Genomic DNA, 121,896 nt, shown 5'->3' on the forward strand with positions numbered 1-121,896 from the left:
CCTCAGCTCTGCAGCATGCGACATAAATTAATCACTTCCACTTCTCACCAGCACCCGCTTCTTGTACTTTTTCTGCCTCTGGTCATTCATGCTCAGTAGATAAGTGATAACCATAGCGCCGTGTGGAACATGGGCAGGGTTCCGGGAGAGCCAGATATAGCTCATTATCATTGCAGTTACAGTGTGTGGGCTCATTGAGATGTTAGAGGACATTTTTATCAATGAGGGAGGCTGTCCCTGAAACACTGGCATTGGGTTTTAAGTGAAGGAATGGAGGTGAAGATGAAGGTTGCTGAGATAGGAGGGACTGCTTATCTGACATGTTTTCCCAGTGAGGTCAAACATCAGTACCATGGCCATCTTCCCAGGTGGAAACAAACCATAGAATGCCAGAGCCGGAAGAACTAAGAGGCTTTACAGAAGGAGAACCCAGCAAGAGGATAGGACTTAACAAGGTCCAATAAGGTGACAGTGTTAAGACTCAAGTCTACAAGAAGAAAAGGGCCCCTTTGCCCTCTATAAGTAGAATTGGGCTTTGAGAAGTGTTAGGGATAAAGAAGCAAGCCAGTGACTCTCAAACCAGTAGGAGATAATTAACAGATGAATCATGGAAAAGGGGTGAGGAAATGACATTCTGCAGCTCCTCACACATATCTCTGGGAACAAAAGGAGGAATATTGTTGTTACCAAACACAGAGAAATGGGAAGATGTAGTTAGATAACTTTGTAAATAAGTTGGAGATAGACATATAACTAGATTACCCTTACTTAATCACACCCTGAGTTAAGTAGTTAATCGTGTTAGATTGTGAACCTGGATTAACCAGTAACGGAGAAATGGGGGAGAAGGAGAGGGGAGGAAGAGCTAATCATATTACTATAAAACCAGTTTTCTTTGTCTACTTCGCCTGCACAAGTTCCTGGCTGGTGGTGCGCCCGACTCTGCAGACTCGTGAATAAATGCTTTGCATTGCTGCTCAAGTCCTGTGTCCCAGTGTTTTACTGTGAGCATTTCTCACAGAAGGAAGAGCAAGATCTCTGAGGGTGTGAATTTTTTGCTTCTCTGCCTTTAAAGCATATAAAAGTGGTCAGTAGGAAGTCAGAAATGAGGTATTCTTTAGAATCCCAGTTGAAGCATAACTTTTCATTTACATCAAATGTCTGTATTTTAAAAATAATTTCACTCATTTCCAGTTTTCTTCTCCATAAGGGTCTAGTCAAGGAACTAGTATAAATGACCTATGGGAAGAGGGGGGAGGTAGGTGGGATGGGAAGAGCAATAAAGGGAAAATGGGACAACTGTAACAGAAGAAAAATAAAAAAAGAAATTAAAAAGAAGAAAAAATACTAAAAATAATAATAATAACTTCTCCAAAGTATCACACCATCAAGTAGGTAAGCCAGTATCTGAACTCCAATATAGTTGTGATGATATTTTTCCCTTTTCCAAAATATATATATATACATACATATATATATACACATACACACACACACACACACACACACACATATATATATATATATGATATGACTTTCCCTGCTTTCCAGGCACAGTTCCGCTTTACCGGCAGCTGCCAGTCGTTCAATCTGGTTGGGGAGGTCCTTTCTGTGCTGTGCTGCCCTCCAGCTCTCAGTGCAGAGCCACCTGGATTCTCGGCCTCCTTGCGAGCTGCCTTCTTCCTGCAAACCGCGCGGATCTCCTCTCCTTCTCAGAGCCGCATGGCGAGAGCCTCTTGGAACAGCCTGGAGACCCCTTCTCCAAGCCGCATGGAGGGGGCCCCTTCACCAAGCCACGTGGAGGGAGCACACGAGAGAGCGAGAGAGCGAGAGCTCCAGAGCAAGCGCGCCAGAGAGAGAGAGAGAGAGAGATAGAGCCCGAGAGCAAGCGCGCGAGTGAGAGAGCTAAAATGTCCGCAGCTGCTTATATATCCCTGACTGCGTCCTCTGATGCAGTGGGCGTTGCAAACAGTTCTGACCATTTACAGAACCCTACGTAGGCTCTGGGCCCTGGCTGGTTTGGCTCAGTGGATTGAGCGTCGGCCTGCGAGCTAAGTGTCGCTGGTTCGATCTTCCAGTCAGGGCACATCAGAGAAGGAAAACTCTGACTCCAAAAAACCTCCGCTGCCTTGCGGCATACCTCTTCAGGGGAAAGGCTAAGGGAGTAAACCCCGACAGAAAATCCGGAGCCGGAGTCCCTAAGGCGGTTTGACGTTGTAGTCAACACCTGCAACTCCTGCGGCGCACCTGAAGCCAAGCTGTATTGACTCCGTCTTTCCCTTGGACCCTTCAGCTGCGAAGAGAGGGGGGGTCTGCTGCATGGGCAACAGCAGACCCTCCATATCACCCTGCCCAGGCTCTGTAGCTTCAGCTTCACTGGAGAGGACACTCCAGCGTCATCGTAAGATGTCGATTCAACACGGGAGGAGACATACCGTGTCACTCCCGAGTCGAACTGCACAGCCATTCTCGGCGGTGCAGATAGACTCTTTAAGAAGCTACACCATCGTCTCTCGAGACGGACGGCTGCCCACGACCATCGTCTCTCGAGACGGACGGCTGCCCACGACGATATATGATATGACTACAAAGAAAAGTTTCAACTCTAAAGAAAAAAATCACTTGTTTTTGAGATGATAATATACATAAAAATTTTATTAGAGCACAGCATCAATTGAGGTTACCCAGCCTGAGGAGCAGAAAAAATAATTTTAACACAATGAACAGACCCTAATAGAGCTGTGGTACAGCATCAACTATACCAACATATGTATAGTGGGAGTCCCAGAAGCAGAGTGAAAAAAGCAACAGAAAGAATATTTAAAGTAATAATGGACAAAAGTTTTACAAATTTGATAAAAGACATGAATGTATACATCCAAGAATCTCAGTGAACCTCAGGATCCTCACTAAAATCAAACTGTTGAAAGCCAAAGGCAGAATCCTAAAAGCAGGAAGACAGAGATGACCCATCACATAACAACGAATCCTCAATAAGATTAGCAGCTAATTTATCTTCAGAAATCATGAATGCCAGATGGTAGATGGATGACATATGAGGTCTGTCTGGAAAAAGTTCAGCCATTGTTAATATAATGAAAACAGGTTGCAAGGCATTGATGTAACTTGGCAGCCAAGGAGAGTGGACTGGAATGCACATGTGTGAACAACGACAACTTCACTTTATTCATCAGTGGGGGCAGTAGACACCACTGAGTGAGCATGTGTAATGTGTGGCCATTGCATTCAGAATGACCAAGGGAGTAGAGCAATGAACCTGCATCAAATTTTGCATTAAGCTTGAACATTCCTCCATGGAAACTATTTGGATGATTGAGAAGGCTGCAGCTATGGGCAACTGGTGACTGGCAGCTTCATCACAACCATATACCTGCTCATGCATCATGTCTCATGCAGGGTTTTTTGGTGAAACACCAAATCACCCAGGTGACTCAGCCTCCCTATAGTCCAGATTTGGTGCTCTGCGACTTCTGGCTTTTCCCAAAACTAAAATCACCTGTGAAAGGGAAGAGATTTCAGACCATCAGTGAGATTCAGGAAGATATGACAGGGCAGCTGATGGTGACTGGGAGAACTGTGTGAGGTCCCAAGGTGCCCACTTTGAAGAGAACTGAGGCACCATTGTCCTATATATCTTGTATCTTGTATCTTTTTCAATAAATGTATCAATTTTTCTTATTACATGGCTACATACCTTCTGGACAGACTTTGTGTTCAAAATACTGAAAGACTAAAACAGTTAACCAAGAATTCCATATCCATGTGGAATAAAGAAGCTAAGTTCTCCATGTGGCTTGGAGAAGGGGTCTCCAGGCTGCTTTAAGAGGCTCTCGCTCTCATGTGCTCCCTCCATGTGGCTTGGAGAAAGGGTCTCCAGGCTGCTTTAAGAGGCTCTCGCCATGCGGTTTTGAGGAGAGGAGATCCATGCGATTTGCAAGAAGGCTGAGAATCCAGGCGGTTCTGGCATCGAGAGCTGGAGGGCACCACAGCACAGAAAGGATCTCCTCAATCAGATTGAATGATTGGCAGCCGCTGGTAAAGCTGGACTGTGTTTGGGAAGTAGGGAAACGGTGTTTCTGACCTTCCTCAAACTGGCTAGGTTTGGTAGGGGGGAGGCAAGGATATGTGTAACTGTTAAATAAACAATTTTCTTTTCACTAAACTCCGGTATTGAGAGTTATAATTTTGGCGGCAGGCAATCGGGCCCCTAACTAAAGAGCCCATGGGTTTGTTTTCAATTGGAGCAGCCCAGGGGTTCTGTAACATACAGGCAGATGGATTTTTCAAAATGATCAGACTATCTACAAGAGACCATTTTTAGATCCAAAGATATGAATAGGTTGAAAGTGAAAGGATGGAAAAAATATTCCACATGAACAGTAACCAAAAGAGAGTTGGAGTGACTACAAATTTCAATCAAAATAGACTGTAAGACATGAATTGTAATAAAAGACAAATAAGGACATTGTATAATAATAAAAGAATCAATCTGTCAAAATGATATAACAATTATAAACACACATGAACCTAATAACAGAAAACCAAAATATATGAAGCATAAATTGAAATAAATAAAGGGAGTAATAAACTGCTCTACAATAATTCCTAGAGATTCCAACACTTCACTTCCAACAATGAATAGAACAACTAGAGAAAAGATAAATAACATCCTCCAGGAAATACCATAGATTAGGCCACAAAACAAGTCTTAATAAATTTTATTTTTAAAAATATTTTTATTTTTCAATTATTATTGACATTCAATATCAATAAATTTTAAAAGATTAAAATCACATACAATGTATATTCTCTGACCACAATTGAATGAAATTAGAAATTAATAACAGGAGGAAAACTAGAAAATTCACAAACAACATGCTCTTGAACAACCAATGGCTCAAAGAAGAACCAAAACTTATGGGATGTAGTGAAAACAATGCTCAGAGGGAAATTTATAAGTGTAAGTGCCTGCATTAAAGAAGAGAAAAGATCTCAAATAATATAACTTTTCACCTTAAGGAAACAGAAAAAGAATAGAAACTAAACCAAAGCAAACAAAGGAAAGAAAACAATGAAGAATAAAAGCAGAGATAAATGAAATAAAGGTTAGAAAAACAACAGAGATCATCAATAAAATAAAAAGTTGGTTCTTTGAAGAAATAAAAAAATTAGTAACATACCTTTAGTTAGACTAAGAAAAAAGAGAGAAGACTCAAATTACCAAAAGCAGGAATGGTAGAGACAACATCCCATGGTGGTTAAAAATCTGGATGGTGGAGCCAGACTGCCAAAAGCAGGAATGAAGTGAGGACATTACTAAAAACCTTACAGAAATTGAAAGGGTTATAAGAAGATGCTATGAACAACTGTATGCCAACAAATTAGATAACCTAGATGAAATGGACCAATTCCTAGAAACAAACTACCAAAACTGACTCAAGAAGAAACAGAAGCTCTTAACAGACATATAATAAATAAATTAAATCAGTAATCAGAAGTTTCAACAACAACAAAAATGTAGGACCAGATGGCTTCATTGATGAATTATACCAAATATTTAAACAAAAAATTAAAAAAAATACTTCTCAGCTCTTCCAAAGAACAGAAGAGGAAACACTTCTTACAGACATCTAAGAAAACTAAAGACCAACATCCCTATAAATATAAACACAAAAAAATACTAGCAAATGGTATCCAGCAGCATATTAAGAGGATTATGCATGGCAACCAAGTTGAATTTATCTCAGGAATGCAAGGGTGGTTCAACATACAAAAATTAATCAGTGTAATGTACCATACTAATAGAACAAAGCAAAAAAACAACAACCCACAAACCTGTTATTATCTCATTGCTGCAGAAAAAGGATTTGACAAAACCCCAAACCCTTTCATAATTGAAAAAAATGCTCAACAAAGTAGAAATAGAAGAAAAATTCCTCAACATGATAAAGGGCATCTGAAAAAACCCACAGTTAACATCATACTTGATGTGAAAGACCAAATGCTTTCTCTCTAAGATCACGAACAACACAAAAATATCTACCCTCATCACTTCTATTCAACATTGTACAATATTAAAAATTCTATTCAGGACCTGAGTGGTGCTGCTTAGTTAGTTGAGTGCCATCTCGCAAAGCAAAAGTTTCTATTCCTGGTCAGGGCACATGCCTAGGTTGCAGATTCGGTCCCCACTCGGGACATGTATGAGAGGCAACTGATCAATGTTTCTCTTCCTCTATTTTTACCTCCCTTCCCTCCTCTCCAAAAATAGAAAATTTTTTTAAAGTTCTGAGAACAATTATCCAAAAAGAAAAAAGTCAACCAAAATGGCAATAACCCCCAAAGTGATCAACAGACTCAGTGCAATCTTTACCAAAATTCCAACTGCTTATTTTGCAGAAATGATTGAGCTGATCCTAAATTAGTATGCAAGGGACTCTGAATAGCCAAACATTCTTGAAAAAAAAGTATAAAACTAAATGACTCACACTTCCCAATTTCAAAAGTTACTATAGTGCTACAGTAATGAAAATAGTATTCTACTGGCATAAGAATGGACTTAAAGATCAATGGAACAGAATTGAGAGTCAACAAATAAATCCATACATCAATAATCAACTGATTTTCAACAAGGGTTCCAAGGTCCTTCAGAAAGCAATAATAGAACAACTAGATAACTACATGTAAAAGAATAAAGTTAGATACTTAACTCATACTATATTCAAAAATGAACTCAAAATGGGTCCCAGTCTAAACTAAGAGCTAAAATATTTTTAAAGTAAACATAGGGTTAATTTTCATAACCTCAAATTGACAATAAATTCTTAGATGTGGCACTAAAACACAAGAAACAAAATAAATAACTTTAACTTAATCAAAATTAAAGTTTTTATGTATCAAAGGATACTATCAAGAAAGTGAAAAGGCAACCTACAGGATGGGAAAAAATATTTGCAAACCATATATATGGTAAGGGATTGACATCCAGAATATATAAAGAATTCCTACAACAAAACAACAACAAAACAACCCAATTAAAAAATAGGCAAAGAACTTGATTAGACACTTCTCCAGAGAATATATACAAATGGCCAATGCACATGAAAAGACGCTCATCATCATTAGTTAATTAGACAAATGCTAATCAAAATCACAATAAGATACTACTTCATACTCAATAGGATGGCTGTGCTTTTTAAAAATGAAAAATAACAAGTGTTGGTGAAGACATCAAGAAATTGAAACTCAGCCTGGCTGCTGCGGCTCAGTGGATTGAGCAGTGGCCTGTGAACCAAGTGTCGCTGGTTCGATTCCTAGTCAGGGCACATGACTAGGTTGCATGTCAGGTCCCCAGTTGGGGGCACGTGAGACGCAACCACACAGTGATGTTTCTCTCCTTCTCTTTCTCCTTTCCCCTCACTCTAAAAATAAATAAATAAATAAGTAAATAAATAAATAAAGAGTCATTACTAAAGATTAAAAAAAAAATTGAAACTCATTATACATCACTGGTGGGGATGTAAAATGGTATAGCTACTAGGAAAGAGAGTTAGACTATTCATCTAAAAGTTAAACAAAGAGTTACCATATGATCCAACAATTCCACCTTAGGTATATATCCAAGAGAACTGAAAACAGATGTTTAAACAAAATCTTCCACAAGAATTTCAAAGCAGCACTATTCACAATAGCGAAAAGGTAGAAACATCCCAATATTCATAAATGTATGCATGGATAAACAAAACGTTGTACATCCATACAATGGCATACTATTAGGGAATAAAAAGGAATAAAATATTGATCACTACTTCAACATTGATGAATTTTGTAAACACTGTACTAAGTGAAGAAGCCAGGCACATCTTGTATTATTCCATTGACATAAAATATCCAGAATAGGTAAATCCATAGAGACAGAAAGCAAATTAGTTGTCAGGGGCCAAGGTGAGGGAGGAATGAGGATTGACTGTTGAACAGATATTAAGTTTCTTTTTGTGTCTATGAAAAATGTTCTGGAATTAGGTAGTAGTGATAGTTACACAATATTATGAATATACAAAAAGCCATAAAACTGTACATTTTTAAAAGGCAAAAATGGTGAGTTTTGTGTTATGTGACTTTTACTGCATTAAAGAATATAGCACTTGCAGGATATCACATTTATGTTGGCATCTTAACTTTGCTTCTAAAAGGTCCTTCCAACATTCTAGGAGAGCAACAGTAGCTTCTGTGATGCATTCCATGATTAACTACATTGTGATCATGTGCCCATTGTCATACATCCTGTACCATTAAGTGGGTCCCTTGGTATAAGACAAGGAATGTGAAATCTTAAGAAGATAGGCCATATCCCTTGTAAGTTCTCAGATGGTGGTGCTGGCAAAGGCACTGTTGGCAGGAAAGGCAACAAGAAGCGGATGCTGGCTGCTGGAAGTTGGGCCTGGATACAATGAACTACTAAGGCTTGATGGATTAAGGGTGAGAAACCAACAGTGCATCTTTCAAAAGAGAAGTTCAAAACCATGAAAATCATCCTGAGATGTCTTAGGTAATGCTAACACTTTTGGGAGGGGGCCCCTGGGAAAATGAGATAACTTTCTACCTGCTTTAAAAACCAAAGCCTAAGACTTTCAGCCAAGATGGAGGCCTAGACTGACACACTCCATCTCCCTCCACAACTAAGAAGGACTACAACTACCGCAAAACCAGAAATAACCAGAAGTTCCAGAAAATAAAGCTACATAGAAGTCCAACGTATGAAGTTATAAACAAGTGGTACTCATCCGGACAGGTAGGAGGGCTGAAGTCAGGGTGGAGAGGTCAAGCTGTGCTGGTGGAGGCAGCTGCAGTGACAGGCAGCGGAACTGTGGTAAGCACAGATGCCCATATTTAAGGGGAGGCAAGAAGTGCCTGGGGAGCACCCCTGGCTGCAGACCAAACCTGTCAACTCGCGATTCCAACACCGGGGAAGGCAGCCCCATTGCCTTGGACTGTGAGGCCCAGAGGGCGTAGGAATGGAGGAAGAGGCTCCTGGTCTCTCAGCAGAATCCATCTTGGTCCCCCATCCTAACACAAAGCGCCACAGTGTGGTGAGAAGGGTCACCCAGTAGTGACGAGTCCACGTGGCTCCACCCCCTATAGCATAGGAGGTGTGACAGCCCTGCCCAGGAAGAAAAAAACTGCCAGGATGGCAGAGATAATGATAGAGATCCCAATCACTCAGCTGACCAGAAAGCAAATACATGAATTAATGGACAGACAGATAGATAACCTTTCTGAGGCTCAGTTCAGAGCTATAGTTATAAGACAGCTTACAGAAATAACAGTGGGACTTAATCAAGACGGGAAAGGAATGAAGGCTAGTCCTCCTGAAATGAATGAAAACACATATGAAACAAGTGGTGAGAGAAGGAAAACCAGGAATCAAATCAACACATCTGAACATAGGGAAGGAACAAACAGCCAACCAGTGCAGAAAGAGGAAACAAAAAGTGAGAAAAATGAGGAGAAGCTCAGAAACCTCTGGGACAACTATAAGAGAGCGAACATCCCAATTATAGGGTTGCCAGAGGGTGAAGAAGAACTAGAAATTGAAAAATTATGTGAAAAAATAATGAAAAGAAATTTCCCTAACTTGGGGTAGGAAATAGACTTACAGGTCCAGGAAGCACAGAGAGTTCCAAAAACACTGGACCTAGGGAGAACCACACCAAGACATTATAATCAAAATGTCAAAAGTTAAAGAGAGAATCTTAAAAGCAGCAAGAGAGAAGAAGAGAATTATGTACAAAGGGGTCCCAATTAGACTATCAGCTGATTTCTCAAAGGAGACTCTGCAAGCAAGAAGGGATTGGCAAGAAGTATTCAAAGTAATGAAAATCAAAAACCTACAGCTATGATTACTCTATCCAGCAAAGCTGTCATTCAGAATAGAAGGGCAGAGAAAGTGCTTCCAGGACAAAGTAACACTGAAGGAGTTCATCAGATCCAAACCACTGTTATATGAGATGTTAAAGGGACTTGTTTAGAAGAAGGAGGATCAAAACTATGAACATTAAAATGAAAACTGTATCACAACAACCAACAACAAGCTAGAGAATTGAAACAAAGGCAAACTAAATAGGCAACGAGAGGGGAAAAAGAATTATAGGTATGGGAAACATATAGGGGGGAGGTCAGTGGGGAGAGGGAAGGGGGAAAAGGGAGAGAGATGATGCAGGAATTAAGAAGCATTGTAGGAGGGAGTGGAAGATGTTGAGAAGAGCTATATGCACAACCAATGGGCGTGGACTAAGGGTGGGGGGACAACAGCAGGGAGGGGGGTCACTGGGTGGAGAGGAGCAGAGGGAAAAGAAATTGGGACAACTGTAACAGCATAATCAATAAAACATATTTTTTAAAATGGCAGAAAAAAAGCCTCCATTTATCATGTAATGTGGTCAGCACCTTATCTACACTGTCTCCATTGAATCTTTTAGAAGCTCTCCAGGATGAATGTTCTCACTGTGCAAATGGGGAAACCATACCTATAAGGCTAAGTCACTGCACTGTGATCACAGGACTAAGAAATGGGGATGACCATGAACAGAGCTGTTGCTCTCTATGATCCATGCTCTTTCTTTAATTAGGCTTGGAAAATACATGGCAGTTCTCCTGGCAGACATGATTAATCAATCATGATTTTCCTTCCAAGTCTGGACTCAGCTTTACCATCCTCTGCAAGGCAGCCACTGTTAATTATAATTAGTGCATAAGATGAAAATTCCTCTGCCATCCTAGCATCACACACCATACTGCTTCTCTCTATCTGAACTGGCATCTCCTGAATCTACTTTTTAGTCAAGACCAGCAGGAAGACCCAAGTCAATCCAGAAGATAACTCTGTCCAGTCCTCCCCACCCCAACGTTTACTTCCCCAGTTCAGATGATGTGGCCATTTCTTACCTGGGGCTAGAATGAGGTGTGATTGTGAAGCCAGTGAAGCATTGGGTCAGCTGAAGATAAAGCAAGGGTCAGGAAACAAAGAAACAGGCAGGAGGCAGGGTCCCAGCATGTATGTATGTATATATTTTTTCCTTTCTTTTCTTATGATCATATCAATAGATGCTGAAAAAGTGTTCAGTGAAGTACAGCACCAATTTATGATAAAAGCACTCAGCAAAGTGGGAATAGAGGGAACATACCTCAACATAATAAAGGCCATATGTGAGAAACCTACAGCCAACACCATCCTCAATAAGCAAAAACTAAAAGCTTTCCCCTTAAGATCAGGAACAAGACAAGGCTGTCTGCTTTCACCACTTTTATTCAACATAGTATTGGAAGCTCTATCCACAGTGATCAGACAAGAAAATGAAATAAAAGGCATCCAAATTGGAAAGGAGGTAGTAAAACTGTCATTTTCAAACAACATTATAGTATACATAGAAAACCCTATAGACTCCACCAAAAAACTACCCAACCTAATAAATGAATTTGGCAAAAGAGCAGGATACAAAGGCAATATTCAGAAATTGGAGGCATTTTTGTACACCAACAATGAAATATCAGAAACAGAAACTAGGAAAAAATCACATTTACTATAGCAATAAGAAAAATAAAGTACCTAGGAATAAACTTAACCAAGGAGGTCAAAGACCTGTACTCAGAGAACTACAGAACACTGAAGAAAGAAATTAAGGAAGATACAAATAAGTGGAAGCATATACCATGTTCATGGACTGGAAGAATTAACATCATTAAAATGTCCATACTACCCAAAGCAATCTATAGATTCAACACAATTCCTATTAAAATACCAATGGCATATTTCACAGATCTAGAGCAAATACTTCAAAAATTTACATGGAACAAAAAATAATCCCAAATAGCCTCAGCAATCTTGAGAAAGAAGAATAAAGTAGGAGAGATCAGAGTACCTGATATTAAACTATAATACAAGTCCACTGTAATCAAAACAGTCTGGTACTGGCACAAGAACAGATACATAAATTAATGGAACAGAATAGAGAGCCAAGAAATAAACCCATGTCTTTATGGTCAATTAATATTTGGCAAAGGGGGCAGGAGCATGAAATGGAATGAAAATAGCCTTGTCAATAAATGGTGTTGGGAGACTGGACAAGTATATGCAAAAAAAAAATGGAACTAGACCACCAACTTACAGTATACAGAAGAATAAACTCAAGATACATAAAAGACTTAAATATAACTTGTGTCACCATAAAAGTCCTAGAGGAAAACATAGGCAGTAAATTTTTAGATATCCCAAGCAGCAATATATTTTTACCAATGTATCTCCCAGGGCAAGAGATCCAAAGGAAAAATAAACAAAAAGGACTACATCAAATTAAAACGCTTCTGCATGGCTAAAGAAAACATCATCAAAATGAAAAGGGATCCAACCATATGGGAAAACATTTTTGTCAATGATGCCTCAGACAAGGGTTTTATCTTCAAAATATGTAAAGAACTCATATGACTTAACACCAGGAAGACAAACAATCCAATCAAAAAATGGGAAAAGGACCTGTACAGACACTTCTCCAAGGACATACAGAGGACCCATAGACATGTGAAAGGATGCTCAACATCACTAGCCATCAGAGAGATGCAAATTGAAACCACAATGAGGTACCACTTCATACCGGTCAGAATGGCCATCATTAACAAATCAACAAACAACAAGTGCTGGTGAGGATGTGGAGAAACGGGAACCCTAGTGCACTGTTGGTGGGAATGCAGACTGGTACAGCCACTATGGAAAACAGTATGGAGTTTCCTAAAACAATTAAAAATGGAACTGCCTTTGACCCAATGATTCCACTGCTGGGAATATACCCTAAGAATCCTAAAACACCAATTCAAAAGAACTTATGCACCTCTATGTTCATAGCAGCACTATTTACAATAGCCAAGTGCTGGAAAGAGCCTAAGTGCCCATCTGTAGACGAGTGGATCAAAAAACTGTGGTACATTTACACAATGGAATACAACACAGCAGAAAGAAAGAAGGAACTCCTGCCTTTCGCAACAGCATGGATGGGACTAGAGACTATTATGCTAAGTGAAATAAGCCAGGCAGAGAAAGACAAATACCATGTGATCTTACCTATAAGAGGAACCTAATGAACAAAACAAACAAATGAGCAGAATAGAACCAGAGGCATGTAAACAAGGAACAGACTGACAGTGATCGAGGGGAGGAGGGAGAGGGACGAGGGTGGAAAAAAGGAGAAGGGCCTAGCCAAGGAATACGTATGAATGACTCGTGGGCATGGACAACAGGGTGGGATTGTGGTGGTGGGGGGTGGGATGGGTGGAGGAGAGCAAAGGGGGAAAAACTGGGACAACTGTAATAGAACAACAATAAAGTATTTATAAAAAAATAAAGATTTTATATGTGTATATACACACACACACACACACATATATATTTTAGAGAGAGGGGGGAAGGGAGGGAGAAAGAGAGGAAGAGAATCATTGATATGTAAGAGAAACATCAATCAGTTGCCTCTCGCATGCCCCTAAGTGGGGATCAGGCCCGCAGCCTAGGCATGTGCCCTAATGGGAATTGAACCAGCAAACTTTTGCTTTGCTAGACAACCCTCAACCAACTGAGCCATGCCAGTCAGGGCTCTTTTTCTTTTTTTCTCTTTATTGAATTTATTGGGGTGACACTGGTTAACAAAATTATACATGTTTCAGGTGCACAATTCCACAACACATCCTGTGTACACTGTATTGTGTGTTCACCACCCAAAGTCAAGTCTCTTTCCATCACCATTTATCCCCGCTTTACCCTCACCTCCCTTCTCCCCACCCCAGCAATCACCATACTATTGTCCATATCCATAAGTTCTTTCTTTTTTTTCTTTTTTGCTCAATCCCTCCACCATGCCACCCAGCCCTCCAACCTCCCCCCCACCATAGCTGTCAGACTGTTCTCTATCTGAGTCTGTCTCTATTTTGCTTGTTAGTTCATTTTGTTCATTAAATGTCACATATCAGTGAAATCACATAGTACTTATATTTCTCTGATTGGCTTAGTTCACTTAGCATAATGCTCTCCAGACCCATCCATGCTGTTGTAAAGAGTAAGATTTCCTTCCTGTACCCTGACTGGTGTGGCTCAGTGGATTGAGTGCTGGCCTGCAAACCAAAGGGTTGCTGGTTCAATTCCTGGTCAGGACACATGCCTAGGTTGTGGGCCAGGTCTCCAGTCAGGGGTGTGTGAGAGGCAACCACACATTGATGTTTCTTTTCCTCTCTTTCTCCCTCCCTTCCCCTCTCTCTAAAAATAAATAAATGAAATCTTTTTTTTTAATTTCCTTTTTTGGGGGCTGAGTAGTATTTCATTGTGTAAATGAATCAATTTTTTGATCTGCTCATTTACTGATGGGCACTTGGGATGCTTCCAAATCTTGGCTATTGTAAATAATGCTGCAATGAACATAGGGATGCATATATTTTTTTCAGATTAGTGTTTCTCCAAATAAATTCTCAGAAGTGGAATCACTGGGTTATAAGGCAGGTCCATTTTTTATTTTTTGAGGAAACTTCATACTGCCTTTTGCAGTGGCTGCACCAATCTGCATTCCCACCAACAGTACGCAAGGGTTCCCTTTTCTCCACACCCTCACCAGCACTTGTTTGTTGATTCAGCATTTGTTTCATTTCAGGGGGAAGCAACTGCCTTAAGCCTGGCCTACTGAAAGGGGCCCATGACCTGGACCAGACTCATCAGAATGAACTCTGGGACTTTGGTTGAAATTTTGGGAAAGAAGGATGGCTAAGCTGTAGAATCTCCACCTCGTGCTGCTGTGGCCACCTTGCCACCATGAGGGAGCACCTGGCTGAGAACAATGTCAACATCAAGACAGATTCTTTCATACGTGCTCTTTGCCTCAGTTATCATCAAAAATATATATGCCCTTTATCTCCTGTGTGGATTGAGCACCTCTTCACTTATCTTTGTCCAAATTACTACCCCCTTCCCCACTTACTGCTGTATACCAACCTACAGGCACCTCCTGGGATATCTGCTCAAACTCCCCAGGGTTTATGAGACAGGTGCCAGGCAAGTCTCTGTGTGTCCTTTGGAAAACCTCTTCCTTCTAGGATAGGAACTATTATGTTTGTTACCCAATGTTCACTATGGAGAAATCATGACATAAAATCCTTTTAAAGTGCAGTGCCAAGAAAATATAGGTGCTATTTTTATCCTCTTTACCCAGTGAGAAACAGGGGCCCTGAGAGATAAAGTATCTTGTCCAAGATCACATGATTAATCTGTAATGGGGCTCCTGAGCTCACTGTTCCTACTGAAGTATCTCATCTCCATTCAGTAAGTGGCTAAAATTGTTTTTATAAACAATAATAATCAGTCAGTCCAACAGAGTTGATGATGTGATGGCCTTCTTATTCCTATTAACTGGTCCTTCCCCATCTTTCATCTGCTCTAAGTTTACTTTATAAGAAGTCATCTACAGCTGGATAAGAGATAAAGTAGCCATGTGAGGATCCTGTACTCCTGAAAAGTCACCTGGGATGGACCCAAAGTTATCTTGTTCCATAGTTATCTTTTTTCAGTACAACAAGCTTCGGACCGAGCTCATTTTGTACAATAAAAGCTGGGTCAATCCATACTTTATTAGAACACTTGGCTAGGAGTTAAGAAATAGGGGTTCCAGGCCTAGCACTGCCATCAGTTATGCATAAGGTCAGGTCACTTTTTCCCCTTCTCAAAGCCTCTCTTTCCACATCTGTGAAATTGGTAGGTGTGGGTGCCATGTCTGACTGGAGTGTTATTTCCCAAAGTGTTTTCCAATAAGCATTTTTTCAGAAGTTGAAGTTAAAAATCTATTTACTTTAGGGCTTCTTGGAAACTTTGGTCAGCTCTTGTGCATTGTGACTCCTCAACAGGGAGATAAGAGAACACAGCTGTTTCCAAACTTATTTGGCCAAGGAAAACTTTCTGGGTACACTGTCTTGGGGGGAGTTGCCTTATGAAACAGAATTCGGGAAAAGTTAGATTAGGGGATCTGTAGGAGCCCTTTTGGCTCTGAGAAGTTTTAATTCAAAATTCATTAGTTTGACTTCACACTCTGCAAGATGCTAAACTAATCCTGAATAATCGCCGGGAAACACAATTTTCATTGAGTTAGATCTGACACTTGTTTTTGACTAACTTTTGGCATCTGAATTGAAAAGTGACTTCAGTTTTTCTCTATCACGTCAACTTTTTAAGGTACAGGATACCCTCTCTTTGTCCCAAAAATCATACAAAATGTACGTACGAAGGAAAATAAAGTAAAAATTACCTGAATATACTGTTTATTTAGAGTTATTTTATTCATATAAAAGCTATATATTGTTACTGTAAGTCAAATTGTGTACAAGTAGTAAAGTTCTGCTACCAAACATACTAAGATACTTTATCTTTTCAAATGATAGGCTAGGAAATGCCAAAATGAGATACTTGAAACAGTCTCCTTCAGTTGGCAAAACTTTAACAAATTGCTTCATGAGACCCAGTTTTATGTGCAGAGGTGGGAATATAATGTTCTCTCTGTCAACAAGTGGCTCATGAAGAATGTTTGGATCACCAGGTTTGAGGTCAGATCTTGGAGGCCAATTTGACTACACCCAATGCTTCTCATGAGTTCTGCTGTCTCGCATACACAGAAAACAGGGATACTTGGTGTATCCACATTGCTGACCAAGAAGGAAGCAGACCATTTTAAGGTCAACACAGATGATCCCATTGTGCTTGTGAAATTGCAAGAGATCAATGACTCTCTTTATGTCTTCATATTCTTCATGAAAACAAACTGAATGGCCAATTGGGACTGCACCAAATAAACTGCCATTGTGGAGGAGTACACACTTCAAGCTCCTCTTTGAGCTATTCATGAACAGTCGCCATTCAGTTGCGTTCTAGATTGGAATTCCCAATTCCTCCATTAAACCATGTATGTTATGGCAATACACAAAGCCACTGTCACTTTGAAAGTACTGCAGAAATGCACTTTTTCTCGACCGAAAGTAGGATGTCCTCACTCCTTTTTCAAGCAAGTTTTTCTCATGCAGTCTTGATGCTAGGAGTTCTGAAGTCTTTTGGGATAGTCCCAAATCTCATGCCAAATCATTCAGCTCATGCTGATCAAATCCCTTACAAACTGAGTCATCTTCAATTTCAAAATCTTCATCGTTGCTGTCACTTAGTTCTTCACCATACTCCTGTTTTTCAAAAGAGGGTAGTTCAATGAAAACTGGCACTTGGATTTCAGCTGAATGAAGTACTGGGCATATAGCCGACGGTAGACTAGGATACTCTATTTTACATTTATTTTTCTTGTTATATCCTGGCGTTCTCACTATACAAAAGTAACAGTCATTTGAAAGATCTCTGGGCTCTCGCCAAACCATAGGTATACCAAATGGCAATTTATCTCATGTTCCTTTCATCTACATCTGTAAACTCTCGACACACTACTTGCACACCTTGTGAGGGGCCCAAGATTTATCTTGATTACCAAGTTTTACTTTAAAATATGCAAAATAGGCTTACCTGACAAATGCGCTGGTGTTTGTCCTTTGACTGGGAATGGTGAAACTGCCACAGATAGAACAAAGTGAATCAGGGTTGTTTAGGCACTTACAAAGAGAAATAGCAGAGGCAGACATGATCTAAAGGAAAGAAAATAAGTATGTATGGAAATAAAATAATAAATTCTGCTAACTCCTTGTATACAGACAAGAACTCAGACTGTACTTCAGACTACAATTCACTATATATAGCAGCACACAGCCTCTCACCACACTGTCTCATGTGTAACTGAATAGTCTAGACAAGTATGAACCTGTCGCTGATCTCCAAGGTCATCCCCCACCCCTCCCGACTTGAGGGAGGTTTGCTCTCAGCCAATAGGAGAACACTAGTGCTTCCCTTGATCCAGGCTCCATCCAGCCTAGAGTGGTCACATTAAGATAAGCTGTACAGAAAAACGTTGATGTGATAGAAGAAAACTAACTGCAGTTTTGAAATCAGCATGCCTATTTAAGTCTAAAACAGTTAAAAAATCAAACTCAACAGGAATTATGTTTAAAATTGTTCCCCTGTGTAATGAAAGAAAAGAATTATTATTATCAGCAAAGTTTAGATGGAATTCAGTTGTAATTTACAGCATTCCAGTTGCTGAAACTGAGAGTTCATGAGTGGGGATGATTCAATAAACAGAACAGTCAGTGAACTGGGACCATGCTGGAAAACTGAGGGAGCTACACCGTAAGCTGACCTTGCTGTGAGTTTCTTTGGAGATCCGTGGACACGTAGCTTGCCTGATCTGCACCATTGGAGTCCGGGTTGAATGGAAAGTCAGAAACTCATGGCTTGAGGAAAGTGACTTAGAGACTCTGAGTTGTAAAATCAAACTGGCTTTGAACTTTTGGAGAGAGCAAAAGCAAGTACCTGTGGGGGTGCACAGTGTCTACAGGAAAGCAAAGAAACCAAAATGAACTAATGATCCTCTCACTGAACATGCCCAGGAAGAAATTCCACAGCAGCCCCCATTACTAATTGTAAAAGTGTGCACAATGAGTTCTATTCACGGAAGTTTCTTTATCATCATATTTTGGTGAGTGTAAAAAGTACCTATAGAAAAGAACTTCATGGATTCCTTCTTGATGGAAGCATCCTAAGTCTTCATTCAGAATTGAATATTTCCATCATGGGGGTTTTCAAGGGGCAGGGTGGTGTAGGACAACGGGTGTGGCATGGAAATCAGACATTTACTCAATGAATATGTATGTCAAGGGTTCACAGTGGTGAATGAAGAAGTCAGAAATTCCTCTCCTAACAGAGCTGCCATCCTGGCTCTGTTCCTTATCAGCTGCATGAGCGTGGGCAAGTCACTTAACATCTGAGGCTTATTAGCTCATATCGCAGGATTGTTGGAAAAGCTAAATATCTTATTTTGCATGTCGAGTGTCAAGCAGAGGGACTGGTGTAAGTGGCTTCTAGGAAAAGGCAGGGTTATGGCTCTTGCAGCCAGAGGGGAGAAGGGAGTTCAGAAAGATTCAGGAAGGCTTCACACTACAGACAGAGCCTCTAAAGAAGGTGCAGGATGAGCAGGGACATCAGAGAACAATGACTTACCTCCCCAAATAAAGCCCTGTTTCTGCCCTGCCCCTCACCTGCTCCCCTACCATTCCCAAGTTCACAGGCATGGGCATCTGTTGGGCTGCTGACTCTTTGACCCCATAGCCCTGCCTACTAGTCAACATTCTCACACAGGGAACTAGCTTCCCTGTCAGAAGTTCAGCTCCCACTGCCCTAGTCTTTTGGATTCCCTCCAAGATCACAGATAGGCCTCCATTCCCGCCTTGGGGCAGGGGATCCCTGCCAGGCCCAAAGGCATCCAGGAGGTGGTCAACACAGCTCTAGTTTCACTCTATCTAAAAGCAATTCACTCAGCACATCTGGAAGTCTGGAGACAGAGATTTTTTGCCCAGCCTGCCACTGTCTTGCCTGGTGCCCTTGAGCTGATCACTTCCCACCTCTGTGTCAGGTTCTTCTCTGTAGACTGAAAAGATTTGATCAGACGACCCTACGGACAGTCATCCAGCTTTGGCATTGTACAAGGTACAACTATTCCTCCCACAGGATACCTGGTAGAGATTTAGAGTAAGTCAAACCCCAGTTTCCTCAATATTACCTCCACTTTCTGAGCACAGTTTTTCTATTTGCAGAAGTGAGGTTAATGATTCCTATCTTTAAATAAGACTACTGACACAATGGGAAGAACATGGATCTCTAGGCAGACAGACTTGTATTTGAATACTGGCTCTGCCATTTTGCAAGGAAAATCACTTAGAAAACATCTCTAGAAGCCTCAGTTTCTCCACCTGTGGAATAGGCATATAGCACCTACCTTCAAGAACTAATAGAGGTAAATGAGGCAAACCATGTATCACACTTGCACATAGTAGATGATCGATAATTGGCAGCTTTTATTATTGTGGTTATTTACTCTTAAATGTCTGATTAAGCTGTGCTTGCCCTCTCTGGGTCTTTGACACTGGGGTTCCTCCTGCCTTCCTAATGCAGCCAGAGGGATCTCAGTGGCTGCCCCAAATTCGTTTTAGGCTGCAGAGTCCATGGTCCATGCAACTTTTCCTGTTGAAAGGTGTGTCCTCACCCTGGCTGGTGTGGCTCAGTGCATAGAGTGCCAGCCTGAGAACCAAAAGGTCACTGGTTCAATTCCCAGGCAGGCACATACCTGGGTTGCAGGCCAGGTCCCCAGTTGGGGGCATGTGAGAGGCAACCAATCAATGTATCTCTTGCACATGGATGTTTCTCTCCCTTTCTCCCTCCCTTCCCCTCTCTCTGAAAATAAATAAATAAAACCTTTAAAAAAAAGTATGTCCTGAAATACCCTTGGAGGAGAATGAATAGTACTTCAATAAGCCCTGTTCTGGTGCTTGAATTTCCCTACCCCATCCTCTGCTAAAACTTCATTCCGTCTATTCTTACTTACCTCCAATGATGGGGAACTCACTAAATGCAAAGGTGGGTCATTTCATCATCCACTCAATTGCCAGTTTAGCTGACTGGCTCACTTGAAATACAGTAACAAAAAAGCTTCTCATGGGTGAGCCATCTGTGAATTGTCAATTACAAAAAACAATACCATTTTTTTGTCCACCCCTCTCACCCACTCTGAACTTTGTGCCCACCAAAAAAAAAAAAAAATGGAGATATGACATTTTTCTCTAGAATAACAAAACTGTTAATACAGCGCTTTCATTCACCCGCCCCTAGACATTCCTATCAGGAATCTACTTCATATGCCCACAAGAATGCATTTACAATTCTAAACATAATTAGCTAGTTTCTAGAAGGAGAAGCAGCATTTTATGGGCATAGATAAATCATATCCTTGGCCAAATACCGTCTTCTACTTTCCATCAGGGATCCCAGAGCAATTTCAGGGCATGACTCAAGAGGTAATATTGTTTTCCTTGTGTAGCTTTAGAAACCAAGGCACAGAAAAATGAAGGTCACCCAACAAACCAAGAGTGAAGACACGCACTAAATCCCAGGAATCTAAGACCTCCCAGCATAGTAACTGATCCTCTAAGATAAATATTTGTCTTGCTAACCAGCGATTAACTGTGGTCCTTACAGAGAGAGATTCCTGAGGCTCAAAATTATAAATAAGGAAACAGGACCTGGTAATAAGTTGAGTGATTAATTGGCAGAGAAGTGGTTCAAGGAGGGAAAAGATCAATGAGCTGAAGAAAAATTAAATATCTTTTAGGAAGTTTTCCCACTCCCTTACATTGTCTTATTTCTTCATGTTCAGTCTCTTCATTAAACATTTTTAAAGTGGGTTTTTATATTGTTTCTCAGTTTTTGCTTTTTCAGTTATTTTTTTGGCAAGGTTATGTGATTGCATCTCCAGCTTAGATTATTTCTCAGACTGAAAAGAACTTCACCTTTGCCCAATGAAGCAGAACAGCCTCTTGCTTATCTGAAGTAAATGGGACCAAGAGGTCATGGAATAATCAAAATGTAATCAGAAATGGCTGAGATATAGAACATGATGTTTCTCTGCTGAGGAAAGGGGCACAGTGAGGATTAGTGTCAAGGTCACAGGACCCATGTGGTGTCACAGCTGTGAGGGAGCCACCTGAATGTACCAACTCACAGCAGTTTCCCTCCCTCAAGGCAGCTTGTCACCAGCAGTTGGAGAACATGGGCTTTGGACTGGAATCATTAGCTTCTCAGCCATGCACTTGCTGTACAACTTCAGTAAGTGGAGCAACTTTTCTGAGTCTTGACTTTCTCAGCTAGTTCTTGCTAACCTGGCACGCTCCATTTTAATTAGTGTTTTCTTTAGTGCCTAGTAGAACGGGCACTCAGTACACATCTGACAAATGAATGAGTGAAATCGTGTACCTTTATCAGTGTTGCGGGATCATTGTGAAAATTAATGAGACTACAAAGCAAAGCCTTGGACATTTTTAATGCCCATGAAAGGGTAGCTCCTATGTTGCCTGATTCTTCCTGTCAGTGTCAGGGCTGATAAGGAGTTTGAGTGTTAGATTGTGGAGCTCTTGTCTGGCAGATGAGAAAACTGAGACTCAGGTATGTAGAGCTTTTTGTTTGTTCAGTCTTTTAACATATAAACTGAAGGTGCCTCCTAGATGTTAGGCCCTGTACTAGGGGATCTATCAAGACAGAAAAAATGTCTCTATGCTAGTGAAGTTTATATTCTAGTGGGAGGAGACAGTAAAGAAGTAGACAAATATAGAAACAAGAATAATTTTACATGCTAACAAAGTGCTCTGAGAATAAGAAAGCAGGTAACTTGATAGAGGGGGTCAGACAATGGTAGTGGAGTGGGGGCGCTATGTTAGATGCAGTGATCAACTAGGGCCTCCCTTTGAAGTGACAGAGGAACAGAGACCTGAATGACTGGATGAAGAGCCATACTAAACATGTTAGCAGGAAGGCTCTGAAACACTGCTTCTTCCTTAGTTTATTTTAGTGTTGTTCTGATAGGTCTTATTTATTTTTATATAATCACCAACTTACAAAAATGTTCCAAAATAGTACAAGGAACTCTTATCTTCTAGATTCACCAATTTTATGTGTCTCGCCCCATTCTCTCTCTCTCTCTCTCTATATATATATATATATATATGTGTGTGTGTGTGTGTGTGTGTGTGTGTGTGTGGTTTGTAATATACATATTTTATACACATACATACATATCTTTCTCAGAACCATGAGTGTACACAATGCAAACCTACTGCCCCATTACCCTACATTCCAGTGTATATTTCCTAAAATAAGAACATTCTCTTACACAAGCACAGTCTGTATTTTAAAAATTGCTCCAACAATAACCTTTTAAAATTACATATATTTTTCCAGATCCAGGCCCAGGATCACATACTGCATTTAGTTCTCATGTCTCTTTAGTCTCCTTTAATCAGGAACAATTCCTTAGTCATTCTTTGTCTTCTTAACCTTGACATTTCATGGAGCATTCCTCTCTTTGGGTTTCCTGATGCTTCCTGAGAAGTAGATTCAGGTGATGCTTTTTTGGCAGAAATGCTGAAGTAATATATCCTCATGCATCATAGAAGGCACTTGGTGTTGGTCTGTCCTAATTTGGGGGATGTTTGTTGGGTGAAGGTGGTCTCTGCCAGGTTTCTCCACTATAAAGTGATTATTTCTCTTTTGTAACTTAATAAGTCCTTTGTGTGTGTGTGGGGGGGGGGGGTACTTTTAGAATATAAATATTCTGTTCCTCAAACTTTCACCCATTAGTTTTAATATCTATGGATGACTTCCTTACTCTATCTTTCCTTCTATACTTATTAGTTGGCATTTTACTGAAAGAGTCTTTCCTTCTTTCATTTATTTATATAATTGTTTATTTCTTTATATTAACTCATCGGTTTTTACTTTACTCAAAAAGGTTATAATACATTACTATCATATTTGTCTTAAATTCAGCCAGTGAGATCCCCTTTAAACTGTGTCTTTTTGACATATTCCTATCATTCTTCAAATATTTTCTTGCTTTCTGGCACAAGATGTTTCAGGCTTATCTTATACTTTCCCTACACTAGCCCTGGAATCAACCTTTTCTCCAAAGAGCCTCATTCCTTTTGGTGTTAAAAGATAATTAGAATCCAAAATCTACGTGCCAGGTGGGGTCCAGCTTCCAATGTATTATTGCTAGTTCTAGGCTCTCTGAGGGGATGGAGCTAGAAAGCTTCTCAAACTTAAATGTGCATTTGAGTCACTGGGGATATTATTAAAGTGCAGAATATGATTCAGTTGTTCAGATTTACCTGCTGGGATAATGTCATAGACTCTGCTTTTCTAACAACCTTTCATGCTGACTCTGCTGGTCCACAAGCCACATTTTGAGCACCAAGGACATAGGACAATGGTTCTCAGATTTAGGCATGCATTGGAATCACCTGGAGGGTGTGTTAAGCTACAATACACATTCTAGGGGTTTTCTCTCAAAGTTTCTGATTCACTAAGTAGGCACTGAGAATGTACATTTCTAACAAGTTCCCAGGAGATTCTACTCTTGCTGCTCTGGGACCCTACTTTGAGAATCACTGTTCTAGGACATTGGTTTGCAAACATGGCTACACATTAGAATTCTTGGGGAGGTTTTTTGTTTTTTGTTTTGGTGGCGGGGGGTTGTTTTAAATACTGACTGATCTCTAAGGCCTCAGCGATTTTGATTTAATTGGTATAAAATGTGGCCTGAACACTGAGAATGTTATAAGCTTCATAAGTAGTTGTATTGCTCAGCACAAGTTGAGAAGATTGTTCTAGGAAGAGGTAGGAGTAAAATACAAAGATCTTTAAGAATTAACGAGCTTGACATTTTCCAGGGCCAGCAAGGAGGCCAGCGTTGCTGGGAAGAAGTGAGGTCTGAGAAGTGGGCAAGGATGGGATCAGGAGGGAATGAAATGGGTCAGGTATGTAGAGGTTACTTACTCTGGTGAGATGGGAAACCATGGGAGGCTTTAAGCAAAGACAGTGTGGCCTGAATGCTTTAACCATGACCCTCACCCAACGGTCTCAAGGCCAGCTCTTCTCCTGCTTGTCCATGGGTTTTTCTACCCAAATGAGTTTGACTTGTGATGAATAAAAGATGAAATAACTTCACAGCCTAAGTGCACTAAGTGCTCCCCATATTTTAAGTATGGATTGTGTTTAAAATCATTTTCCAAAGCTTGAAAAGTAATCCTTGAAAAGTAAGTTCAGTCATAGTAATAAAGTACTATGTCATGAGAGAAGGACTTGGTGGATAGAGGATTATCTAGTTATTGATAAAGACATCCAGGAGTGCTTTGCTTTAAGAACACAATGTATATTGCACAACTATTGAATATATTTAACACTACTGAACTGTACACTTAAAAGTGGTTAGGATGGTAAATTTTATGTTAGTTTTTTACCACAATTTTTTTAAAAGATAATATTCATTATATATATGAACAACAAATCTGCAGAGCACTAAATTCTTTAATTTGTTAAATTTTATTTGTTCCTCAGGAATGTTACTTGGTTATTTTACTACCATATGGAAAACTATATCATACCATGAAGAATAATAAAGGGCATGCTCTCCCTCTCAGGAGCACACCTGTGCCTTTCCCATCCCCCCCTTTCTCCCCGCCCCAGGGAAGTTACCTTTGCCTTTCTCTCTGCTAAGCTCCAAGCGCCCTTCTTTTGCTTCTATAACTGTTTCCTAAGCCTACACAGCTGAGTTGGCTCACTTCTACTGTCCCTGTAACTTTCTATATAAATTTTATCTTATAATTTGAAAAAAAAGAACAATAAATAATTTATGCCAAGAATGAAAAAAATGTATAAAACCATGACCTTGGGAAATAAATAAAGTTGGGGACAACCACTCACTTTAACAAAAGAATACTTTTTGTGAGGATTTTTGCATCAGGTTCACCTAAGTAATAGTGTCCCTCTAAGGCACTAAAAACATGATTCACTTGACAGGTGACACTGCAGAAACATAACTAGCCTGGCGCGAGAGGCCACTAGAGGCCTTCTGCAAAGTCAATTCTAACAAAGTGATACTAACTTTGAGATTTTGCTTATCTGCTCTATCCCCTAAGGGCCATTGCACAATATGAGTGTGCTTGCATTGGACAGGATTCCTGTGACACAATTCGCACTCTATTTTGATTCTGGCAGTTGGTAACATTTTTTCTAGGAAATGGAAAAAAAGAAAACCCTCATTGGTTATATTCTATTGTCCTGAACACCCAAAGGCGGCAAGGCTGCCCGAGGCAAACTAAGCAGAGGCAGGTGTGGCACCTGGCAATTTTTAGCAACACTCCCAGGCCTGATATTTGATGGCTGTCTGCAACCATCTGTCAACCTGCCATGAAGATGACCTGCCCTTTCTCTGTTATTTGAGCCCTGGGTTTTTCCTGGGCAGAAGCTGACAGTGATGTCATCATCTTGTGATGTTGTTGGGTGACCTTGTTCACTGAGCTGGTTCCACTCATTACTCTTGTACCCTAAAGTTGAACTGAGAAAAATAATGCCAAGAACTAAGGAGAGGGAGGGTTGAGACTGCAAAGGAGAAGCCACCTGGACTCCCTCACCTGATTTCCAAACCCTTATCATGCATGATAAGCATTTATCTGACCCAGTTTCTGTGAGTTCTCAGATTGGAAAAGTCATAAAGGAAAAGCAGTGCAAGAAGAGAACAATGAGATTACTTTTTTATCCATTGTAGTAGACTCAGCAAAGGCTGAACTCATAAAGAACAGCTTTGATCCTTGTCAGAAAGACAGATGAATGTTTATGAGTGGCTTTTCATACTATGGGCCAACTACAGAGGCCATTATGTGGAATTGCTGGTTTAATTAAGGGAAACAAATATACACTGAGCTCCTCCGGCATGCCAGGCCCTGAGCTAGATTCTTTAGGTTAGGACATTGTTTAATCCTCAGCCTTCTTCATGAGATGGGCACTGCCACTCTCCTTATTTTATGGAGGAGGAAACTGAGGATCAGAGAGGCTGTTTGTTATTCAACTAATAAGTTCTGGTGCTGGGATATGAACATTAGGCTTCTTGACTCCAAGGTTCTATTCTTTTTTATTGATTGCTATATTGATTTTAGAGAGATATCAATTTGTTGTTCCACTTATTTATGCATTCATTGGTTGATTCTTGTATGTGCCCTGACCAGAGATCAAACCTATAACCTTGGCATATTGGGATGACACTCTTACTAACAGAGCTTCCCAGCCAGGGCCAAGTCTATAGTCTTTATCGAGCACATATAATCATTGGCTTTCACAAGCTATAACCAGTTTTTCAAGAACTCCAAATTTAGGCTCTTTTATCAATAACAGAATGACCTCAGGCCTTCCCTCACAATGCACAATGTTTAAACTCAAAAGACATTGTATAGATGAAGACACTGAGGCCATGTGCAGGTGAAAGGATTTGTCCAACAGAAGGGTGGAACCTGGTCTCAAACACTGACAAAAACTCTATCTGACCACCAGTCAACTACATGCACAAGACAGAGTGCTGACCAAAGCCATCTTGTCTGGAATGTGGCCTTGTTCACAATTTCACTTTAGTTCAACAGAATATGGGCATTTTACCTTACAACTTGCTCCCTGAGATCCTTCTTTCCTCCTGGCAGCAACAGATATTGTTTCACAAACTGGATTTAAGGAAATAAATGACACAGATTTCGCCAGCTAACATTAATATATGGTGACTGCAAACCAAGAAAAGGTGAAGTTGGAAAGTGAAGAGGACAGCACCACCTGGTGTTGACAGTTAGAACACACAGTTTAGGTGCGCTCTCTCCGAAGCTTGGATGAGTAGCACAAGCCCCTTAGGGGTAAAACTCTTCCCCACATTTTCCTTTAAGTGAAGAATTTAGGCACAGAAAGGTGAGAGGCTTGACAAAATTCGCAAACTGTTGGGGAGAGAGTAGAGTCTTAAGTGTTTAATTTCCAATTCTGTGCTCTTTTCATAAGACCCAAAAGAGGGGAGGGGAGTACAGTCATTATCCTCTATGGAGCACCGGCTTGTATATGACGCAAGTGGCAGCTGGTATTCACAAGGAAGAACCCTTCCTTTGAAAAGGGAAGGACATGGCAACAGGTGATCACAAGGCACTCTGCAGCAGCACAAATACACATTGCAAAGTCCTGGGGCTACCGTGTGAGCAGCAAGCTAGAGTTGAGTCACACAATAGCTCCAATTTAGATTTCCAGACTAGATTAGCTTGAACTTGCTTGTGGCCTCTTCTCCCTCATCAGTGTAAAGAAAGTGTTGAATTGCACCTGATCTCTCGCTGATCTGGCCTCTCTAATATACGTAATCTCCTACTGCCCTCCTTTGGCTCATTAACCTTTAGCCCATTGGCCTCCCTGCCGACCCTTAACCAGGCAAAACTGTTCTTGCCTCAGTCTCTGCACAGGCTCCAGCTGAAGAAACTTAAAGCCATTTTGTCAAATCCCCACAGAGCTGGCTCCCTCCTGCTGTTTAGATGTCTGCTCAAGTTACCTCTTTAGACAAAACTTCCGCTGAGCTCCTCTGATGTTGTGTCCTGTCCCCAGCTGCTGTGTTACCCTGTCAACTGACCCTTCATAGCCCTCATAGTACTTAGCATTATGTACTGTTTTGTTTAGTCTTCTATTGACAGAGCCTATGTTTAGTAGATATTTGATAATTTTTAATTGACTGAATTAAATTATTTTATGATCCTCCTGAAAACTATGTGGGGAGAAAAAGAGTGCAGATAGTTGTAATATGATGAATGACCTTAAGCAATGCTCTCTCCACTTCTGTGAGTTCTGAGTCCAGTGTTCACGGTGTGTCCGTAACATTCCATGCACTGTCCTCAGCTTCCGTACAGCTGACCTTAGTGATACTGATAGCCTGCCTAGCTACACTACAGGGCAGAGGAGCTGAAGGAGGGAACCTCCCTGAAGCAGGGGCTGTACTCTGTTCTAGTGCCTTGTACAAGTGCCATCCCGATGCAGCAGGTGACAATAGATTCCCCACGCCCACGCAGACACGGCAGGAGGAAGTGTGTGAGGCTATCCATTTGGTTAAGGAAAAAGCCCTCCTATCCCCCCTCAAGCCCCTTGGCATGGGTGGGACAAAGGTACACAATGGCATGTGTATCTTAAATGCCAACACTGTTGCAGAGGGAGATGCTGTCCTGTCAGTCTAGCCTGAATAAAGGACAGGATTGGCTGGGGGACCTGGACCCTCCCTGAGAGCCTGGAATGGGAGATTTAAACAAGAGGGGAAGGAGAAACGTGCTCTTCTTCCTCTGGGACCCTCTGGCACAGACATGCAGGCTGGTGCTTCGGGGTACCAGCAAACCCTGGAAGCCGCATGGTGATGACTGTGCCAGCCCCGCATGTGGAACCTGGGAAGGAGCCTGAAGCTGGAGAGCCGTCCTCTTAGCATTCTCAGGCTCCAAAGGACAGATAAGGATGGAGTGGGAATTCTGGGCACTGTTTCTGGTTCTGGGGATGGCTGGGCTTTGTCTGTTTTGGGGGAAGAGCTGGCCTGGAGCCAGGGAGTACTCCGTCCTTCCAATTTGTGCAACCTTTTAATAGACTTTTTCTTCCCCTCCAACTTTTGTCTTCAGAATGTCTGTGGATGACGGTGGACAGTTGAACCCCACTTTTGCTTGGTAACATTAGGGCATAATTTTCCCAGCTGATATGTGGCACCACTGGGATTTGAAGCCAGGTTTATCTGACCACATTTCCAGAATCTAATGGTAAGTTTCCAACCCAAGGACAACTAACTGTCAGTACCCAGAGCTCAGATCCCGAAAACACTGTAGTGGGGTGGGATGAGCACCAAGAAAAAACAGTTGCTCTGGAATAATCAGTATCAGAACTGCAGTGGGGCATGTTGCTTCCACACCCAGGAAGCTTCTAGAAGCAGCCAAGAAAATTAGAAAATACATGCTTCAGGTATTAAAACTGAGCAATGAATTTAAAGGGAATTTAAAACACTTGGCCTTGGATTCCTCATCTCTTGGTGTTAATTTTCCATCTAAGTTGATAACTAGTAATCGACATTTGACATACACTGCTATTCTCAGGTATATATGGTAAAGGGGACAAGACAGCTAGAAAGGCAAAAAAGCGGGAAGCATTGTCCAGTTGTGGGAGGACATTACAAGTGCCTACCTGGAAAACAATGTGTAAAGTTCACCTTTGACAGTACTTTTGCCCTGAATGGATAAATAAGTTACTAATATATACAATGGAGTATTATTCAGCCACAAGAAGGAAATCCTTCCATTTGCAACAGCCTAGATGGACCCCGAGGGCATTATACTAAGCGAAATAAGTCAGTGACAAATACTGTATGGTATCACTTATATGTGGAATCTAAAATTTTTTTAAAAAAGGAAGTCAAATTCTTAGAAACAGTAAGGGCAGGATAGGAAGAGGCTGGTAAAAGGGTACAAACCTTCAAGTGTAAGATGAATAAGGTCTGAGGATCTACTGTAACTATAGGTGACAACACTGTATTATACTGTTGCAATTTGCTGAACTTAAATGTTCTCACAAAAGAAGAGATGAATTATAAGTTGAAGGGTGCATTAACTAGATGAGGGGAATCCTTTCACAATGTATATCAAATCACCACAATGTATGCTTGAAATACCTTAACAATTTGTCAGTTATACCTCAATAAAGCTGAAGAAAGTACCACTTGCTTCTTCCATCCAGTGTTGTTGCTGGTTTGCTCATTCAGCACTTATTGAAGACAAACTCTTGGCCAGGCCCCATTCCAGGTGTTGTGAATACGGTACCTGCTCAAAAGCAGCAACTTGTCTGGTGGAGTTCAGTGTTATTCACTCACATCATGCAAGTATTCTATCCTCCTCAGAGCTCCGAGGACCCCAATACCTTTCTCAGCCTAACACCCTCCTGTGTTGCAGGTCTCCCCTACTTTGACCCCCACCCTCACCCTCAGAGGACTCCAGCTACCATCAAGCCCAGTCATCAAACAAATCTAAATTTTATCCACACTGATTTCCCCTCAGGGTAATCCAGAGCTTCCTACTAGATTCCAGAGCAATGGCTTTAAATCAGTGTCTCCACTATGAGGTGTGTTCCAAGAAACTTATTAATAATCAAACACCAAAGAGGTTTATTTTTATATAAATTAAAGGAGACTACAAGGCCTTACAGAACAGGGATTCTTTGTCTCCCACTTCCATCCATCATTTCCTCTGGTTTCCTTTGGTGAATGACCCCTCTCCAAACTCAGACTGAGGCTTAATGGAAACAATCTTGCTTAGTTCCAGGACAGGCAGGTGGCTAAGGCCTGAACAATCAGAGGCTACATTCACAGGGCCATGACTAGACATGAACTGGCACATGAACCAACTGCGGGCAATTAGACTAATGCAGTTGGTGGGCAGGTAGGCTGTACAATCTACACCAGGTAGGGTTTGCCCAAGAATGAAACCCACATAGTTGAGCAGAGCTGATTGACAGAAACATCGAGTCTCTTGATCCTGCCAGATGACTGGAATTTTCAGTTACATTCCTGGTCCATAGCAAGTAAGCATTGCTCACAGTTGTAAATGCTCACACAATAGAACATTCCTCTCCTTCTGACTGCAGGCTGAAAGCAACGTGGGCAATATAGGTTACTATTATATGTAATAAAAGGTGTGTGAAACCAGTTTCTTAGTATACAGAAGGATACTTCTAGTTTGGGAAGATTTTCAAAAACCACTTTTTAAAAATTATCTATTTGTAGCTAATAATTTTCATCTAACTTGGGATGCTCAAATTACTTGGGTTTCAATTTCAGTATATTTCATCTCAAAGATTAATGTGTGGTTCTACATTTTGTCTGTGCATATTTCTTTGTGGGAGGCAATGACAATTCATAACAGTCTTTCAGAAAACCACCAAGACAGAGATCCAGGTACAGCTTCCAAGAGAAGGATGGTCAGAAGAATCCTCTTGCTCTATGTGACACCATATAGAAACCACCAGTCACTAGCTTGAATGACCAAGAGCTGTCTAGCTGATGGGAGCTCAGTACTACGCAGCCTTGAAGTCCAAAGCATGGTTCCCAGGGACCCTCTGACTGCTTAGTCCCTGAAGGCAAGAACCACACAGACCTGTACAAGCTTTGATGTGGAGGACTGGCAGGGAACTGCTTGAGTTGCCTCTGCTCTGGACCGAGTCCCAGCTCCAACCTTCCAGGTAGGTAGCCTGAGCTCCAAAAGGGCTCACAAAATCTATCTGGTAACATGCAGATGGTTTTCCTTCAGTTAATCTTTTATTTTGCCCCTCTTCCTGTATCTTAGCAGCCAGCAGGTAAGTGGATGTTTGTATGTCACAGTAAAGTTTTATAGGCACATGAAGGTAACTGTTAAATTTTAAGATTCATGGTTTTAAGAAACGTGTGTGAACAACAGTCCTCACAGACAAAAGTTCTAGTATAATCTATCAATTCTAGAAGAAAAAGAACGATGACCAGGACTGAAGCATGGCTATCAGAAGCCACTAAAAATAAATGCAATGCTGAAGAGAACATGAGGGTGTGGCAGAACAAGAGGGTGAGACGATGCGTCTGGCCACAGTACTACCCAGAGCCAGGGCCCCCACAGCACAACCGCACCACACCCCCACACAGGTAAGAGCCTGACAGACTCACACTCTATTGCTTTGTACTAGCTGTGTGACCACAGGCAAGCAACTAAAGCTCTTTGAGCTTCAGTTTCTTGTAACATTTCTGTAGGAAAGTTATCGTAAGGATTCAATAGGAATATGTATGCAAACTGCTTTTGCCTGATGCATTTTGTTCAACATAGTAATTATTATTGTGTATCATCATCATCATCATTTAGACAAGAGTCCTACTCAGAAAAAGTGATCCAAAGAACTGGCCACTTGCTGCCACCAGAACAAGTCTCATTTTATCAAGAATGAACAGGTTGCTATAAACAGGTCACCCCGAGACCACTAAAGCCTAAGGGCAATGTATGGGGTTAGCAGAAGTAAAGGGAGGTTCTCTCCTGTCCACTCACGTTAGAGAAGATCCCGTCAGCTTGCCCCCACTTGTTTTCTCTTTCTCCGTTAACTTGCAGGGACAGGCACACTAATGAAAACAAAACTCCTACACGTCTACCGAAAGCATCTTTCTTGTGTATGACTTACAAGACTGTGCATGTTAGTATATAGTGACTGATAATGGATTAACAAACACACATTCAGCATATTACAAAGCACCCATATATCGAATTTTCTGTATTTCAAAATGGTACAACCTACTTAATGAAGGATCCCAGGTTCTAAGCTCCTAATATTTAGAGATTGTAACACATATATATATACTTTCCCCTTTATCTTTCTAGCATTAAGTCCTGACTGATTGAAGCTAAAAATATAAATAGCTTTGCTTTTAGCCACTTTCTGTTTTATTGTGCCAGTGAGATGAGTTGTTTTAGCCCTCTCATCATTAATGGCCTGTAATCCAAGAATGGAAAAATGGTTTCTTTGCATCATAAAATATGTGTAGTATTAAGCAGACAAAGCTGAACCACACAGGTATACAACCATTGAAGTGTAACCTTAGAAATAAGCCAGGCCAGATAGAAATCATGCTTCATACTTCACTGCAATGTTAATGTTTTCAATGACACATCACCTCCCCCAACTTCAAATCCCCTTCTGATTTGGGTGCGCTTCTCTGTACTCTTACGACATCCTATATATGCGTTATTATATTGGCACCAATCTCACTGTCCTGCAATTACTGACTTAAACACCTGCCTCCCCAGAAGACTCAAGAGAAAGAAGCATATTGACAGTACTCAACCTGGTGCCTCACAGTAGATGCACTACATGTGTACAGATACAATGAATGTAAGATGTGTGCTTAAATAACCCACAAGACAGGAGACCGCGTTAAAAAAAAAAAAAAAAAAAAAAGCATCGAATTTAATTTAAATTGTAAAAAAATCAGAAATTGTCTGAAAAAAACATCAATGGAGCAAACAACTCCTAAAAAAAAAAAAAAAAAAAAGGAAGGCTGCAGTGATTACATTTATTGTAAAAGGTTAGAGAAAAAAAAATGCCATTGAGCTTAAGAATTTGTGAGTTACATGCAAATAAACTCATTTCAGGAGTGGAAGAATCCTTTGCCATTTCTCAATACCAAAATCTACACAGGTTTCTCTTTTGAATATCTTCTACATTTAAAGATGCCATCACACAAAGTCTCCTAATTTCCATATAGGATAAATTCTTTGTTTCAGCCAACTCTCAATGGAGGAGCAACTAGCACAACACCATCTCCCCGGACAAAGAGCATCGGAATATTCCGTTTTGTTGACTGGAAGAAGAAAAAAGAACAGAACACATTTATACAAATACTTAGTAGTATTGTTTGTTTTTTTATACGAGAAATTTGAGAACAAAAAACAAACACAGATTCATCATAACACAAATAAACAGGCTTAAAAAGCTGGTCACTTACCTTTGTGGCACAATGAACCAGTCTATTAACTGTTTACTTTTCCTGGATATCAGTAACTGGCACACAACTACACTGTATTTCTCACGCTCCCTTGTCACCAGATATAACTATGAGATTTGAGTTTTAAACCAATGAGAAGTAAACAGAAGTGACTTATTGATCCATAAACCTCCTATGAATTTCCCTCTATGGTCTTCCTCCCACTGCTGGAGAATCCATGAGATGGCAAAGCCCTAAGAGAGAGGAAGCCTGGGCTCCTGACTGAGCATCTGGGAAAAAGCTATTTCGCTGACCTAAAACTCCACTCAGGACTGTTATGTGGGAAAAAATAAAGTCCTATTGTGCTGAGCCACTACGTGTTGCTACTGTGTTCATACATCTGAAATGGATACCTTGGGATGTTAGCCTAGGTATCAAGCTTCAGGCAGTAATACAACAGATATGAAATATGTGAAATCCTCTTATGCCTTGGCAGACACATGGTAAAACTGCAGTGACTTGGAAAGTAGCCCAAGGACCTCCCAAACCTATAGGTTCTGGGGGAAGAGATTAGAAAAGTCATATGTTGGTAGATGTTGCTGTTAGCCTGATGCACTCAGCAAGGAGTATAAGAGATGAATTCAGGAAAAGAACCAGCTGGTATTCAAGCAGAGGTTACAAGAAATATAATTCAAAGGGTTGGAAAAGCCAGATGTTTTTAGACCCCAAACTAGACCTAAGCAGGAAAAAAGCTTTGAGGAACAAAGCCCAGTAAAACTTTTGTTAAACAAACTCAGCCTTGGGGCAAGGATCAGATTAAGGGTATTGCCTCCAGACCCAAACTCACTCTGGCAAGTACAATAGCTTCAAGGTAGTGAACATTAATTTGAGGGACAGGAATACAGGTGAGAAAGTATTAAATGGAGGCATCTAAAAGCTATGTCTAGGAGAGAACACTGATTGGGGATGTTGGCCACCAGAATTAACTGGAAGTAACCAGATCGTAAACATACAAAGTCCTTTTTTTTTTAAAATCACAAATTGCCAACAGAACTTTACTTTTTCTTTCAACATCCTGTTCTTCAGCTTCCTTGGCTCTTTTTGCCCGGATGCCAAAGAGCCGAGCATTGGTGTGGGCCATGCAAAGACTGGCAAAGGCCTTGAAGTTCTCCTCCTCCTCTGTGATGACCCTGGCTTTCTCCTTCTTGTAGATGTTCTGTATGGGCATGACTGGTCCTGTCAGCTGGGTGGCCAATTTGAGTTCTTTTTCAGAGCTGTCACCCTTCTTGGAGGCCAAGGGCTTTCTGGGGAAGAGGATGAGCTTGGAGTGGTCCTCCTTCAGCCACTGCACATTGGCCTGCAGGGACTCAGTGAACTTGTTTTGTCTTCTCGGATCCACCAAGATACCAATGGTCCGGGCCACCTTTTTGTGGATGCTGGCCGCCTTTAACTCCTCCAGACTAAAGTCCCTGCCCGTCCGCACTTTGGTGTGGTACCTCACCGTGGGGCATCGTACTATGGGCCAAATGGGTCTAGGCACAGGGCGCGGGGCGATATGGCATGCTTTGGCTTGCTGGGCCTTGCGTCTGCATATCTTCCACGCCGGCTGGTTAAACCAGATGGCAACACATCACTGCCAGTCCATGTGGAAGTGAGGCTTTAAAATCATGCCATTTCAGCTGGGCACCATTTCAGCTGGGTGCCATTGCGGCTGCCTATGGGCCCCACTTCTCTGAAGGAGAAGAGTGACTGGAAAGAAAGTAGCACTGCAAAGCACCCCAAAGTCCTAATTTTTAAAGAAATTGCATTGCCAAAGAAACCACAGCCTTATTTAAAAAAGCCTTTGAGTATTTGAATTTTCCAGCATAAGCAAGAAGTCGGCTGTGAAGCTATGCACCTCCAATTAGGGTTGCAAGATTTAGCAAATAAAAATACAGGTCACCCAATTAAATTTGAATTCTAAATAAACAAAAAGATTGAGTATAAGAATGTACTAAAAATATCACATGACACATACTTGACCTAACCAATGGATTTCTTTTACTACTGGGACAGGAAAGAGACATGCCTCCCAAGGGGAGTCTCAATGCTAATGACCAGTAACTGCTACATGTTCCCATTCTTTTCTTTACCAAAAGGGAGTTTTCATGGTGGATAGACTGTCCCTGCTCTGCTTCGGTGGATATGGGAGGGGCAACGGCAGTTAATTCATCCTTTCTAGCTTATAGCAATCTACACCACAAGTGACCACATGCAGACTGACAGAAAACTGCGAATCATGTGGAGATCCCAGACTCTGAACTGGATGTCCTGTTTACCTTTTTTGGGGTAGAGGTGAGAGTGTTCTGAATGGGGGTAGTAAGGTTCTGCAATACTTACTCTTGTTTGGTCTCTATAGCAATTAGATGATCACAATCACAAAACTTAATATAGCCATGCTAATACCAGTGTATGCAGATTCACATAAGGAAAACAGCATGCCAGCCAGCCAGCATACTCAGTGGGAGTCATTAAAACATTCCAAGGATTGTTCTCTAGCTACCCAAATGGCAGCTCAATTACAAGGTGGGTGCAGGAGCCACCCTGGCTTAAATGCAATAAGCTCCACATAGGAAGGAGTATCTCTTATAACAGTTCCACAAATGTAGCTTCATAGTCACCAGGGAGGGGCATGTGCCATTACAAATATCACATCACACTCAGGGCAGCCCAAAACTACAGGCTAACGGTATTCAGAGTTTATTTATAGTTCTCCCTCTTTACATACAGTTTACCTACCAGGAACCATTTTCACCATAAGCTATATTTCCTAGTAAAACAGCAGACATTCCACTTTTGTCATGTTACTAGGAAAAGAGAACTGGTAAGGATCACTTTTCCATGTAGATAATTTTTTAAAAATCCTTTGGCATACAGAGATATTTGGTTTTCAGAGGGGCAGATCATGGCAGAAATTGCTAGCTACTCATAAAAATTCCTTTTTCTTTCCTTCTTGGGTACACAATTAAAGTACATTTCCCAGACTTCCTTGCGGTTGGGTAAGATCATATCACTGAGTTCTAGCCTAAAGAATGTGAGAAGATAAAACCACCAGGAACACTCCTCCATTTCTTTTTGCTACCAGCAGCTGGAGGTGAATGACGATAAAGACTCAGGCAAGGTACAGCTACAGGATGGAAGGAGCCAGGTTCCTGAATGACTATGTGGAGGAAACTTGCCTGCAACTATTATGTGATCAAGAAACAACTTTAATTGCGCTAAGCTATTACATCTTTGGGGGATACGTTTTTTATCAGTCTAGCAAACATGTCCATAAGGGTAAACTGTCTTTTCTTTTTAAAATTTTTTTATTTATTGAGTTTAGAGGAAGAGAAGGAGAGAGAGAGTGAGAGAGAGAGAGAGAGAGAGAGAGAGAGAGAGAGAGAGAGAGAGAAAGAAACACTGATATGTAGTTCCACTTGTTTATGCGCATTGGTTGATTCCTGCATGTGTCCTGACCCAGGATCAAACTCACAACCTTGGGATATCTGGATGACACTCTAACCGAGAGCTACCCGGCCAGGGTTCATAAGAGTAAATTCTCAACTACCCTGTGGTGAGTTCCCCACTCTGAGCTGTTTATATTTTCCATCCAGAAGACTAGGCTATAGACAAATAATTTTTGAGAAAAAAGGGGTTCAGTGTATAAATTTACATTCTCTAGATAAGAAAAAAATTCTATAAAAGCAGGATCAAAAAAATGTTGTGTATTTTGTAGTAATAGCAGTGAATTTCACCCAGAATTTAATATACATACATATATACATTTATATGTTTACATGCATGGACTTTAGATTTAGTCTCAGGTTGAATCAATTTGTTTCAAACAGAAAAGATTTTATTTCATTGCCAAGGACTGCAGATTCAAGCCTTGCCACCTGCCATATATTAGGTGGGGGTGAGTGGAGTGTGTGTCTGTGTTCTCTTTCCTATGTATCAGGTACTATAACAGACACAAGACACAGAGATGAATAAAACATGAACCTGTGCTCCAAGAGTTCCTGTTCTAGAAATGAAAGTAGAGAAAGAATGAACTTATCCTACAAGAATAATTATACATAAGCAAAAGATAAAATTACTCATGGCAGGATAGTTTGTATTAGCAAGACTGGAAATAACTTACGGTACATCTATACAATGGAGTACTCTAAAGCTAAAACCAAAAGAATGGAGAAGCTATATATAAAAATGGAAAAAGCTCTGAGATATACTAAGTTAAAAGGACAATGTGTGTAACAGCCGGCATGGTATGCTATTTTAAAAGACAAAAAACAGGCAGAGAGAGAAGAATTTCCATTAGCACATGCATAAAGACACTGAGGAGACTTCTCAAGAAATTAGCAATAATGATTACCTCTGGGGGTGAAGGTGGAAAGAAGACAGAGGATGGGGTGGAAGACTTTTTATGACATTACTTTTCCTGTTTAGTGACTTTTAAACTGTGTGACTCCATTATCTACTCAAAAAGTTAAATTGAAAGCAATTTAAAGTGGGTAAGAAACAAAATATGTGTTAAGTATCAGTGATATATATACGTGTGTGTGTGTATAATGGGTTCATAAAGAGAAACGAGAGAATCACATGACTTACTTTATATATCTCTTCATATGTTTCTTCATCAATTTCTATAGTAGTCACAGTTTCTTCCACATCTCCTAATATCATATTTAAATGCTGATCATAAGCCTGAAGTGAGAGGGTGAGGGACCAAGAAATTTACTAAATTAAGAAACAATGAACAGGGCTACCAATTTGCAAATGGCTCAATTAAAAGTAACACATAATATATCACAAACTTTTACACACAAATAAAAAATAATCTTGGTGTATAAGTATACTATTCCTTCACAAATCATTTCCAACAATAACTGAATTGACCAGTTAAAAATACAAAACTGGAGGACTTCCGGCCAAGATGGAGGCATAAGCAGACATGCTGCATCTCCCTCACAACTAAGAACAATTTACAACCACTTCAAAACTAAAAATACCCAGAAGATCCAGAATATCAAACTACATAAAATTTCAACAAAGAAATAAAGAAGAAATATTCAGCCAGAAAGGTAGAAGGGGCGGAGCTGGGATGGAGAGAGAGAAGTGCAGGGGGGGCTGTGGGGGCGAAGCTTGGCAGTGGCAGTAGGGCTGGCTTGCTGGGGCAGGGGCAGCAGCAGCGTCACAGGGACAGTAGCCGCAGCCAAAAGCAAAGTCATACATTTTAAATCTGGGAAGCAATTCCAGCCCCAGGCCAGACTGATCCTAGACCTAAACCCGACTGCGCTGGACAGAGTTCCAGCACCAGGGAAAACAGAGCTTCATTGCTTCTGACTGTGAAAGCTGGTGGGGGTTGGGGCGGAGGAACAAACTGTCGGTCTCTCAAAGGAGACAGCTGGCTTAGTACGGAAGGCGGAAGGCGGAGAAGTGTCTGGAAAAGCTGCAGCAACTGACACTGCTTCTTCTCAGATCCCTCCCCCACATACAGCGCCACAGCGTGGTGAAACGGGTCACCAGCACTAACGAATACCTTAGAGATGCGACAGCTCTACCTAAATCACAGAAGCAAACACAGAAAGCTGTCAAGATGAGGAGACAGAGAAGTACAGGCCCAAGGGGGGTGGTGGGCAGATCAAGGTTCCAGTGGGAGAACAGCGCAACAAAGAAATAGTGAACCTAACATGCACAGTTTAAAGCACTGGTGATAAAGATGCTCACACATTTGACAGAAAAGATTAAGCAGGACTGGGAAGAAATGCAAGAAAATAAGAGGTGAAGGAAAGGAAACCAGGGTTCATATCAACGAACTGGGACATAAGAAAGAAATAAACAGTCAACCAGTATAGGAGAAGGAAAAGAGAATTGAAAAAAAGGGGGAGAGGTTTACAAATCTCTGGAATAACTTCAAATGTGCCAACATACGACTCATAGGGGTGCCAGAAGAAAAGGAAGAGCAAGAAATTGAAAAGTTGTGAAAAAATAATGAAAGGAAACTTCCCTAATTTGGGGAAATAGACATAAAGGTAGAAAAAGCACAGAGAATCCCAAACAAACTAGATCCAGGGAGGACCACACCAAGATACATCATAATTCAAATGCTAAAGATTAAGGATAAAGAGAGAATCTTAAAAGCAGCAAGAGAGAAGAATTACTACAAAGGGGTGCCTATTAGACTATCAGCTGATTTCTCAAAAGAAACTTTGCAGGCAATAAGGGACTGGCAAGAAATATTCAGTGATGAAAAGCAAGGACTTATAACTCAGAATACTCTATCCAGCAAAGCTATCATTTAGAATGGAAGGGCAGATTAAGTGCTTCCCAGACAAGGTGAAGCTAAAGGAGTTCATTATCACCAAGCCATTATTATATGAAATGTTAAAGGGACTTACTTAAGAAGAAGAAGATCAAAATTGTGAACACTAAAATGACAACAAACTCACAACTATCAACAGAATCTAAAAAAATAAAAGCAAAAACAAACTAAGCAGACAACCAGAGTGGAAACAGAATCATAGGTATGGGGAGCACGTGGAGGGGTGTCAGCCAGGAGGGGGAAGAAGAGAGGAGGGAAATGGTGCAGGAATTAAGAAGCATAACAGTAGGGTGCAGAATAGAAGGGGATGTTAAGAATAGAATAGGAAAGAGTAAAGTCAAGGAACTTATATGCATGAACCATAGACATGAACTAAGAGGGTTGGGACTGATGGAGGTAGCAGGGGAGCTGGGTGAAGAGGAGCAAAGGGAAAAGAAATCGGGACAAATATAACAGCATAATCAATAAACATACCAAAAAAATACAAAACTGTTTAAATGGCAAAAAATGAATTTGAAATTATTTTCAAAGTGTTCACCCTACTTGTTATCCAAGGCACTTATAGCATTTATAACAATTAATTATAAAAATAGTAAATTCATCACTTTTTTTATCCTTATTTGAGGACATTTTTTTTTTCATTGCTTTTAGAGGAAAAGAGGGAGAGAGAGAAAGAGAAAGAGAGACAGAGAGACAGAGAGAGATAGCAATATGAAAGAGAAACACGGATTGGTTGCCTTCTTATACACACCCCGACCAGGGATCAAACCCGCAACTTGGGTATGCACCCTGACCAGGAATTGAACCCATGACTTTTTGGTCTACAGGATGATGCTCCAATCAACTGAGCCACACTGGCCAGGGCTAGATTTCTTTTAATTCCATCTCTAACAGTGTGACAAGAAAGATACAGTAAAGGAAATAAAATTCTGTGTTTAATTGTTAAGATGATGGTGTTATAGTCTCTTAAAGGCATAGGACACTATCATGCAATCCTCCCTGTCCTAAACACCATAAAGTAATAAAAGTAAAGCAGCACCCTGCCCATTTATAATCTAGTCAGAACTAACTGTGTTTGGCACCTGTGGGTTCAATCTATAAAAGCTGCAACACAGATATTCAGGGATGTCTTCAATCCAAGCTCCAAAGCTCATGCTAAAAGGTAAATCTCCAGGGGCCTCATTCAGAACCCACTTACTTTGCTTAGTTTTAACAAAGTGTTAAATGGTTTACTAGCTCACGTCAAAATAAAAGTAGTTAATCAGCCACACAGGAAACTGTTACACAGAGCACCCTAAAAAGAGAAAAAAATCTATAGATTAGGGCCAGAAAACAAACAAAAGGTTGGGGGTTGTTCACTATAGAGGCAATCGAATCTACCTAGGGAACTGAAGAAGCTTCAAAGAGTTAAGGCAGCATGTCTGTCCCAGAGTGCCTCTTCATGTGCCACTGACAGGCCCATGTGATTAAGCTCAATTCTGTTTTTCCTGGCAAAGTTGCCACTCTTTCATTTCCTGGGGTGCCTCTTCCATCAAGGCTAGCTGTATATTAAGACTAAGGTCTCCCTAGGTCCCTTCTTCCTTTCCAAGAATAGCAGGTTCTTTCCCTTTAGGTTTTATGGGCAGTAGAATCACAGTACTTAAGAGCGAGGCTGAAGCAGACTGCCTTGGTTCATATTCTGGCCCTCCCTTTACCAGCTGTGTCACCTTGTGCAAGTAACTTCACCTTTTTCAGCCTGAGTTTATTCAACTACAAAACAGGGATATTTACTATCTACCCTCATAGGGTTGTCATAAAGATTAAGAGGAATATGTATTATATACAAAATACTTGGAATAATTAATGCTCAATAAATTTTAGCTATTCTTTATCATTTTAGGGTAGAATGGCAATAATAAAAACAACACACTCTGGAAAGTAACATGTTATCAACAAAAGGCAAAACCTTTAGTTTCTCTCTTTATGAGTAAATGGGACCACTTCAAGACACCAATCTATAAAAATATCTGCAGATACACACAAAAAATATGTACAAAAATGCTTATTGCTGCATTATTTATAGTAACAAAAAATGGGAAAAAATCTAAATATCACTACCACCACCATATAAAGAATTCCATGTAACTTCCAATCAAGATGGTAGCATAGGTAAATGTAGTACTCGCATCCTCCCACAACCATACCAAAATTATAATTATATTGTAGAACGACCATCATTCAGAATCACCTGAAATCAAGCTGAATAGAAGTCCTACAACTAGGGAATTAAAGAAGAAGCCACATGAAAACTGGTAGTAGGGATGGAGATGCTGAATGGGCTGTTCCCACACTCACGTGTGGCAGAAAAAGATCAGGAGGGATATGTTGACTACAGAGGTCTCCCCAAGGAGAGGAGCAAGGAGTTCCAGACCCACACCAGACCTCCAAGCTCAGGGTTCCAGTGCTAGGAAGAGAAGTCCCCCTAACTTCTGGCTGTAAAAACCAGCAGGAAGTAAGACTGAGTGAGGTGAATGCTTCTGGAATCCTGGGCAGTTCCTCTAAAAAGGCCCACACACAAACTTACTCTTACTCTTTTTCTGAGTTCCAGAGTTGATGCAGCAGATTGAAAGGCACCAGGAACATATAGAGAAGAACTGAAATGTCTGGCATCAGAGCAGGCTGGGGAGAGCTGCTTTCTCCAGGCAAAAGTCCTGGCAGAGACCATTGTTCCTTTGATGAGCCCTTCCCCCCAAGAGCTGGTAGATCGGTGCCATATCTGACACTCCTCAACCTGACTCACACATTTGTACTGCCCTGTTGATTCCCTGAGGCCCCACCCCACCAAACTTGGGGGCCCACCCAAGCTGTTTCCAGTGCCTTTTCCATACCAATGGCCTGTCTTGGCTCACACGTTAGACTTTTCTAAAACCTCAAACAAGCAACATCTGGCCTCAGCTGTCCTGTACCTCTTCCTAAGTGGCCCTAGGCTCGGCACTAATAGCAACCAGTCATGATTTGCAGCTTGGTCTCTCCTGGGCACCTGCAAGCCCACAACAAGCAGCAGCCAACTGCAGATCACTATGTAGCTCAAGCCAGATGTCGCTGGGCAGAACACAGGCAACAGTGGACCTTCACCTGAACCTCCCAGGAGGCCCCAGAGCTATCCCTATGGACAGTTTCAGACCATGTTGAAACACCACCCAACCACCCCCACAGTGATACACTCACAGGGCAGACTCAGCAGGCACTAGAGCCTTGCTGAAGTAAGTCCTGCTCTGTAGGGCGGACCCCTCCACTGAGTCCATGCAGCAAATCAGCCTGGGGGGTAAAACCCTCCCACTGATATGCCAACAGCAATCAAGGCTCAACTACAACAGGGAGGGGTACACAGCCCACATGGGGTCGGGGGAATGAAACTGGAGTGCCCAGTTTGGGTGATCAGGGAGGCAGTGCCACTGGATCCTACAGAACACCTACTATTCTGCCAAGCCTGGGAGACAGAGCAGCTCTACCTAATACATAGAAACAAACACAGGGAGGCTTCCAAAATGAGGAGACGAAGAAACATGTCCAAATGAAAAAAACAGAACAAAACTCCAAAAAAGAACTAAATAAAACAGAGGCAAGCAGTCTACCAGATGCAGGGTTCAAACACTGGTTATTAAGATGCTTGATGAACTTAGGGGAAGAATAGTTGAACTTAGAACTTCAATTGCATAAAAAAGGGCATGGATAGTAAAAAAGAGTCACAAATGAAGGTTACACTATCTGAAATGAAAAATAATTTACAGGAAATCAACAGCAGAATAGATGAAGCTGAGAATCAAATAAGTGGTTTGTAATATAAGGAAACAAAAACACCCAATCAGAATAGCAAAAAGAAAAAAAATATTTAAAAAAAAATTGAAGATAGTGTTGGACAACTTCAAGCATACCAACATTCACATCATTGGGGTGCTAGAAGGAGAGTGAGAGCAAGAAGTTGAAAATCTATTTGAAAAAATAATCAAAGAAAACCTGGTGAAGGAAATAGACGTACAAGTTCAGGAAGCACAGAGTCCCAAGCAACACAAACCCAAAGAGGCCTACACCAAAACACATCATAATTAAAATGGAAAAGTTAAAGACAAAGAGAGAATCTTAAAAGCAGGAAGAGAAAAGCAGTTAGTTACCTACAAGGGAGCTCCCATAGATTGTCAGCTGACTTCTCAACAAAAACTTTGCAGGCCAGAAGGGATTGGCAAGAAATATTTAAAATGATGAAAAGCAAAGACTTACAACCAAGATTACTCTACCCAGCAAAACTATCATTTACATAAGAGCTTCTCAGATGAGGAAAACTAAAGGAGTTCATCACCATCAAACCAGTATTACATGAGATGTTAGTCTTCTTTAAGAAGGAAAAAAAATGATAAAAATTATGAACAATAAAATGGCAATAAATACTTATCTATCAACAAATGAATAAAAAAAACAATGAAGAAACACTCATATACAGAGAACATTTTGACAGTTGCAAGATGGGAGGAGGACTTGGGGGATCGGTGAAAAAGGTGATGAGATTAAGAAGCACATATTGGTTGTTACAGAATAGTCATAAGGATGTAAAGTACAGCATAGGAAATATAGTCAATAATATTCCAATAACTATGTATGGTGTACATCTGAAACTAATGTATGCCAACTGTAATTGAAAAATAAAAAATGATTTGAATTAAAAAAAACAAACACCATGTAAGCATTAAAAACAATAAGGATTTATATGCACTCATGATCGACAATTTCTGAGAAAAATTAAGTGAAATAAAAAGACCCCATTTATTTTTTTTTTAGAGATGGTATATATAGTGCAAATTATGCATATGGCCATAAATATAAATATGTATATGTAAATATACAGAAAAGATCTGAAAGACCAGAGACCCAATTTTTAACAGGGGTTTCCAATAGAAGAAATGGGATTTTACCTTTTACTCTGTATTTCTGTGCTATTTAATTTTTTTCACAAGAAAACACAAATTTATGTATATGTGAGTAATTTAAAGAACATTTAAATAAGAATAAATGTTATTTGCAAATAAACAAACAGAAAAAATGAAATAAACATGTTCTTTAATAAACATTTCATTTCTGTTAAGAGAAAAATATATTAAAAATATGAATAGTTTTAACTGACTTACAGAAATACGATAACCTTCCACCTTGCTCTCCTCTACATTCAAAATGCTCTTCCATGGTGGACATTTTTTACATTTGAAGGGTATGAGAGTACGGAAAGGTGACAAGAAAATATTTGATTTCAAGGCAATTTAGTAAATTTACTTACATGTAATCTACCTCGAAGCTCTCTGTCATTTCTCATTTTCACATAAATTCTCTCATCCAGGCTGAGCCTGATAAGATCCAGGGGTTCTTCTACGGTGTTGGTAGTTTGTTGCTGATAAAAGAAACAAGCTTAGTAATATAATTACTAGAGAGAATGCAGTGCTCAAATCAATGCTATGCTGTGTGACTGTGGGCAAATAACATAACTCCTTTGTGTAGCAGTCTCATAATTTGTAAAATGTGGGTTACAGTAGTACATACTTAATACTGTTTGTTGTGAGGCTTAAATGACATAAATGAAGACTTAGAGCAGTACCTAGCACAAAGTGAATGTATACAAATGATGGCTGAAACATACATACACAGGAAGGAATTATACAGCAATATAATGACTGCACTTTGTTCCCTGAAAACCCAAACTGCCTTCCCCAAATCAGGGTTTAGGGAGTCATTCTCAGGGATGTTAGCCTTATCTCAAATATCACTTAGAAATTTGAAAAACATTCACTTAATGACTACTACACACCAGTCAAAATGCTAAGCAGAGATGCAGGTTTAAGATAAGATTATGAGTTCAGTACAGGGCAGGCTGCCTTTAGGGCACGAAATGGCAAATAAGAAAAATATACTCAACAGGCAGTGCAGTATTCCCTCACTTACCACAGGTATTATGTTCTAGACACCCATCTCCCCCACAATAGGTGAAAATCCGCGAAGTAGGAACCTTACATTTATTTTAGCATTTACATATATTTTAAGGCTTACCCTTCCCACACACTTATAAACCATTCCCAGTCCCTTATTAACCTTTCCCACTCCCTTAACTTTTTCTACACTTATAAACACTACTTATGTTCTTAAACATATTCTACACTCTTAAACCTACGTAACTTTAACATACATATACAGTACCGCAAAATCCTGCGATATAGCGAAAAATCCACGATAATTAAATATAATATTTTTAAAAATCCCGCGATACAGTGAGGCCGCGATAAGTGAACTGCGATATAGAGAGGGACTGCTGTACAGAATACCAGCTGAAAGCACTAGTTTTGCAGTCAGCCAATATGAGGTCAACTCCTGACACTGACACTTATGAATTGAGATGAAAAATCATGCCATCTCTAGTTTTGAGTTTTCTTGGCTATAAAATGAAGAAGCCACAATCTTCCTTTCATAATTCTTATGATTAAATTAGCCAGAGTATTTAAAATAGTACCTGGCCAACAGAAAGTACATATAAATGGTTATCATTTCTTATATTGAAGAACCCTTGGGGGTCAGGATATCTTGGGGCCATCCATGTGGAAGGGATGGTGGAAGCCAGGAGTTGATAAAATTATGTAAGGAGAGCTTCTTCAGTGAGTACAGGAGGCCAGTGGAAGAAGGGGACTGATCATTACGGACTCTACAGCCTTAAAGGGCTAGCTGAGGGGAGGAAAAAACCCTGGACTCAACTGGCCCCCAGCCCTATTCATCATGAGTTTGTTAAGGATCAGCTAATCAAATAGGCTACAATGATACAGAAGTCAGTCCCTGCCCTCAAGGAGCTCATTCTACTCCAGAGACATATAAAGAATTATAATACTAAAAGAACATACACATGACAGAGGTCTACTGCTCATTTAGCCTCGGTATAGGATGCCCACTGCCTACCCTTTTCGTCCTGAGGCTTGAATATTGCCTTTTCCAAGAGGCCTCCTTGATCATCCAATTCATTCACTCAATAAATGTGTTAAGTGTTTCCTGCACTGTTCTAAATCCCAGTGAAAAAAACAAAACTCTGGCTCTTAAGAAATTCACATTCTGGGGGTAGGGACAGGAGATAGATGTTAAAGCTTGTACTTAATATGAACAAATAACATGTTATAAAGAAAAAAACCAGACTGAGGAGAGTGCTGTTTTATGTAGCAGGCCAAAGAAGTCCACTTTGAAGAGATGAGATTTCCGTAGAAGTTGTGGCCTGATCCACAACGATCCCTAAGGAAGCGTATTTTGGGAAGAAGAGTGGGTGACAAAGCCTGTAGGAAACCAGCTCCTTGTTTGTTTCCTTCATACCACATCACAGTTCCTGTGTATCGCACATACTTATGTCTACTTTTTGTCTGTTCTCCACAATACAAGCTCCAAGTGGGGACAATATCGGTGTCCCTGGTGCTCAGAATCGTATCTAACCATCAAAGCTGATAATGTCCACTAAGTATTTGTTGACTAATAACTGTTGCGCTCAGTAACGATAAAACTCCTTAACTTTATTATCACGCATTCTACCAGAATCCCAACAGCTCTGTGAGGCGGGCAAAGATCATTATTCCCATTCTATAAAGGTGAACCTCAGAGAAAGAAAATAAGCGGGCGAGAAACTAGTTTTCCGGCGGACTTCTAACAAGACTTCAGGGCCAGAGGTAACACTTAAGGCCGTGACGACCCAGAGGCAGGAGGCATGACAGGCTAACTTCCTATGAGCTTGAAGAAAGCAGCCCTAGTACGTAAAGACGAACACAGCCATTTGGACGTGAAGAAGCCGCTACAGTGCGAGCTCCTCAAAACACACTCACCTGGTCCACGTCGTCCGCCATGTTTTAAACCCTGCGCCTTTCCCTGGATCTCGCGATATCACTCGAGCCCCACTCCAGGCTTCGGAAACGTGAGAACGCAATGCACCGGAAGTAAAATTATCTGTTTTGTCCCTTCTTGCTTCCAGTAGTTTCTATTGCTGATTTGGGGCGGAGCTTCAGCGTGGGGCGTAGTTTGCTTTATAAAAACAGGGGCGTGGTCAGGCATCTTCCCGCCCTGGGGCGTAACTGAACCTCGTGCAACTTCCCGCCGTATGGTGCGTCACTCGCAAAAAGAATCTTGCCCGGGCACGATGGCTCGAAAGCGGGCGGCCGGCAGAGAGCCGCGGGGACACGAACCACGCAGCCAGAAAGCCAAGGGCAAGTGCACGATCCGGCGTGAGGAGAAGGAGGCAGGTTAGAGCGAGGCCACGTCGGGTTAGGGGGAGATGTTGCAGGAGATCCGGCAGCGAAGGCCGGGGGCGGGAGCGGGAGAGGCCTGCCTGGTGGAGGGGCGGGGCAGAAGCTGCTCTGCGTGCATCTTCGCTGAGAAGGCTACGTTACCGGAGGCTGGTGTTTGTGCTGTAGTTCGCGTAGTCCCCGACGTCGCTCTGCCTTTGTCTTCCCGCGAGAAGTGATGAGCTCTGAGCGGTTTCGCTGAAACCCAAACTGACCACGAGCTCCCCCCGCGTAGCCTCTTTCCTGCTCCTTGTTGCGCAGAACATAAAGTCCAACCTGGTAGATGCAAAAGGCTGAATAGGGAAAAGGCATTGCAGTTATTTTGAGTCCCCAGAAGACGGTGAACCAGGATAAACAGTGCTGACTCCATAATAATATCGTCAGCTGAATCTCATTCCATAGTTTCAGATCTGGACCCAACCTAACTTTACGTGGATATCAAATAGGCTTCTTATGTTTGTCATGGGCAAAGCAAAACTCTTGGTTTTACCCTTTCAACTTGCCTCTTCCTCACTTTCTCACATCTCAATAAATGATTCCCTTCATTCCCTAAAGCAAACACATCCTTTCCTTTAAATGCAAACATTAAGTCCCTCAGCAGGTCCTGGCACTACAACCTCAGAGGTATATCTCAAATTTCTCCACTTCTATTTATTTCCATGACCCCAGCCCCTGCCCAAGCCATCACTTTAGTTGAACGACTGCAGTTACCCCTTTACTGGTCTTCCTTCTCCCATTCCTCTCCCTGCAGTAGTTCACCCAGCAGCCCACACTCAGTCATTATATACACTTGAGTAAATTATTTTGGACAGATAATTTAGCCTTTCTAAACCTTGTCTGTGAAACATAATACCACCTTGCAAGGTGGTTATAATTTTATAATGAGATAGCATATAAAGCTCTTGGCATGGTCCATGTTAGCCAGTTGGGCTAGCTCATATCAATTCAGTTTAATCAGAGGTAAGGATGTACCCAAGCTTACTTCATACTCTACTAGCCAGCCCTGGCCAGTGTGGCTCAATTGGAGCATTGTTCCGGAACCAAAAGATTGTAGGTTCGGTTCCGGGTCAGGGCACATATCTGGGTTGTAAGTTCTCTCCCAGGTCTGGGTGCGTATGGGAACCAACTGCTGTTTCTCTGTCAAATCCATGTCTTTCCCTTCCTCTCCCCTTTGCTCTCTCTCTAAGAAGTAATAGGAAAAAAAAAAAAAAAAAGTCCTCAGGTGAGGACTGAGGAAGAAACAAAACAAAACAAAACTGCTGGCCAGAGGAGCTATCAGTAAGTTCTCAAGGCAGCTTTCAGGATCTGAGGAGCTAAAATCTTTGCTGTGGTTGTGGTATGGACTGTTGTTTCTAATAGCACAATAATGTGGGTTTTATCAGCACCTCAGTGCATGCAATGAAAGTAGAGTAATGAACAAGACAGGCAAGGCTCTTGCATCTCATGAAGCTTATTATCTTTGGGGAGGGGTAGGTAGGACAGACAGAAGTTAAAAATGAATTCCCATGGTTATAAGAGCTATGAAGAAAATAAAAAAGGTTACTGTCGTAAAACTGACATAGGCTGGGGAGGAAGCAGCTAAGTCAGAATCAGTGGTTGGGGAAGGTTTCTGTGGGGAGTGACATTTTGGGGCCAGTTACTGAATGTCCTGAAGGACCATTTATAGGAAGCTTTGGGGGAAAAGAGATCCAAGCAAGGAGAACATTTAAAAACTTAGGAATAAAAGAAGTAAGACTTGGGGTGGTGAACACATGATACAATATGTAGATGATGTATTATAGAATTGTACACCTGAAGCCTGTGTACTTTTATTAACCAGTGTCACCCCAAAAAATTTGATTAAAAAATAATATAAGCAAACAAATAAATAAAAATAAAGACTCTTAGGAGGGAATGAGCTTGGCCAGTTGGCTGGATCAGTGAGTGAGGGGGTGAGTAGCAGGAATTGAGGTGAGAGAAGTGAGCATAGCACTTAGTTTGGAGACCAAGCTAAGGAATTTGTATTTTATTCTAAGTGCTATGAGATGCGGCTGGCAGGTTTAAGCAGGTGTTCTTATTAAATCTCCGTAAATGGTTCAGCAAACCACAGTGGTAACTCTTGCCTTACTAAAATAATCACATTGAGTTCAAGGGGGCTTGTTATCCATATTAGATAGCCCTAGATCGTGGAGAGTCCTGGAAAATAGCCTCTAGGTTCTCTGGGACCAAAAAAAAAAAACAAAAAAACAAAACAAAACAAAAACCCCACCACAAAGAGAAAAAAAGTCATCTGTATTTCTACCATGCAGAAATAACCACCACTAAATAATGGCATTGGGTTGACCAAAAACTCCATTATTATTTTTTCCATAAAATAAAAGACACATTTTTAATTTTCACCAATGACTTTATTAATTTGGATATTTTGAGTATGCCAGTTATTTCTCACTATTGACTTCTACTGGGTAGAGGCCCGGAGTGCTGAGAGACAGCGCCACAGCAAAGATGTATTTGGCCAAAATGTCAATAGTACCAAAAAACATTGCAAACCACTTTTGACATGTTCAATCAGTCACAGCACCTTCTCCATACACTGCACAAATCTTTTTTCACATCTCAGTTGCGTTTTTACCCTTCTTGAAATAATAAAGCATAATGTGCCAAAAATGTTCCATATTTTCTTCCATCCTCAATATTTAAATGGCTACACAAAAGTTCAATTTTGATGTTTCTTTTAAATGCATGCTGATATGACAGTTGTCACAGTACAATCTAACAAAATTGTTTCAAATGAAATTAAAGACAGCTAAGCACTACTAAACCCATGATACAGAAAAAAGAAAAATTTTTTGGCCAACCCATTATTTAGCTCAAAGGGGAGAGTTTTTTTCCCATGCAAAGGTATATTCTTGGGGAATGTAAATAACCCAAGAGAATCAGCAGGACTAACCATAAATGAAAGGAATGAATTCATTTGATATCTTAGGTTAATATTACAGCACCTTTCGAACCTCAGTATAGGCTAGAGTATTTTTGTTTTCCAAAATTAATTGAAGCAGAGTCATGCAAAGGCAAAGGAAAATGATTTATTTCAGATTCAAGATTATTTTTATGAATAGATTTGTAGAATGGAAAAAAAATCCTCTTCTGCCAAGTTATTTATAAATTATTTACTCATTAAAAATTAATTAGTAATATATGTTAATAAACAGACCATAGTTTTAGATACCCTAATTTAACAAAAACCAACATCTTATGCATTTTATATTTCTCTTTAATGAAAAAATAATTATTTTAAGAAATTAGAGGTTATCACTACTATCTTATTCCAACCCCAAGCTTGCTGAGATGGTTGGTGTACCAAGTGCCTTTTGGATTAGATTGGAAAGGTTTTTAAAAAGTATTTGTTTTGAGCAGAGTTTGATTTTTTTTTTTTTTTTTTAATTCTCACCAGAGGACATTTTTTTCATTGCTTTTTTTGGAGAGAGATGAAGGGAGGGAGAGAAACATCGATGTCAGAAAGAAGCATCAATTGGTTGACTCCCATACATACCCAGATGAAGGATCAATCCTGCAACCTAGGCTTGCACCCTGATTGGGAACCGAACCCGCAATGTTTTGGCTATTGGACAACGCTCCAACCAACGGAGCCATGTCAGTCAAGGCCAGAGTTTGATTTTGAAAGATAGTGGAAGTACATATTCATAGAAATAAGGTTGTGGTAAAACTTGGTTGTGTTTATGAACTCGGAACATTTCGCTTAATGGGAGAGGATTGTTATTAAAATAAATAGCCTTGGCACGTAGTAAATAAGCAAGGGATTAGTCAATGGATTAATGTAGTTTTCTTGCTGGATATTCACAGAAGTGTAAGATTTTGAAGTTACATTTTATTTGAGTCATATGGTGACCTCTCTGTAGTCTTGGGAGGAGTAGAATAAAATGCCAATAAAGAAAGATGATTTCTACTGGGAGTACAGAGTGTAGATCAGACTAAAGGTGGGAAGAGCTGAAAGCTGATTATTGACCAAATATGACCTGGGGAGCTGGTGATGAAGATTTGGTTTGGAGGGAGGTTACAGAAGAAGAGTTTTCATGACCCTGCCTGTGAAACCACTGCATCCACCTTTCCTATTGTCCCTTACCTGTTCCTGCTGTCCCTCACCGGTTCCATGTGGTCATCTAGAGGTCTTTGAAGATGAAAAACCCCCAAAGAAAAGCCTGCTCTCAAAAGCCTCACGAGGAGAGAGGAAGAGGGGCTGCAATGATCCTGGGGGCCCAGCAGATGGTCTAGCAAAAAAGAAAGTTGCCAAGGTGGCTGTTCAATCTGAAAACTTCAAGGTTGTAAAGGATGAAGACCTCAGTAATGGGGACAATTTCAGGTGAGAGGTCTTGATTGTTCCTATCAGAGAAGTGTGATTAATAAGACCTACTCTTTTTGCTTGTCTCTAGGATCCATGGAAAAGATTGGATCTTTTCCTCTGGATAGAGCTCAGACTGCTAGTAACAGCTAGAGAGAATCTTAGTGATTATACACTTTACCTCCCAAACTTTTTGGATGAAGACAGTGATAGCTTGCCGAATGTGATTTATTTATGGTTTCACAGTTAGTGGTAAAAAACAGGTGAGACCTAGGTCTTCGACTCCTGGTCCTGTGTTCTTCCTATTACTCAAAGATATTACGTATAAAAAATATTTGCCTGCCGTTCCAGCTTTCCCTCATACTACTCTCCTCAATCACATTCTGTTCCTGCCTAGCTGGGCTTCTCATCCTTCATTCTTCATATGCTCATACTTTGCTACCTTTGAGTTGTGCTTACTCCTTCTACTGAAATGCTTTCTTCCACCTTGAAGATGCATATCAGAGGCCATCTACAGACTTAAGATATTTTCTTTATTTTTTAAAAGTATTACTTATTTTTAGAGAGAGAGGAATGGAAAGAGAAAAAGAGGAAGAGAAACATTAATCGGTTGCCTCTCACACATCCCCAATCGGGTACCTGGTCTGCAATCCAGTCATGTTCCCTGACGGGGAATCGAACCATAGACCTTTCAGTTTGCAGGACGATACCCAACCCACTGAGCCACACGAGTCAGGGCCAGACTTAAGATAGTTTCAACTGAAGATGGTTTTACTAGGAAGTAACCCCCATCATAAGACAAGGAAAAACTATTACACATTAGCAACCATTTAGTCTTGAACTAATATGCAGCTAGCTACTTACTTGTGTAGTTATCAGCTTAACTAGCTAGGTGCCCAGGTTTATGTTGTTATTTATGACATACCTATATATAATCATATCCCCACTTATCTTGAAGTTACACTTCTACTTTAGTCTCCTTATGTCATATTTTCTAAAGGCAGGGGAGGAGGGAATCCCTGAGATGGCCCATAGTAGGATCTGCAAATGTGAATTCCCTTTTCTTCTTTTGGCGTCCAACTGGTATATACACACGACACAGCTTTTACTTCTGGAACTCGCATTATTATTGTGATTTCTTATAGCTTTTCTTATCCCGTTTCCAGAGATAGCTGTGTTTTCCTTTACACAGCTCTAGGCTGTAGGTTTATAGTATTCTTTCTGTTTTGATAGCACATCTAGAATTAGATTGGTTAGAGCACATCTTGATGAGAACTTGTGACTCATGCTGGTGGAGTAAATGGGGCTCAGAGCTCACAAATGATCACAGGTAATTGCAACAGAGTTTCAATAAGTAGGGGTCCATAAAATTTCATTTAGTTCAACCGTAATGCTAGGATGTTTGCACCTTCATCTTTCTTCCTGTGATCTTTACACAGGGACTTTACAAGTGCCTGCAAGAAGGTTCACCATCCAAAGAGAGAGGCTGCCATGGACAAGGACAGCCATGAAGGAGACGATGAGGAGGAAAGTGAAGATGACTGGGAAGAGGTAGAAGGTAAAACATCTTTGCTTTCAGAACTGTCTGATCCAACTTTTCTATTTGATTCTGTTTGGAGGCCTGTCACTGATTGCAATCCTCTTGTTTTCTTTTGAAACTAATAAGAACAAAGAAAAGGTTGCACTAGGGACTTACTTTTGGTATAAGGAAAAATTCAACACCAGGTTACTAGAGCAGGTTGTAGGTTCTCTTCCTTTGCTGGTTGTTAATGGAGGTGATTATGAAATAGAGAGGCAGTATCACTCTAGAAAGAGCAGAGGCTTTGAAAGAAAGCACAGACTTTGAAAGAGTTAAACCTGGGGTCAGAGTCCAGCTTTGCCACTTACATTGCGATGTGAGCAAGTAACTCCACCTTTCTAAGCTGTTTTTCTTTGTTGTTAACATTCAGTAAACACTGAATGCTTACTATGAGCAGGCTAGGCTCTGGGATTGTTTTGTAGGGTGAGGGCTGCAAATGTAATGGGCCTAGGGCATCATATACTCAAATAAATAGCTAACATTATCATCCTGTATCCTGTTGCCTAGCATGACTTTTTCCAAGCTATCTATTGAAAATATTCAAACCTACAAGAAAGTTGAAAATGTAGTGCATATACTCTTCATCTAGATTCACTAACTTCAACATTTTGCCATATTGAAGGTATCTTTCAGTAAATACACATTGTGGAAGCAATGTTCATGAGTCACAATAAGTTCTTTGGCTCCTCCATTTCCGATACTGTACTTTATATCCCCATGGCTGTTTTGTAACTACCTATTTGTACTTCTTAATCCCCTCACCTCTTCACCCACTCCCCTACAACTTCTCCCATCTGGCAATTATCAAAATGTTGTCTGAATTCATGATTCTGTATCTGTTCTTCTCCCCACACCATTGTCCTTGACCGGGTATCATTCATACATGTTCTTTGACTAATCCCTTCCCCTTCTTTCCACCTTTCCTCCCCTCCCCCCTCCCCTCTGGCAGCTGTCAGTCTGCTCCTTGTTTCCATGTCTCTGGTTCTGTTTTGCTTGTTAGTTTATTTTGTTCATTAGATTCCTCTTATAAGTGAGATCATATGGTACTTGTCTTTCACCAGCTGGCTTATTTCACTTAACATAATAGTCTCTAGTTCCATCCATGCTGTCGCAAAAAGTAGGAATTCTTCTTTCTGCTGCATAGTATTCCATTGTGTAAATGTACCAGTACCAGTTTTTTGATCCACTCACCTACAGATGGGCACTCAGGCTGTTTCTAGCACTTGGCTATTATAAGTAGCACTGCTAAGAACATAGGGGTGTGTAAGTTCTTTTGTATTGGTGTTTCAGGATTCTTAGGATATATTCCCAGCAGTGGAATTGCTGGGTCAAAAGGCAATCCATTTTTAATTTTATTGAGGCAATTGCATACTGTTTTCCACAGTGGCTGCACCAGTCTGCATTCCCACCAACAGTGCACTAGGGTTCCCTTTGCTCCACATCCTCACCAGCACTTGCTGTTTGTTGATTTGTTGATGATGGCCATTCTGACCGGTGTGAAGTGGTACCTCATTGTGGTTTTAATTTGTGCCTCTCTGATGGCTAGTGATGTTGAGCCATTCTCCCTTTCTAATAATTATCTATGGGGTTATGTTCTGATTCTCGGTGAATATCTTGTTCCTCAGTAATTTTTTACTTAACAAATTTAACATGCATTAATGATCATGACTGGATCAAAATTATTATATTAAGGATTGCAAAATGGTAATTATCAGATTCTATCATTAATTCCCTGAGTGATCTGTAAAGGAATTATATTTTTTTAGCAAGTGTCTAATCTTACCTTCCTTTCAGGAATTGTATTTATTTAGCCATTCATTCTAAGTATGGACCTAAAGTGTTTTTTTGTTTTTGTTTTTTTTACAGATTACATATATTACTAGTTATCATCTTTTTCAGCTTCAGGTCATCCCAGATTTGGCTAGTGGAAGCCTCTAAGCTAGCTACCCTACCATGTCTTTTTGACATGGCCTCACTAGTTTTTGAGAATATGTATGTTTTCTGGCACAATAAGATGTTCTAGGCTCACTTTATACTTCCTTTGCTCTAGACCTGGAATCAAACTTTTTTCTCCAAGAAGCCCTGTTTCATTTTAGTAGGGACTGGTATATACAAACCAAAATCTTGTCATTGTATTCATTGCAAAGCAGGTGTTATTGCTACTGAAGTTCACAGATCTATTTCAACAAATTCAGTTTCTTTCAGCTGGTGTTTATAAGCAGTGTAGGGTATAAAGAGATGAAAAAGATGCATTCTTTGTCATTACAAGTTTACAACTAAGACTGAAAGACACCTGAATCATCACTCCATACAAAGCAAATTGTACTGTTACATAGTACTAAAAAGAAACTATTCTCATTTGGCTTTCTTTTTTTAATGAAAAGAGTTAAGTATCTACTAAAACACACGAGCATCAGCTCCTTGATAGCAGAGGTCTGTATCTAATTCAACTCAGTAATACCTTTATGTCTTAGTTACCTCCTTTTCTACTCTCAGGACTACTTCTCTGTGGGCTAAATGAGACAAATAACTGTAAAACACCTGGCGCAGTGCCGGGCGGTTTTTGGGTTTTTTGTTTTTGTTTTTTTAGGTATTTAAAGCATGGAAGGAGTAGTTATTTCTGCAAATTGTCCACTTCGCATCTGTTCCTCATTTCTTTCCCAGCAGAACCTCGGTTTTGTTCATTACGGTAGCTATTATTATTACTGATTTTAAAAATTACTGTTGATAGAACTTAATGAGCCTGTGCCAGGTGGTGTGGGAGAAAATGCAGCCTTCTCTCAGTCTGGTCTGTCTGTGAAACCCGTGGAGATCGAGATTGAAACACCGGAGCAGGCGAAAGCAAGAGAAAGAAGGTAAGATTAGGCACTTGCTTTGAGGGTGGGCAACAGCTGCTACTTAATGAAAACTTCTGAGAAACTCATAGGCAGTCAGGGCTAAGTATCAAAGTGGTCAGGAACCTTGGGTGGGAGAACCCTGGGCCCCCCTTTAGGACTTGAATGAGGAACCTTCAGGTCCTGGCTGGAGCAGGAGACGGGGAGAGAAAACTCCTAAGTATTGAACCGCTCCTGTGTGCCAGTATTGTTCATTATCTTACTTAATCTTTAGGAAAGTATGTGAAGGAGGGAAGAGCCAGAGTCTCAGAGAGGTTAAATAAAATTTCAGAAGTCACTCAGCCAGTAAGTGGATCAGCCAAAATCTAAATCCCTGTCATGCTTTTCTCACCACATCTTTCTGCAGGACTTGAAGCAGTGCCCACCCTAGTAGGGAGCCACCATTTCAGCCCAGTATCCCCAGTACCTCTGTAGTTTCTGGTGGCTTGGGAATATGGAGCACAACACCTGTGGTAGCTTATTGGTTAATGAATGGGTTCCACTGTACGATGGGCACATTATTAGCCATGCAGAGGGAAGATAATAGATGTCATTCAAGAAGCATTGAATTTTCTTAAAGTTGCATGGAACACAGACATGAAAGAGGTTTTACACCACAACAGCATAATACAAATGACTATACATTAATTGAACATAAAGGTGGTGGTTACTAAGGAGAGAATGGGTAGCTGGAAGATCAGGCAGTCAGAGAAGACTTCCTGGAGGAGGTGAGTTTGGACTAATGTTCATGAGGCATGATTTAGAGCAGGTTGAGAGGATGGCAGTCTGGGTAGAGAATGTCCCAAGCTTAGATTTGTAGGTGAGAAGGAGCAAAAAAATGTGCAGAAAAGAAAATAAGCAGCTTTTTAAAAATTTACTCTAGTAACACAGCCTTGTACAGGAAAACAAGGAGAGTGATTCATATACCATTACAAGTAAAAGGAATTAACTGGGGGATGGAGTCAGGTTTCGGTTTCCCAGTTCATTCTTGGATTTTTCAATGTGCATTGCAGTGAAAGACAGCAGTTGGAGTTTGAAACATATCTTCGGAGGCTGATGAAACGTTTCAGTAAAGAAGTCCATGAGAACACACACAAGGTGAGGGCAGGGGATGAAGGGGAAGGACAGCATTCTGCTTTGTTGGGGCAGGAGCTGTGGTGGAAGGAACTGGGGTGCTCAGTCAGTGAAACCTAGGTCTTATTTCTGATTCTCCTACTCCCTGTGTGACCTTGGCAAGTTTCTCTTTCTCTTACTCTTAGTTTCCTCATCTTTGAAACGGGGTAGTAATAGTGTCTTCCTTGGATGGTGGTTGTGAGGATTAAGCAAATGTTGTACATAAAGTATGTAGCACAAAGCCTTCATGGAGCAGGGGCTAAATAACAGGCACCATCCAACTCTTCTTTCGGCTATTTACTAACATTAATTCTGATCTCAACTAAAGTCACTGCCTTTTGACTTCATCTGTAGTTACTGAACACGATTTATGGAGCTAGCAAGGTTCTTGACATTGTGGGGAGAGAGACTTATAAGCAGTTTCTGATCTCATAAAATGGAACAAGAAAGACCTCAAAACAGAAACTCAAGACTTGGAAGAAAGAAAGAGATGAGTGTGGGTGTGAGTAGCTGAGGAAGGCTTTATTTAGGAGAAAGGACAGCGTGTTGAGATGGGAGAGAATAGTCTGGGAAGATTGCTCTCGCCAAGTTACCGAGGGGAGGGTGGGACAACCAGTTTGCCTGCATCTTGGAAGATACGTGTGTTTGAGACCAGCTGACAGTGAGGCAAGGGAGATTTTTATTTTTCTTCCCATTGGCAGTGGGCAGCCAGAGAAGGTAGTGATAAGATGGATGGAAGAGACACTCTGCAGCGGCCGTGGAAACCTAGAGGTGAAAGGAGCACATAGCGAGGACAGTGAGGAGATGAGATGGAGCCTCACAGCAGGCTTGGGGAGCAAATGAGGTGGCTGTGATTCTTTTACCTCTTGGTGTTGGAAAAGAAAGAAAGGGACCAAGATTTGGAGCTTAAGTGAGGGGAGAAGAGCAATACCATTGATTGAAATAGGGAGGCTATGAGTGGGAAGGAAGCAAGACCGATTTTGAAGTGAAAATGATGCAAATCTATGTGTGAGAGAAGGGGAAGACAGTCACATGATCATTTCAATAGGTCGAGGAAAGGTGGGGTTGGAGGTCAGAAGTGAGACAGGTGCATGGTCAGAAGCAGAGCAGGTTGGGTTCAAGCACACACGGAAGTGCGGACAGCAGTGCCGTGAGCCTCGTGCTCTCTCCCAGCTTTGACAGTGACTAGCCCATGAGCAGTCTTACTGTTCTTATCCCCCAACTCACTTTTCCTCCTGACACTCCTGAGCAAACCTGACATTGTAGCATTTCATCCATAGTTCCTTCCCTGTATATCTGTAAAAGACAAGGCTTCTTAGAAGAAGAGTTTGTATTTTAAGCTTTGAGATTCGAGATTCTTTGAGGGAATGAATATCTAGATAGAAGAGGGGAGAGGGGACAAAAATCTTGGGAAATGGCTTAATAGCCATTTTTACTTTTTTGTATGTAGAAATGACAACAGATATTTCCTGCCCGCAAAATGTATTTTAATTTGGCAGCAAAAATCCCTCTGGGTTTTAGCCTTCCTTTAATGTCTTCCTTTTTCTCTTTCTTCCTAGGTTCACCTTCTATGCCTGCTGGCAAATGGCTTCTATCGGAATAGCATCTGCAGCCAGCCCGATCTGCAGGCTATAAGCCTCTCCATCATCCCAAGTCACTTCACCAGAGTGCCTCCTCAGGACATGGATATGGACTATCTGTCAAACCTGGTGAAATGGTATAGCCCTCTGGCCTGGGCAGCAGAGCCTTAGTCTAGGATTTGTGTGTCTCCCAGAGGTTGGGTGCAGGTCACTTCCACAGATATCCCCTGAGGCGATCCTGTAAACCAAGCAGTGGGCATGGCATTGAGCATAGAGAAATGTCAGGCATGATCTCTGTCCTGTAAGAGCTCCCAGCTTGGTCAGGTGACAGGTATACCCTGAGTAATTAGAGTCGTGTGCCATTGCTCTGGAAGAGGTGTGCTGGGGAGTGTGGGCACATAGAGCCAGGGCACTTATCTCAGCTGCGGGGTCTGGGAAGGCTCCTGGGGAGGTAAAGTCTAAATTGGGTCTTCAGTGATCAGTAGGAGTTAGCCAAAAAGGGTGTGAAGAATAGAATAAAGGTGGGAGAGCTCACAATTCCCTTTCATGACTTCCCCTTCTGATTTTCTTGGCTATAAAGAGCAGAGTTCCTCTTTACTCTGACCTTTCAAATGAGGAAATACCTGACTTCTCTCCAGGTTCATTAGAACATTTACAGTTAACCCAGAGCTTTCAATCAGTGAGCGAGATGGCCTACAGACTACGTTGGAAAGGAGATTTGCGATTTACTCTGCACGAGATGATGAAGAATTGGTCCATGTGAGTGATTCTTCCTGGAAGCACTATTTTTATTAGTACTGTTAGCAAATGACAATGGTAGTCATGTGCCAGATGTTGTTCCAGGTGTTTTAGATGTGTTTCCTTATTCAGTCCTCACAAAATAAAGTATAGGCACTGAAGCTCAGAGGCCAAGTAATTTTCTTAGGTTCCTTCGGTTGGCAAGCATTGGAATCAGGCTTGGGACCAGTGTGTGAGTGAAGGCCTACACTCTTCCCTTTCTATTACTTGGTGTCCTGGTATGTTAAGTCACTGGATTTTTGGTCAGGTGCTTTAGAATTGTTTCCGTTAACTATTCAGATATTGTGTTCAGAAGTTTCAAGGAAATGTTTCCAATTGGCTGCTGAAATCCTTGAGGAAGCATTTCCATATCTTCCAGTTTGGGTGATGGCATTGGCAGGCAGCCACGCAGTGAGGAGAGCTGTGTCTCACAAAAGGAGTCCTGGTGAAGAACTCTTAATGTGTAGACACACTTTTTCAAGCGCTTGAAAATACCCTTAGGTAAGGCTCTGAAAAAAACAAAAATGGAGGTAGATGTATGGTTTTCTCCCTGGAAAGTTCCTATGAATACATACACTTGTGCCTCAGCTCCAGATTCCCTGTTTGTTTAGGGAAAGAGACCATACTTTTTTGTCGTTAGAAGCTAAATGATTGGCATCTTTACTTCTCTTCTGATTTGGCTTGATCATGTCTAAGATTGTTACGGCTACATAGGCGAGAGTGAACACTCTGAAGCAGTGTATAAAGTAAACAAAGGATTTTAATAATTGCTGGCAGTCGGGCAGAGACTCTGAGCTGGTCTCTTAACAAGCTCCAACGACCAGTGGGGTCCAAAAACTGGGTTTATAGACTGATGCTGTTCCTTTGTTTCTTTTTTGGCGGGAAACAGCCTTAGGAAGAGGGGGCTGGGCGGAACTGCAGGAATGTCTTGGCAGTAACAGGAACAGAAATTTGCAAGGCTATAAGGTTATCTTTAGCTTGCAACTGCAGCCTTTTAGTTAGGTCGAATTCTTTGTAAACCAATTTTGCAAAAAGGCTAGACACTTTGTAAGACGTAACTTCACAAGAGTTATAAACAAGTTACAAGCAAATGGAAGGAGATAGGGGCTAAGCTGGGGTCTTTTAACTTGTAAATCACTGAGTGGCTGTAACATCCTTTTTTTTTTTTTTTTTAAGGCTTTTTAGCAGGCCTTTGCTACTTCTTACAAAGAACATCTGAAGGCCTTACATATTTACATATTTAGCAGACCTCTGAAACTTTTTACAGGGAATATTTGGTGCCCCTACAAGATACCTGGCATGGCTAGTGATTGTGCTGTAATACCACCATCCAGAGGAAAACATTAATATTTGGGTACTATTCTCCAAGATTTTTTCCTATGCACTTGGTGTACATATATGTTTGTTTTCATTTGTGATTTTTTTTTTTTTTAAACTGGGCCATTTTAATGTTCTTTACAATAAAGTAAATAATTTTCTTGATGGCTGCGGACATGTAAGCCCTTGTAATATTGTACTATGAAGAAACGTCATACTCAAGTTACTTGTATGAAACTGCTGTCAAACCAGTAAGACTGCATTTATACATCCATCATTTTCAGGATTATTGGTAACCTGGGCGTATTTTCCCCAAATAACCTTGCCTCCTTGGGTCACAAGGCCCAACTCGCTTACATTCACCTCGATGACAGTACCTTTGGTAATAACACCCAAAGTTGTATAGAGTGGGGATGAAGGATTCTTCTTTACACCAAGTATTGGCAGGCAAAAGGTGGCTTTCAGTTCAGGATGTGTTACGTGGGCCTTCTTGAAACGTAAGCCCATTGGCCTAATGAATCTTTCATATTTAGGTGGTTTTCTAGTAAAGCCATCTCCAACAAAGCAGACTTTAGTAACCATTCTCTTCCATGCTTTTTTCTTTCTCTTTCCAGTTCGAATAACTTTTAATACCTCTGTTTCTCCCTGGGCACGAACTTTGGGTAGAGGGACTTCCCATTTTCCCGCTTCCTCTTTTCGTTTTTGTTTAATCATATTGGAAAGTACTTTAGCTCGGGACTGTCCATCTCTGTCCAGTAGGTACGCAGGTACTGCTCCTTCTGGAGTCTTTTCATCATTCTTTTGTTTGGTGTTTCTCTTTTCATGCATCTTGATAGTCTTTTTCATTTGTATTTTCTCAGCATGGTGCTGTTTATGGTAGAGCTTAGCCTTCAGACCAATCATCTTTTTTGCCTTCTTTGAACGTTTGTGAGCCTCTCGGCCTTCCTTCTTTCTCTTTTTCTCATGGTAATCCAAACGATATCCATAGCGCTTCCAGTGTAACTCAATATACTTGTTTTGTGGCATGATTACGGCCGCCCGGCGGCCGGGCGCAGTCCCCTGCGCGCGGAAACGCTTTCAACTTCCAGGTCTCAGAGACCCACGAACCAACTCCAAGCAACTCGCGACAGGAAAGGGTCACTTCTTCATTTGTGATTTTTTTAAAAGCAAAAACATACAGGTTTTTTTTTAAAGTAAGCAATTCAGTGACGTTTAGTGCATTTAGAATTTTGTACAACCACCACTTTTATTTCCAAAACACTTTTACTACCCCAAAAGGAAATCCTATACCCATTAAATAGTTAGTCCTTATTCTATCTCTTCCCGCCCCCTCTGGCACCTGGCAACCACCAATGTGCATTCTGTCTAATGATATTTTATATAGAAGAAATCATACAGCATGTGATGTTTTGTGTCTGGCTTCTTTTACTTAGCATATTTTCAAGGTTCATCTGTGTTTGCAAATTATATCCGTACTTCATTCCTTTATATGGCTGAGTAATATTCCTTTATATGGAAAGACCACATTTTATTTATCCATTCATCAACGGATGGACATTTAAGTCGGTTCCACCTTTTGGCTGTTGTGAAGAGTACTGCTATATACGTGTGTACATATATTTATTTGAGTACTTGTTTTTAGTTCTTTTGGGTATATACCTAGAAGTGGAGTTGCTGAGTCATACGAATTGTAGGTTGAACTTTACTGCCAAATATTTCCGCAGCAGCTGCACCATTCTACCAGAGACATCCAAAGATTACAATTTCTACAAATTCTCACCAACACTTGTTATTTTTTATGTTTTTTATTATAGTCATCCTAATTGGTATAAAGTACTATCTCCTACTGGTTTTGATTTGCATATCCCTGATAACTAATGATAGCGTATTTTCATGTGTGTATTGGCCATTTTTATATCTTCTTTGGAGGAATGTCTGTTCAAGTCTTCTGTCCATCTTTTAATTGGGTTCTTTGTCTTTTTGTTGTTGAGTTGTAAGTATTCTTTATATATTTTGGATACTAGTCACCAATCAGATACATGCTTTGCAAATATTTTCTCCCAGTCTGTAGGTTGTCTTCTCACTTTCTTGATAAAGTCCTTTGATATAGAGAAGTTTTAATTTTGACAAAGTCAAAATTTTTCTTTTGTTCCTTATATTTTTGGTATCATATCTAAGACTCCCTCGTCAAATCCAAGGTCATAAAGATTTCTTCCTCTATTTTCTTCTAAGAGTTTTACAGTTTTAGCTCTTAGATGTAGGTCTTTTATCCATTTTAAGTTAATGTTTGTATGTGAGGTGAGGTAGATGTTCAACTTTATTATTTTTGCATGTAGGTGTCCAGTAGTCCCAGCACTATTTGTTGAAGGACTGTTCTTTCAACTGTTTGCTGAATTATTTTTACTATTTGAAGAGTCAAGTTTTTCAATGAGGATTTAATGGTCTTGGCCCCCTTGTCAAAAATCTATTGACAATAAATGTATGGGTTAACTTCTGGCCTCTCAGTTTTATTTTATTCCATTGGTCTGCATGTCTGTCCTGATGTCAGTACCACACTGTTTTGATTGCTATAGCTTTGTAGTAAGTTTTGAAATCAGGAAGTGTGAGTGAAACTTTATTCTTCATTTACAGTGTTGTTTTGGCTATTCAGGGCTCTTTGCAGTTTCACATGAATTTGATGATCTGCTTTTTCATTTCTATTTTTAAAAAGGCCATTGGAATTTTGATAAGGATTACATTGAGTCTGTAGATTGATTTGGGTAGCATTACCATTAAAACAGTATTATGTCTTCCAATTCATTAGCGTGGATATCTTTCACTTTATTTTATTTTGTGTCTAATTTCTTTAAGCTGTATTTTGTGGTTTTCAGTGTACATGTCTATCATCTCCTTGGTTAAGTTTTTTCCTAGGTATTTTTTTGATGCTATTATAAATAAGATTATTTTCCTAATTTCCTTTTTAGATTGTTCATTGCATGCAGGTGCCTAGGAATACAACTGATCTTTTGTGTTGATGTTATATGTTCGAACTTTGCTAAACTTATTTATTAGCTCCAGTAGCTTTCTTATACATTCTTCAGTGTTTTTGTGTACAAGGTCTGGCTAGCTATAAATAGAGATAATTTTACTTCTTTTCTAGCTTGGATGCCTTTTGTTTCTTTTTCTTGCCCAATTTCTCTGGCTACAACTTCCAGTATAGTTTAGAGTAGCATTTGTGAAAGCAGGAATCCTTATCTTATTCCCAGTCTTGGGGATGGAGGAACTTTCATTCTTTACCATTAAATGTCTTGCTAGCTGTGGGTTTTTGTAGATTTTCTTTGTTGTGTTGGAGTTTTCTTCTTATTTCTAGTTTTCTGAGTGTTTTTATCATGCAAGTGTGTTGGATTCTGTCAAATGCTTTTTCTGTGTCATTTGAGATGATTGTGTGGTTAGATGATTGTATGTTTTTTCTTTGTTCTATTAATATAGTGCATTGCATTGATTGATTTTTTTAAGTTAAACCACACTTGCATTCCAGAGAATAAATCGCACTTTTTTATGGTGTATAATTTTTAATGTGCTGTTAGATTTGGTTTGCTAGTATTTTGTTGAGGACTTTAGCATCTATATTTATAAGGGATATTGGTCTGTAGTTTTCTTGTGGTATCTGGCTTCCATAGCAGGGTAATGCTGGCCTCATAGAATGAGTTAGTAAGTTTTTCCTCCTCTATTTCTTGGAGGAATTTGAGAAGGATTATTGTTCTTTTTTCTTTAAATATTTGATAGAATTCATCGGATCCTAGATTTTTTTGGTGGGGAGGTTTTTTATTTCTGTTTTAATTTCTTGTTAAAGGTATATTCAGATTTTCTATTTTTTCTTGAGTCAGTTTTGGTAATTTCTATATCTTTAGGATTTGTCCATTGCATCTGTGTAACTAATTTTTTGTATAGGAATCATATGGCTTTGTAACTTAATATTTTTTCCTTGGCAACATACATTGACAGATTACTTGTTAAAGGTGATGACCATGTACATTTGTGTAGCACTGGATTGCTTCCAATGTAGTGTCACATTCATGGTCTTATTTATAATTCTGCAAGGAAGATGAGGCAGGGATTATTATAGATGAAGAAATCTAGATACTTCAGCGAATACTCAGTTAAATACTAGGTGAGTACTCAGTTCTCCAGACTTTTACATATGTGCTTTTGTGCCATGCTGTACACGAAAAAACTAATATCGGTACAGTAATAATTATACTAACTAATAATATCTTGTCAACTAAACTGTAGATACTATCTGGATTTTTCAGGTTTTTCACTAATGTCCTCTTTCTGTTCCAGGATCTAACCTGAGATACGAGGCCGCATTTAGTCATCATGTCTTCTTAGGCTTTTCCAGTCTGTCACAGTTTCTCAGTCTTCCCTCGTCTTTCATGACCTTGGTGTTTTGGAAGACTAATGCCTAGGAGTGTTATAGCTTGTTTCTCAGTTTGGGTTTCTTTGGTTTCCCCCCCATTCTTACCCCAAGAAGAAGCAAGACAAAGTCTTTTTTTTTTTTTTTTTAATTAAGATTTTATTTATTTTTAGAGAGAAGGGAAGGGAGGGATAAAGAGAAGGAGAAAAACATTGATCAGTTATCTCTTGTACACCCCCAGCGAGGGACCTGGCCTACAACCCAGGCATGTGCCCTAACTGGGAATCGAACCAGTGACCTTTTAGCTTTTCGGGACAACACCCAACCCACTAAGCCATGCTACTCAGGGCAATTATTTTTTTCAATGTAATGTGGCTTTTCACAGAAAACCCTCCCTTCCTGTTTCTCCTTTCCCCCCTCTGACTTTCTCAGTAGGGTATTACAGTAATTCATGAGAAATGTTAGCCTGAGGTCTGTGTAGGATGATCTTGCTCAGGTGCTTTATCAGTGTTGCTGTTTTGGAGGTTAATTCCCTGGAGGAGGCTCCCATCCTTACAAGTTTAACAGAAGGTTTAGAAATACAGCTTCTAGATGAAAGATTTGTTGTGCGAAAAATGGGCTATAGGGAATAGACTTTGACCATCTGATGATAATGGTGTTTTGTTTTGTTTTTTGTCAAAGTGATAGTTTATTATTTTAATCACAAACATAGCACATGTTGAATGCAGAAAGTTAAGCTGAAAAATTACCACATATAAACAGCCATAACTCAGTATATGGATCCTTTTCCAAACATACATATATATTTATATTTATATACAGTTTTTTTCTTACAAAAACTAATATTACATATTAAAAACAAACTTCTCTTTTTCTTTAATATATGGTGAACATTTTCCCATTTTTCTACAAAGCTAGATCTCTGCTGCATTGTTAATAGTGTTGAGGATTCCAGACCCCTGTTATTAGATACCTTGGTTGTTTCTGACTTCTTCCTGTTATAAATAAGCACCACAACAAACAACATTTAATTAAACCCTTAATTCTTTTCTTGGGTTAAATGAGTTATCTTTTCTCATTATAGATATTTTTACTGATTCTCCGGGCTCTGCAACTCTCAACCCGACTGGTATTATCTCTACAGCCAGTTCCTCTGAAGTTATCAGCAGCCAAGGTGAGGTTCTTGGGGCTTCTGGAGAAAAGGGTCAGTATAAAATGGAGCGTGGGTTCCTTCGAGCCTGCCTTGCTCAGACCCTGTGTTGGCAAGATTGGATACTAGTGGATTATGTAGCAACCTGATATTTGCATGTACAGAAGGGCCTGCAAGGGGTCTTGGCTCCTTGGTGCTGTAGTTTCTGTTCTATAAAACAATAGCACCAAGCAGAATGGTACCTATCCTCAACAGCAGTGTAGCTGATTGGGGTGAAGGACTCTGAATTCTGCAGTCATCTAAGGCGACTGAACTGTACTCACTGGGGTGTTGGCATGGGCTGAAACTTGATGGTCCAAAATCGATTTTAATGATTTCTATATTTTTAATTCCATAACTTTATTAAGTCCATCAGTATTTGTTTAAAAAATGCATTATGTGCAAGATGAGTATTATTGTTGCTGAGGAAATTGAGGCTCACAGATTACATAATTTACCTAACTCATAACATGAGAAACAGCTTTAAACCTAGGTTTGTCTGTTTCCACATCCCTGTGACACACTTGATTGTAAAGAGAATTATATTGTTACCTTATGTGAGGTGTTGTAGATGTTAGCAAATATTTTCCTACAATAGCCAGTTGATCACTGTCTGAGATGAGGACATTTTGTGTACATTGTTTCTCTATAGCCAGTAACTTAACCTTGTTGGATTATAGGGTCTCTATCCTATTATTAGCAAAAAAGCAAAAGCAAAATTTCTGTTCTGTTTAAGGGAAAGAAACCTAAAGAGAGATCCACAGAGGGTCCTGGAGGCTCCTCAGAAACTTCCAGCCTAGTTTCAGAAAACCAAACCAAACCAAAGGCCAGCAGAGGAAGCAGAAAAAAGGACACTTCTAAGGACACTAACAGTCCAAGTGCCAAAGAGAAGAGGGGCATGGCAGCTGCCATCAGGAAGAAACGGGGAGAGTCCTCCTCTGGTGGGGAAGAAGAGGGCAAGGAGCAGGAGGAAACCCAGAGACGTGTGCGTGGCCGGAAGCTGCGTGTGGCCTCCAGGGTGTCTTATAAAGAGGAGAGTGGGAGTGACAAGGCCAGCAGTGCCTCTGACTTTGAACTCTCCAGTGCAGAAGCTCATCATCCATCTGATGAGGATTCTGAGCCTGGTCCTTCGAAGCAGAGGAGGGCCCCGGCCTCTCGGGGGACAAAGGCAGGGTCCAAAAGTAAATCCAGGACCCAGTGTGGAAGCCCCCCTAAGCACCCTGGCTTTCTAGCAGCATTGACAAGCTCTTCAAGCAGTAAGAGTAAGAAAGGCAAGAAAATGTCCAGCGATGGTGAGGGGACAGAAAGAAGAAAAACAGTGGGCGTGGACCAGTGGCTAGAGGTGTTCTGTGAGCAGGAGGAAAAATGGTTGTGTGTGGACTGTGTGCATGGTGTGGTGGGCCAGGCTCTGATGTGTTACAGATATGCCACCAAGCCCATGACCTACGTTGTGGGCATTGACAATGATGGCTGGGTCCGGGACATCACCCAGAGGTATGACCCAGCCTGGATGACAGCGACTCGCAAGTGCCGAGTTGATGCCAAGTGGTGGGTTGAAACTCTGAGACCCTACCAGAGCCCTCTGGTGGAAAGGGAAAAGAAAGAAGACTTGGAGGTAAGGCCTCGGCTGCCACGGGCTCAAAGACCGAGTCGAGTTATTAAAATTATTTCCAGATTTGAGCACTTTTTGTGTGCCCGTCCCCGTGTTCGGTATTTTTAGTGTTTATCTCATTACAATACTGTAAAGCTGGGATTATTATTGCCTTAATTTTACCAGTTAAGAATTCAGAATCCAAGAGATTAAATGACTTGATATTTGAACCCAGGTCTATCTGGTTTTCTGAAGACTGTATACTTTTAGTTATTGCCCAATTATAAATCTGGAGCTTTAAAATAATTTATGTAAGTCATAGAAGTCATACTGAATGAAAGAAGAAAAAACTCATTCATGTGATTATTCCCCTTTCCCCTCCATCTTTCTGGTTGTACACACTCACAGACAACCCTCCTTGGATCTAGAACACTCATCTGGAAAGGAAGGGACTCAGGATGAGGAAATGCCTTCAGTCTGTTGAGAAGTCCCACTGGGAAGCTGACTTCTAAACTAAAAGAACAGTGTGTGTCACTTGGTTTTAGGAGGAGGGCCTGAACTATTTGTACACAGCAGTTGTGGTGTTGGTGGAGCTTAGCATTTCCACATGGGGTATGCCCAGATTTGCCAAAGAATTACTCTCAGTTCCTCAGGATGGGTGAAACACGGTTTATTTAGCATTTTCTATAGCAGTGCCGTTCATTCTGCATTGAGAGTTTCCTCTGGGGGTGTTTCTGGTTTATTTTACTGAAAAGTGGCAGAGTAAATGGGAATTGTACAGATGGTATTGTGGCTAACATAATAAAATAAAGTCTTTGTACTGGAAGCTAACCACGTGGAGGGTCTGTCCTACTCCTGGCTATTCGACATTGCAAGTCCTCACTGATGTATTGGAGGGTTTTCAAGAGCTGCTAAGGGGCAGCTTAGGAGACCTTGGTGAATAGGATATGAATTACAGCAGTGGAATTGTCCATTGAAAAATCAGATTTCTCAAAGAAGTGCTAAGAGAATATGTATAATAGTAGACTAAAAAAAAGTCATGGGTATGAACAACTCATTTCGGTTCCTATGAGAGCAGTCACGGAAACCCACATTGCAGGATAATGGTGTCACTTTGAGATAAGACCTCTTTCCTGAAGAAAGCTGTTTTTCTTTTGTGACGCTCCTTAACAGTAGAAATTCATCTGCTAGGGCTGGCTGAGGAATAGGTTAGATGAGTTTGAAAAGTTTCCATGAGCCACAAAATTACTTGATTCTTCTTAGCTTTTGATTTATTTAAAACCAACCTAACACCGGAGCTACAAAGACATTGTTACAGTTTTTGGTGCTTATGAGACCCCTGCGCCACTTCTGTTACCTGAACAAGTTGATCTGAAGATTGCCCACCTTAGACCTCACTTCCTCTTCTAAAACACATGCTCAACATTGTCTCTCTGGCCTTTGCAGTTTCAGGCAAAGCACCTGGGCCAGCCTTTGCCCACTGTCATTGGCACATATAAGAACCACCCTCTGTACGCCCTGAAGAGGCATCTCCTGAAATACGAGGCCATCTATCCTGAGACAGCTGCGATCGTTGGATATTGTCGTGGAGAAGCTGTCTACTCCAGGTACATGAGGTGGCCTGGTGGGCTTCCTGAGGGCCTGGGATTATCAGCCTTCTGGAGCAAAGGGCTAGCAATGTCATTCATTTCATTTGTCAAATGAGTTGAGCTTTATTGGTATATGTGCTGTTGCGTGGGGCGACGTATAGAAGAGATTAAAGCTTGGAAATTAAAACCACAAGGATTATAAGGTAAGTGGGGCAGGGGTATTATAGGGGAAAAATAAGAAGTAGGGCAAATAAGGTTTCTGTAGAACAATATAAACATACCACCTCAAATATAAGTTAAAAACATACAAAAGAATTCGATAGAAGTTAAAGTTGTTGAATATTTTAATGTGTGTAGAGCTTCTGTTTGGGAAAATGAAAAAGCTCTGGAGCTGGGTGGTGGCGGTGGCTGCACAACAAAGGGAATGTACTTAATGCCACTGAACTGCACTCTTACAAATGATGATCATAAATTTTATGTTGTGTATGTTTTATCCAGAGTAAAAGGAAATTACTGAAGGAGTGAAGGAAATAAGAGTAGAAAATGAATATAAAATGTATACCAAATTAAAACAAATAATTTTAATATAAATTTAAGGTAAGGAAAAAGTAAAAGAAGCAGAACGTTTAAGAAATAGCAGTAGAAAGAAAACAAAAAGTGACTTATTTTTAAACATTGAAATACAAGACAAAAAAATAGATGTTCTTAAGAAATGGGAAAAGGAAAGGGAAAAAAAGAAAATAGAAGAAAATTCACATGAGTAAATGGTTAGAGACCCCTGACCAGGGGCCACTTTCTGTATGTCAGTCCTGCAGGGAGTCATCCTAGACCATCTGTTCAGGGTCTGTGCTGGAGCTTTCTGGCCCATGTCAGAAAGCATCGTGCCTGCTCAGGGACCTCAGCTAGCCATGGTCAGAGCCTCCAGAGCCCAGGCCGCTTTGATAGAGGAAAAGGCACAGGCTTCCTCATGTGGCTGGGAGACAGGAAGTCTGGTGGGAAGAGAATGCCAGGGTGGTTCACAGGGATCTTGTCTGTCATAGGGGAAAGCATGAGAGGTGAACATTTTTTAATGTAGTAAAATATGTATAACAAAATTAACCATTTAACTATTTGTCAATGTACAGTTCAGTGGCATTAAGTACATTGTCATTGCTGTGCGACCACCACCACCATCCAGCTCCAGAACTTTTTTATCTTCCCAAACTGAAACCCTGTGCTCGTCAAACACTAACTCTTCCCCCACCCCAGGGCAGCCACCACCCTTCTTTCTGTCTCTGTGAATCTGACTACTGTAAAGACCTCATATAAGTGGACTCCAGCATTCATTGATGAGCATTTGCACTGCTTTTTCTTTTGGCTCTTGTGAATAACGCTGCTATGAACACAGGAGTATAAATACTCTTTTTGAGATCCTGCTTTCATTTCTTTGGGGTATGTGCCCCAGAAGTGGAATTGCTGGGTCATAGGGTAATTCTACATTTAACATTTTACAGAACTGAGGTACTGCTGTCGACAGTGGATGCATCACTTTACATTTCTACCAGCAGAGCACAAGGGTTTCAGTTTCTCCACATTCTTAACCAACACTTGTTTCCTGTTTTTTGGTTTTTGTTTTTTTTTTTATGATAGCCACCCTAATGGGTGTGAAGTGATTAGAAGCTGAGATTTACTCAGGTGTGTGTCCACTTCCCTGCTGCTCTCCTTGGGGATGCTTACTCCTCCCTGAAGACTGTGACATAATTACTTCTTTGGCAGTCAGATGTGCAGCCTGCAGTGGGAGAGTGGCTGGAGCGCTCAGCTCTGACAGCAATGCTGTGGACAGAGAAGTGCTGCTCTAGCACCTGAAAAGACTGGTCCTTCCAGCAACCTTGCGATGCAGAAGGACAGAGCTCATCATCCCTAATTATAGAGGAGGGTTGTGAGGCTGAGGAAGGGAAAGTGGCTTGTCCAGGGTCACCCCACTAGGCGGTGGCACAGAGGTGGTTCACCCAAGGCTACTGTACTCTGCCGAACATCAGCCTCAGACCAGCAGGTAGGTGAAAGGCCTGATTTCTGCACTAGAAGGAAATTTAGTGCCCGTGGTCAGTGGAGCCCTGCTCTCTGGGCAGAGTTCAGGGCTACAAACTAAAGAAATGGGCGTTCCTGTTAAAGAAGGCTCAGCAAGGAAAGCAGTTGAAACGTGCTGGAAAGTAGAATTGCAAGGCTAGGGTACAGCTTTTAGCTCTGGAAGAAGGGTAAAGCTAGAGAATCTTTCCCCATAATCACAGGGTTCCAGGAATTACTTGACCATTCCATGAGCATGAGTCTTAATTTCATGGTAATTTATTAACGTAACTATAATTTCCATGTAGTCTTTTGGGTCCACCACCCCTTCTCTGGACACTCCATGATATTTAGCAGCAGGACACACCCTGGGCAGGTACTTGCTCAGTGGTAAGGATCTGTGCTTGCACTGCTGTGGCTTTTACCTCTCCTGCAGGCTGCAAAGGGACTCTCACTGTGGCAGGAGAGGTGAAGGTATGGCGTGAAACCCAAGACAGACAGTAACTCCATTGAGACAGGAGGTCCAAGGTAACTGTTTGTCCCAGGCAGGTTCCCTCAGAAGCAGAGCCTGCTCCAGGGCATGAGGCAGGGCCTCAGAAGTGTATCACAGGCTGCGCTCTTCTGGGACGTCATATGAGCACCCAGGTCCTTGGGGTTCTTCCCCGTACTGTGCTCCATCAGGTAGGACATGAACTGAATTTGTCCTTTGTCTCCCCCTGTTGGCTCTGGTAGGGATTGCGTGCATGTCCTGCACTCCAGGGACACATGGCTGAAACAAGGAAGAGTGGTGAGGCTTGGAGAAGTGCCCTACAAGGTAACTGGAGCTGGGGGTGCCCTGAGGGTAGTGGGGAGGCTCAGGACCAAGGCTGAGTGGAACAGGTCAGGGAAGAGGAGTAGGGACTAAGGGTTGCCGAGTACTGCCCTACATGGGAATCCAGGTCTGCCTTTCTATCTTGAGAAGGATTAGAGAGGAGAAAAACATTTAAATGATGTCTGACTTTAATGAGGAATTTGTAAGAGATGAATATTCCAGAGCATGCAAGAACTCTAGGCCAAAAAGCAGCCCTCAGGTTCCTGGTGTGTCCTCAGAACTGTGTTACTGAGTTGTTTTAAAAGGCCAAAGCCCTGCTCTTCATGGATGCATTCACCAGTCATCAGTGCCCTTTCATTTGGTAACTCACCATGCATTTTGCATGGGCATATTCTCTGCTGAGTCTCAACAACCACAGGAGATAGCATGATGATGCCTGTTTTACATATGAGGAAACAGGAACTCAGAAAGGGGAAATTACTTGTCCAAAGCCTTACAGTTAAGGTAATGGCAGTGCCCAGACAGCAATCCAAGGCCCTGCCTCCACCCCACTGTTAGTTCTGTCCCGCTGCTGCACTTCAGGTTAGCTGTCCACAAGAAATAGGGATTGAGTATAGTACCACAGCAGCTTGTCACAGGACACAGCCCTGTTTAACCACGGGAGGACAGTGATATTTGTTCTTTTTCATCAGATCCTGAAAGGAGTCCTTTGGGTTGTAAGACTGTGGGGCGGGGAGTAGAGAGGCCTCAGTTTGGTGGGAAGGGGCTGCAGGCATTGGGAGCGGGTCACTGGCAAAAGCAGGCTTGAGTGCATTATGCTGCCTGCTTGGACCTGGAGGACCGCTGGGGTTTCCCATAGGCCTTCACCTTTATTTTATGCTTCTTATCAAATAACCAGTCTCTTCGTTCTGGAATGGCACTGTCTGATTGAGGTACAATGTGAGCCACAAATTTAAAGTTTTTAGTAGCCACATTAAAAACTTAAAAGAAACAGGTAGAATTTTAACATTTTAAAATATTTTCAAATATATTTTAAATATTGTCATTTTCAGCATATAGTATTTTGGAATGTTAAGCTATTTTACTCTTTTTTCTTATTAAGGCTTTGAAATCTAGTGTTGCATCCTACTTTCAGTACATCTCATTTGCTGTTGGGCACCCTTCAGATGTCTGGTGGCTACCATATTAATGTAGTTCTAGCACAGTCCCAGATCTCAAGTCCTCCTCTTGTTCTGAAACCTGCTGTCGCAGCTCCAGCTCCTGCCTTATCTTCTCTTGTTTGGATCACAGCCACCTGCAGCCCTTCTTCACTTCCAATATCGCCCTCATGGGATCTTTCTGAAACACAGAGCTGCATGTGACGCCCATCTTCACCGCACTTAAGAGTCCCACATCTTTCATGTGGCACCAAACCTGTGGTACTCTGGTGCCCGCCTCCTCTCCAGCCACATGTCTTCCTGCGTGCCAGAACTTCTGCAGTCCCCAGATACTCGCGGTCCCAAACACCTTCCTCCCCAGCCCTTTTTATTTGACCAGTCACTCCTTCACCCGTTCAGACTCAGCTGAGATGGGGCCTGTTCTGAACAGCCTGTCTTAACCTCTCCCTTCTCGGGGGTGCTGCCTCTGGACCCCATTTTACACTGTACTTTTCACACTGACTTGTAATCTCTGTCTGCCCAGAGGAGCCTGTGCTCCTTAAAAACAAAGACTGCCCCTAACAACTGGTGTCATGGTGTGGTCTGTAGTAGATGCTCTTTGGATCTTAACAGCACTGAATGAATGGCTTCCTCAGAAGGGGACTGAGCCCCACAAGGGTGACAGGTGGTGTGCCCAGTGACCGTGACAGAAATGGCCACTAGGACAGCGTTCGGCAGCCTGCAGCTCGCTGGGCACATCCAGCCTGGGTCTTGTTTTCATGCGGCCCCTAGTCTCAGAATGGTTTTTATATTTTTAAATGGATTTTAAAAAGAGAGATAAAGAATATGCAACAGAGGCTGTATGTGACCCTTCACAGAAAAGGTTTGCCAATGCCTGCGCTAGAGGCAGCCCAGGCCCAGGAGCCAATCCTTAGCTCACACCAGTGCCACTCCTCCATGTAGAAGTTACACAGCCTTTTCTGCCTTGCCAGTTCACCACTCCTTTCACCTCTTCACGCCCCAGAGGAAGTTTTGGTGTTGGCCATAAACAGCCATAGGGGAGTGTGCTCGGGTTTCCATACTGCCAGGGTGCATGGCACAGTTAGTTTTCTGGAGTTAAACCCTGGCCCTGTCACTCACCTGGCCATGGGATCTTAAGTGACATCATTTCCGAGTTTCAGTTTCCCTTTCAGTGATGAAAGTATAGAACAAAGTATAATAATCCCACCCCTACCCCCCATATGTGGTTTTGCTTTTTGCTATTTCAGTTACCTGTGACTTTCCGTGATCTCAAAATACTAACTACATAGAGAGCACTGAAAACAGTGCCTGGGACGGTGAGCACAGTAGACGGTAGCTGGTGGTACTAGTGGTAATAGCACTGGTACTCATACAGGGGATAAAAAGCACACCCATCTCAGGTGTGTCTGTTGTTCATTTTGTAACAGGTGCAGAGCACTGAGCGCGGTGCCTCCTGTACTGCACAGTAAGCACTCAGAAAGCGGTAGCCTTTGTTGTAAACTGTCTGTACCCTCTGGTGTAGATGGTGAAAGGCTATTCCAACCGGGCCCGGAGAGCCCGCCTTGCTGAGCCCCGGCTGCAGGACGAAAGTGACCTGGGCCTGTTCGGCAGGTGGCAGACAGAGGAGTACCAGCCACCTGTGGCTGTGGACGGAAAGGTAAGGGCAGCGCTCGGCGGGGTCAGGACCAGGCTGCTTTATTCTGCAGCTGACCAGACCTGGCATGCTACCTTCTGCAGGTCCCCCGGAATGAATTTGGGAACGTGTACCTCTTCCTGCCCAGCATGATGCCTGTTGGCTGTGTCCAACTGAATCTGCCCAACCTGCACCGTGTGGCTCGTAAGCTGGGCATCGACTGCGCCCAGGCCATCATCGGCTTTGATTTCCATAAGGGCTACTCCCATCCTGTGTGCGTGAGGGGCCCTCCATGGCGGCTGGAAGGAGGGGTGGGGAGGTCACAGTGGGGGGGGGGTGGCGGGAAACTGATGTGGGGTGGGTGGGAGTTCAGGCCCAGTGGCTCTTTATTTCCCAGGTTTTACTCTAAACTTGGAAAATGAGCCTTAACACTTTACCTTTTACACTTTTGACACTTTTACTCTGGCTTGCATCCAGAGGCAGAAAAACCAGTGAAGTCAGCATCCTAATAATGTTAGATTAAAACACTGTTTTCTGGGGGTGACCTAGTGGGGTCAGCATTCTTCCTGGTTGGTGACCTCTATCCTGCATGTGGTAGGGGCCAGGAGGGGCTCTCATCCCGGCTCTTAGGCAGTGCCAGTGCCCACAGGCCTTCCTTCTGCATGAGTGGTGTCTGTTAGCAGCTGTGGCCAGGATTGTGGACCAGCTGACAGAGGAAATCCTTCAGAGCTTAGGGCAGCCTGCTGCCCTCCACAATGGGAGGAGGAGAGGCCAGAGCAGGAATCAGGCTCGAGGAAGACCACCCATGTTGCATCCCCACAGAACTGACGGGTATATAGTCTGCGAGGAATACAGAGACGTGCTCCTGGCCGCCTGGGAAAATGAGCAGGCACTCATTGAAAAGAAGGAGAAGGAGGTGAGCAGCCCGGTTGGGGGCTTGAGGTGGGAAAGCAGAACGGCTGGGGAAAGCAAGCACACAGGGCCGGCAGGTGCCTCACTTGCAGCAACTATAAAAGGAGAGAGTCCGTGCTCTCTGAAGCTCTTTCTGGCTCTCTGACTGCATGGAAGGCATCCTAGGGAGCCAGCACTGGATAAAATGGTCCCGCCTACACCTCAGACTGTCTGCCTGCATTATCTGTCAGCTGTCTGTCAGGATCCCAGCTCCAGGGACAGCTGCGCTGCTGCTGACACCTGCCTGTTAAAAAGAATTGTCTGGTCCAGGTGTGGAGAACCTCTTCCCCTAAAAGTGTCAAGAGTCAAAAACAAAAAGAGACTTTTGATTTTGATGCCTTTCATGCCTCTTATAAGTCCCTCCAATTTAAAAACTGAGACTTGGTATAGTTAAACTTTTTTTAACCTAAAATGTTTTATATATATGTTCACAGGTTCCATTTGATATTTTTCCTGAAAATGGCAGTACTTAACGTTTATCCTTAATCCGTTTCATTTTTGCTGCAGAAAAAGGAGAAGCGGGCTGTTGAGAACTGGAAGCTGCTGGTTAAAGGCCTGCTCATCAGGGAAAGGCTGAAGCTTCGCTATGGGGACAAGGTCAGTGTGTGTCTTTTGTAAAGAAGACAAGCCTGGGGGGAAAAGGGGGTGACTCAGACATCACTGGTCCACATTCTACCTGGACGTCAAGTCATAGATCCATCAGCTTTATTTTTGAGTGACACAGAACTGTGTCTCCCAGGCCCTGTGTCCTTACTTTGTTGGAAAAGGTGTCCCTAGAGTCAGCCTCAGCTGCTGCTTCTAGTGTCCGGCCCTGCCTCAACATCCCCTTTTCTGCCCGTCTGCCCAAGTGAGTACATGCCCACTGTGGTGCTAACCCATACAGGAAGTCCCTGTATTCCTGTGCTTGACGCACCACTCAGCCTGCTGGTGTTCCCAGTGCCCGCCATCATCCCTTAGACCAGAAACACTCTCGTAGCACCTGCCATTGGCAGACCAGCCTGTGGACATGGGTGGGAATTTTTCATATAGGCCCCACACACAGTGTGATCAGTCCTGGGTCAGAGACAGCAGAAATGTGCTCTGGAAGCAGCTGTGACCACGCCTCTTTGACCCCAACTGCTGCCTGTTTGCTTTTAAAAAATATTCTTGTCATGCTCCTCCCTCATCCCTTCATTGACCCCTTCACCTGGCTCCATGTCTGCCTGGTTCCTTTCACCTTCTGCGTCCAGCTCCCCGCCCTGGCTGGCCCAGGCCCGGAAGTGCCACCTCAGGGCACTGGGCCTTGTGCTTAGAAATTAAGTAATGCATGCAAAACACTGGTCACAGTGGCCTCCTAGATATGACTGTACACCCCTTGACGGTAGTTTCCTGCCTAGACATCTTGGCATTCCCTCAGCTCGTAAGTTACCGGTACCTCCTTGGATGAGTTGCCAGTCTGAGGAAGACACAGGAAGACAGGTCTTAGTTCTTCCCCAACCCCACACAGTGCCTTGTCCTGCCAGATCCACACAGCTCCAGGCAGGCTATTGCTGGGAGCTTTCCTGCCTCAGGATGGTGCTTCCTCCTATCTTTGGTTACTGACCTGTGGCCCATGTTTTCCCTCCACTGTCCTCACCTCTCCAGAGTGAGGCAGTAGCTCCCCACACAGCGGAAGGTGGACTGTCTTCTGATGAAGAGGAAGGAACCAGCTCTCAAGCAGAAACGGCCAGGATCCTGGCTGCTTCCTGGCCCCAAAACCGAGAGGCTAAGGAAGAGCAGAAAGCAAAGTGCCCTAAGAAAACCAAAAGGGAAAAGGCGGCAGCTTCCCATCTATTCCCATTTGAGAGGTTATGATGCGTGGCCACCTCGTGATAGGCTCTGCCCCACGGGCCGCACGCATGCTGCGGGGGATGCCCAGGCCTGCGGGTGGCAATGTTTCCTCTGAGAAGGCAAACAGGCAGACAAGGATCCAAGTGACAGAGGGTCAAAAGGAGGTGGTGCTGCCGGTCTGGTCTGGCCCCAGCCCTTGTCAGAATCACTCACCACAGGGCCTTCAAAGCTTTTTGTTCCCACACCCTATGCCTTGAGCTACAGAACACTTCCCTGGAGATCCCCCTGCACCTAGACTTGGTTCTTCCCATTTTTGGTAATTAGAGTGAGTTTTTTTATAGAAACCACTGGGAAATTTTCAGAAGCTGGAACATTAGGAATGCATCAGTCCTGTTGTCCAGGCAGATAACTTCATCTGTCGGACACTTGTGCCCTAGCCTGTCTTGCAGACTTCGGACCCTCTCTGCAGGCTGCTCGTTTTCCCTCAGTCAGGTTTACTAATACTGCCTACTGCTGCCTCTACAGTATGGGGAGCACAGGTTTATCTCCGATTGTGGTATTGTTGGGACCCACTTTTCAAAGCTTCATGATGACAGAAGACTAAACTAAAAAGTCAAAATCAGGAAGATCAAAAAGGCAGAGCTCTAAAGAAATATGAGTAAAAGTGGATCATTGTTAAAATAGAATATTCATTACTGGGTAAATTTTACAAAGCTCTATGCACTATAGATATTCAGGAGAAATAACATTTTGAGAAAAAAAAATAAAGCATTTATCTAAAAAGACTCAGCTCTACATTCTCTTTCGGATTTTACATCAGCTAAGAAAACACAATGACTGATTTGTACGCATGTCAAGACTACATTAAAGATTTTGTTTTCATGTAGGCTGGGAATTATTACACACATGGAGTTTTTTTTTTCTTCTCTGTTTAAGCAAGAAGATATTATTTCATCTTTGACAGGAGCCATTAAAAATTTGAATCTGTTTTATCTAAGGGAAACAAAACACTTGGGGCATGACTCATGCACAAAGCCTAGCTGGAAGGCACTTGTTGAGAAACAAACGGGTTGCCATGGAAACTGCACAGCCTCACACTTCCTCACCAGAGCCATTCTAGAGGTGAGCAACTTGTTTTCTGGGCATTCAGTTGAACATCATCCTGTCTCTGCAGAAATAACTTATTTTTCAGGCAGATATCAGCTCCTTAGGCATTATGGAAGTCAAATAAAATACTTGGTTTTGAGAAATATAAGAATAGGTTTTGGAAAGTTATCACTCACCTGCTTCAAATCTTAAACAAAACTATTCAAATTGCTAACTTCAGAGTGGACGATTGGCAGCAGTCCATTACTTCAGAAGGAGGCAAAAGGAATGAAGTTACTGTATCACGCGTGTTTGGCATTTCATGGGCTTTCTCCTAGTTAGTCCTCACAGCAGACTTGTGGGAGTAGAATTGCATTGTCTTCATTTTACTGATGAGGAAACAGGCTCAGAGAGCATTGCTTTTCCTAGCATCACACAGCTAATTAGTGGCCGACTTGGGGTTGGAATTCAGGTCTGTGCCTACCCGAAGCCAACAATGCTGTCACACGATGTTGGACTGTGGCTCCATCCCACGTCTGTCTTGTAGCACATTCTGAAGGTGGGTGAGGTGTGAGTCACTTTGTATCCATCCAAAAGAAAGGCGGCTTCGGTACTTATTCTAAGGGCTAGAAATATTGAGCTGTCCTTTTTAAAAAAAATCTATTTTAACCACTAAAAACAACTGAGAACTGAGTCTAAAATTTATAGTTTTTACTAACTTTTACAGTTGAATTCTTTAAAATAGAAATTTCAGAAAGAATACAAAACTGAAAGGGATAATGACATGGTCCTATAAAAGATATTTAGAAATTTATTTTTATTTTCTATCAAAAATAGGTAATACAAATTTCATGATTTTTCAAAGGCGTCAAATATTTCTTAACATTTTGCTTTTAAAGAACACCTGAAATTGGCACTAATTTAAAGTCTGTGCTAGGAAAAATTACACAGACCAAAGCCCAAGGCTTTTGTATGTAGCCATCATCTAGTTACACTGTTTTCCAAAAGCATCCTTTGAGGATTTATTCATTGAAACTGCCCGTGATGAAGAGCAGTGATCTCAGTCCTTAAACACAGATACGTCATCTCTGGGGGCTGCTGTCTTTCCCATGAAGAATCTCAGTTGCGACAGATATATACCAGGACAACAGGAGAGATTATTAGATCACTATTTTCAGAAGTTCTGACCCCTCATTCAACTACCAAATACTTCTTTGCTAAAGCAGCCACTCCCAGCAAGGCAGAACAATTTCCAAATAGTGAAAAGATAAAATACAAAGAATCAGGACATAAAGGTTACCACATACTTTTGTCTTTCAAAGGATGTGAAAGTAATTGGGAAACTTACAAAATATGTGAATTAAGTGTGGGTAGACTTTATTTTTGAGGAGCAAAAGGGTGGATGGATACTTAACAGATAAAATGAATCACAGAAGCAGCCACTGGAGGCCTGGCTGCTAAGGTCAGATGTACTCTCATGGTGAAAGGAACGAGGCCAGAAGAGCATTCAAATCCACAGCAGGCCCGAGGCCTCTAAGTCTTGAGTGGGGGGTCACTGTGAAGGAGTGTAGGCTAATAAAGCTTCCAACCTTTCCCCACTCTTTTTCCTAACCTTTTCCTTTAATGGTTGACTAAAAATTCAAAACTATCTTCAAGTACATAGGTAGTGTCTCATGCCAGAGGATGAAAGGAAAGGCTTTACGCTGTAGATTCCCCAACTCCTAGAGGGAAAAATCCTTTTGCTAACATTTGTTTCAGAAGCACCTTAAAGCTTCCCAGTGACCCAGAACACTGACAGCGGTAACTTTTTTTTTTTAAACCACGTAAGTCACACCCCCATTAACACTTCTGTGATCTGAATTAACTTCAACTGATAGGTTAAAGGGTGTCTTTTTTTTTCTGTAACAGCCTGAAGTGTTAGTCATTCATGAGGCTTTCTGTTTTGCTTTTTAAACCTTATTTCAAACAACTTCCCCTTAGGGTAGACAAGTACACACGAAGTGAGGCAATGAAAACTCAGGGCCTTTGGAGATCCTGTACACTGAAAGGGTTCTGCCAAACCACAAAAAGAGTGCAAAGCTCAACAAATGTCCACTTTCCCTCATGACATCTCCAGTGGATTTTCTTTTTGAAGTACCGAATCAGGTTCTCTCCACAAACTAGCTTGCAGGACATGGGCTTATTCTCTTGGTGATCCAGAACTGAGGAGACAGCTGGTAAAGGCGGCTCTTCAGCAGCAAGGGTGTGGCTAGTGGCTGTGGCAGAACCCTGGGATTCATCTCCAAGGATGAGAGGCAGTAAGGAGTAAGGTAGCAGGTCTGCGTGTCACCTTGACACCTGCAGAGATGAGCTAAATGAAGCATGCGAACCAGCCACACAGTCCCTACAGAAGATGGGGAAACAAGTGGGAGAACACGTGTCATGCTGCCAGACAGGAGCTGCCTTCTGCCTACTGAAGCTGTTGACTGCCAAGAAGAGGGGTGAAGAGACGTTAACAGATGAACACCAAACCCGACGTAAGTGCACGCCGCCAAGTCTGGCTCCTTGAAGAGCGGAGCAGGTGCGGAATCCAAAACCAATGTGGACTCATGATCTGATGTGGAGCAGGGTCAGAGAAGTGGGGGGTAACCTGGATCCTGAAGCACATGTGGATGCTGAGTGGGTGCCTGGCCTGTTTCACTCAAGCTTTTTGGCTGGCACCCGAGTCCGAGCGATGATGATGGGCACCAGGGCCAGGCAGCCGAGGAAGAGGGCCCACAGGGGCCGGTAAAAGAGCCAACCAGCAGCCACAGTCAGCAGGGTCAGCGAGGTGGCCATGCAGAAAGCAAAGGCCTTCAGGCCAATGTTGACCAGGTCTCGGAAGACAGGAAACCAGTCCACTGTGGGAAAGAAAAAGGCGGTGAGGCTTCTGAGGACACTATGCTCTATGTCTCAAGTCACCAGATGGTTCCCTCCTCTAGGTGAGGATGGGCCCTTGCTGTCAGGTGAGGAAGGGGAGCAGAGGGTCAGTGGTGCAAGGCGAATACCCTGCCAGTGAGGGCTGTAAGATCCCAAAGAGGAGGAACCCTCGCTCCTGAGCTGTGTGACTGCACTGAGTCCCCCACTGTGCACTGCTCCAGGGGAGAAGGCACGCACTAGTGCTTTGTAAAGTTTAAACTGTGTGGTGAAATCAGTCTGAGGCCAATATAAAGACAATCAACTAGAACAGTGGCAATTATGATTTGCTGTACACTCAGCAAAGGAGATGGGCAGACCCTTCTAGGGTCTATTTGGGCCGCTCGACCATTCCTGGAAGTGTTCATTCAGGCAGCAGGTTGTTACAATTATATACATACCCAGCTCTGCAGGAACAGAGGGAAACCAGTTAGCCTCGGCCAGCCCCCACCTCAAGGATCTCACAGGCTACTGGCCCAATATGATGAAGTCTAGGATCCAGCTGAATCCATCTGGAGTTACTCTGTCCTTGACCTGTCCAGCCTCTTCAGGCTGGCATACCATGGCTGCTGTCCACTGGGGGAATCTCAGTTCCCAGGAGGCCCAGTGGTCTGGTGCCACTGGGTTTGCAAAGTAAGCCCAGGTGCCCTGCCATGGCTACAGGACCCTGCAGGCCCCCTCATAGCTCATCTTTGTCTACTCTGTTAGCAAGCACCCTACTTCATCATAATAATTCATGTTTTTGAGCACTGACCATGTGCCAGGCACTATGTACCATCTCATTAAACCCTCAGGCCCACCCTCTGTAAAGCTGGTACTATTCTTCACCTCATTTTGCCCACAAGGTCACTCAGGCCCAGGGAGTTCAACTTGCCCAAAGTCCTATAGCTAGAAAGTGCGAGAGCCAGGACTTAAACGCAGGACTTAAGCCCAGAGCCTGAGCTTATCTAAGCCACTGCTCTAAGCCTTGAAAAGATAGGCCTTGTCTGTCCTATTCATCATGTGGTCTGCAGGGCTTAGAGCAATGTCTCACACACACCAGGCGCTCGGTAAGTTCTCACTGAATGAATGCTTTTGCATTGCAGGTTCCTGAATCACTCCACCTGCACTTTGGATCGCTCCATGCTCTGAAGTCTATTCTGAGTCTGGAAGGTCAGCATTCCAGATAAGGAGAGAATCAGAGCATCACAGGCAGTCAGAGGTTCAAGGGCCCCCTGAGATACACTCCAGCCTCCTCATCTTGGCAATGGGGCAACTGAGTCAGAGAGGGAAGATGGCCTGGCCCGTCCAGATCACACAACCACGATGGGCTTAGTGCAGAGGAAAAAGATGGAGGATTCTGTTAAAATTCGGATCTACTGAATGGTGCCCAAGAAGCAGCTGCCTTTGTGAGCACAGTTCAGCTGCTCAAAGACAGCCTCGGAGAGGTGTCCTTCCCCTCCCTGCACCTGTTTTCCTATCCATAAGATGAAGCAGGTGGCCCTCCCAGCTCTGACAGTCTGGGATATATGCAGCCAGACCTCTCCCCCACTGGAATGGGTAAGTGGGGGAGAGGTTTCTGTTGGATCCCAGAGAAGGCTGACAGAATCACCTGACTGGGTAAGGACACACTGGGGTAAAGGCTCAAATGGAAAGTCCTCTGAAGCCCCAACCTCCATTGCAACAGTCTAGACTCAGTCCTTACTCAATCAGCCTTGGCGCTCGGTCCTGAGCCAGGCTAGGTCACTTGGGCAACCACTAGGCTCACTGGTGCCAGCCTCAGGCCAGGGGAACAGCCAGCCAACTCTACCTCGTTCCCCAGAATTGCTGGCTAGCCCAATCAAGCCCAGTTTTGGGGGAGTGGGGGGAGATGAAGTATAACAATTTTTAGTGTTTCCTATTTACCAACTATTTCATAAAACTACAAATTAGGTGTGAGGTACTGAAGCTGGGACAGGAAAGAGGATGGCCCAAGGCTTCAGAGTTCTGACCTACAGACTTCAGGTCCGGCTCACTGCAAAGGCTGGGCAGCCTCCTCACCATGGCTATTCCGTTGTGGAATGAAGGGAGGAAGGAATGAGCAAGTGAGTGGACAAAGTAGAGCCAGGTCCCCAGACCTCAGAGGTTAGACCAGCCTCCCGGGATCGGCATCCACTCTGCCCTCACCCCCTGAAAGCTCCCTGCCTCCTGTGCTTGCCTGCCTTTGCTCATTCATCTCAAAGCTATGGAGTGGGAACTCAGAGATGGACCAAATGCCCAGTCCCTGCCCCAAGGAACATACCATCAGGACAGAAAGGCTGACAGGTGACGGTATGAGAAGCATGGAGGAAGCACAGGCACTACAGGAGGGCGGGCGAGGCTCCCCCACCCCATCTCTTCTCACCTACCCAGAGTATAGATGATCCGCATCATGAGGTTGAGACCCATAAACATGGCCATCCAGCCGGCAGCGCGCAGGCCCCATGTCTTCATGGAATTGCTCTTCTGTTCTCTAAGAAACACCTCCTGCAGGAGAAGGCGGGGTAATAGGGTATTATATCTCATGTCTGAGTGGGTCACCAGCCTATGCAGTTGGCAGGCCAGGGGGCTGAGGGGACCACGCCAATGCAGCAGACACTGTCCATTTCTGAACAGACCAGAGGAAGATAAGGGCACATCTCCTACCCAGATGTAAGTACTTCCCCAACCTAGCAGAAGAGCAAGGTGTGCACACAGATCTTTGTGGAAGGTATGGGCCCTCCGCAGATCACAGCCCACCTCCTTCAAGAGTTCTTAGCCCAACATCTTGCCCTGGCTGGTGTGGATCAGTTGGTTGGAGCATCATCCCGGAGACCAAAAGATCATGGGTTTGATTCCCAGTCAGGGTGCATACCCAGGTTGTGGGTTTGATCCCCGATGTTTCTCTCTTACTCTCTGTCCCCCTTCCTCTCTCTAAAAGCAATGAAAAAATGTCCTCGGGTGAGGATTTAAAAAAAAAAAAAAGTCCTTTGCTTGACATCTCATTTGGAATGAACTTGACCCTCCCTTGTATTACAGCAGTACCTGTCTAGGACCATTTATCAACATACATCACAGGAGGGAAGTTTGAGTGTGCCTGCCAGGTGCTACAGGAAGTGCTTCGGGTCTGGCATCTGACTTAATCTTAGACACTGTTCGTGGCATCTGGGACTACTCTCCTGGTTTCCCTCCTACTTCTCAAGCTGCTACTTCTCACTTTCTGGGGCCATTCCTTCCCTCTTACTATCCTCTGAATGCTGAAATTCTGTAGCCACTTCAGTCTACACTCTCCCCAGGAAACCCATCTGTATTTCAGTGCCTCTCTCAGGCTGCAGCCGTGGCACCTTTCTGGGCCTCATCCTGTGGCTCCCCCCACCTATGTGACAGTTCCACTTCATGTCTTGGCACATCCAACAGTGGACACTGGAGCTTCCACCCCAACCTGTTCCTCTTTATCGTCTCCATCTCAGCACATGGTACCACCCACCTGCACAAGCCAAAACCTGGCTGTCAAACTCAGCTTGTTCCTCCCTTCACCATCTCCCATCCAGGTCATCAGCAAGTCCTGTCAACACTGGGTCCCCATTTCCTCAAACCTCTCACCACCACCACCACCCCCCTGCGGTGGCCTCCTCCCCACTGGCCTCCCTGCTTCTGCCACCGCCACCACCTCCATGCAGCAACCTGCCAAGACCCTGCCAGCTGTGCCCCAGCGCCATGGCTGCCTGTTAGGGACCAAGTCAACTATCCTCCTGCCTTGGGGCTTTGCACATGTAGGTGCTGTGCTGAAAGCATGTTTGCTCAATCATGTCTGGCGAGCTCCTACACATTCTTCCAGTCTTGGCTTGAAGGCCATTTTTTCAGAGAACCTATCTTATTATCATATATGGTAATAATAATATGAAAACTAACACTTATTGTTTACTATTTATGAGTCACAGTCCTAAGTGCTTTACAAGTATTATTTAATCCTCAAAATAACTTGATGATGTAGGCACACTTACCTTCATTTCACAGATAAGGAAACTGAGGCTCTGAGAGGATAAGTAACATACCTGGGTCTTACCCCAAGCAGTTAACTAAGCTATAAGCTTGAGGTCAGGGATCATGTCTGTTTCGTCCCTACATCCCTTGTGCTCAATAAAAATGTGTTGAATGGATCATCTTCACAACCAAGTAAGGTAGGGATCATTGCAATAATCTTTTGTTTTAAATTTCCATTTTACAGAGAGGGGCAACAGGTTGAGAAGGTAATCAACTGGCTCAAGGTCCAGTAGCCAGCAGAAGGCAGAGCAGGGCTTGAGCTGGGGCCATCTCCAGTGTCCCTGCTTGTCCACACTGCACTCTTCTGTCCCCAGGATTGAAATCTGGACCTCCCAGCTCGCAGAGTTTGTGTTTCTCAGGGCCCTGGGCTGCTCCTTGGCTCCGAGCCTTCTCTCCCCACTTGACAGAGACCCCAGGCCCAAAGCTAGAGGCCCAGGGTGATCAGAAGGCTCCTGCCCATCTGCAGTATCAGAGCCTTCTCTCCTGGGGAGTTAACCAAGCCATGAGCACCGACACTCCTCTCCTGGGGGACAGCTCTGAGACCTGGGCCTCTACCTGGAGGAGGAGGAAGCCTGGGGACTGGGTTGGAGCTCTGGAAGACAGGGAAAGGCCTGGACAGGGTCTCCTAAGTTTAGGAACTCCCCAGGCAGCCCTGAGAGCTGGTAGAGGAAAGGGTGACTAATAATACCCTGCCCAGCTGGGACAGTGTAGCCGCACCCTGAGCTTGGTAACCAGGCTTCTGGGCTGCAGGCCAACCACACCCTAGTCCTGGCTAGAGAAGGCTGGGCCCATGCAACACACTGGGGCTGGGGGCTAACGTGAGAGGGATGACAGCTGAAGGCCTAAGAATAGGGTCAAAAGGGTCCCAGCCAAGCCCTGACACCTGCCTGCTGCCCTTACCCTTTCAAACGCTTCTGGATGCAAACCCCAACAATCCTATTCAAAGCAAGCCCAAAGTGTACCGCAAGTGATACTGTGTTAATCAACAATGTAAAAGTCGTATCTTTCTGTTCAAGGATTTCCTGCCTAGAGAAGATTGGCTAACTTAAGGCATGCAATGGAACTAATTGGTACACCTTTGTACTTCTCCTTGAAATTCAGGTGACACATGACCCTCTTCCTCCTACAGATGGGAACAGGGGTGCCTGCCCTCACCAGGTCCCTGGGACTCTGCTGAAATGCCTTCACTGCCCCACTAATGCTCTTAAAGTAGCACCCCTCACAAGGGGCCATGCCCACTCAGCAGCCTTGCTCCCCCTGACCTGTCTCTCGGGGCAGTGTCCACAGGGACACTTCTAATGCCCCCAGCAGGGTGAACTCTGACCTGCCTGGACTGCTTTCAGCACTGACTCCCCTCTCTTCACTTGGCACTCAGCAGAAATGTTACTTTGACCACTGTCAAAGCAGATTTCCTATTGTTATGCCTCTTTATCTCAGAGCATCTGTCTCCTTCACAACACTCAGCACAAGGTGCTCTTGTTTTGTTTTTTAATTAATTATTTATTTTTAGAAAAAGGGCAAGGGAGGGAGAAAGAGGGAGAGAAACATGCCTCTCGCACGCCCCCAACTGGGGACCTAGCCCACAACCCAGGCATGTGTCCTGACTGGGAATCAAACTGGCGATCCTTTGGTTCACAGGCCGGCGCTCAGTCCACTGAGCCACGCCAGCCAGGGCTGTGTGCCCTTGGTTTACTAATGAGTCTCTCTCCCCCACAAGACTGGAAGCCTGTGAAGGAGTCGGTTTTGCCCACTGTTGTGCCCAGCACAGTCTGGCACACAGGGAGCTGCTTACTCCTATATCTTTTTCCTGCCTCATAGCACTGGCTATGACCGCTAGTAGCAGGTGCTTATTAAATAATCACTGAAGGAAAGTGCCAGGGAGGGAGACACCAGTCCCTCCATCACAGAAGTTGGCAACTCACCTCTGGTGAGAAGTCCCCATGGTGCAGGAGAAGCAAAGTGTCCCCAGACTTGGTGGAATATGGGACTAGCTGGTCACCTCGCTGCCGGGCAATCACAGTGACCTGGTCAGAGAACTTAAGTGTTAGAGCTGAGGGGATGACCAGCTTGCCCAGTCCCAACACCCATCTGCCGTGTGCGCCTGCTAGGGAAGTGAGTGAGGAGACCACTGTCATCTCTGAGCCTCTCACTCCTGGGGTACAGCAGCTCCTGGAGCTCATACTAAGTTGCTTCATTTGAAGCTCATGAAGGACCCTGCACAGAGCAGGGTCAGGGCTGGGGGTGGAACTGTATGTGACAGGGTCAGGAATGTGAGAGCAAGTACGCAGAGCAAAAAGTGGGGGCCAGTGGAGAAAGGGTTACATGTGGGTGGAAGAGCTCTCATTGGCCATCATTATGAGGTCCCTTAGAACTGCAGTTCTTAACTTGGGGTCAACTGATACCCATGGATGCTTCAGGAGACAGATGTCTCATGCTGCTCAAAGGCATGCCTAACTGAATACAAGCACATGAACACAGTTCCTAGGGGGAGGGTGCAAAGCAACATTCACAGCACTGTCCACTGTGTTCATGCCCAGGAAGATTAGGAAGCCCTGCCTCAGTCTACCCTGGTAACGCTCCATTACCACGTGAGCTGGGCCCAGGTCAGGGTCATCGCTGCTCAGCCCTGCATAGGAAAAGGAAACTCGCAGGTCTCCAACCTGGGGGGTAGAAGAGAAGTGGGGTGAGTGAGGCCAGGAACAGTCAGCTCACCCGCTTTTCCCACCTCCACAGCTTTGCCCATCACCCAAGTGGTTCTATCACCTAGGATGCCCCTCCCCTCCAATTTCATCTGGTCAAGTGCAGCTGTTGGTTTCAGAGAACTGATTTAGAGTCTCCCGCCAGAATTTGACTGTTGTGTATGGTGCGGGATGGTACTCTGAGGGGCCTGATCTTTGCTCTCTGAACTGCCCAAGCCCCTCTGCACCTCTGGATACTTGGGGTTTTCACTATGGTAGAAATAGTCTCCCCGGCGAATGATGTCCACGTGCGGGTCCTCCAGCTTGGACAGGCTCAGTGGCTTGAAGTTGTCGACTTTGTCAATGAGGCCTAAGAGAAACAGGATGGTTAGAGACAATGGTGGGCACTTTGAGAAACCCCTAATCTGCAAACCCCTCAGCCTGACAGCCTTCCCACCACACCCTCACACAGCCCTGAGCAGCTACCTCCTCAGGCTCACCATCACCCCGGGGCCCCACCGAAGTGCTCTTCCACAGCGGCTCCTCTGCCAGCCCCATTTTAGTCTCCATCTCCTCCAGGAAGCCTTCCCTGTCACATCTCCATCCAGTCAGTGACCATAGCTCTGGGAATAGTCTTAGCCCTGTACCCACTCTGCCTTGGGTCTGGTTGTCCGTGTCCAAGCCTGGCTCTCATGCTGCATGGAGACCACTTGAGGCCAGGGCTGACTGGCACAGCACGCACTAGCTGAGCAACAGAGCAGATGGCAGACAGGCCAAGCTCTGGATCACCGGCCTCTACTCCCTCACCTTGGCTATCTGGGTCCTCAGTGTCTTCTCTCCCACCTTCCTTAGTCAAGCTCAGGGACAGAGTGCTAGGAGTTCCTGTGGCTGGTGATATTGCACTGTCCCTTGAAATCCTGTGTTTGGAATAACTTGGGGTGGGGGGTGATGAACCTACTACTACCTGGCACAGACTAGACGCCATATGGGGCTCAGCAGTGGAGCCCCCAGGAAAAGCCTTGTCTCTACAACTGGCTCAAGAGTTGCTTGAAGAAGGGCTCTTGGCTTTGTCTGGTCAGAACAGGTACCAGCAGTCATTCTCTGGAATAATCCAGGTGTCAGAGGAATCTGACCAGGGCGGGGGTGCTCTACATGAGTCTCCATCTCCTAAAGATTTGCCTTCCTTTTGGCCCCAGCCCAAAACATGGTCCTTGGAAAGGTGCTGGCTGATCCCATGCTGAGGGAAGCAGGGCCCCTTTATCCAGGTAAAGACTGAGTACTAGACGCACCAGCTCCTGGGAAGTGGCTAAATGGAAGCACAAAGCCTCTGGGTTAGCAATTGCTCACCTGAAGGGGCCAGAATCTTACCTGCCGAGAGGAAAAATCTGCCAATTTGGACAAAGGGGGCTGTTGCTGTGAATGACTCCACTGCCATCGCACTGTAGGGGAGAGAGGAAGCTGTGAAGCAAGGCACCAGCTGGGAGTTGGCTGGGTTCCTTCGGGTTGTGCTTAGCAGGGTCCCTACCCAGGGGGATCCTACAAGTCCAAACCAGCCCAGGCACTGCAGACAGCTTGTCTTTACTAGCAACTCCATTCCCTGAACGCTCAGTCCATCCTCCCTGGATGGCATACCCTCATTCAGCCTCCTATCCCCAGAGCTTCATACCCTCTTGCCCAGACCCCTACCAGCCTGTCCCACTGCACCCTCAGTTGTCAGATGGACCTTCCGTGGACTTGACACCCTCATCGACCCTTCCCAGTCCCAGGCAGTATCCAAGCCTACTGTGCACATTCAAGGCTCTCCCTGGCATAGCAACCCCCGCCACAGCTGCAGGCAGCATACACTCCAGGTGTGCTCCAGCACTAGGCCTGCTCCAGCCCCACGTCCCTGAGTTAGCCTCCCTCTGCCCAAATCCTGCACAGGCCAAGATCAAATACCTGCTGCTGACTGCTGAAAGTCCTTTCCGATTGTCCTCCTTCCCCCATGGCTACCTGTTAACAAATGCTTCTCTGGTACTGAACATACAAATCCCTTCAGGCACTCAATCCAGGCTTTATATTCATGACTCAACTGAGGGTAGCTTGGATCTTGCCTCTGTTCCTGGTGTCCCACACAGGAGCTGCCCACCCAGCATCCAGACTTGTGCCAGGGAGAGGCTGGTCATCATGGACCACAGTGTGGCCCACAGAGCCAACACCTGAATCAACTCATGAAGCAGAAGTAGCTCAATCCCATTACCCAGATGAGGAAGCTGGGGCTGGAGACATGTCAGTGGCAGCCAAGGATGTACTCAGGCCTGGGGCCCAGCACTCACCTAGGATTTTTGTGGCCAATTTCTCGGTCGAAGTTTCTGCTGTTGATGATTTCTGACCTCCATTCAGGGTCTGTTGTGAGAAAAGGGAACAACCCAGCAACCATGATAAGAGTGGTCACATGTCCAGGGCTTACTGGCCCCTCGTCCTCTTATCCAAGCCCACGACCACTCCAGGGCTGAAGGGCAGGTCCTGGAGCCTCGCTGGATGGACGGGAGAGCAGGGCTCTGAGGACCAGCACTCAGGGATCCCAATGCCTGGTTCTGTGCCCTTCCCCACTGCAGGGATGTGCCCAGCATCTACCCACAGGTCTGGGGCGTGGCCCTTGTGCATAGGGGGCCCATACTCACTGTAGGAGTACCTCCTCTCTGTTTTCACCTGCCCGTCCTCAGTATACTCCCTGCAGGGAAAGCACAGCAGCCCAGAGTCAGCCCATCACTCCTGAGGCAGTCCTATCTCAAAGCAGTCCCAGCTGGAAGCAACTTGGGGCTCCTCATCCAACTGTCCAAATGGAGCAGGCCTTGTCTGCACCAGCCAGACAGGGTGCTTACTCCCTGGGAGACACCCAGCTCCAGCCCTTGACGGCCCCGACGAGAAAACTGCTTTCTCATCTGGAGCTGAAATGTGACTCCCCTTGGCTTATAACAAGGGTCACAGACCTGGCCCCTGGGCTCACAGGTCTGGCTGCACCCTCTGTTCCAGGACAGCCTCATGGAGACCCTCTGGAGCTGCCCTTCTCTGGGCTGAGCTGCCCTGGCTCCCCCAGCCACCTCCCCACCCCTCAATTCATAATCCATGTGGCTCAAGTGGGGCTGACCCCACCCCTAGCTCTGGGTGACCCTACCCTGGCCAATGAGAGCCTCCCTAGGACTTCTGTTAGAATTGGCAGGATATAAACCTGGAGGCCACTTCTGTCCATTCACGGGAGAGAAGATAGAATTAACACATGGGAAAAAAACTGTTTGTGGCCTGGAACCAGTAGTGTCTTAAAGTCAGGCACCTCTGGAACTTTTCAGATAAGGGAGCTAATCAATCCCCCTTTCTTTGGGCCATTCTGCATTGGATTTCTGCCACCTTCAAACAAAAGATCATTTGCTAATAACTTCAGGATTATTCGACATTTGTCTGACAGTAAGATTTTATACTTTAAATTTCAGTAGCGTTGAAATGAAAGCCACCTGCACTGTATCCGAACACTGCAGCTCCTCTGCCCCCAGCTGATTCTCATTCTCTGGTACCTCACCTGGACTCCTCGGTTTCTATCCACTGGTACATCTCCACGTGCCGCCGCAGCTTCACAGCTGGAATGTGGACCCCATAGTTTGGGTCAGACAAGAGCTTCAAAAAGAATCAAACAAACCAAAAATAAACAAATAAAGGACAAGTTCTACACCAGCCCAGAATGCCCGGCTCAGGGGAAGCTGGACTAGAACAGAAGCAGGTACAGAGGACAGGGACAGGGTGGAGAACTCTGTGGCCACTTCATGTGGGAGAATCGAGTGAAGCTGCTTGTCCCAAGTTCTAAACACCCAACGCCTATGACATGAGCCTCACAGAACAGGCTGAGGCTGCACTGCCCAATGGCATGGTGCCAACGACACCACATGTGGTCCTCAGACAGGAAAGGTCCAACAGAGTACCTCTGTAGCCTTGTACTAGACACACATGCTAATCATACTCATTATAGCACCTACTTGTAAAGCTCACGTCATGTGCCATGCACTATGCCTGTCGTTAGCTACTTAATCCCACCAAATCTTCAGAACTGGCCCCCCAATTTGTTACAGTTATCCTCCCCATGAAGATGTTGAGATGCCAAAGTGATGCGTCCACACAGCTTCTGAGTGGTGGAGACCGTCATCACACCCATGTGTGTCCACCTCCTAGGTCCAGGCTTTCAAAATCCTCAACCAAACACTATCTGGTGATGTGTCCCAAGCCTCCAGTGGGTCAGCAACCATCGCCAAGTGTACCTTGGACGTCCGCAGCGCCCCAATGATGTGCACCAGCCTCCCCTCATTCTCAGGAGCCACAGTGTGGATACTGTCGGGGGACACCACAAGTGAGAGCCCCTCAGCCAGGGAGGTCGCTGTCTTCAATGCGCGGCCCTGTGAGCAAAGGGTAGTGAGGATTTCAGCAAGTCAGGCATAGCCTGATATAGTGTCTCAGGGCAGCATGGGCCTCAGAGAGCACTGAGACTGATCTTCCCATTTTACGGCTGGAAGACTGAAGTCTAGCAAGTGGCAGCGCTGGAACTGGAACCCAGGATTCCTGCTTTCCCAGGCAGACCTCTCCCCCCTGCTCCCCCCCCCCCCCCCATATTGGAGCTGGCTGGTGTTTTGCCTGCCCTGTGCCCTGTTCCCCCATTTTCCTCTGTTTTCTCCCCTTCCCTACTCTCAGTCCATGTGGTTTACATGGGCCAACCAGTACTTTGGTCCAAATCATGTGACCCAGGCCTAGCCAATCAGAACATGTTTCCACCGGCCCCAGGGACTGATTCAGAGAGAGGACTAAGAGACAAGCCAGGACTCAGCAACCGTTGCTAAATTCGTATAGAAGATGGTTCCTTTGTTCTCTGTGGTTGCTAAGCTGATTGATTGGGTATGATCCTGGAATTCCTTTGCCACCACAAAGGAAGAGTCTGCCAAAAAAATACCCACAATAGAGAAACACAGGCGAGAGATGGGAAAATGGAGATTCCTGGAGACCCCGCATGACTGCCTGGGTCCAACCATGCCTGAAGCTGGTGCCACTCCCAGGATTTCAGGTGTGTTAACCTATCCACTCCCTTCCCACTTATCTTGGTTGTTGTGTGTGGGGGTGAATGGAGGGGGGGTGGTCACAACAGAAAGAATTCTGATTAATTAAGCATTCTCCTCTCTATTTTGTAAAATCTAGACCCTTTTTAAATCCAGCCTCTGGATTCACCACCTTTGCTCCCTGACACTACAGGGACCCTCACTCTGCACTGTGGGCCCCTGAACATTTTACCTCATTGGTAAAAATTAAGTAGAAGGAGAGTAGGAAGGTCATGAGCCCCACAAACATTCCACCCGAGGTCTCGCTCAGCCGCTCTAGGAAGCCTGGCTGGGGATCAGTTGTAATTTTGACATGTTCTCTTCTGTTACTCGTATTAGAATACTGGGGGAAAAAAAGAATAAAAATTAGTTTTCTTTAAATAAATTAAATTTCACTATTTATACTCAGTTTTTATTTTAATTATATATGGTAAAAATGCACAGATATTAAGTGTACAATTTGATGGGTTTTGACAAATGTATATCCCATTTGACCAACATCCTGATCAAGATACTGAACATGTTTATCACCCCAGAAAGTTTCTGTTTCCCTTTCCTGCCAATATTTCCCTCTGTCCACCTCCCAGAATTAACAACTATTTGTTAGTAGGGTGGGTAGTAACATGACACACCCAGTCCACATTCTGAACCAAATTCCCAGTAAACTAGATGTAGACTTCTTCTGTCCATTCCCCACTACCCACCCTTCCACCTCCCCTACCCTCGGGGGGCACCCTCCTGAGCATTTCATCCTTCCCTTCAAGGCCATCTTGATGTTGGCTACATAAAGGGTGTTGAATACCTTTATGTATCTTGACACATACCCTCCAAGTCTCAGCACTCTGGGCTCAAAAGTAAGGAGAGATGAAAACAGGTCAACACATAGACCCTGAAAATTGCTTGCTGTGAAACCCTGAATAAGTTGCTCTACCTCTCTGGTCCTGTTTACTCATTTATAAAATGAAGATAGTAAGTAGTACCTGTGACAGCAGTGGTTACATTGATTAAGAATTCTGTCACCTCTCTGCTCCCCCCACCAGGGCTTGGCAGCTCCTTCCTTAAACACACACCAGGCTACTAGATGAATCAACAAAGACGTGCCAAGAGAGGTTACCCAAATTCATCTGCATTCCTTGGTAAAGGTCAGTTCCCAACATGCCCAAGATGGCCTCTGCCTATCATATGGGCCAGCCAAGTTAAATGTGAAGATTTTTTTCATGTATTAAGTACCCACTATACACCAGGCACTGTTGAAAGCACACTCTCTCTTAAACCTCCCAGTAACCCACCCCTCTAGAGATCAGGGCCACAAAACTACAGGGAGGAGGAAAGTGGATCTGCCCCCAGGTCTCCCTGACTCCCATGATGTAACCTGCCAAGCTGGCTGTGAGACCTGGGCAAGCACTTTCCTCTGCTGGGGAAATTCCCTATCTTTAAAATATAGTGGGGGAAGGGGGAGCAGACAGGGTCCCCCTCTGGGAGCAAGCCAGTCTCTCCTGACTACCCTCTCCCCTGGCAGACCCTGGGTCTTAAGGGCCACCTCTGAGGCTTTTCTAGGTGCGGCATTCAAGGCTATTATGCCTCCAGCAGAACTGTAACCCAGGGCAGAGTGCACTAGTGCCTCTCAAAGGGTGTGGGAGGCAGAGAGGACTCTTTGAGACAGAGAAGGGGCCTGGGAAGAGGGTGTAACAGGACAGGAGACAGTGGATAGGGCACTCCACCAGAGCAGGAGGTAGGGCGGGAGTGCCTGGAGCTGGCAGGGCTCCCCAGCTGGCTCCAGAAGCACTCTCATAGAGGGGAGTGGTGAGTCACTAGCTTCTCCCAAATACAGCACCCTGGTGGAAAGGGCCACTGAGTATGCTGAATGAGTATAAGCTTAAGTAGAAAGGTTCCTGAGCAAGGCTGGCTGCAGGGAGAAGAGGCCAGCAGCCTTTTGAAAGAAATCACCTTCAGTCAGGACCTCTCTAACTGAATCCACTCCATGAGGAGCAGAAGCCCGGCAGCAGGAAAATGCTCCCTCTCACAGTCATCTAACTCCTCCGCTCCCAACCAAGCCTGCGCCCCTTTGCAGCATCATAGTCTCGGTTTACATACCCACCCAGGGCGGGGAGCTCACTGCCTGTCCAGACAGCCCTGTCTGTCCCTGGCTGGACAGCTCCACTTGGGCGGTATCGGCTTCCCGCCCTTCCCACGTGGCCCCCCTCTCTGAGGTTCCGTCCAGCTCCACAAATTTGAAAACTCCAAGGGCTTAGGCGGTAACTGGGAACGCACGGAGGGGCTGCCGGGAGGTGCCGCGCACAAGTAGATCCCAATGGCCGGAGCCAACACCTCCTGAATCTCCCTCTCCCCACATTAGCGACCAGAGGATGAAGTGGACCAAGGAATACGGACAAAATGACAAATAAACAGACGGATTAGCTGCTGATAGACACAGCATGCAGAGGGAAGTAGGGGGCAGCCACACCGACCAGGGTCAGACAAGCAAAATGGACCTAGGAGGCCCCGAGGGGAAAAGAAGGCCCCGAGATTTGGGGAAGCCTGGGTGTGGCCCGCCAGACCAGAACATACTCACATTCGCAGCCATGGTGGTACCCCGCTCGCCGACCCGTCTCGCTCTGCTCAGGTAGGAGAGGTGTTTACGACCAAAGTGCGGAGTGCAGGGGCCACTTGTCTGCCCAAGAGTTGCGAAAACCCGCGTTACCCAGAACCAGAAAGGACGTGCTGCAATGTTAACTCCCCGTTGTCTCCAGCTTTTCTGTTCAACTGCACCGCAAGACCTTCTGGAAAATGTAGTCCGGAGTTACGTGCTTTCTACACGAAGGTACAAAATGAATTGTAGGCCACTAATGCGCAAGACTTTCTGGGAAGTGTAGTTTCTACCGCCTGGAGAGTGGCCGGGCAGAGCGCAGCCTACTGGGAAATGTAGTTCTCTGCTGAGGGGCGTCCCCAGACGCGGAGGCAGGCGCGCGGCGGACAGGCCTGGAGGGGGCGGGTTCGCGTGGTCCTCGGAGCCTCCCTCCCTGCCAGAGGAGAGGTCACGGCTTGAAGCTGCCGCCGCCGCCGCCACCGCCGCTGTTGCCGCCGCCGCCGCCGCCGCCGCCGCCGCCGCCGCCGCCGCCGCCGCCGCCGCCGCCGCCGCCACCACTGCGAAGTCTGAGCCCTGGGCTGCAGCCATGGCCTACTGCCGGCAGGAAGGTAGGGACGGTGAGCTGCCATGGAAACCGGCCTACGAGGGCCTGCACGGGGTGCCCCCGCAGGCTCCGGCACCCAGCGACCCCACTGCCGGTGTGGGCAACCCGAGGCGGCCATGGGTACCTTCCTTGGGAACTTTGGGGCCGGCTCGGGGACCAGGTTGCCACCCCCGTTTGCAGATGAGAAAACTGAGACTGGGAGATACGAGGCTGTTCCAAGGTCATGGTGAGGCTCGAACCCGGAGCTCAGAGGGGCCCGCTCGTGGCAGAGTTTATAAACCAGACTCGTGCCGGTAAGGGAAGTGCTGAGCACATTTCCTCTGGTTCGCAATTTGGAATTTATTGCCTCTAATTATTACTGTCGTTCTTACCACACACCACGTGTTACCATTTGCACGCGCCTTCTAACTGTCCTGAAAAGTTGCCGCTCGGGTTAGATGTTGTGCTAGAGCGGTAGAAGTACCAACAACAAGAACACTTTATTGAGCCCCAACATTGTATCAGGCACTCTTCAAGGAGCTTAATAGCGCTTATCCTTGATCTCGCAGCGACCTTTGTAAGTCAAGCTCTATTAAGACCCAGAGTGACTTGGCTGAAGCCACGCGATCGTTAAGTCGTGGGGCTGGGGTTTGAGCCCTAGCAGTCTGGTTCTAGAACTGCACTACCCAACCTGGTGCCCAGCGGATTCCAGGGAGCCCTCTTTGAGAAGACACCCCCCCGCCCCCGCCTCCCACACACCCAAAGTTGGGCTCGGATAGTTCAGAAGCCTCCAGGCCTCAGTTTCCAGACTTGTAAAATGAGAAGTTAAAAGAAGTTGGTCTTAATTCATTCAGCAGATATTCTTAAGGAGCCTTCTCTATAAACCCTGGTGAGGGAGATAGTGGACACCTGAGAAGCTAACTCACCCAGTAATTATTGGATGAATACTCAAGCTCCCTCTATTTAATTCAGGGAATCTGAAGCCCAGAGAAGATAACCTACCCAAGGTCATACATCACGTTAGGGAAACAGCTTAGTCTAAAATCCTAAGCCTTTCCCCCCACCCAACCTTGCTTTCTAGAATTCCTCTTTCTTTCCTGGGTCATAAAGCCACAATACTTAATAGATATTGCTAATGTACTATTTATGTTGATTAATACTTAATTGTGCTGTGGACAAGTGTTCTGCCCTCACCACTTTGTTAGACAGTAGGTCTCTTGTTTTTTAATTTTCTTTCTCTGAGTCTCTTAATTTACTTTGTCATTTAGCAAGTAATTTGGAGCCTTTTGGGTATAATGAGGCTGTGTAGATAAGTAAGACCCCCTCCTTGCCCTTGAGGATTTCTAGAAGTCACCAGTTCTCTGGGAAGGAAGGCAGGTCCCATCTTCCTTCCACCAAAGCATGGATCCTTATCTTTTCCTAGTTCAAAGATCAATCTTCCTTAGAATTGAAAGTGCTCACTTTCAGACCTTCCCTAGTTTTTATCTAATCCATACCCACTGTCCCCTAAATCCCCAACTTTTTGTTTTTCTACCCACCAGTTTTGTTTGTTTGTTTGTTTCTCATTGGACTTAAAAAAATGATCGCAAACTCCTTTTCATGTAAGGAAGGACTTATATAATCCAGCGGCTGCTTGATCTGGCTCTGGCCTGATCTCTCACCCCTCTGCCATTGCTTAGCCACACTGGCCTTTGGCTGTTCCCTTTGCCTGGTGTATCCTTCAGTTTTTGCCATGTCTGGCTCCTCATCCTTTAATATTCAGCTCAAATGTCACATCGGAGAGGTCTTCCCTGACCTTTGGTGTCCTTCATATCCTAAATTTTATGAAATTACCTGGTTTATTTAAAGTTACTTTAATGTGCCCTGGCTGCCTGGTTCAAATCCTTTCCCAGGCCACTTCTCTGAGGTAAAATGTGATGTCTGGAGGCAGAGACCAGCTCTGGGCATGGAAACTTCAGGTGGACCAGAGGTCTAGTCCCTGTGCATGCTGACGGTCACCTGTCATTACTGTTACCCAGTGTGGGAAGGGTATGAAGCACCAAGGTGACTTCTCTCTGCCCCCTCATCTGTCCTTTTCACTGGAGGTGTCACTCTGTTCTTTCCTGTCACCCCCATGCTTTCCCCAAGCATGGGCCCAACATTTTTTCCTTGGTTTCCCTTAGCATACCTGTGACTGAACTATCTTAAACACAAAGGGGGGAATGTATGAAATAATACAAGAAAACGCTGGCAGCTGTCAGAGCCGCCTTTCTGACGGCCTAACCTCTGCCTCCACAGTAGCTTAATTCACTCCAGGCCACTGACGAAGGCCCTCTCCAAGGGCATGTTTGGATGGTGCCTGGAGAAGTCTTAAGTGCAGGCATCTCCCAACCCCTTCTAGAAGAGAGTCCCATTATCCCAGATCTCCTGGGTCAGTGAGGGTAGTTAATAGTGCTGTGGAATTTGTCTTTCCCTTCATGAGGTAGGTACCAGTAGCTTAAAACAAACTTCTGTTTATGCACTCAGCAAACATACATTGACTTAATTCTAAGCTTCTTGGTCAGGGATTTGGTCAGTGTTTATTATATGGAACATTTATTCCTGCCTAAAGCACAGGATAGTGTCCTAGTCATGCTACATACTCCATGTCAAGCTGTCATTATTATTTTTACATGTGTGTATTGTGGGAGCAGTGTGGGTATTTGGAAAGGATCTCCATAGTGTGGCCTTTGGAGTCACAGAGCTGGGTTCAAATTCCAGCCCTATGTGAGCAAGTCCCTTTCCAGGGCCTCAAGTTCACTACCTTAAAATGGATCTCCTGCTGTGTCCTGTGAGCGTCATGACAAGGTGGCAGGAGCCGGCTGACACACAGGCCCCAGAGAGGGGCAAGCCCTCCGGGAACAGCAGGAGAAGCTGATGAGCCTGCAGCCTGTGCGCGCCTGCGGAGAAGATGCTCCCACCCGCACGGGAACATCGGACAGATACCTGCTGTGTAGTTAGCTGATAGCCACAAGTTTTATGAATGTGAGGTTAAGTGCCGACAGCTGCGGGGTGTAGGGGGGAGAGTCTAGGAGGGAGTTCAGTCGGTGCCTGCCTTGCCATTTCCAGCTAGTTGATGTTGAGTATCTACTCTGGACCTTGCTTTTTCTGCTGTGTAAAATGAGGGTGATAAAACTTTATAGGGTCACTGTAAGGCTAGATGACATGAGCCGTGGAATACACCCATCCTGGTTCATTCAGTGATGATTCTCTTTCCCGTGCCTCCCATGAGAACCTCATATAAAATGCACGTGGCTCCGACCAGTTTGCTTTCCTGGGACTCAGGACTCTCTGACAGCCGGGTACAGGGGGCTGTGGGTTGTTGCACTGACTGAGCTGTCTTCCTGATGCTGGTCCATGGAAGGCATCAGTCCTGACCCTGCTGCCCAGCCTACTATGTTCAGGTTGGAGAATTATTCTAAAAAATAACCTGCAGATTGTCGCACTTGGGTGAAATAGTCCCTCCTCCCCCAGGCCCACTTGTTGGGAAATTGCCCCCAGGCCTCATGGACTCTGGGGAACTCCCACAGTGTCCCCCACCACCTTCTCCCAGCCACGATTAAGAGCCCAAGAGGCCTAGGGGCAGTCTTGATCTTGGGCACTGGCAGGCCACCTGCCTTTCAGACGCAGGTGGCTGGGATATTCTCCCACAGGGTATCTTCTTGGACTGACTAGAGTGGCTGCATCAGTTGAGTGGTCTCACTGGTCTGCTGGCTGGCATCCACATCCCTGCGCACTTCTCACCTCGTCACAGTCTCGTTCTTGCTCAGGCTTTTTATGCATTTATTTGAATCTTCAACTTCTGTCATTAATGTCTTGTAGTTTTCAATATGCAGGGCTTTCACCTCTTTGGTTAAATTTATTCCTAGGTATTTTATTCTTTATGATGCAATTGTAAATGGGACAGTGTTCTTCATTTCTCTTTCTGATAGTTCATTATTAGTTCCTAGAGACTCAACAGATTTTGTGTATCGATTTTGTGTCCTGCAACTTTACTGAATTTATTAGACCTAACAGCTTTTTGATGGAGTGTTTAGGGTTTTCTATATATAATATGTCACCTGCAAATAGAGACGGTTTATTTTTTCTTTCTAATTTGGATTCCTTTTATTTCTTTTTCTTGCTTAATTGCTCTGGCTAGGACTGCCAATGCTATGTTGAGTAAAAGTGGCAAGAGCGAGCATCTTGGTATTGTTTCTGATCTTATGGGGACATTTTCAGCTTCACCATTGAATATGATGTTTGCTGTGGGCTTGTCAAATATGGCCTTTGTTATGTTGAGGTACATTCCCTCTATACCCGATATGTTGAGAGTTTTTCTCATAAATGGGTGTTGAAATTTGTCCGATGCTTTTCCTGCATCAATTGAGATGGTCACATGATTTTTATGCTTCAGTGTATTAACATGGTGAATCACACTGACTGATTTGCAGGTGTTGGACCATTCTTCCGCCCCTGAAATACACTTCATTTGATCGTGGTATATGGCCCTTTCAATACATTGTCGAATTTGGGTTGCTGATATTTTGCTAAGGATTTTTACATCTGTGTGCATCAGGGATTCTGGCTGTAATTTTTTTTTCTCATGGCATCCTTGTCTGGTTTTGGTGTCTAGGGTAATGTTGGCCTCATAAAATAAGTTTGGAAGAGTTCCCTGCTCTTCCAATTTTTCTTCTTTGAATGTTTTGTAGAATTTACCAGTGAAGCCATCTGGACTTGGACTTTTGTGTTTTGGTAGGTTTTTGATAACTGGTTCAGTTAATGATATTATTGTAGTAATTGGTCTGTTCAGATTTCTCTTTCATCATGATTTAGTCTTGGTAGATTGTTGGTTTCCAGGAATTTATTCATGTCTTAAGGTCATCCAATTTGTTGGTATATACTTCATAGTAGTGTCTTATGATCCTTTGTATTTCAGTCATATCAATTGTAACATCCCCTCTTTCATTTTCTGATTTTATTTGTGTCCTCTTTTTTTCTTGGTGATTCTAGCTAAAGGTCCATCAACTCTGTTTATTTGTTTTTTTAAATAACCAGCTCTTAGTTTCATTTATCTTTTCTATTGTCATTGTAGTCTCTATTTTATTTACTTCCGCTCTGATCTTTGTTATTTCCTTTCTTCTACTAACTGGGTTTCATTTTTTCCCTTAGTTCCTTGAGGTGTAAAGTTAGCTTATTGTTGAGAATTTTTAGTTTCTTGAGGTAGGCATTTTTGCTATGAACTTTTCTCTTAGAATTGCTTTTGCTGCATCCCTTAAAATTTTGGTATTTAAATTTCCATTTTTGTTTGTGTCAAGGTATTTTCTGATTTCTCTTTTGATTTCTTCTTTGAACTATTTGTAGTTCAATAGCATGTTGTTTAATCTCTACATATTTGTGAATTTTTCATTTTCATTGTGTTAATTTCTGGTTTCATACTGCTGTGGTCAGAAAAGATGCTTGATATGATTTCAATTCTCTTAACTTTATTAAGGCTTGATTTGTGGCCTAACATGATCTATCTTGGAAAACATTTCATATGCACTGGAGAAGAATGTGTTTTCTGTTATTTCGGATAGAATGTTCTGTAAATATCTTTTAAGTCCATCTGGTCTAACGTGTTGTTTTAAGGCCAGTGTTTTCTTAATTGATTTCTGTCTGGATGATATATTTATTGATATAAGTGAGCTATTAAAGTCCCCTAGTGTTACTGGATTGCTGTTTCTCTCTTTAGATCTGTTAATATTTGCTTTATAATATTTAGGTACGCCAATGTTAGATGCATAAGTAAATAACTATTGATAGGTATATGTTTATTGCATTTTGTTAATTATTTTCTGACAGTTTTGTAGTTTATCTCTTTCTTCTCTTGCTCCCCTGGTTTTTTTAATTATTTTTATTTTTTTATTTTATTGATTATACTGTTACAGTTGTCCCAATTTCCCTTCCCTCTGCTCTCCTCCACCCAGTGGCTCCCCTCCCTCCAGTTGTCCCCCCCTTTTAGTCTATGTCCATTGGTTGTGCATATAGTTCTTCTCAACATCTTCCTATCTACTCCACTCCCTCCTACTATGCTTCTTAATTCCTGTACCATCTCCCTCCCTCACCCTTTCCCCTTACCTGCTGACCTCCCCTCAATATGTTGCCCACACCTATAGTTCTTTTTCCACTCTCGTTGCCTATTTAGTTTGCCTTTGTTTTGATTCTCTAGCTTCTGTTGTTGGTTCTTGTGATGCAGTTTTCATTTTAATGTTCATAGTTTTGATCCTCCTTTTTCTAAACCAGTCCCTTTAATATCTCATATAACAGTGGTTTGGATCTAATGAACTCTTTCAGTTTTATTTTGTCCTGGAAGCACTTTCTCTGCCCTTCTATTCTGAATGACAATTTTGCTGGATAGAGTGTTCGTGGCTGTAGGTTTTTGCTTTTCATTCCTTTCAATATTTCTTGCCAGTCCCTTCTTGCCTGCAGGGTCTCCCTTGAGAAGTCAGCTGATAGTCTAATTGGGACCCCTTTGTACATGATTCTTTCCTTCTCTCGCTGCTTTTAAGATTCTTTATCTTTAATTTTTGACTATTTGATTATAATGTGTCTTGGGGTGTTTCTTCCTGGGTCCCGTTTTTCTGGAACTCTCTTTGCTTCCTGGACCTGTAAGTCTATTTCCTTCCCCCAAGTTAGAGAAGTTCTGCTTCATTACTTTTTCACATAATTTTTTAATTTCTAGTTCTTCTTCGCCCTCTGGCAACCCTATAATCCGTATGTTCCATCTCTGATAGCTGTCCCAGAGGTTTCTGATCCTCTCCTCACCTTCCTTGTTTTTTGTTTCCTCTTTCCACACTGGTTGACTGTTTGTTCCTTCCCTATGTTCCAGTTTGTTGATTTGATCTCTGGATTTTATTTCCTCACCACTTGTCTCGTATGTGTTTTTGTTCTTTTCAGTATGAGTGGCTTTCATTCCTTCCCTGTCTTGTTCCAAATCTTTTATTAATTCTGTAAGCCACCTAATGACTAGCTCTGAATTGAGCCTCTGAAAGGTTTCTTATTTGCTCATCTGTCAGATTCTTCATCTGTTGCCTGGTGAGCTGCACCACCGGGATTACTATAGTTGTCTGCCTCATTTTGGCAGATTTGTGTTTTGCTTTGTTTCCTGGGCAGGCTATAGGGGGCGGAGCCCGTGTACTCGTCCCAACCCGGCGCGGTATCTTTTTTTTCCCGATGCACTGTGGCGCTTTGTTGTCACTACCCGGCCACCGGTGGCAATCCTCAACTTTTTTCACCGCGCTGTGGCGCTTTGTCGTCACTACCCGGCGACCAGTGGCGATCCGCAACTTTTTTCACCGCGCTGTGGCGCTTTGTCGTCACTACCCGGCGACCGGTGGCGATCCGCAACTTTTTTCACCGCGCTGTGGCGCTTTGTCGTCACTACCCGGCGACCGGTGGCGATCCGCAACTTTTTTCACCGTGATGTGGCGCTTTGTCGTCACTACCCGGCGACCGGTGGCGATCCTCAACTTTTTTCACCGCGCTGTGGCGCTTTGTCGTCACTACCCGGCGACCGGTGGCGCTTTGTGTGGGGGCGGGGTTCCAAGATGGGTTCCTGCCATTATTCTCCGCTGGGAGATCCGGATCAGTCCTCCTTCTCTCTGGGCCTCGCCGTCCAAGGCAATGCAGGGGCTGCATTTCCCAGTGTTGGGGTTGGGAGCTGCTGGGGCCCGGCCGACTGCAGCCGGGATTGCTCTCCCTGCCGCTGTCCTTGGTGCTACCACAGACAGCACCGCCTGATTTCTGCTCTTCCTACCTGTCTGACCAGCACTGCTGGTTTATAATTTCGTACGTTGGGCTTCCGTGTAGTTTTATTTTCTGGAATTTCTAGTTATCTTTTGTTTTGAGGTAGTTGTATTCCTTTCTAGTTGTAGAGGGAGACCAAGCGTGTCAGTCTAAGCCTCCATCTTGGCCGGAAGTCTTGCTCCCCTGGTTTGATGGCTTTCTTTAGCAATATGCTTATATTCCTTCCCCTTTATGTTTTGTGTATTTACAACAGGTTTTTGTTTCATGGTAACTATGAGGCTTACATGTAACAACATATATATTGTATAAGTCTATTTTAACTTAATAACAACTTAAGTTTGCTCTCATTGTAAAGCGCAACATTATTACTCTCCCTTCCTTACCTTTTGTTTTTAATGTCACATTTTACACCTTTTTATCTTGTGTAACCCTTAACTGATTATTGTAATTGTGAGTTGTTTTTACTTTGGTCTTTAACCTTTCTACTTGCTTTTGTAAGCATTTAACCCACTCCCTTTGCTATATATTTCCCTTCACAGTGAAATTTATTCTTTCATATGTGTTCTTATTATTAATTAGCCCCCCCCTTTTTTTTTCAACTTAAGCCTTAGCATTTTTCATAGGCCAGTAACGAAGAACTTTAGCTTTTGCTTGTCTGGGAAACTCTTCATCTCTCCTTTATTATTTTTATAAAAGATTTTATTCATTTATTTTCAGAGAGAAGGGAAGGGAGGGAGAAAGAGACGGAAACATCAATGTGCAAGACAAACATCAATCAGCTGCCTCTCACACACTCCCAACCAGGGACCTGGTCCACAGCCCAGGCATGTGCCCTGACTGGGAATCGAACTGGCGACCCCTCTGTTAAGCAGAATGACACCCAACCCACTAAGCCACACCAGTCAGGGCTTTCCTTATTTCTGAATGGTAACTTTGCTGGTTAGGATAGTTTTGGTTGGAAGTTATTTATCTTTCAGCACTTTGAATATATCTTGCCACTCCCTTCTGACCTACAGTTTGTAGAAAAAAATCTAGTTGTCTTATGGGGGTTCCTTTGTACTTAACAAGTTTTTCTCTTACTACTTTTAATATTCTCTTCTTATCCTTAACTTGTGACATTTTAATTATAATTCGACTTGGTGTGGATCTCTTTGGGTTCCTCTTATTTGGACCTCTCTGGACATCCTGGATCTGGATATCTTATTTCCTTCTGCTGGTTAGGGAAGTTTATTTTGTTTTTTGTTTATTTGTTTGTTTTCTGTGTTTTGTCTTTTTTTTGTTTGTTTTTGAAACATATTTCTTTGTTTCTTCATATTGCTTGACTCTCTGAGTTGGTTTCTGTGCATTAGATGAAACAGCCTAAGTCTTGCAGAAGTGGCCTCATATGGGAAATGAACCTTGTCGTTCACCCCTACGCCAGCTCTGGGTTGTCTCAATCTTTGGACATGTCCAAGCAGCCTGTTGTATTTTTAATAGCTCCCAGTAGTTGAGGATGTTCCAAAACTGGCATTGTCTGAAAAGGAGAAATCTCAGCACCTAAATTCAGGCTTGCTAAAAGCTAAATACTCAGGCATCAATTTTTTAAAGTATGCAAATATATACAGTCCTATGGGACTGCAAGCATACATCCCACTGGCCACCAAAACCAGGCAATCTGGAGGTGTCCCTTGGGTGGCAGTCACAAAAATCAGGATGCAGACAGGTGTTAAAGCTCTTTTCTGGGTGATACCAGCAAGCTGAAGTATAGCAGAGGGAGAGCACCAAGTTGGCTTCCACAGCCCGCATTTCTGGAGACCCTTTCGTAAGCCACTAGGTGTCTGCCAGATCTGCTGTCTGCCCCTTGTGCCAAAATCCAGGACAAGCAAAGGCCTCCTTAAGAGAAAGACTCTTAAGGGTGGGTCTGGTTACCTTAGTCCACTGTCTTTGCAGTTCCCTAGGGGTGGTTGCCTGCCAAGAGCCATCTCTTTGATTGCCAGTCCTTTGGGACCCCAGAATACAAATGCCCTCGGCCACCAGAGCCAGGCAATCCAGGGGTGTGCTCTGGGCGGCAGCCACAAAACTCAGGGCACCCAACATGTGAAATCCCTTCCAAAAGACACTGGCTCTCTGGAGCACGGCAGAGGGTAAGCTGGAAGATCACAGCCGCGCTCTGAGGTGTCTGTAAAGGACTGCTCCTTTCTGCATGGAAAGAAGAAAGACTTGTTGCACCACTGAGATATCAACAAATTTGGGGACCAAAAGCAGCTGCACTTGGTAGGATTGAGCATCTCATCTCCCAAGAGGAGGGTGCATAGGGTGGGCAGTGTGTGCGGTCTTCCTCCTCACCCGAGCCCTTGGGGCAGTGTTGGTTCCAGCCATAGGCATTCAGTGAACGTGGCCGCTCAGCCGCGCATCATGCAGTCAGGTATTCTGCCCAGAGAGTGCAGTTTGACGGTCATTTCACTGGGGGATTTCACTTGGGACAGCCTTCAAACTTGGTTTTAGTGCTTTGGCTTTAGGGCTGATTCACTGCTTTTGAGTGAAAGGTACCTTCCTCTGCTCTCCAAACACTAGGAAAGGATCGAATCATATTCGTGACCAAAGAAGACCACGAAACTCCAAGCAGTGCAGAGCTGGTGGCTGATGATCCCAATGATCCGTATGAGGAGCATGGTGAGTGATGTGGGGTCTCCTAGGGACCCACAGGCTGAACTGGGGGAAAAGATCACAGTTCACATTTTTCCCTATTTTGCCCTAGACAATTCTGGAATTTCAGTTATGCATATCAACCATGGACCACTTTTCAGGATGGTGGGTTTGTCTCCCTCAGAGGTGGAAGGGGCTATTTTGGGTCCCTTGTTCTGATACACTTCCCTGGCCATTAGGCTAGAACCTAAGAGTTTCTCCTTACTGAAGTCTTCTGCCTCTTTTTCTTCTCAATTTTTGCATTGGCTTAAGCTGCTAGTTAGATGCTTCCCAGTGATTAAATTTTGGGGGAGGGTGTCAGTGGATTTAAGCAGTTCCAGATCAGATAAGTTAAGGTGACAGGAATCCTCCTGTTCAGTCAAATTATGAGACTTAATTCTGCCACATCTGCAGACTCTCAGTAAGCACGCACCTAAGCACCACACACCTTGTTCTGTGAGGTGCTTTCTCCTTGTAGTTCTCCAGCAAGCACCTTGTAGGAAAACCTCACTTGAGATAAAGGAACAGTTTTCTAGCAGCAGGACTCAGCTAACCTAGTCAGTGTTGTTCCACACAGCTCAGTTAATGGTCACCTGGACCTAGGTTATCACTCCAAAGGCTTTGGACTCGCTAGGACTTAACGCAGTCTGTGCAGTACGGCTGTGTGTGTGCAGTATCCGTAAACAGTCCATATATCGTATGTAGACAGTATTCATTTCACCAATTGAAAGCCTTTTCTGACATCTATGATAATAACTAACAAGCCTTCTGGTGCTGATTGGTGATTAATATGGTTGAAACTCCTTGTAGGAGTTGCCTGTAGAATATGGGATCCAGGTTGAAATTTTTAAAATGCCAACTGTAGTGTATATTCTTAGGTAGGACACTATTTACTGCTCCTAAGGATTAGAACAGCAGTTCTCAACCTGTGGGTCGTGACCCCTTTGGGGGTCGAACAGCCCTTTCACAGGGGTCACCTGAGACCATCAAAAAACATATATAATTACATATTGTTTTTGTGATTAATCACTATGCTTTAATTATGTTCAATTTGTAACAATGAAAATACATCCTGCATATCAGATATTTACATTACGATTCATAACAGTAGCAAAATTACAGTTATGAAGTAGCAACGAAAATAATTTTATGGTTGGGGGTCACCACAACATGAGGAACTGTATTAAAGGGTCACAGCATTAGGAAGACTGAGAACCACTAGATTAGAGTAAAGCTCAAAAGGCACATATAGCATCCTTTGGAGAACTGTGGGAAATGCAGACATTCTACAAAGTATTAGATTTCTGAGAATGATGGCTACAGGAGTAATCTTGAATCAACACTCTTATAATAGGAAAAATAAATCACATGTAAATTCTAGTCCATTGCCTGTTGTTAAGTCCACATTAGTTAAGCACATTTTTTTAATTGATTGAGATTCTGTGGGACCTGCAGAACAAATCATTCCTTGTTTCATCTGCGCCATCGTATTTTTCTAAAAACTGAATGCATTTGCCTTGAGACTGCGCATTTCCCTCCATTTCCTGCCAGTCTATCATTCCTCTTTTTTCTTTTCCCTGCGTCTGTCATTTACAGTATATCTGCTTGGACCCTATAGGTATTTGTCTTTGCAACCCCTTCGCGTGAATAATTATAGTGAAGAAGCATATAAAACAGAGAACTCTGGGACCTACGTTCTGAACTCGCGATTGCAAAATTACTAGTTTTAAAACACGCTGCATCTGGGCGTAATTTTTTGGAGCTACCATCATTGTGTTTTACGCTGTGTCCCTGAAGTGCAAATTGGCTTCATATAGTTCCTCTGTGAGGAACTACCGCTTTCTAACTCACCCTCCTCTGATAATGATACAAGGACCCCTGCAGACCTGAACTAATACTTTTAAATGTTAGTATTACAATCTGTTATTTCTTTTGGAAACTGCTTGTGCAAGTAAGTGTATTAGCAGTGCTGAGCCTCCAGGGGGCAGCATTGTATGCTTCCGGCACAGTCATGGGCTGTGAAGTTGGGAGAGGTGGTGAGATGTGGAGTGAATGGGCTCTGGGAATCCCAAGGGTCCTGGCTATGGTCCTGACTTGGACCCCATGGAACCCCAGACACCTCATTTGTAAACTGGGATTAGTTATACCCACTGCAGAAAGTTGCTGAAAGGATTACATGGTTTACCACATATAACTTCATACATGAGAACATGCTTTGCAGCTGTTCATGGTGCCAGTTCCCATTGCCGTTTCTACGGTTAGCCTGTCTTGCTAGTGAGTAACCACAACAGCAAATTTGTTGATCACTGAAGCTTCCTAAGCTAGAATTCAGAGACAGGATTCAGTCTAGGCCTAAGACGTTGCACACTAGCTCAGAGTGCCAGACCTACATATTTCCCTGCAGTGAAAACTCATGTGTAATTTCACTGGGCACTTAAGAGTCTTTCTTAAAGAGTGCTCTCAGTTTCTGGAGTCGACTTATGTGAGAGAATTCTATGTGAATCATTTCTGCCCATGTCTGTCACAAAGCTGGGCAGAAGCCATCATCTTAAAAGCATTTTAGAAAACTAAGAAACAATATTTGGATGTGGACAAAGTTCAAAGATAAGAAAAAAGTGTAAAATTCACAGGGTAGGGGCCTATATAATATTGAAATGAAAATCCATCTGAAACCCTAACCCTTTCCTAACACATTTGTACAATGTAACAGTTGGGTTAATATGGTTAGTCTCCCTCTAAGTTTTTCGCTTTTGCAAGAATGGAACCACACCACTAGCCTTTTCCTTGTAAAACACATCTTGGACATCTTCCTAGTCAGCGCAGAAGGATCAGCCTCTTTGTTTTTACCGGTCTTCACACTGTGTGGCTTCTGAGAGCAGCCGCATAGCACGAGGGGCTTGAGGAGCAGGGCCCACTGCACAAGGAACAGAGATTGGAAGGGGGAGCAGAGATTGGAAGGAGGAGCTTCTCTTTTTAAAAAAGTATGTTTATTGATTTTAGAGAGAGAGATGTAGAGGGGGAGAGAGAGAGAGAGAGAGATTGGAAGGAGCATAGAGGGAGAAACATCTATTGGTTGCTTCCCGTACACACCCCCAACCGGGGTTCAAACTTACAACCTAGGTATGTGCCCTAACCGGGAATCAAACCCCCAGCCTTTTGATGTATGCGATGATGCTCTAACCAACTGAGCCATACCAGCCAAGGCAATACTTCAGCTTCTTAAAGTGTTTGGGCTTTAAAAAGGTTCTCATTAACCATCCAACTGATGGCTTCTACTTTGGACTAAATGGATTCCAGCATGTAGTTCTTAGAGCACAGTCACAGCACTGGGAGGTGGCTTAGAATATAGATCAGTGTTGCACATGGAGAAAGTCGCTAATGGTGGCTTCTCTACAACTGAGCCAGGAATGCCTACTTTGCTCCAGGCATTTGAACCCGATCTAAGGGGAAGGTCCACAGGCAAGTGCCTGCCAGGCAGCAGTTCATACTGTTCACCTCTTTAGTGGCCCATAAAAGCTGGACTTGGTTGTGCTTTTTTTTGAAACCTTAGAGAGCATCTCCCACATTTTCCTGCCCATCTTCCTATTCCAGGATTGATCCTGCCAAACGGAGACATTAACTGGAACTGCCCATGCCTTGGGGGGATGGCCAGTGGCCCCTGTGGGGAACAATTCAAGTCGGCCTTTTCCTGCTTCCACTATAGCACGGAGGACGTCAAGGGATCAGACTGTGTAAACCAGTTCCGGGCCATGCAGGAATGCATGCAGAAGTACCCGGACCTCTATCCCCAAGACGATGAGGAGGAAGAGGAGGAGGAGGAGAAGCCAGCAGAACCGTTAGAAGAGACAGCTCCCACTGAGGTCACTGCAACCAAAGAGAAGGAGGGGTCAAGCTAATGAAGGCCATGCTGCAGCACTGGCCTCCAGGCCTTCCACCTCAGAGTGATACGAACGTTTTGCAAAATGCCTTTCGGTCTCTCTCCAAGAAAGCGTCTTTTTCTCTATTGTTCTGTGCACTGTAATACAAAATAACTTATTTTGATGCTCAGGGGTCTTGGCCCCTTGATACATACACTGAAAAAAAATGGGGTTATATGTATGTGTGTCTTACATAATTTTATCAGTGACTGTAGTTGCCACTTTTGAATTCTCAGATAACCTCAAATTTTGCCACTTTGAAATAATGTGCTGAATATTCTCAGCAACCGAAAATCATTATCTAGCAGTGTCTATTAGGAGTGAGCCGACTTATTGATTCATTATCTCCCTTTTAGTAGATTTTATACTGGTTTGGGAAATGAAATAGAAACAGAAACATCTTCCTTTAAAAATGCTGGAATGGGGCCATTCTTAATACAAGAAGCGAAAAAATCAGATACTTTTATCTCCGAAACCATCCTGACCTTGAGTGTATGAGGAAGATACTGTGCTTCATTTCTGATGCATTTTGGTTTCCATTTTTACATTGAGCTCCAGGGTTTTCTTTTTAGAAAGTGGAGCTGTGGACCCTCCGATTCACAGTCCCTTTCTGAACAAACAAAAGGCTGGTTTTTGCTATTCTTATTCCAAAGCCCTGGTTTGGGGCCTGTGTTCACACTGACTCTGTCTCAGCCTGTTCAGGTGCAATATTCTTGAGAGGTGGGGACCTACTTGTTACCAAAGTAACAGCCAAGAAGGAAATGTGAATTAAGTGGTCAATTAAAAGAAAAACATGGTTTTTACCTGATTTTGAAGGTGTCCTTCCTTTTCACTAATTAAAAATGTTTTATGTGAGGAAATTGGATCAAATTTTCTATGTTGAGTTCATATCAAGTTGTTTTTTGTGCACAGAGATGCCTTCAGATAGACATCATAATCCATGAGGTGGGGAAGGCTCTTCCCATTTGAAGACAAGGAACTGAAGCCCTCGCAGGTTAAGCAACTTGCCCCAGGTAACTGCTAGACAGTTTTCAGGCCGTGATGTAGTAATGCCTCATTTGTCCCAGGTGTATTGGTTCTCTTGCTCTATAAAAAATTATCTTAAAACATAGCAGCTTGAAAAAAACACCTCTTATCTCACAGTTTCTGTTGGTCAGGACTCTGGGTCTGGCTTGCCTGGGTCCTCTGGGTGTGGCTCACACTGGGACACAGGTGTTGGCCGGGGCTGTAGTCCTCCCGAGGCTTGACAGGCTTTTCAGTCACTCAGCTGGTTTCGGGCAGGACTCAGTTCTTTGTGGTTTGTTGGATTGATGGCCTCAGTTCCTCACTGGTTATTGATCAAAGTCCTCCCTCAGTTCCTCAGTCTGTGGGTCAGCTCCCAACATGGCAGGTGGCTTCCATCAGAGAGCAAGCAAGTAAGAGCGTAATGGAAGCAAGAGCCTTTTATGAATATATCTCAGATTACATCCTCCCACTTTGCCATAGTCTGCTTGTTAGAAGTGAGTCACAGTCCTCACTCCAGAGAAGGGACGCTGGACATGAGAACCAGGAGGCTGCCTGCCATGCCAGAAAACAAGGTAACGGCACATGAAGCAGGAACGCACAGTTAGAGGTGAGGAACTGTAGCTCCGAGGTGTTAGGGGGGGTAGAGAACGTGGTATCTATAGTCCGAACTTGTTACACATCAAGAACCTGGAGCTGCCCAAGCTTGGGAGCTATGACAGCCCTGGGAAGGGTCCTCGTGACCTCTTAGCCTCTTAAAGGGCCTTGCACATTTAACAAATATTTCTCAGTTAAAATTTTGATCACCACCAACGTGTCACTAATTTGGGAAAATGTCATGGATCCCGTTCATTCGATGCATTCAGGAATCCTCTACAGTTCCAAGTCCTAGGGACGTGGGAAAATGCATCACACATGGTAACTGCCTCCACGAAGTCAGCATTTACGAGAAAGCAGAAGGATGGATGGGTATCACATGATAGCACTGGATTCTCAAGGTAAATTATTTTCTTCTAGCAATGGTCACTCTTACAACAGAGACTCTCAAGCTGACTTTGCCCAAGTCCATTGGGTTAGACAAAAGGTTCCATCACTCTTCTTTTTTCCATGAAAAAACAACTTGGTTATAAGAAAGTGCCACTACATAAGCAATGGAGAGTAGGTAAAGATCATGCTTTAGAATCACAGGTTTGAATAATTCTTTTTTTTTTTTAATGATGTTTAAGTTTACAGTTGACACACAGTATTACTAGTTTCAAATGTACAACATAGTGATTAGACATATAACTTTCAGAGTAATCACCCCAATAAGCCTGTACCCATCTGACACCATACCTAGATTTACAGTATTATTGACTGTGTTTGCACATGACTTTATAACTTCCAATTTGTACTTCTTAATCCCCTCCTTTTTTTCACCTAACTCCACCCCATCTGGTAGCCATCAGAATGCTTTCTATATTATGAATTTGTTTTGTTTGTTCATTTATTTTGTATTTTAGATTCCATATATAAGTGAAATTATATGGTACTTGTCTTTCTCTGTTTGACTTGTCACTTAGCATAATACCTTCTAGGTCCACCAATGTCAAAATTTCATTCTTTTTTATGGCTGAGTAATACTCCATTGTGTACATGTACCATCTTTATTCATTTGTGTATTGATGGAAACTAGTCTTTTGATTGGAACATTTACATTTAAAGGAATTATTAATAGGTGTGCAAGCTGAGTGGGGTGAGGGTCAACGAAAAAACAATGGCTTCTGCCCACACTTCTGTCTGGGAGAAAGGTGTTCCTCCAGCCCTTCCTCTGAAGCTAGGCAGTACAGTTCCTCCCTGCATTGTCTCTAGTGCTTTTCAATACTGGGCCTCCGAGCAAGTGAGTCTGCCAGTGAAATCCCTGCACTAGCCCCTTAAGGGGAACACTAGGGACTCCAGCAAGCAGCCCTCTCTTTCACTCAGCCAAAAGTTATGGGGATTTGTCTTTTTGGCACTGGGGTCCCTCCCTCCTGTATGGGGGACCAACTCAGCCCAGATACCCCACCACCACTGTTTCTTAACTGCTACACTTCACGAGACCTGCCCCTTTCGCATCTCCATACCTCCTACCAGAATCAATGTGGCTTCTTCCGAATATCCTTAATTATATAGGACTTCTGTTTAGGTAGTCTTCAGGTTGTTCTCAAAGGGGGTTGTTCTGCAGTTGAGTTGTAAATTTTAATGTATGGGGGAAAGTGAGCACAGCGCTTACACATCCTTTGTCCTTTAGTTTTGTTTTGGAATTTGCTGGTTGCATTTCATGGTGTCATTTCTCATATTCCTCTGTCCCTTGTATTTCCTATAAACTGGTAGCTATGGGAAGCTTTTAAAAGTGTGCACGCCCAGACTCCACCCTAAAAGTGTATTCAGTAGGACTGGTGTGGGTGCTGGGAATCTCTAATTTTCCTCAGATCCCTAGGTTTGTTTAAGTCTTTTTGCCTCATGTTTGGGAGTTGCAAACCCACTGACTGCCAGTAGCCACAAGTCAGCTTCGGTGACAGCAGTATCACAGATACAGACACCAAGGTTCTAATCTCCAGTGGTGGGCAGTGGGGGGTGTTCACTGCAGGAAGAAGCATTAGCTGTTTTTCATGGGTTAAGTGGGACGCACAGTGGAAACTTGCTGAAAGCCCCAGTGCCTGTGCCTCCTTCCTCTAACCCAGGTTAGGGAACTTCTTCTTAAGAGATCAGGACCTTTCCCAGCCTTGAGGGTGTGTGGGGGGGGAGGAGCAGCAGTCTTGCAGCTCTGGCCTCTGGGGGTGGGTGATTTCACTCAGGCAGAGGGCCACAAGCTGCTGACTATACCCCATTCTGGGTTGCTGAGGCACATGGGCCTAGGACGCAGGCCCAAAGCCTGTGCTCTCTCTCATCTGCTGATATCCCCCCTCCCCCACTCCCCGGAACCAGATGTCCCCTTAACAGCTGAGCCATTCCACTGGTAGCAGCCAGTGCCTCGCTGCCATGGCACACAGCAGTCAGTGATCTTTCTACCATCTGCATCAGATTACTTCACTACCCTGTTCAAAGGCCACGCTCACTGCCATCACACTCAAGATCCTCAGTCCTCACCATGGCTGACAAGGCCCACTGTAGTCTGGCCCACAACTGCTTCTCCCATCACATCTTCATTCTCCTCTCTTTCCTCCCTGGCCACACTCCTTTCTGCTCGTCCCAGACAGGCCGGCCTCATTCCTACCTCAGGGTCTTTGCCTTTACCAGATGGTCCTCCAGGAATACCCTTCCTCCAGCTCCTCACATGACCCATCACTCATATCTCCACTGAAAATTCACCTCTTGCAAGCCTTCCCTGACCACCTTGTGTAACCTAGCACCCCCTCATCACTCTATCCTCCTATTTTACTTTCCTTTATAGCAGTTATCATTCTTGGGAATTATATTGTTGACTTCTTTGTCTCTTCCTTTTGTTTGTGGATGCTTGGAGGGAGGGTCTTCAGTCATCTCAGTCACCAAAATAGCCCAAACAACAAGCGCGGGTGCTCAATAAATACCTGTTGAGTAAATTGACGGATGGGTAGATGAAAAGAGCATTTTCTCAGTCCTGCACACACACATGCCCCACTAGGAAGTGCTCATTGGTTTCAGCCTGAGTCCTGCCCCGATTTGCACAGGCGTCATTACAGGAGCCACAGAGAAGCTGCACTCAAGCATCCTTTATGGAGGCAGAAGGTCTTACGGGTCCAGGTGCCTCATATGGAAATGTACGTACTTAATGGGAACAGGGAGGTTTGGGGCCTCGCAATGGACAACTGGATTTCAAGTCAAACACTGGCTACTTATTTTATTTATTTATTTATTAGAGAGGGGAAGGGAGGGAGAAAGAGGGTGAGAGATATCGATCGGTTGACTCTAGTGCACCCCCAACAGGGGACCTGGCCCACAACCCAGGCATGTGCCCTGACTGGGGTTGGAACCAGTGACCTTTTGGTTCACAGGCCAGTGCTCAATTCACTGAGCCACACCAGCCAGAGCCAAACACTGGCTTTTACAGAAAATTATTTTATTGATCAGTTAGGGACCCCCCTGAGGACAGACAGGCTGGAAATTAAAAAGCAGGTGAGTCCTGGAAGAAAGGGGGTTACTGCTCGACACTTTCCAGGGAGCAGGACTTTCTGAGTCTCTCTGTTCTGCTCCTGAGACCACAGACTGGAGGCTCCCTGGGTTAGCACAGGTTGCTTCTTTCAGCTTCAAGAAGCCTCCTAGTTTGTGTTGATGACCACGGATCATGACTCAGGGCAGGAGCCCATGTGATCGCCTGGATGGGTCCCTGCTAAGGCCCCTCTTTGCTCCTGGATCTGACGTGGTTCACAGAGTGCAGACCTTTCTTCTGCCCAAGAAGGGAATCTAGAGGATTGAGCAGAGGAACATCAGGTTTTCTGCCAGGCTAGCTGCTTGGTTTCTGGGGCTCCTTGCCCGTGGCTGTTTAGTATGGAAGGAGGCTTCTGGCTCAGACTGGTGGACAGTGGGGGTCGCTGAAGGAAGAGACATCAGCTGTCTCGGGCCCTTCAATGTTTGTCCTCTGTGGAGTACCTCAACCAGCAAGCTCCTGTGGGGTCAGCCTGTTGTCACCATGTTCCAATTGCTGAGTTTTGGAGCTGGAGCAACTGAGGTCTTCGTCCAACTCTTCCCCAGGGGATATCTCTTGAGTCCTCATCTGAGGACTGCTTCCACTTTTGCTGGGGTGGCCATAGAAACATCTCCATAGGCCTGGTAGCCACCAACCAGGCAGTATGTCTCCTGAGGCAGCCCACCTGGGTTTCTTTACACCTTCAATAGAGGACATGGTAGTAGCCAGGTGTAGGAGGACAGGTGGGAGCCACAGCTGCTGGAAGGAAAATCAGAACTGATCAGTCACTTGTGCTGTACATTGTCCTGCCAGGATGTCCCCTCTCTAATGGCTCTCCCAGGTTCTTGCGGAAGCCTTCTGATCTGCTTGGCAACCAGAACACAGCCTTAACTCATCATTTCTGTAAGTCCCCTAGAGAAGGGGTGTGGGCTGCAAAAGCAATTCTGTGGGGCCTTGGGCAGCAGCAGGAGACCAGAAAATCTTCCCCATTCTCAGAGAAAACAAAACCTGAAAATAATTGCAATCAGGATCCCCTTCATCTCTTCCAAAACAGAGAAAAGATTTCTTACAGCCTGTCAATTCTAAGGCTTTTAGGCGATGCCTTCCAATTTTTTGGTGGGGAATAATTTAATACAAATCAGTTTCAGAACCCCTCCTACCCTGGCAGCTGCTCTCAGGCCTGATTTATACTGCTTTTTTCAGTCACACTGAACATTAGTACCTAGTGCTTTTTTTTTTAAACTTTCACCCGAGGACACAGTTTTTTCATTGCTTTTAAAAGAGAGAGAGAGAGAGAGAGAGAGAGAGAGAGAGAGAGAGAGAGAAACATTGATGTGAGAGAGAAACATAGATTGGGTGCCTCTCATAGGCTTCCCATCCGAGAATCACACCTGCAACCTAGGTATGTTCTCTGACAGGGGATCAAACCTGCTATCTTTTGATGTAGGGGACAATGCTCCAACCAACTGAGCCACACTGGTCAGGGCCCCTGGTACTTTTATCTAGATCAGAAAAAGGCCAAATACTGAGGCATGGTGACCAGGAAGTTCAGAGCCAGATTCTTGGGACCAAGTCTAGGTTTATATCAACTCAAACTCCTGGGTTACCATTTCCTCAGCCTTCCAGTCTCAGAATCACTTCATCACTCCCCTTGGCTCTTTTGTTCTTCCCATGATTGAGCCCACCCTTTCCCCCAGGACTCAGCAGCTCAGTCTGGGACGTGTCTGAGGGTACCCATGTGGACGTCTACATGACAGCACCAGGAAGGAGACTGGGTTTGAAATAGAGGTTTATGAGCAGCACTCAACAATTCTTCCTCAAACTTCTCCATTCATCATTTGTCAACAAAAATACACTTGACTTTTGCTAAGAGGCCAACCAGTAAGGGGTCTGAATGGAACTATCTTATAGCCCAAAGGGGAAGTCTACGTTGATAAAGATGGGAATCTTTCTGAACACTTGCCCAGGATAGACATTGCCCTGTCCTCAGCAGTGAGCAGGAACACTGTGGGTCCCTGAGGGGGCCCCAGGCCACTGGTATTGCATGTACCTAGGGCAGTTCTCATGTGTGATAGACAAGCACAAAAAAAATCATGTGGCAGCCAAGGGAGGTTGTGTGTATATCAGTGCCTCCTGTGCAGATACCTAGCCTAGGCCTACCTGCTGTACTGAACTCCCAGGGGACAGAGGACAAGTTACATTGAATATACAAGATCCAGTCCATCATCTCTCTCTCTCTCTCTCTCTCTCTCTCTCTCTCTCTCTCTCTCTCTCTCAGGCAACCAGACAGATTGGTGTCTGGTAGGGAAAGTTTCCCTGGAACACCATGTTTCTATGGTTACCCTGCCATGGAAACTGTAAGGCCATCACCGCCCAGTAAAGTCATATGGAATCTATAAATCCAGGCTCTTGAGGTTTTATGGAGAGCAGGCTGGAGGCTGAGAGGTACCCTGAGTGTATGCCACACACCTGGCCCGCCCCACCCATGCCCTAGTCAAGGAGCTGCTCCCTGTGGAGCATACCTGTGGACTGGCACAAGCCTAGGGACCTAGGGAAGGCAAGAGAAAATCCACTCTGAGATTAGCGTTAGATCTAGATTAACCTAAAACAGCTAGGTCTATGGCACTGACCTTAAGGATCCGACAGTTGAAGAATCAACAAAGGCTCCTTGGACGTGGGCCTGAAGGACAAGTGAGATTTGGACCTGTGGAGAAGAGAGGGAAGACATTTCAGTAAAAGCAAAGATAAGCTCTTCTTGGCCTTGTCCTGCCTCAGATGTTAATCCATGGAACTGAGGACTCAAAAAACAAGAGGTTCAGGGGCCTACCCAAGGTTTGCAGGTGGTGGCTCACAGGCAGGGCTTCCCTTTGGGGCTCTGGATTTACAGCTGATAAGAATGTAAGGACAAGCTCATCACATTTCAAAGTGAGGTGTTAAAGGTACTGCAAGGCAAAGTGAGGGCCCCAAATGACTTCACAGAGTAGGAATGATAGGCCCATTTTAATACGAAATTGAAAACAAATTTATGACAAAATGTCATAATACAAAATGGCAACTCAATCAACACACTCCTCTCTCCCTCCAAAAGGAAAATAATGACAGTGCCAGCACCATGAAAGGATAAGATGTGGGCGCAGAAGCAGCCCAGGTGAAAGCATGGTCAATGCTATGAAGAGGTGTTACTAAAAGACAATTTGGCCCTGGCTTGTGTGGCTCAGTCGGTTGGAGCATCGACCTGTATACCTAAAGGCTGCAGGTTCAATTCCCAATTGGGTCACATACCAGAAGGCAACCAACCAATGTTCCTCAATGTTCCTCTCTCACACTGATCTCTCCCCACCCCACCCCCAGAAGGAAATTACATTTGGGGCACCATTTGACACAGCGTGTCCAGCACCCTTTGACACAGTGTGTCCAAGAACTTCTAGCAATGAAAGATAACCTTCTTTAGGAAGTTGATCTCCGTATCCCTGTTGCTAACGTTTAATAAGCAAAGAGGGGACGTGTGTTTCCCGGGGCTGTTGCAGAGGGAATGTGCCCAGGAGGTAGATTGCCTATGCTACCATTTTAGAAGTTGGGTAACCTCGGTTGAGAACCACAGCACTTTGTTTTACTCCTAAGTTACTTGAATTAGCATGGTGTGTGTGAGGACAAAGTCAGGACTAATTAGAGATCACTTCCTTTGGGGAGGGGTAGAAGGTGAAATGTGGGAAGGAGAGGGCAGTGGAGGAGGTTTGTCCTGGCCAGTGGGCTGGCATGAGACCATTCAGATTCTCCAAGGCTTCAGAGAGAGTACTTGTCTGGGAGCATCTCTCCAATCTGGTGGGGTTATTGATACCTTCTCAGGCCCTTGGTTTGGCCCCTGGGGAAAGCAGAATAGCATAGACAAATGATTTATCAACTTAAGAGG

General features: G+C 43.6%; 4 protein-coding genes and 3 pseudogenes across 4 annotated transcripts; 2 read left to right on the forward strand and 5 right to left on the reverse strand.

Annotated features, from left to right (window-relative positions):
• Positions 1 to 33,554: 33,554 nt before the first annotated feature.
• On the reverse strand, positions 33,555 to 48,423 carry LSM3 (LSM3 homolog, U6 small nuclear RNA and mRNA degradation associated). The gene is made up of 4 exons (XM_090284227.1): positions 48,294 to 48,423; positions 45,734 to 45,844; positions 38,715 to 38,810; positions 33,555 to 33,962 (listed from the first exon to the last, which is right to left on the reverse strand). The coding sequence occupies exons 1-4, from the start codon at positions 48,312 to 48,314 to the stop codon at positions 33,882 to 33,884; spliced, it is 309 nt and encodes a 102-aa protein (XP_090140353.1). The 5' UTR covers positions 48,315 to 48,423; the 3' UTR covers positions 33,555 to 33,881.
• On the reverse strand, positions 33,970 to 35,775 carry LOC150004996 (large ribosomal subunit protein eL13 pseudogene; annotated as a pseudogene).
• A 94-nt stretch (positions 48,424 to 48,517) lies between the features above and the next one.
• Positions 48,518 to 80,281, forward strand: XPC (XPC complex subunit, DNA damage recognition and repair factor). The gene is made up of 16 exons (XM_090284229.1): positions 48,518 to 48,707; positions 52,914 to 53,109; positions 54,528 to 54,646; positions 57,399 to 57,522; positions 58,554 to 58,638; positions 60,213 to 60,370; positions 60,872 to 60,992; positions 67,808 to 67,897; positions 68,649 to 69,527; positions 70,950 to 71,110; positions 73,868 to 73,949; positions 76,626 to 76,760; positions 76,841 to 77,010; positions 77,559 to 77,652; positions 78,195 to 78,284; positions 79,311 to 80,281. Exons 1-16 carry the CDS (start codon positions 48,566 to 48,568, stop codon positions 79,518 to 79,520), a joined length of 2,856 nt encoding a protein of 951 aa, XP_090140355.1. The 5' UTR covers positions 48,518 to 48,565; the 3' UTR covers positions 79,521 to 80,281.
• On the reverse strand, positions 62,451 to 63,444 carry LOC150004998 (ribosome biogenesis protein NSA2 homolog pseudogene; annotated as a pseudogene).
• Positions 80,282 to 81,938: 1,657 nt separating the features above from the next.
• TMEM43 (transmembrane protein 43) lies at positions 81,939 to 98,141 on the reverse strand. Its single transcript, XM_090284228.1, has 12 exons — positions 97,898 to 98,141; positions 95,519 to 95,668; positions 94,501 to 94,635; positions 93,771 to 93,865; positions 92,878 to 92,927; positions 92,530 to 92,599; positions 91,583 to 91,653; positions 90,463 to 90,584; positions 90,122 to 90,196; positions 89,459 to 89,560; positions 85,883 to 86,000; positions 81,939 to 83,461 (listed from the first exon to the last, which is right to left on the reverse strand). Exons 1-12 carry the CDS (start codon positions 97,907 to 97,909, stop codon positions 83,259 to 83,261), a joined length of 1,203 nt encoding a protein of 400 aa, XP_090140354.1. The 5' UTR covers positions 97,910 to 98,141; the 3' UTR covers positions 81,939 to 83,258.
• A 303-nt stretch (positions 98,142 to 98,444) lies between these two features.
• On the forward strand, positions 98,445 to 113,664 carry CHCHD4 (coiled-coil-helix-coiled-coil-helix domain containing 4). Its single transcript, XM_090284230.1, has 3 exons — positions 98,445 to 98,520; positions 108,834 to 108,932; positions 112,536 to 113,664. Exons 1-3 carry the CDS (start codon positions 98,499 to 98,501, stop codon positions 112,838 to 112,840), a joined length of 426 nt encoding a protein of 141 aa, XP_090140356.1. The 5' UTR covers positions 98,445 to 98,498; the 3' UTR covers positions 112,841 to 113,664.
• Positions 113,665 to 118,451: 4,787 nt separating this feature from the next.
• Positions 118,452 to 120,213, reverse strand: LOC150005001 (DPEP2 neighbor protein-like; annotated as a pseudogene).
• Between the last annotated feature and the right edge of the window lie 1,683 nt (positions 120,214 to 121,896).

This window comes from Furipterus horrens, unplaced genomic scaffold (genome assembly GCF_987537825.1).
Source record: "Furipterus horrens unplaced genomic scaffold, mFurHor1.1.pri manual_scaffold_7, whole genome shotgun sequence".
Taxonomy (NCBI): domain Eukaryota; kingdom Metazoa; phylum Chordata; class Mammalia; order Chiroptera; family Furipteridae; genus Furipterus; species Furipterus horrens.

Coding starts and splice junctions, on each gene's coding strand:
- XPC (XM_090284229.1), top strand. CDS start 48,566: ATGGTGCGTCACTCGCAAAAAGAATCTTGCCCGGGCACGATGGCTCGA. Junction 60,371..60,871: donor CTGTCAAACCTGGTGAAATG/GTATAGCCCTCT, acceptor ACTTCTCTCCAG/GTTCATTAGAACATTTACAG. Junction 76,761..76,840: donor CTGTGGCTGTGGACGGAAAG/GTAAGGGCAGCG, acceptor TACCTTCTGCAG/GTCCCCCGGAATGAATTTGG.
- LSM3 (XM_090284227.1), bottom strand. CDS start 48,314: ATGGCGGACGACGTGGACCAG. Junction 45,845..48,293: donor TGGCGGACGACGTGGACCAG/GTGAGTGTGTTT, acceptor TTCTTTTATCAG/CAACAAACTACCAACACCGT. Junction 33,963..38,714: donor CATATGAAGAGATATATAAA/GTAAGTCATGTG, acceptor TTCTTCTTCCAG/TCAACAAAACGGAATATTCC.
- CHCHD4 (XM_090284230.1), top strand. CDS start 98,499: ATGGCCTACTGCCGGCAGGAAG. Junction 98,521..108,833: donor GGCCTACTGCCGGCAGGAAG/GTAGGGACGGTG, acceptor TCCAAACACTAG/GAAAGGATCGAATCATATTC. Junction 108,933..112,535: donor TGATCCGTATGAGGAGCATG/GTGAGTGATGTG, acceptor TTCCTATTCCAG/GATTGATCCTGCCAAACGGA.
- TMEM43 (XM_090284228.1), bottom strand. Junction 92,928..93,770: donor ATAGAAACCGAGGAGTCCAG/GTGAGGTACCAG, acceptor CTTTCCCTGCAG/GGAGTATACTGAGGACGGGC. Junction 91,654..92,529: donor ATTGGCCACAAAAATCCTAG/GTGAGTGCTGGG, acceptor TCTCCCCTACAG/TGCGATGGCAGTGGAGTCAT.